We start from the raw sequence: 132,121 nt of genomic DNA on the forward strand, positions 1-132,121 counted from the left end.
CTAGACCTCAGCAAGCTTCATAATGTATTCAGTGTGCACAGTATACACATCAACATTCACATGAATTAAGCGCTATAATGATGTCCGTCTCTCTTAAAGATATATGAACTTTTGACAAACATGATACAACAAAAACCCACACAGAGCATTTCCTTGTTACGATCCAAATAATCAACTTGCACAGCTTGACGTTCAGATGAAGCACCCAATTCTGCTCCCAGCGCCTTTGTCATACTGTGTAAAGAGACGGCATTTTAAAGAACGCTTCTAGTGAGCCAAATTAGCATGTCAAAATGATGCAGAGCTGATGAAATGTCTGGTTTGTGTTGTCCGTATGGACAATAAGGGGTAGCAGGTCACCAGTTAATAGAGTGGCATCAGTTCTTAAATCATGCACAGTTAATAATACTGACATTTGTAATAAACAATAAGTGATGCAAAGAAATATCAATAAAAATAGTGTTTTATTTAAAAATACAAGCAGCAAGTACAAAATTGAGAAACATAGCTACATTTCCAGATGCTCATCTGGCTAACAATTTTGATCCAAACAGACGTACAACTGAAACAGCACACAGTGGAGCAGCTGAGGTTTAAGAGTCTTGTTCAACGACCCAACTTGTGGTGTTGGGATTTGAACAACTTTCCAATCAGTAGTCCAAAGCTTTAACCACAGAGCCACTTGTACAATCACAGCATCTGAAAATAACATAGTAACTCAATACAGCTACTAAAGTCATTAAACTGGAGATGCACTGAATCAAGAATGCATCTGTCTTTACGATAACGGCGCTTTCTATAAGATAGTCCTCTTTTTTATTTTACAGTCGGAACATCTGAGGTCAGAACATCTGATTTGGCCAGCAGACAAAAACAATGGAGCCTCTTTGTAGGAGCCTCTCATCTGAAGTCAGCCTCATTGATGCTGGCTGGTCCATGAGGGAAGTGGCATGTGCCAGGCCCAGGTCTAGTGGGTTCTCAGAGGCTTGGCGTACACCGGCTCCAGGAGGTGGAAGGGTAAGAGGATGAACAGAGACACCAGGAAGACCACGCTCACTACAGCCAGGAGCACGTAGCGGCCGATGAAGAAGTTGTCCACTATCTGAAACACAGCAGATTAGAGCATTATAAACATGACAGCACTGAAACATTCTTTTAGACAAAATTGAAGGGTGGATTTCAATCTCATTTCTCCACTAGAGGTCAGCAGAACTCCTTCCTGAAAGTGTGCGAAAAGACGATTCCGTTCTTACAAGATATACTTTCCATTTGCTTATTTATTTCCATATACACAATCTTTGTTGTAGAATCCTGATGATATCTGATCACATCTTTTAGAAGAGCCTTCTTAAGGAAAGAAAACTTGATCTATTGTCATATTGACCTAACCAACACTGTTTTACACTTTCCTCTTCAGTGTGCTTTAGTAATCATGATAATTACAGTTTAAATCCTTTCAGGTTTGTATTTAGCTCTTTATGTTGAATTAAAGCTTTAGACGATGAAGAAATAAAGAAGCACACTAATGGCATTCAGCTATATAAAGAACAGCGTGTGTGTGTGTGTGAGAGAGAGAGAGAGAGAGAGAGAGAGAGAGAGAAGAAAAAAATGATAGTGAACGTGTGTAAAAGAGTGACAGACATAGACAAGGAGAAAGGCAGAGAAAGAGAAGGATTCTCTCTCACTCTGTGTGTGTGTGTGTGTGTGTGTGTGAGAGTGTGTGTGTGCACGAAAGGGGGAGGGAATCGTCTCCAGTGAATGCAGTGTTCTCTCGTTTAACGCATCTCACTTTCTAATTTGCCAATTAGCCGGCTAGCGAAGCAAGGAGCGGTGGCCATGTTTTATTAATGTGGCATTGAGTGAGCCGTGCCCAGATCCTGTTTGGGGCCAGCCTAATTGGCACTGTGATATGTTTTTGTACAACAGCGAAGGCTCCAGCATTTCTTATACAACAGACCGCCACTTATCAGGAGAAGCAGACGATCTGCTCAAACTTTTACCACAAGCAGCAGAACATGAGCACACAGTGAGGCTCGTTTCGCAGTCCTGGGTGACTCGCTCTCCACATGCACTCAGGACTGAAAAAAAGAGCATTCTTTGTGTTTAAAGCAATGTTGATATTACGTTTTCATATCATTATAGCATGATTTTATCTTGTAAAAAAAACAAATACAGGTTTACTTATCCATATTTTAACATTTTAACACAGAAGGAATCTTACCAGGCATTACCTTTGGGACCGCCTTCAGAGACTAAATCACAGTTATGCTTTTTAAAAATATGGCAAGTTCTTCCATCAAATGAGTAGAATAGCTTATAATAGCCATCCAGCTAACACTAGCTAGAAAGTCACATGACTGTCTACCTAAACAGTTATCCCCCACGTTGTATACAGCGCTACAGATACTTTGAAATAACGATAGTAGTAGATAATATCACGTTTGATACTGTATATTGTATGAATTGCATACATATTGAATATTGTACTTTGGAATGCATATACACACACACATATATATATCTATATCTATATCTATCTATCTATATATATATAGATAGATAGATAGATATAGATATAGATATAGATATATAGATATAGATAGATAGATAGATAGATAGATAGATAGATAGATAGATAGCTTAAATGCTAATCAAGATTAGTGAAATCAATTTATTGAATTAAAATTATTCAGCCAATTTAGAAAAGGTGTTTATTATTTTCATTCATAATTTATAATACTGTACCTAATAACCCTGTATTCCTTCATATGGACAAATCATTCAATCAAAATAGGACTGTGCCGTAGTCATGTTAAGTGAGTGCGCCTTTTAAATGATGAATGTGAATTATCTGATCCAATTAGACAATTATTTAATTAATAGATATGTAAATAAGTATGTATGTATGCTGCTAGAATCTGCAACCAGTTAAACTTCACTCATAAGTAAGCAATACAACATGACAGTGTGTGCTGTTATAGGAAATTAATCAAAGACAGGGTGGTGTGGTGGAGCCTGATGTGAAGCAGTGTTACAGTTACCATGCGAAGTTGATTATATTCCTATAACAGTGCATTCTAAAGTGTTTTATTCCTCTTATACCACATCAATTATGTTTTTTATTCAGTAATGAACAACAATTTTGATCTTTTATAGTTATGTGTAATGCTATGGAGACTGATAGCCAAGTTAGTTCCTGTTATCACTTAATTATAGCAGCTATAATCATTCGCTCCCTCACCAGCCTCTCTTCTTTTCTCTCTCTTGAAGTTAATAATACAAAACGCAGCTTGTCATGTTACCGAAAAACAAAAACCACAAACTACTCTTTCCTGATGACTTTCCCACAGCAAAAAACTTAAAGGAAAGTCTAATTCTAAAGGCTCAGTTATACTTGCTTTTAACTGTGTATGCAGGATGGCTGCTGCACAAATCCTGTGGTCATTAAAAGTAGCACTTTTGCACATCCTTAGAAATGAATGTGACGCATCTACATGGTGCAGTACCAACGGAAATAGTGGGATCAGTAGAGCACCATGTGACACTCTGTCCACAACTGAATAAACAACCTAACTCTTGTCTCAAATTGCATACTTACATACTATTCTAGAGCACTATTGAGTACTAACACTAACTCCTCTTACGGTTAATGTTTGAATTTTAAACACCTTTTATGTAGCCTTGAAACCTACCGAAAAGTTTGTTTGAGTACCGTCTTCTGGATTTTCTAGATTAGTAAATATTTTTGAATGTACAGTAAGGGTTTGATCTGAGACACAGCTCATGACAACAATCACCCCAACGGTAGAAAGTTTGAAAGAGAAACAGAGCTCATCAGTGTGCTTAACCTCACTGTGCATGAAATCGCTAAACATTACAGTCTGGCAGTTTTACAAAACCTGAAGCACAGGGATGTTTTGGCTCTGACGTGCCATCTAGTCGATGTTGATTTCAATCCTCTAGATGTACGTAAGATCCACAGGCGAGTGTTTGAACACCGAAGCTTACATTGCCGCTGCTTCTGCATGCGCACGCAAAGTCATTCATCAAGTATGTTTCAAACTCACACTGGAGATTCCTTCCATAAATGTTAATAAACATCTCTTAGCTTCACCATATCAATGATTACACATTCTTATATGCTAAATAATGTTGTTTTGTATTTGTTTATGATTATGCTTAGATAACATAAACGTGTGATTTGAATTACAGCTGCACTACTGTCAGAGCCATGCTGTTATGGAAAATTAATCAACACCTTCCAACCATTCAGACTGAAGAATTTAACAGCACTGTGGTATAAACACGAGTAACTAACGTTAGCCAATTAGTTAATTTGAGCTCACAAATATATGCTTTTCAGCACAAGCTTAATCACTGCTTTGACATTTCTAACCATTTCATTTTCGTTTCTAGCTGAAATCTGAGCTCATCATGTCCTTCGTTAACACAGATAATTCGTCTCAAACACAGTAATAACAAGGAAAGCCACCGTGGCTGCGTATTTCATGAATATTACAGTATGGTTTAATGCTCAGTGTCTGATTACTTTAGAGACAACACTATTGTGTCCTAAGACACTTAGTGATTACATTAAGAAGAACAGAGTTGTGGTTTTTTTGTGAATTACTGAAAGCTTTTACAACATTTAGTTTTTTTTTTCTATCTGTTCTGTTTTAATCTCAGGCTGAAAGGCAGAATGTAAACTGTGGATGTGGCATTTTGTGTGTGTGTGTGTGTGTGTGTGTGTGTGTGTACTGCAAGGGGTAGTTTGGCAGACAGGACACAGGTTTTGGCAGAAGCACATCGGGGGGATATGCTGCTGGGTGTTTGTGCTACTCTGCTGCTGCACAGAGATAAACCATACTAGGTCTTTGTGTTAAACACACACACACACCCACACACACACACACACCTTACAATGCAAGCAGCATGACAATTAGAGAATGTAAATTGGGAACAAGGTCATTTTGTATTTTTGTGCTATTAGCCTGCATCCTTTCATTGTAATCCTGAAGCTTGGTTTGTAAACCTGATGTGTAATTCTGTTGGGATGTAAAAATAACTCTACTCCAGTCCAAAGTAATCATTGTAAACCCTATACATCAATAGTGCTATACAATGCATGATTACATGCTCTCCATATACACATTTAAAGGTGCATTCCGGCATAAAACGTCAGAGTCTGGAGCGTGTTATTCCACTTAGACCACGGTAATTTGCCAATGATTACAATGTTTAATTTATTAATGAACAACATGCTGCACATTATAACAGTTCAGAGTTCAATTTAATGTTGTGGAACATCCAAAAGACAAGTTAGTTCCTGTTATTATATTATGTTATAGCAACGATAGATAACCAGTTATGCCCTCACTAGCATCTTCTTCGCTCTCTCTCTCTCTCTCTCTCTCTCTCTCTCTAAAGAAGTGCAGCTTTTTCAGAGAAACTGCAAGCTTTAGAGAAACTCCTCTGTCTTGAAGACTTTCCCGTGCTGGGAAACTTTCCAACGCACCGTGAATGTTACAAAGTGTTGACACCCACGACTCCTTCCACAAATGTTAAATAAATGTCTCCTAACAACAACCTTCACCACATCAACAATTATTATATTATTATAATAATTATTATAATAATATATTTTTTGTTGTTAAATAACATTTTTTTTATTAAATCCATTTATTATTAGTCTTAGATTACAGTATGTGAAGTGGCCTTCATACACGTCCCTGTGTATGAGCTGTTACTATAGAAACAATAATCTACTAGAACAAGCACATTAATATAAACCTATTGTTCATGTTATAGCTGGAACTACTGTCCAAGAGTTCAACTGTGCTGTGGTGTAAGCAAACATATCACACTATCTTTTTGTTTCCTTTACTTATAACACTAGGATTACACTCTGGGCAAAAAATGGGCCAAAATTATTCCATATCAAGTAAAGTGAAGAACACTCCTGCGCAATAAAAAAAAAAAAAGTCCAAGACCAAAATGGCAAAATATTAAGTTTTTAACGGTGTTAACAACAAATCATTGGTCAGGAAATTAGCAAGAATTAAACAAATACTGAAGATCTCTCCCTGCTCTATCAATCCCGGTTCCATTCACATGCTTGTTATCAGACTCTTGATGGGCTGCATCGGGTGTAGCAGATAACCAAATAATGATTCATCTTTTAAGGAAAAAAAAACATCCCAGAAGGTTTTTTTGAAAAATTTTGAACACCCAGACATTTTATATCAAATATTTTAATCATTATCATGATTTTTTTTACCTTTGTGTACAAGAAGACTATATAAGTGAATTTCCCTGTTTCTAGCTTTTCCCCAAAAAGTAAATGCAAATGGTGGCACAGGAGCTCTCAGGAGTGCATTTGTTTAATTCTTGCAAATTTTCTGACCAATGATTTGTTGTAAAGACCATTCAAAGCTTAATATTTGCCATTTTGGGTTTGGCCCATTTTTTTGCCCAGGAGTATACAAACAGATTTAAAGTATTGACGGAAAGTTCTTTAATAAATAAATTATTACCATTGCAATTGTTTGCAAATTTGCAGTAGGCTCATAAACGTTCCTACAGTCAGCGTTACCGTCCTTGCATTTTCCTGCCTACTATACCCAAGCCTGACTGAACCACAGCCGCTACACTCTAACTAATCAGAGGCTTATTTAATCTTATATACCACTTGGCATAGACATTTAAACAGACTGATGAAGATTGCACTTTTGCTTCTTAATAAAACATGAGAACTATTCTCCCAGGATGACTACGGAGCTAAAATGTATATTGGAGGTCACTTTAACTTCTGTGGCTGGGGTAAAGCAGGTAGCTAACGTAAGCATATTGTTAATTTCAATTCAGACTTGGCTGAATATCTCATTACCCATTTTCAGTACAGTCCCATACTAACCCAACTTTGTTTTATAAGTTTCTATCTGACAGCCAGTCATCTTCCAGGAAGAATATAAAATGAACACAACATAGGTGGCTATGGCCAATCAATATTCACTCCTGTCCACTCCTGTCTGCCAAAAACAGGAATCTGAACGTTCACTGTTGAATGTTGGAAGACCAGGCAAAGTTTAACTGATTGGCTAATTGCATGAATGAGCAGGTGTACAGGTATTCCTAATAAACTGCCCAGTAAGTGTATGTTCCAATGTACAGTCCCCTCCAAAAGTATTGTAACAGCAAGACCAATTCTTTTGTTTTAGCTAAACACTGACGACATTCGAGTTTGAGATCAAAAGATGAATATGAGACAATAAATCAGAATTTCAGCTTTCATTTTCTGATATTTAACGTTAGAATGATTGTTTAAACAATTAATAGCTCTGAATGTCTACTGTTGGTTTGAGCCCTGGGTTTTGCGTGTAAAGACTGCATCTGTTGTTAAAATGGATAAACCAACATGAAGAAGAGAGAGCTGTCTATGGGAGAAAAGCAAGCCATTGTGAATCTGAGAAAAGAGGCAAAATCAATCAGAGCCATTGCACAAGCATTGGGCATAGCCAATGCAACAATTTAGAATGTCCTGAAAAAGAAAGAAACCACTGGTGCACTAACCACAAGACATGGAACAGGTCGGCCAAAGAAAACAACAGCAGATGATGACAGAAACATTGTGACAGCTGTGAAGAAAAACCAAGAAACAACAGTCAGTGACATCTCCAACAACCACCACCACCAAAGACCAGGGATGAAGGTGTGACAATCCACCATTTGAAGAAGACTTCGAGAGCAGAAATGCAAAAAAAAAAAAAAAAAAAAAAAAGCAAACCACTCATCAGCAATAAGAATCAGAAGGCCATGCTGGAATTCCCAAAGAAATACAGAGATGAGCCACAAAAGTTCTGGAACCAAGATTAACCTCTACCAAAGTGATGGAAAGGCCAAAACATGGAGAAAGAAAGGATCTGCTCATGATCCAAAACATACGAGCTCACTGATCAAGCACGGTGGAGGTAGCGTCATGGCTTGGGCTTGCATGGCTGCTTCTGGAACGGGCTCACTAATCATTATTGATGATGTAACTCATGATGGTAGCAGCAGAATGCATTCAATTTACAGAGAAATGCATCCAGTCTAATTGGGAGGAACTTCATCATGCAGCAAGGCAATGACCCAAAACACACTGCCAACACAACAAAGGGCTTCATCAGGGGAAAAAATGTGGAAGACTAGGCAAGTTAGACTGGGCAAGTCAATCACCAGACGTTAACCCAATTGAGCGTGCATTTCACCTCCTGAAGAGGAGACTGAAGGGAGAAACCCTCCAAAACAAATAACAACTGAAAGTAGCTGTGGTACAAGCCTGGAAAAACATCACAAAAGAATAATGCAACAGTTTGGTGATGTCAGTGGGTTGCCAGCTTGATGAAGTAATCGCAAGCAAGGGATATGTTAACAAATATTAAGCGTTATTTACTTTCCTCTACATTTAGACTATGTGTTCTAATAATTTTGATCACCTTAGAATTGGGTGCTGTGTCACCAAATGTGCCTGTTCTAAGTTGTTCAAAACGTCTAGATTTAAATATCAGGAAATGAAACCTAAAATTCTGATCTATCTTTTGAGCTCAAACCCAAATGTCTTCAATATATAGCTGAAACAAAAGAATTGGCCTTGCTGTTCTAATACTTTCGGAGGGGACAGTATTTTAGTTTTAGAGAATTTTGAGAAAGTAAATCTGAAGTAACCTTAAAATGAAGGCCTTGTTGAACTGCACATATGGATGACAGTCCTTTTCCTAAATTTGATGCCCCATTTCTAAAAACTTATCTAAAAATCTTATAATACTAAGGTCACAAGCTAGCACAAAGAAAATAAAGAAAGAAAAAGAAGGGGGGAAAAAAGGATTCAGAGTGCCTAAATGATCTGCCTGCAAAGTGGTTATAGGCCGCTCAAAATTTACTGCCACCTTCATGATGAAGCATTCAAACAAACAAACAAACAAACAAACGAACAAACAAATAAGAAATCGCTCTAGAGACTACAGCATCACCACTGTAAGAGGTGAGTAGGCATATTTTCAAGAAATGTATCAATAGTTACATTTCTTGCCAGTACGTCCCTTTAAATAAAAAATAAAAACAACAACAAAAAAATGTTAAAAGATCTGTACAAGGTCTGAGAGGTGGGCTGGAAGAGCGGCTTTTAATCCTGTGTGCATTTATTCATTCTTCAGATTATCCTGCTCAGGGTCACGGAGGATCTGGAGTCTATCCTAGGAACAGGCTGTGAGGTGGGGAGGATGTGTGCAGTTCTTTCTTAATGCTGAAAATAACATACTAACCTGTGTTTCTTTAACAGGAGATGGTAATTCAGAGGCTCGAGGGAAGAACACAAGGATCAAGGTGATGGTTAGAGCCAACAGCACCAAGGGAATGATCCCAAGCCTGATCAAAGAATACATTATTATAAATTTAATATGTACATAAATTTAAATACATGCAAGAAGATCTTAAAAATTCACAGTATGGCTGCATAATGTAATATAATATCATTTTGCAATAACAAAGAAATCTTGAGGTGACAGAATTAATGACCGTCCTTCATTTATTATTTTTAAATTATGTACAGTGGATCAAGTGCATGAGGCGTTTCATCGAAACGTCCAGCAAACACTCATATGAAATGGACGAGGCTGACAAGGATGCTCACGACATATGCAATATTAAATACATTTTGTTATCAGCTAGTGACAGCTGCTGCAATTGTAACCTTCTGCTATATCATTTAAAGCAATAAATAAAGAAGAAACGTGACAGAACATGCTGTTAGCGGAAACATTTTAACAATGAGGTGGTGTGATACGACCCAATTTGAAGGGAGTTACTGCCCCAAAGTTGATTATTTTCCAATAACAGCATGTCCTGTAGTATTTTATTCTCCAGTGACTTGCCAACACTAATTATTTATTTATTTATTAAAGAATGACACAGCGTAAATCTGTTTATAGTTAAGTTTAATGTTGTGGAACATCATTTAATTTTGTGAAAAGTTAGTTCCTTTTATCACTTATTTTATAACAGCTATAAACAGTCATTCCCTCACCAGACTCTGTTTTTTTCCTTTCTTTTCACGTTAATAATAAAAAAAATGCAGCTGGTCATGTTACTAAGAAACAGCAAAGCTGAAGACTTTCCTCTGTTCGAAAACTTAAAGTTACAGCTTTACCTCTGACACGGCTCTGACACTGGAGACTCCTTTCAAAAATGTTAAATAAATGTCTCCTCGCAGAAAACTTCCACCATATCATCTATTAGACCCCTTTTTAATCTGCTTATGTGGAGTGTCCGCCATACAGTTCCCTGTGTTGTTCAAATATTAGAACAAGCATATGAAAATAAACCTTGCAGCAGCTTTCCAGACTGCCACCGGGCAGATGTTATCAGAGCATCCAGTCATAAACAAACAAGCTAATGAACAGTTTTTACTTGCAGACTCTCAGGTTCCTAGATAGCCTCTAGCACTGCTCATTCCCACATTCCCTGTGTCACTCAGTCATTTTACACCTTACATTAGCTCAGTCAAATAGTTTACACTACTCATTGTTTTCCCACTTACTTATATTCTACAGGGTGTCCCAAAAGTCTCCATACGTACGGGAATTTAACAATTTTTAGCAAAACGTCTTCCATAATTAGTTTATATTATTTTTTTTTCAGATACCCTTTAAGAATGCCTTTGACAAAAGAAGACCGTATTGAAATCATTCTCTGGATGCTGGATCGGAAAGCTGTCGCAAGGTTGTGATGGACTTTAACAGGAAACATGGCAAGCACATCACACACGACACTGCTGCCAAACTTCTAAACAAATTCAAAAAGACTGGAAGGGTTGCAGACCATGAGAAGAGGCCGTCCATAAACGTCCACTGACGAAGGCACAACTGACGTAGTGCTGGAATACACAGTCCCCTATGTATGGAGACTTCTGGGACATTCTGTACTTTGAGTATTATACTCTTACTGCACTCATTTTAATCACATTTGTTTAAATTGGGTTGTTAGTTGCAAAGCTATCTTATTGTACAAAGAAAAGTATATACATGCATACAAAATACATTCGTTCACACTGAAAAAGGCTGTAGGTGTAAATGTCCTTTAACGTTTTACACATTTTAGGATTGAGGACAAAATTCAACATTAAAACAACTGCTTTCTTTCAGAGATTGTAACTGCTACAAAAACAGTTTAAAATGTCTAAAAATATATTGTGATATCTCAAAAAAGTGTATTGCAACATAACATCACAATACCAGTATTATTTGTAGTATGTAGATTTACATGTTTTTCCCCATGTCTGCTGGGGTTTCCGGTTTCCTCCCACTTCCTAAAACTGGCACACTAAGTTGCCCCTAGGTGTGAATGAGTGTGTGCATGTATGTGTGTGATGCCCTGCAATGAATGTGCGTCCCATCCTGGGTGTACTCTCACCTCAGTGTTAGAATACTGCAGCTCTGACCAGGATAAAGTGCTCACTGAAGATTAATGAATGAATGAATGAATGAATGAATTGTACTTGTTGCTCTTGTGTGTTTCGTACATTCTGTGACTTGTAAGCAATTTACCTTGCCATAATATTTCAGTGTAAATACACTATATGCCCAAATGGTTGTGGACACCTGAGCATCACACCCATATGTGGTTCTTCCCTAAACTGTTGCCACAAAGTTGGAAACACAAAATTGTCTAGAATGTCTTTGTTTACAGTAGCATTACAATTTCCCTTCACTGAAATTAAGAGGCCTGAACGTGTTCCAGCATGACAATACCCCTGTGCACAAAGCGAGGTCCATGAAGACATGGTGGAAGAGCTCGAGTGGCCTGACCTCAACCCTACTGAACATCTTTGGGATGAACTTGAGCACTGACTGTACCTCGGGTCCAACATCAGTGCCTGATCTCACTAATGCTCTTGTGGCTGAATGAACATAAATCCCCCACAGCCACACTCTAAAATCCAGTGGAAAGCCTTCCCAGAAGAGTGGAGGTTATTATAAGAGCAAAAGGGGACTAAATCTGGTATGGGATGTTCAAGAAGCACATATGAGTGTGATGGTAAGGTGTCCACAAACGTTTGGCCATATAGTGTATGAACTGGACTTGACTTCCGTGTCATTTTCTTAGCACATTATTCTGTTGGCTGGATATATTTGGTTTGGCAAGTCTGCAGGATAAAAATGACAAGAAAGAAAGATAGTTAGTTAGTTAGTTAAATGATGGGCTTACTTGGTTGGACCAGCAGCACGGGACATGATGAGACTCAGGACCAGAGTCCCTATCCACATGAGGCCAATGAGGAAGACACCTGTCCCCACCCCCAGCACCAGCGCCCCGCCCATAACTCACCTGTACAGGTGTATATTGCACAACAAACTGTCCAAGAGAAAACACACAACATTTAGAACTAAGCCATTAATAAGTTTGCATTAGTGTAAGAAACAGAGGTAAAACGTGACATGTCTTTTGTGTTAGTCAGCTTTAACCTACAGAATTGGTTTCAGCTTTAACCTACAGAATTGCTAATATAATTTGAATGTTCAGTCACAGCTCAGTTTCCCTCTTTATCTGCTTACCTGTTAGCCAAACAAGCTAATCCTACTTCCGCTAATGAATTATGGATTAGTCTGTGACGCTGGTGAAATTAGACTGAGTCTGATTTATCAGTAAAAAAACAAAAACAAAAAAACAAATAGACTTGTACGACAAACCAAATAAAGTCCGTTATATTAGTTATATTTGTCCCTGGATACAAAGCGGCTTCGTGTTGTTGGTCTTCACTTCCTGGGTTACCGCAAACCAGCCAATCAGAGAAGTCGTTTCGCTGCACAAGAATTCTGGGAGTTGTAGTACTTTTGTCCAGCTCGTAGATAAACGTTATCACTAGCCTGGGCACATGGAGACCATCTGTAATGTAAATATTTACATTTTCATTGATTCATTTCGCATAACAAACTTAGAATTGAGAGAGGATTCAGTTAAAGTTTAAGGGCTCAAAAGTAGGATTTAAACTTGTAATATTCAAATGACTCAAATTGTTAAAGTATATTCTTTATAAGAGTAGTGTTTTTATTTTGTTCAGTGTTGTAAACAAATTAGCCTACATGCTATAACAGGAACTATTATTAATATACAGCATTAAATTTTTTTGCAGCCAGAGACTCCTTTACTGTAAAATAAATTTCGCAGACCTCCTTGGTGCAGTTTTTTTTTTAATCAACAAAATTCAATTATTCAAATATTAGGCTCATTATTTTAATATGTGCAGTGTTTTGGATATTTATTGGAACCATAAAGCTTTTTATTTCTGAACTTTCTCCTGACAGAACATATTACGTCAAAAAAGTTGACATTATTCATAGGCCTAATTGTTTTTGAGTGACTGAGGTTTGGACTACACCCATTCAGATAAAGTGACCAGTCAAACAGAATAAAAAACTGTTAGATAAGGAGGAAGACACAGCGGGGAGTGCTGTTCAAGGAAAATAATCCACAGCTGGCTGCTGTGATGTGGCCCAACACAAAGCGGAGTTACTATTACCATCCTAAAGATGATTATTTTCCAATAACATTGTGTCTTGAAGTGAAAAATTGGAACTCATTTACATGGTGAAGCTTTCTGTATGTAGCTATTTATTTAACATTAATGGAAGGAGTCTCCAGTGTCAGCATTTTGTAATAGTCCATGTGTTGCAGTGGAGTCTTCAGGACAGAGGACTTTCTCATTTCGTGGTAACATACACACAAGCTGTGTGTGTTTGTGTGTGTTTAATTGTTAGTAACGTCAAGAGAGAGGAAAAGTAATAATAGGAACTAACTTGTCATGCAGAAGTTCCATCCATCCGTCCATTTTCTGCACCGATTATCCTACACAGGGTCATGGAGTAACCTCGATCCTATCCAGGGGACTCAGGGGACAAGGCGAGGGACACCCTGGACGGGGTGCCAACCCATCACAGGGCACAATCACACACTCACACACTCACACACTACAGACAATTTGGAAATGCCAATCAGCCTACAACACATGTCTTTGGACTAGGGGAGGAAACCGGAGTACCCTGAGGAAACCCCTGAAGTCCTGGGCGAATATGCAATCTCCACACACACAGGGCGGAGGCAGGATTCACACCCCCAACCCCGCAGATGTGAGGCAACAGTGCTAACCACTAAGGCACGCTGCCCCCCATGCGGAAGTTCCACAACATTAAATGTAATTATAAAAGGTTGAAAAGCATGACGTGTTTGTTCATTACTAAATTAAAAATCTGCAGTCACTGTTGGGGGTGGTGGTTGTGGATTACTTTAATGTAACAGCAAGCCATGGTGTGTTTTATTCCTTGCATAATAAATACAGGCCTAACAACTTTGATAATGATGGAGGTGTGGTTTCCACCAGTGGAACAAAAAAAAAGTGTCCCTGGACGCAGGGGTGGACTTAGCACTAAGCAAAGGTAGGCAACTGCCTTGGCCCCCAGAACCCAAGGGCAAATGCAAATGATATATTTTTAATTATTAATGCTAAATAATGTATGCTGAAAATTTAAATTTCGGTGTTAAAACACTGAATAGGTCCCCCAAATCAGTAAATCCACCCCTGCCTGCACGCTAACCCACTTTGAGAAGCACTGTCAGAGGGAGTTTAGAAGTTCATCCAGCTGTGCCTTGATGAAAAGGTGTTCCTGATGTTGAATCTGCTGAACTCAGGGGCGCGCAGTGAACACTACACTATACTGCATATCTTTTCAGCCAGAGTGAGTGCCAGAATGGACTTGCTGCTAGAGGGTGAGCGCAAATGTTTTACACCTACACCATTCCTGAGAGCTTGATATCAGTCATCAGTGTCAGATATCGGTGTGTACCGACAGGGGGCCCGCAGACTCCGCACTTCTCCCCGCAGAGGCGCTCCGCCCGGCGCTGCGTGTTTTCCTGTGCGCGGCCACTGAGAGACAGAAAGACAGGAGCGGACGGAGGTGTAGAAGACGAGAGAGAGAGAAGAGGGGGGAGATGGGGGGCGGTGGGCGGGGTCTGACATGGCTCACGTCACTAGTTGTGTAGGGGAGTATGGGCTGTGCTGTCAGCCCGGTGTCAGTCTGATGAAGATTGGCATTCAGGTAAGCTGTCATTCATTTTCAGTGTCAGGAGCGCGCAGGAGCTAACACTCCCGACTTCTCTCCCTCTTCTCTCCCTCTTCTCTCCCTTTACCCCCCTCTCTGAGTCCTGCTCACAAAAGGCAGGACATTATTCATCCAGACAGGGCCATGCACAGGAGAGAGAGAGAGAGAGAGAGAGAGAGGAGGGAGGGAGGGAGGAGAGCGTGAATGAGTGAGATAGAGGGAAGAAGGAAGAGAGGAAAAGAGAGACTCGGGTGAAGACGCGATGTCGGAGGCGCGTTGGAATTGTTTAGATTTGTGGGTCTTTTTCTTTTTTTTCCGCACTATGAAGGATGTGGAAGGATTTGGGGATAATGTGGTATTCTGGTGTGTGTGTATGTATGTGTGTGTGTGTGTGTGTGTGTGTGTTTCAGTGCGTGTTTCAGGTGATTGGTTTAGCTATGAAAAATAATGTGTGTGTACATGCCCATGAAAGAGACATGAGGCAGGCGCGTGCGTTTTAACGCATCTACTGCTGTACATTATGCGGGGTATTTGCATCATCTGATTACATTAGTATCATTATTATTTATTTAATTATAGGCTATATTAGTAGTGGAATGGTAGAATGTGCAGGCTGTGTAGCTACTCACAGTGAAATAGAGAGAAACACACAGTATTTCTATGTTTGCATTGTATTTTACGCACCAGAGTGCGCTTTCCTTGGTTTATAGGCTACTGTGTGGGATTTTTGTAGAAAACGACCGAGCAAATCCACTGAACTGTCTTTTCTCTATTTCATACTGAGTACTGAGTGCTTAGTAAGCTCTTAGTGTTTTCTACTTTTCGTGCGTTAAAGCTGAAGTATCTTGCGGCTTGTTATTGCGGATAAAACAAAGTACACTGAATATAGCAATTACAAACAGATGAAAAGTGAAAAATCCCACTGCTAAAGAGGTGCTGATCGAGGATATTGCATTCAATAAAATGTTTACATGAACTTTAGACATTTCAAGCATCTCATTTTTCACTAAGAAAGGTTTACAGTCAACTCTGCAAGTCTTTCTTTATTTTTATTTTATTATATTCTTAAATTTCAGTATGTTGCTTTGCTGTTCTGTGGATTAAATATATTTGGTACCTAGAGCATGGCATTTTAACTTTGTGGTGTGGTGTTTTTTTTCCCCCTGCTTTATATCAGTGTTTCAATCTTTGTGCTTAAACCTGACTTTTAAACCTGAAATATTACTTTATATGCTTTCATTGGGGAAAAAAAAAAAAAAAAGCACTAAACTGCACCTTACCTTGTTGCTGGGGTGGAACCCTCAAGGGTACATTACTTATAGTTGAATATCACCTTTTCACCTGGAAATGTGGCTATATAATGTACCTTAAAATGATTTAATGTACAAAATGGACCATAATTAATTTTTAGAGTAATGATGTAAAGGTACACTATGCACCTTTCTAGGTAAAAAATAATAATAATAATACACACTAAATGTACAAAAGGAGTTTATCTGTGTTATTTGGCAGCCCGAACATAATGTTGATTATTAATTCAATATGCTTTACTGGCATAACCATATACAGTGAGTATTGTCAAAACATATATAGTTACTTATACACACACACACAGACACACACACACACACACACACACACACACACACACATAAAAGACTTTAAGTTTAGCATCTGCATTTTTCCAATCATTACTTTTGCTGCATATATATAGATATAAACAATAAAATCCCTAGTGCATTTAACAATGCTAGTGTTTCTATCAGTCCAGCTGGAGAGAAAAAAAAACACTAACATTTAACTCTACATTGGTTTTACTGTGAAATTGTTATAATATGAATTAGTACACTTAAAATTCAGCATTATTGGTATTCATTACAGTGTTCTTCTGATGTCTAAGAAGTTCTTCTTACTTCTAATTCAATCGGATAATTGGAATTTTTCATAAAGACTTACAGAAGCACACACACACACACACACACACACACACACACACACACACACACACACACACACACAAGCACTGCACACTGTGAGATAATACCATTATGTCTGCAAATTAGAAAGTTATGTCAAGTAAATGGTTTATACATAACTTTATTTGCTGTGAAATGATTTCAGCATTAAGCTTTTGTCTTGCACATGTTAAACAACTGTTCGAGATTTGACATTCTTTGCACAAAAGTGAATTAAACTTCAGCCCATGCGCTTTAATTCATCAGACAATACCTCTGCTTGGTAACTATAACAAATATCCTAAAAGCGGTTATAATAAAGCTCATGGCATAATTCTGTGGTACTGACATGTGGGTTGCATTGCACACATAACCATGAAAGTCTTCCCATGCCACTCTGTGCCTGACATGTGAGCCATAAGAGTCCATGCCTTCTGACACTCACTGTCGCAGAAAAGCTGGATAAGGAATTTCTCACCATCTGAGAGAGAGAGCAAGAGAGAAAGAGAGAGAGTGTGTGTGTGTGTGTGTACGTGTGTGTGTCTATATGTCCCCATGCCCTCTCAGACACGAGTCTCTCATAATTAGGTGTTGTATTTCCGTGGTTAGGGCATCAGAAGGCTGTGATATTTTGTGGGGGAGATACTTGCGGTGTGGTGCCAATCTAAATGCTGAGATCCCCACTGTGATCTTAATTGATGATTTGTGTCATGGGAATAGCTGCCCTTGGGCAAAATGGCAGATACAGAATATTCTGACTTTATTTGCATATTCCTATTCTGTGTGTCTCGAGCAAATTGCAGGCGAAGGTACAATCCTGTAGGTCCTGCAGCTCTTTTTTTGCACTAATCACTTCTTTAGTGAGTTTGTCTACCTCGATAAGAGCCGTAAACAGAGTGGAAACAGCATATGTTATGAAGCCATTCAAGCAGCTATAAAGCTATTTAGAAAATTGAGCTTCGCATTAGCGTTTGTCATTTTCTTGTTTTAAAACCCCATTCAAATGCTTTAGTTTTCACCGATAACCCAGGTATTTTTCACTACAAGCCTGTTTTATTGAACTTTGAGAGAGTAAATGCTTCCTGTGCTAATACATTTTCTCGTATAGAATGTAAATTATCATTTATTGAGATCTCATTCCCTAACTCTAACTCTAAGTCTGTATAAATGGATACGCACTTAATTCGCCAAAGTAGTTCATTCCAGTGTATTTCTCTCAAAATTCCAGCAAAAGGAATCATCAATCCTCAGTCTTTCAGATACCGTGCTCTGTGCAGTCAAGGTCTTTGGCGAGTTTGTGAGTCGATGTGAGGCTTTGCACGCGGATGTACCTGAGAACACACATCCGGATGATTCTGATGCAAGGAGGCAGGGTGCGAGGCGCATTCACTAAGCCCTGCTGATCCCGACTGCTCTCCGAGGAGCACGGGTCTGCTTTTGCTGCATGTCCAAACAACCTCGCCGCACTCTCCTCTTTCCCCACTCAGCCTCTTGGCTGCTTGGCATAACAGTCCAGTTCCTCCCTGGGGAAACTTGAGGTGCAGGCAGATTTGCTTGATTTATGCTGGTGGAACAGCGCTGCAGATATTTAACGATCACCTATAGTGCTCACATCACCGGCCAGAGAGTTTGCACAGGCTCCTGTGTGTGCACAGGGACGAAAGGACATTACGCTATGAGCATGCATCAGAAGGATGAGAAGATATTATTTATAGCAGCTGTGAAAGACAGCAGCAGAGCGGGTTGTCAGGATTTTGGATGTGGTTAATGAATTCTAATAGAAAAAGCCAAATCCGAGTTAACAGCTGAAATAAATAGTATTACTGTTATACCTTTATTTACTTTGTGTAGAGGTATGAGAGAATGAAAAAAAAAAAAGATTCAAATGAGTATGATCTGGTTCACAAATTTATGATGATGATAATGATGATGGCGATGATTATTATTACTACATTTTTTCCCACATGCAAATGGAAGAATACCTCATTTACGAGTAAGAAATAATTACCACATAAGGATCAAAAGCAGATTTAAATTAGCAGTGGCTTATTAATAATTCTGAATTTAAACACCCTTAACAAGACTGTAAACGTTACAGCGCCTTTGTTCTTATCTCTGGTGGTATGCTGCTAATCCTAATAAATGAACAATGCCTAGCTGAGAGAAACAGGCCTCGTCTGAAAATGCTGAATTTATTATACTTTTAAGCAGTTGCTGAGCAGGCGAAATATCTGATCCGAATTCATCTGCAGATCAAAAAGCTGAAAATACCAGCTGAGAGCAGCTTTCTACCTTTTTGTTCATCTGAAAATATATGACTATATGTGGGAATATGTGTTAGAATAATAATATAAAAAAGCTTAGTGAAGAGGGGTATGGTTAAAATTTGCTCAGTTAGACTGAATGTGTGGAAAGCTGTTCTCATATATTCTATACATTTCTTACATTTGTACAATATGGACTCAGACAGAAGCGAGACTTTTGGAGTTGTCTACTGGTTTTCTCACTTTTGTTTTTTTGATAATGCCTTGGGAATCTTTCTCCTGCTTCTCAGGAAGCCAGTTCTCAGGAAGCTGGCTTTTGTTTGAGCTGCCCTGAATTCCCATCTATTACTGTAAAACCCATCTTGAGTAAAAGTGCCATTGCTCTTAGGCCCCGCTGGAATGACATTCTTTGAGAAAGCCTTGTTTTTCTCGGTTTCACACTTCCCGTTTCGCCACCCTGAGTGGTCGGACACAGACTGCCATTGATTTGGAGCACCTGATTTTAGTTGGCCCTTACACATTTTGTTGTATCTGTCTCTTTCCTCCCCTGCAGATCTCCTGTCTGAGAATCTTTTGTTGTTCTCTGTAAGAAGCCCAGACATCTCAACCATCTTTTTTTTTTTTTCAACTGCAAAGCCATTTAAAGGCATTGATTGCTAGCTGTATGCCTTGAAAACCTCTTCATAATAGCATTACTCCGAGGCAGCATCACTTAACAGCATGGATAGAATTCTTTCCTGTGTTAATGTACTGGCATGTTTTTTTTTCTTATATGGAACATAAGTGACTCTTGAATGAGCTCCCATTCACTTACTTTAAGAGCACTGTTACCTTCGGTTCAAATAAATGGATGTGCATTTTATTTGCTAAGTGGTGTGTTTTTCCCTGTTTTACTAGCCTGTTATATGCCAAATACTTTATCCCTCTGATATAAAGCATCAGCATGGCCTCATCCCAGGGAGACTGTAAAGCTCATGGCTTTCCTCTGGCTTCAACATAATACGTGATTTACAGCATGCACAAAGTTCAGCGTCTGAAAAATCCGACTCTGCTTTACTTTAGAACTCATGCCAAGGATTCCTTATGCCAGACTTTGTAGAAATCGTTGACAGATTTAACACGAATAACCTCCAAGCTGGCGGTTTATAAGCAGGTAGTAAATGATGTGAATCCGTTTACCTTACTCCGTGCTGAGGCCTTAACTTTTGTTGCTTATTTCTGTGGTTCTGGAAACTTTGTTCTGGTTTGTTGTTCATTCCTGCCTGCAAAACTTGGCGCAGGATAAAAATTCAAGACCTGCAGCATGAAATATATATTATACAGAGCAGGCTAACTTGGAATCCAAGTCAAATTACTTAAAGCTACATGGAATGAAGTAACATATTGGTAGCAATTACAGCTGAGAAGTAAACAGTCCCACACTCATTCATTTTCCATTCAGCAACACATACAAAGTTTATATTCAGTGTGGATTTGACCAATTCTCAATCACACAAGTTAAATGATTTATATTATTTTTTTTATATCCATGAACTATAGACGGCTTTTTATTCACATTTAACATAGATCATTTTTGAGCATGTAAGAAAGATGAACGATGTGCTAACAAATAGCTCTTCATTATTCTCATATGTGGCTTTATTTATACATGGATCATTCCCAGAGTCGACCACGGTTCATAAAGAAGTGAGATATTTAGTTTAGTGTAAATGCGTTGCTTCGTATGACTCGAGTCACATTTTCAGGGCTTTTAACAACAGAGTTTTTCACACTGACGGGATCATTGCTAACACATTGGGCTTTCTCAGTATGTGAACATAATGCGAATAATCTCATTTTGCCTCTGATTTAAGAAGTTGTTCTATTTGAGGCCTCAAAAACATACTTTTGGATTTCTAAATGATTTCTGCCTCAAGGCATCGAGGTGTTTCTTTCCGTTCAACAATAACACTGCAGATTGGCGCACAGCATGTCCTGAGGCATTTGTTACAGAAGTTTTGAAGCCTTCTTGCATTCATAAAATATTATCTCCATTCTGATGTTGCTTTCATGCTATCATGAAACACGTCTTGACAGTGGTCCAGGTGTTATTTGTTTCCATCAGAACTAATTACAGGCTGCATGGATAGCAGCTCCTCTATGACCGTGGTGACTGGTGTAATCTGATAAGGAGACGGGATATGGAGTTTAAATCTTGGCCTAGTCAGAAAGAAACACTGCACACTGGACACACGCACACACACATCTGCACATGGACAGTGTCTTCATTTAAGCTTTTGTTATTAAAGTGTTAACCTTAAAAAAGAGACCAATCACACATGATTTTTTCCAAATATTTATTTATGATGTTATCTATTGCAGAATAAGTACTGCTATTTATCGACACAAGCGACCCTCTTGTGAATAAGGTGTGTGTGTGTGTGTGTGTGTATGTGTACTTTAAAGCAAGTTGGTACACTGAATATTACTACATTGATTCCCCATACCATAAACAAGATGACCATGCTGTGATAGTTTTGCTACATTTTTCTTGCAATCTGGTGTTTTGCTTCTCATTAGTCTCCATAATCAAGAATTTAGAAATCGATGCATTTATCAATGATAGATCAGCAGTAACTAATGGAATGTTCTTGGCAGGATTCAATGTGAGAACCAACTGATCACCAGGCATTCAAAGCCCATGGCGGCCTGAAAAACATTCCCATGATCTCAAGTATAACTTCATAATGCTGCCCTTCAGAAGGCTCTGATGACAACTCGGGGGCTAAAAGTGAAAAATAAACAGCTGCAGGCGCACAGCTTGGAGTAAATGTGGACATGGCAAACAGCCATGGCCAGGGTAGCATGACACTGAGACTGAAAAAAAAAGGAGGACAAGAGACCTCTCTGCCAGCCTCCGGTGTGCCAGGCGTGCCAGAAAAGTCTTGGTGTTGGCCCAGGTCATCTCGCTTCAGTATGGTTGGAAAAAAAAGAGGACGGATATTGGCTGGAAGGTGGCAGGAATGCTGTAAAAGGCTTGCACCTGCCTTCTGAGGAGTGGAGTTGTGCTGTGGGGTTGCTGAAACAGTGCTAGAGGTATTTATAAACAGCCCTGGACATTTAATACAGTCAATCACACATCACATCTCGCCTTTCAATGTTTGCAGCCAAAAACACAGCTGGGCTGAGCGAACGAGGAAAGAGTTAACCTTTTCCTTTCTGCTTTGAAACAAGGCCGGAAAAACAGGGTGAAAGGTCAAACTGAATTGAGATACTGCAGGGGAATTCCTCACTGTTCCTCTGAACTGGAGTAGAGCTGCCGTACATCGTACTGTTCTTTAGATGGACACAACAACGCCTCCTGGTACATCTTTAATGCTGTTTTCTCATATAGAAATAAAAGCCTGCAAATAAAAAAAAGGAAATATTGTTAAGTGTGTGTGTGTGTGTGTGTGTGTCCCTATGCATATCCATGTCCTTTTCTTTACCTGCATTTGGGCTTCTTGCATGCATATACACTCCCTGTCCACTTTATTAGAAACACCTATACACCTGCACTTTCTTGCAATTATCCTATCAAACAATCATGCAAGCAAGCAGAGCAATGCATAAAATCATGCAGATACAGGTCAAAGAGCTTCACTTAATGTTCACCACAGTTCTAAAGAGTTATTGTAGCTTTCCCGTCAGCTCAAATCTGGCCATTCCCCTCTGTTTCTACATGATTGTATACATTGCACTGCTGCCACATGATTGGCTGATTGGATAATTGCATGAAAGAGCAGGTGTACAGGTGTTCCTATTAAAGTGGACAGTGAGTGTAGCACTGTGCATAGATCTTTGGTTGTTGCTGGATTTGTCCAGCTTAACTTATACAAAAGTATTCGTGTGTATGTGGTTGTGGTTGTGTCCCCAGGTTGTGTGCACCTCTATGTGTGTCTCTTTGCTCCTCTGTGTGTGTTTATATGTTGACACTGTAAATATGCGTTTCTGTGTGCCTCAGTGTGTGGGTTGGTGTCACTGGCTGTGCCTGGGTATGTAAGCGTGTGTCCGTGTTTATGTGAGGATTCACTATGGCTGTCAGAATTTCACTGTTCGAATACCATCCAAATTTTCACTGCTTAACAATTTGCAATAGACACGTACTGGAGTCACTCTTTTTCTGTGGCTGAATCTCAAATGGTGAATTGCTAAGCATATAGTGCATGATATACTAAAGTGTTAAAAGAAAATAGTCAAAAGACTGGCAGCAGAGGTGCCAGTACAAAACCTCTAAATTACAGTAATTTACCATGTGGAAAATTGACAGAGATAAACCGTAAAAAATATTACAGTGATTAACCTTCTGGAAAAACTGACAATTACTATTATTTTACAGTCATTCACCAGGTGGTAAACTGACGTAGATAAACCGTAAAATATTACAGTAAGCAATCTTTTACAAAAACAGACAATTGCATTAATTTCACAGTAATTGACATTTTTTTTAAAAGTTTTTTTTAATTGTCATTGTATTTATTATTGTAATTATACATTATAATTATTGCAAAAATGCTGTAATTATACATTATAATTATTGCAAAAATGCTGTAATTATAAGTAAAATAAGTAATTAAACCTTCAGAAAAAAAACCTAAAATTATTGTTATTTTATTGTAATTTTTATCTTAACTGTCATTTTATCTATATTATTTGGCAGTTTTTACATTTCAGTTAAAACAGTAATGACAATTAAATTAGACAATTTCATGTTAATCATTTATATTGTAAATTATTGAAAATATATACAGTATACATAACATTTTAAATGTGAAATATATGTGAAGTATATATTACACTTTAAAGTTCTTTTAATGGCACTAGCACTTGTGCAGAGAACCCTAAAAAAAAATTCCTAACAAGCACAACAATGTTCGAGCACTACATGCATGCACGTCTGACAATACATTATAAATCATGCCTTAGAAAATAAAAATATAAAACATAGTAAAATAAAACGATGGCATTTTTTGAACATTATAAGCGAAAAAAAAAGACACTTCTATAATACTATTGTGTTAATGTAACAAATAATACAAATGAAATACACTGGGACAACAGATACAGTGCATGCAGGGCTTAACAACTTAAAGCAACAGGACTAATGCAAAAAAAATGCAAGGCAACTAAATTCAAAACTGGAATATACACAAGCATTACGTAGACACAGGCGATAAGAATAACTGGGGAATCTGATGGAGTCAGAATGGAATCAGAAGGAATCAGAGGGAAGCAGAGTGTAGAGGACATATTGCACTGGATGTGCACACTGCATTTTGGATTAAACTAGAGATGTACACTGGACTGTTTTTTTTTTTCCGATACAAAATATTAATCCAAAGCCTGCTTGATCCTGAATGAATTCTGACCAATCCCACCCACTTTATTATTATTATTATTATTATTATTATTATTATTATTATTATTCTCCATGTAGCTGTCCACAATATTTTCTGATGAACTTATCTGGATCTCTTTCATGACCCAGACCAGTGTAAAGCATTTACTGAATATGAATACATGAACACAAGCAATTCACTGCATCCAATACACTCCCATGTTAATAAACGTGACATTCCTTTGTCTTGCAAGCTCCATATCTAACGGACAGTTCCTGTCACATAAGAGTAAAAAACACCCACTCCCACAATGTTTTCTTTAGTCCTTAAGCACAACTGCTAAGGTTACACTCCTCTCCATCCACGTCTGCCAAATTTTCATTGAGCAAGAACTTCACAGATGTTTGCTTCTTGTTTTTCTTGACTTTGTTTCCCTTGTCAAAATTAATCTGTTGAATTATATATATAAATCCAATGTCAAAGTGATGCTGACATTTACTGATGTAACTCAAGATATTTGATAATTTGGAAGAAAAGTACATAAATATCTAATTGTCTGTATTTGTTCCAAATGACACCAAAGGAATACACAAAAACTAATAATAATAATAATAATAATAATAATAATACGTTGACACTGTTATTTGTAGTCCAGTAATGGAATTACTATGAGCCACTAAAATGGAACATCTGGCCAAAAGGGACAAATTATCTAAATCATTTATTGCCTGCATAAATGTGAGAAACTAAGCTCCCACGCAGCAATTAGCTCAGATGGAGAAAATGCAGAGACTTGTACAAAGTAAACATTCATATTATGGCACTGGTGAAAGAGCTGAAACTGACTCCATCAATATATCATGAGAACACAATAGTCCATATATCCTGAGAACACAGTCGTTTCGATAAGTTCCAATATGATGCTCTATTCTCTAAGAAGTAGACAACAAAAACAGTTATTATTTGCTTATGAGTTTCATCAGATGTGTCTCTAGTACAAGCTAGGCAATATTAGCGAGCTATCCAGCAAACTAATGTAACTAGCTAGTGTTTAGTCCCTAACAGTAATATTATTGTAGCTAGTTACTGTAGACAGTGTTCACGAACTAAGTAACTTGGGAAGAAAGAAGAAGAAGAAGACATTATTCCAAGCAAAGTAATATTCGAGAGAAAACCATCCTAGCTTGTGGAATCAACTTTTCAACTTCTCAACTTTTCCACTGTATGATTCTAAAAACCACAAGTTACCACTTAAACTAATTTAAATAAGAGGTTTATTAATAAATTTCACACATATTCATGTGTAAGTCTTATATTTAGCACTGTGTATTTTAAATGACCAATAGAAACTATAACTATATTTATAGCTAAAGAATTTCATTTATTTCATTCAGTTATTGATAATTACCATTAATTTAAAGGCTAGTGGTTAATTGAAAGATTTTCCATCAGATTTTATGTTTTTTAATCCTCTGTGAATTTACAGATTTTTGGAACATATGCTGAATTACAGGATTTATGTTAGACCCTATGTAGCGAGCATATATAGTGAAAGCCAATCCTGTGGTTGGAGGGGGTTTAGAAGAACATTCCTGCTTGAAGACAGGGTTAAGATGGTGGATTTTTACACTGATCCAAGATCTCCTAAAAATGTATACATAGAAGACATTTCAAAAACTTTAGGATAGGTAAATAAATAAAAACTAATCTTAAAAATACACATTAATATGGAAATGCATTCAAATAGAAAATCTTTTTGGTAATTAAAATTTGACTGCAAATTTGAATTTGAAAGCCTTTACACAATATCTATGTGTATTTGTCATGTGTTTCATTATTGTGTGTATGTTTGTGTTCACATACTGCCTGTTTGTGCATACCTATGGATATGTGTTTATGTTATATGTATGCATAGGTGTTTCTGTGTCTTTATGTCAGACTCGGTGTGTGTGGGCTGTAAGAGGCTGCTGGAATGAGGGAGAACCTGATGAAAGCTCAGAGGCACTTTCTCTCCCACATGGCTGCTCTCATTCCTGCAGTCCCAGGACAGGAAGCTGGGAGAGCAGCAGGGATCGGGGAGACTGGGCCAGGGGCCAGCACACTCCTCTGCCTGGGGAAGTAAAAGAGCATATGAGCTCTCTGCTGGGGATTACATACACGAGAGAGATGGGCTTCACTGCATCCTGTTTTAGTCTCACTAGATTTGGCACAAAGGATCCCGACAGCCCTTCTCTTGTTTGTCCTGCCCAAGAGTTTAGTCCATGCTGTGACGTAGGAAACAACGCCTACAGTTATAGATATTAATCGACTTCTGTTAATGCTGATATCTTCAAATAATTTTCACTGGCTATTATTTTTTAGCGTTGTGTAGGGGACACTGCATAAGAAGTTTTCTTCAAATTAATTTACTTTATTAATAAGGAAGACATCAGATATGAAATAAAACATGGCACTATGCAGTGACGTAGTAGAGTTAAGCAAGTCAGGAGTGTCTTATATTTTAGATACTTCAAAGTAGCCTTGATGACAGCTTTGCAGATTTTTGGCTTTCTCTCAAATAGCTTCATGAGGGAGTCTTCAATTGGTGGCTGATTTTCCCAAGTTCTATATAACAACTACTTGTTTGGAGGCATAAGTGTAGCCTTTAAATGTAAATGTATTTAGGTTCATGAAAAATATAAATTCAATTATAGCTGTTCAAATGTTTTGCTGTTACAGTATATAAGGATTTTACAGCTTGATTTCACAGCCTTGCTGCTTTGCTTTGAGATATTTTTAGCTATAAAGTACTTTTCCTGTTTGGATTTGAGTTGAGGTAAAGGACACTGGAACAATCTAGGATTCATGGAGTTATATAGAACAACAGAATAATGCTTTGTCCGTAGAGAGTATACTGAAAGAGCAGTTTGCTTGTACTGCTACAGGCACACTGTGTGTGTGTGTGTTTTGGTTTATGCGCCTTGTGTTGTGTCTAGTGCAGCTGCATGTGTCAGCTGCCCCACTGGTTTAATGTGAAGTTTAAACCCTTCATGACGCCAAGTCAGATCCCGTTACACTAGTGGGAATACCTGCTATTGTGCTCCAAATCCCCCTCTAAATCCCAGGAATTCTGCCTTCCTTTCCTTAAATTGTCTGGCTTGTGCATCACTTAACGTCTATGACCACAAGGTTTATTAAAACTGAGCTTAAAGAGAATGGGCTTGATAGTTATTCTTACCACTAAAATCTAAGCATTAATATAAGTATTTGCTGATTGCTTTCTTTGCACATTTGTTAGAAGCTTTTAAGAGTTTACATCTCGATAGTTTTAATCCCTATCCCACTTCATTTCCCTGCTCGATTGGGATGTTTATGTTTTCCGTAATGCTTTGATTTAAGGTTCGGTAGTTAACTATTAATGAGCAAGTCATGCATAGCTTACTAACTAAAGATCGCTTCAAAATCCCTTAATATATTATTCAACATTAGTCAATAAATTAATTAGAAAGTAATTTTAACTGCTTTTGCTTTTCAGCTCCAGTCCAACTTCAGAAAGATTCAGGTGCTGGGAGCAGAGGAAGCTTCAAACGGCACAGGGCATTAGGTTCCTAGGCCTGCGGTTGAGGTCTAAAAAGTCATTTATTAATGAATGAAATGAATTTAATTTGTAAAGTACTAACACTTTAATGTATTTTAAAATGTATTCAATGACTATTTGTTAATCGATTATTAATTAGTCATTAATCTTTAATCAGTAATTTGTAAAATATGTATAATTTGCTTTTAAACAGTTTATTACCAAACCTTAAATTAAAGCAATAACACAGTTTTTGGCTTAATGAAGGTTACATTTTGTTGAAAACCAAAAGGGTTTGATGAGTTGTAGATTCAACAGTATTCACTACCTCATATAAAAAAAGTCAAATATAATTATGGGTAGTATTGGGGGCATGGTTAGCAGTCTTGGATTTGTTTTACTTTGTTTAATTTGTATTAAATCAAACGAAATCTCTCAGATTTGACTGGGAAAACTTAGTCCCATTGGTGGTTTTGGCCCTCTTTCCGTCTTCCCACGACATTGAATGGGATGTATTTATTGGCCCAGCAAATGATTTCCACCCCTCTTTATGCTATGCATAACAAATTTTCAAGGAATTGTTTTTAGCCATTCTGAACATGCAGTGGACATTTGTTTGGAGTAACATAGCAAAAACTAGCCAACCTGATTTAGCTAAACTACAGTTTGCAGACTGGTTATTCAGTAAGTCATTTGAAATTGAAAAGTATTAGAGACATGTTACTCTCATGAGCTTGAAATCTCTTTTTTTCCCACCATTTGGATTCTCAGTTGTTCAATTGGTGGACTGTTTGTGAGTAGAAACTACTAGTCAATCCTAGCACAGGCGATGGGAATAATTTCAGTGCAGAAAGAGGAATTTTTGGAAGATGGTAGTGAAGTACTTATGCGTATGTATGTTTCAACAATGGAAATCAGTCAAGCAGTCAGTCAATGAGCAAAAATGCCTCTTCCAGACAGCCTGCTCGGCGGTCCAACAAAAATAAATCAGGCATTCCAATCTTTCCCTGGAGAAATACAAGGTGCCTTTATATTATGTATTTCTAATTATGCTATAACAATGCAACTGACTTTATTAGAAGAGAGATGTTAGCGCGTTTTGAATCATTTTTGCCATTGTCATGGTAACAGGAAGCTGAAATCCTTGGCAACAGCTGTTGTTGTCACAGCCTTTGAACAGCTCGGGGGCTATTGTTGGCAAGGCATTGTGGGAAATAACCATGTTCACTAGTCCATGCCTTTTTTATGGCTGAACCGGAGATTTTTTTGGATTTGGTATCTCAGACATTGTGTAACAACCAACAACATGCACTGTATTAGAATGAGTTGGCACTGAAAGGAATCATTATCGTATTATTCCTTATATTCTTTTCTGTGATTGGAAACACCAGTGAAACAACAGTGTTTCATTTCTGTAGAGAGAACATCAGCACAGAAAGACGCGAAAGGAGTGGAAAGAGTTTGCGCACTCCTGAGCTGCAGTGAAAATAGAGGGAAAATCCTGTGTTCCGTGGCTGTACTGGGAATATGGGAGAACTGAATATTAGACTGGGGTTGAAATAATGTTTGAAAAATGTGGAGCTTTGTGCTTTAAAGAAGAAGGGAAGCCCATACATGTGGTCTCTGTGCATTAAAGTGACCAGAGGGGATAACCCACTAATCTTCTCTCTCTGTGTGTCAGACTTCAAAACTGTGTGTTGGTAGTGGGGTAGCTAAAAACTTGGTTTTCAATGAGGAGTGGAGAATAAAACACATTTTTGCCAAGTTTTTGGAAATAAAGGAGGATACCATGTCCATTCTGGGTGTTTGCATATGCATATGTGTCTGCATGCTTGAACATATGTACGTCTGACAACCATTCCATGTGGTATCCTGTGTGTTTGCGTATGTATATCTGCTTAAACGTGTGTGTGTGTGTGTATGTGTGTGTGAGGATGTAAAGGGCCTGGTTGTTTGTAGAGGGGCCCAGCACTATGGCTGCCTGTGTGGGCAGATGTGTGTGTCTGCTTCAGCAGGAATGCTAATGCTTCCTCTGAGGTTAGTGATTACCCCTCCTGCCCCCGGGGGGAGCCGCTGTGCACTCCTTGCCTTAATTCACTTTGACGTCAACGGGAAGTCGAGCAGCATCTCAGGGGGGAAGTAGAGGTGGGCAAGGAGCTGGTAGGCCACGCTGGCCATGTGGAGGCTCAGTGTTTCAAGGAGTCTGCAGGAGGGATTAGCCAGTGCTAAAATGTTTTCTTTGTAGTTTGGAGGAAACCCGAGGAGGTTTCTCTACAAACCTTCTAGCCTCACTGAAACAAGAGGGGGTGGTGGTGTGTGGGAGGTAGATGTGAAATTCCTCCATTCCAACACCATCTCCATCTTTGTGTTCCCCTTTGCCTCACAAACAGTCCCCATTGAACCCTTATACACACACCTTACCTACATAAAAACTTCAGCTTTACCTTTACAGACGTACAGATGAAGGTTGTGTATTTCGCCCACACTGATTTCAAGGTGGTTTAACATTATTAAACATGTCAAGATGATTAGTTCAGTTATTTGATTCGCCTGCTTTCTCTTGTTATGTTGCAGACTATCAAATATTGGACTCGTGTGTATCAGGCCGAGCTCACTGGAACATTTCAATGCTCTAATGCTGAGGACAAAATAACTGTAAGTTTGTTTTGGAACATTTTTCTTCTGTTCTGCTACTTACACACCCTACATTTGTTCTATGAAAGACAGTCAATACATAAAGATATGATCTGCTAAGTGACATTTGGAACCATATTTAGTACATGGTAAAATTGTTTACACTGTAAGACGGACATCACAGTCAGTAAATTGAGAATGCAACATTTGATCTTAATACCAGCCCAAATGCTTACCTTAGACTTGCTGATGATCTAAGGGCATTGGATCACATTTAAAATATAAATTTTTGATCCTGTCATTATAATATCTCTCCTTGAGAATTGCTGTGCTATTCCTTGCTGTTTTAGTGGCAATTGGGCCTTGATAGATGATCAGCAAATTTCAGTTTGAGTGCTTGCTGTTCTTTTCCAATCACTCCAGCTGGGTTGCTTAAGCGTTTATTTCCTCACTTTAATGGCACTTTCGTACGCAGCGTTCTTATAGAATGCAAATTCGTTCAGAAACGCAATTTGGTGTCTTTAATGGTTCGGCAGCTCAGGATGCAATTGCGTGTGTTGTGGATGAAAGAGGGCAAGGATGGAGGCGGTTGGAGGTTGGAGGGATAAGTAAGTGTGTGTGTGTGAGTGTGTGTGTGTGTGTGTGTGTGTGTGTGAGAGAGAGAGAGAGAGATGGCAGAATGCAGCAAGGTTAACTCTCTGCTTTTTAGAGGGGGTAAAAGACAGGCAAGGCTCTTTAATTGAGTGTGAAAGCAGCTGGGTGTTCGGAGCCATTTCCCCCTCAACAGCAGAGAAGCGACTGTCTCAATATCCTCTCGGCTCTAATCGCTCTCTCAGTGCCACCCCTCCCTCCACCTCTCCCCAGTCTCCCCGATTTCTCTCTCTCCCCGAGCCCTGCGCCCTGCTGAGGATTGTTTTACGCTTAATTTTGTTAAACCTAACGAGATTTTGCTAATTAAATCTCCCCTGGCTGGAAATCTCTTGCTCCTGTCGGGAGAAGTGATTGTTTGTAGATCTTTTTAGACAAATAAACATTTTCATCATGAAGGCATGGGGAGAGGGAAACAGAGAGCTGGTTTCTATGTCACTCGCTTTAATAACACACAGAGGCTTTAAACTGTTGTTTTTGTCACCACTGTCTCTATTCTTTAATACTTTTTAGGTTTTTTTATAACTTCCAAGTTTCACTTGTCTTTGTAATATTACAGTATAAGTAGAACTGAAGCATTCTAAATCGTGTTTAGGGATAAGGAAAATATGTATGAATGGATGAGACATACCAAGAATGCAGCCATCTATATGTTTGTATGGTACATGTGGAGATATACTTTGCATTCAAAATCATTTTTCCTTCCAGACCTGTGATAGGTATGCATGATAAGGAGCCCTTTGAAAAATCGAGAACTTTCAAAATATTGCAACCAAAGATTTGGAAAATTGTGAATGCTTTTGCAGATCCAGGGAGAACTGAGATAGCAATTGCTTTCTGAAGAGGCCATATTGTCATTTATATAGGTGTATGAATATGTATGGGTGTAGATGAGCTCCATGTGTGTTGTGTTGTGTGGGGAAGTGATGCTGGGTGGGTCTGCACCATTAAGCTTGCCAAATAAGTATTGTTGATGGCAGGCACTGGGTTGCTATTATGGATGCCCCTTGAGACTCTCTTATTGTGGGAATCCACCTTCTGTTTTCCATTCGGACTTAGGGTAACTAGTGCCAAGACGCCCTTCCTCCCTCTCTCTCTCTCTCTCTCCCTCTCTCTCTCTCTCTCACACACACACACACACACACACACACACACACTCACACACACACACACACACACACACACATAGATAACCCCTACTAATCCTGCTCCCTAATATACACACAAACACACTGACACACACCTGGCAGTGCCCCGTGCCTGACTGTTGGGCATTCTGCCCAGTCTCTTGTGAAAGGTGCCCTCTGATTCTGCCCTCTCTGATCAGGTTTCTGCCACCTGTTGCCCCTCATTGGGAGGGGTGAGGTGTCCACTGAGATGCCCTGGCATCTGGCACCATTAGACTATACACAACACTCCTAATACCACTCGGGACTCACTATTCAGCCCTTTGCTTTTATAAGGCTTCCTTTGCATAGAGTTTTGCCAGTGTTTCTTTCACATAGAAGACGTCTGGTATATTCCCAGGCTGTACTCTGTATCCATTTCAATACTAATCAGCTCTATTAAAGTGAAATCAATGTGTGCTTCATGAACTGTATACTAATATATACCTTTAGAAACGTATATAGGTGTGCTCTCTCTATTGTTTCATTCATTCTTCCATTCCAACCTCCGCCAAACCTATCCTCACCCTCATCATCATCATCATCATCATCACCATCATCACCATCATCATCATCATTATCATCATTATCATCATCCCTACCAGGTCCTCACCTTTATGTCTCTACCTCACCAGGCCCGATTAAAATGATGTTGATTTACCTTCAGTGTCCCCGCCCCCCCTTCCTCCCATCTCGATGGAAGCTTATTAGTTTTAATATTTTTTTTGTATTATTTATTCCCATTTTCCTGGGGTCCCTGTCGGCATTTCCAATTACTCTCGCCGTTCGGCTGTAATTGCCTCGGCGCTAATGGCCGCCAGACAATCGTGCTAAATGAGGTGAAGGCACGAGGCAGCGAGCTCGACTTCATTAAGAGCTAATGGGATTTTATTGGGGGGACTGAGGACCCGGCTCATCAGAAAGGAGAGGTGGAGGAAAAACAGAACAGATGGAGGAGAAGAGGCAGGGAGCGCTTGATAGGCTGCCTCTGCTGCTGCCACGGCCACCGCTGCTTTTTTACAGGCTGAAAAGGAAACAAATGTGCAGCCCCCGTTGTTAACAAACACATGGGCAATAATGCACACATGCACACACACTCGTACGCACACCTAGAGAAGTTATGTTGTTGATATAGGACTATGTTGTTGATGTAATATTAAATTATTCACGAGGACGATTTGTTGCCGAGTTGTTTGATTATACTAAAACTGAAATGTATTAGATTCACTGATATTTAAAAACTGCCATTAATGGGGTGTCTAGATTTTATCTAGGGGGGAGGGTGAATATGTCTTTTAAAATATAAAATGTATAAAATGTCATTACATACATACAAGACATCCAACTTAATATAAACCAAAAATTGATGCATATTTATGGGCTAAATAAGGACCGACCAAAAGTAGACCAACAGCAACATTTTTATGGGTCAGATAAGCCTGGCCCATTAATGGTGAATTGCAGTCAGTGGGTCTGGTTCAATCCAGCACACTTTAATTTTCCAATCATAGTTTATTTGGGGAAAAAAAGAAGCTCACAGCAGATTTTCACAAAGAAATAAATACCCAAACCCCTGAGGAGCAGTTGCAAGGAAACTCAAGGAAATCTTGAGAGGATGTAAGACCCAAAAAGGGGAACCCATCCTTCTCTGGTCAAATGGTTATGGAATTACAGTAGGAAGAGAATAAATATAGAGTACAAGTGAGATTAAACTGAGGAACTCAGATCAAATAGACCAAACGATCTCTGAGGTACAGCAAGGATTTATTTTAGAATTCTATCAGGAAAAAAATCTTCAGCATATAGAGAATAATAAATGAATATGAGCACATGGAAGGTATGAAGTGCCAAATGAATGTTGCAGAAAAGGTTCAGATATCATGCAGGAATTGGCAGCTAAGCTAATGTGTAGATAATCACTAATCATAGCACTGCAGCAGTGAATGTATTTGTGATTTCAGGAGGATGGATGGCACACATATAACACAACTGACTCTGAAGTGCACTAGTAGATGCAGAGAGCAGGAGTGACCAAAGCAGCAGCAAAAAGGGACTTAGACTAACTATTTCTACTTCATTAATATTCTTTTTCATTAAGATTATTTAAGGAGGTTCAGTGGTCTTTTAAAAATGCTGAAGTGTTCAGCACTTTCACCTTGGCAGATATGCATGTAAAGGAGAAAATTTACTAATCAGCTCAGTGTGCTGTCAATACTAGTAGAATATTCTAGCATTTCTAGAGTTTATGAAATTAAAAACAAGTCTATGTTCACATTTATTATAAATATAAATAAATATTATAATTAAAAGCTTTTCTATTTCCCTCTTTTGTAAGTGTAGCACTGATGTTGAGCTGTTTTCTATCTCTGTTCATCCGAGGAGAGACAAAGAGAGAGAATTGCAAGTGAGTTTTACAAAAGCTCTACAGACTCGCGAGACAAATAACCTTACATGGATGAGGGAGTAGCAGAGTGGCTATTTTAACTGCTGTTATTCTCAGTAAGAGCAGACTGTCGAACTTCAGGTTTTTAAAGGGTACCATACTGCATATTTCCACAGAGACAATCTCTGGATCAAGCACGATTATGCTTGGATCTACTTAAAGCTTTTAAGATGAAGTTGCTCCAGGGTTACTACACCATGGAAGGACCTAAAGCTCTCTCCTCCCAGCCAATGTGAAATGATTACTCTAGATCATGGGTCGTCAACTAGCAGACTGTGGTCTGGATGTGGATCCAGCGAAATATTTCCGCATATTTAATCGAGAAATACTGTAGCAGAACTGATCAATGTATGGGAAAAAAAAAAACTGGCCAGAGTTTGGCAAAAAATGAACATCAAGGCTTCTTTAGCAGATGATCTGGTATGACCAGTCATATGCATTTATGTAAATTATTTACTTGAAGGTAGTTTAAAGAGAAAAGAAAGAGTTTTCACAGACTTTCCTACATTTACTTGATTTCATTTACCCTGAAGTATGACTGTAAGGTACAATTTTATTAGGATAAATACAGTAATCATAGTCATAGTGCATACTGTAAGTCAAAGAAATGGTAGACAACAATGATCTGGGATAATCCATAACCAAAGTCGATAAAGAGATACATGTTTTTTAAAAAAAAATCCTTACACAGAAACAGGGAAAGCAAGGCTTGGTATTTGATAAAATACAAAAATTCACCAAAAGCTTTTGCAGCGAAACACAGAAACAGCAGGGAATAAGGAGACAACTAATTAAGAGCTAAGCACAGAACAGGTGCACACATTAGGAGAACAAACCAATAACAGGACAGAGGAGGAGACAGGATTAGAACCAAAACAATGAAACTTGGCAAAACATAAGCAAAATTGACACGACATAACACAAAAAGAAACAAAGAAAACAATATGTTTAAGGACAAATGGATAAAGAACTATGCTTTTATTCTCTGCTTCATGTTCAAAACACACATCACATGCTTAGAGAATATGCAACATGACTACACAGCATGACTCCATGCCTTTACTGCCAACCTGCGATAAGGCATGTGAAATAAAAGTAAGGCCCAGCTTGCAAAATGAGTGTATTGAACAGCATAGAGAACAAGCTGCTAAACTGATTTCAGCCAGAGTTTCAGCATGTAATCATGTTAGACCAGAGATGGGAAGAAGGAAAATCTCCACTGTGATTAAATAAGAGGCTTGGAGCTATCATTTCAAAAGTCCGTATGTGACAATGGACATGAGAGAGATTGTCAAAAAGTGCTCTATCTACCACCAGTGTACTGCTCTTGTTGTTTTTCCCAACTTCAGATGGTAGAGAGAAGGGGATACTTTAGAAAGATATGAAGGGTACTCTTAATAATGATTTGATAAATGGATGGAAGTGAGGAAAATATAATGAGGGGTGTCTTTTTGGAGTACCACAAGGTTTTGTCTCTATCCTTGCTTTGCTTTTCACTGCAGGCTACACACCTGCATATATGAGTATGTTGGCTGTGTAGTAGCTCAACATTTAGTGAGTTAAGAGACCAAGTGAGCTCAGAAGGGAGCTTTGAGAAGCTGTTGGAAGCCCTAGTGGAGTGCCCTTAGCCCTGTACTAGAGTGAATGAGCGAGTAAGTAAATGAGTTAGTGGAGGGGTATATTAGCAAGGGTATGAGAAAGTGAATTATTGTAAAGTAGAGAGTGTTAAAGAGGGATCTGTGGTGAGTTTGAAGGGCCTGACATTTGAGCTCAATCCCAGCAGTCACAGCTGTAATGTAACAAGTGTGCATGTGTGAGAGTACTAGGGGAGTAAGGCAATGGCACTGCCTGCATCTGTATCCCTTTAGTGCTTATATCTGTATCTGTATTCAGATCTGTATTGTGTTGCATTGTGCATTTTTTGTTTTTGTACTATTTGTTGTTGTCTGACTTTGAAACAAATGCAGTTGGTTCTATTACCCAAAATATATATTTATAAAAAACAGTATCCCCATTTAAACCACCATGACGCATAACAGGCAGTTACTAAGAATTGCTGCACATTCATGTTAATAAGTATCGTATTTGGCAACTCACTCGTTCCTGCATCAAAGTAAAAACCCTCGCGCTTGCATTTCTTTTTTTTTTCCTTTTTTATTTTTTTTTTGTCCCCATGCACATGTCTGTCAGGGATTAGTGGAGGAGGCGGATGCAAGTACAGATTTCATTTATTACAAGTGAAAACACATAAAACATAAAGACCATGAAACAAAACAAGAAATAGCAAGGCAAGGTAACAGTATAAAAGACAAAAGCTAGACAATGAGTGCTATACGAGACATGATTAAATACTAGTGCTAATTAACATAAACGTGAATCAGGTGCAAAGCAGTCATGTGATGTGAGTGTTGTGATCAGGTGGTGTGCAGTGGCTGTTGGGTGACGTAGTCCTGCGCTATGTTTGGCACAACCATGAGAGAACTCCCAAAGCGTGCTGTATCCGCAAGAGGGGGTCCTGGGCACCCAAATCTGAAGTCTGTCCATTTCCAGAGGCCCGTGGGTAGATGAGGCGCGGTACGTTTAGTGTAGCAGGCCAGAAACACGACATCATCTCCAGAGTAGAGAGGTGGAGCGATCTCCTTTGCATAGCTAAGGGGTGGCATGACGTCCAAGGCAGAGCCCGAGTACGGAGCAGTGGCTACCGCGAAGCCAGAGGGGGGACCGACGTCCTTTGCAAAGCCAGAGGGGGGAATAATGTCCTCCGTGAGGCTGGGGGGGGGGGAGTGACATTCTCTACGGAGTAAGGGGGGGTGACGTACACAACGTAGCAAGGGGAAGGAGCGACATCCTCAGCAGAGCAAGGAGGCGGAGTGATGTCCTTTGCCAAGCAAGGAAGCGAAGTGAAACCCTCAGTGGAGCAAGGAGGCAGAGCGATGTCCTCAGTGGAGTAGGGAGACGAAGTGATGCCCATGGCGAGGCTGTGAGCCATAACCGTGTCCTCTGTGGGGCAGAGGGTTAGAGGGATGTCGTTAGCTGAGCAATGAGGCAGAGTGACGTCCTTAGTCGACAGTTCCTGCCTGGTAGTGCGCCCCCTCCTCAAAAAATTTCTCAACCCATTCCAGCATGGCACTGATCCAATCCCACATCAGGCAGTTGTTCTCCATGAATTCCTGTTGGCTTGTGAAAAAAACCTTCTGCATCCATTTGTAGGTCTAGCTTTGTGTCAGGGATTGTTGAGGAGGCGGATACAAGTGCAGATCTTGGTTTATTAATCTTGTTTAAGTGAAAACACTCAAAACACAAAGAGCAAGAAACAAAACAAGGATAGTGAAGCAGAGCAAAAACAAGTTACAAAGATATCGTCAAAAAGAAAACTAAAGTAAGACACCGAGTTCTGTACAAGACGTGACTAAATACTAGCGCTAATTAACATAACCGTGAATCAGGTGCAAAACAGTCATGTGACGAGATTGTCATGATCAGGTGGTGTGCATTGGCTAATGGGAGACGTAGTCCCGTGCCGGAGCAACCATGACAACGTCACGTCTCAACTAGATGGGCTGTCAATTTTACTGGCAAAAAAAAAAACAGACAATAGTGCACCTGCTATTATTTATCTTTGTAGCTGTATAGAACACATTATCCATTCAATCCAAATAAGCTATTGCATCCCTAGAATGTATATGCACACCCATGCTCTGTTTAATGGCTCTTAAGACCAAGGCCAAGAGTAGAGACCAAGAACAAGATGAGGATTAAGACAGTGAATATTTAATTAGAGTTATACCACAAACATGAAAAATACCTCGTTCTGATTGGCTGGGTTTGTTTTCATCAGTTAGGGATAGGCCTATATTTATGTCTTGCCATTTTTAGCAAGTTGAAAAATAAATAATGCCAAGAACAGTAGTGAGCAGACACAGGTATATCCTAAAATCTAAAAGTAATGTATTTGATGGAGGAAACAAACTTGCTTTGTTTGACAATGTTATTTTCCTTGTCTTTTTTTTTTTCTTATTTTGGGAGACTTGGTTATGTACTTACTGGTGATAAAGCAATATTTCTAAGGAGTGCAAAGATCTCTCATTATAAGCAGAAGAAAATAGAATTTACCAAGCTCAAAGCTCAGTTTTTATACTGTTAAACAGACTTTAGATCAAGCCCATGAAGCTTTCCGTATGTGTGTGTGACTGTATTTATGTGTCAATTCATAAGTATGAGGATACACCTGACTCATTAGCTTTAGTCACTGCATTAAGCTGTGAACCATCAAGGTTACTCAGCTTGGACTTGACTATTGGACATTGTGTGTGTGTGTGTGTGTGTGTGTGTGTGTGTGTGTGTCTGAGCAGCTGTGCTGCAGCTGCCAGTGTCTCCTGCTGAGGAAGAGAGCCATGGTCCTCCAGGGTCAGACCCATGGTATGGCGGTCTCCGTGGCAACCAGCTTTAGGCCTGTGCGGCACAAACAATCTTGCCCCTAAGAGTCAAACACTACAGTCTGATCTCAATACACCGGAATGTTATACACACACAAACACACACACACACAGAGAGAGAGAGAGAGAGAGAGAGAGAGAGAGAGAGAGAGAGAGCATACAAACAGCAAAGTGTAGAGGCGGTATGGAAAGAGTGATAAATGAGTGAGAGATGGTGGATGAGTGAAAAAGAATGGTGGAAATTTCGAGTGAGGCTGAGAAATGGTTAATACAGGATCATATTAAAATTGAAGTCAAGAAGCAGTGCAGAGAGAAAGAAAGACACCCAGAGAGAGAGAGGGAGAGAAAGCGAGAGAGAGAACTTGGATTTGGCCTCACAGACTAGCCAGGCAGTTCTTTCTGTCTGTCCTTCTTCACTCTCTCTCTCTCTCTCTCTCTCAGCACTGAGAGAGGCCTCTAGAGGCTGTCTTATCTCTCGGCTCCAGCCCAGACCCTCAGTGCTTTTGGCCCAAAGCGCTCAGTATGGGCCTCGGCTCTACTCAACAGACACATCTGCTCAGCGTAAGCCTCTCTTAGTCTGCTTTCAAACTCATTTCTGCTCATGGATTTCGACAATGAAACAAAACTTGCTTTTGTTTCACTTTATATGCCTTGTTAATCTTAAGTAGGAACAACTTTAACAATTATGAACTACTGGCCAAAAGTATTAAAAGAAGCACGTCATTTTAAAGGTTTTAAAAATATTGTACAATTAAGTCAGCTGACTAAGCAGGAACACAATTTTAGTGATGTCTAGTGTTAACCAAAGACGTTTTTTCCAGATATTCCTTTGGTTGGGACTGATCATTTAATTTATTCTTTGTTAAATCAATCCCTTATATTGTACCATTTTAATTACTTACAATCTCCTTATTGTATCCGCATCAGTTAATCAAGCCATTAGGTGAATCTGAGAATCACGTGGATATGATTAGGGTAGCTATAAAAATGTAAATGCAAAGTTAAGGGGAAAAAACAGTTGACAATCATAAAAATGTCACCAGGTCTTTTTTCAATCTTCAACTGTCCAGTTTCGGTGAGTCTATGCCTCAGATTCCTGTTCCTGGCTGACAGGAGTGGAAATTGATGCGGTCTGTGCTGTTGTAGCCCATCCACCTCAAGGATTGACATGTTGTGCATTCTGAGAAACTTCTCTGCTCACCACAGTTAAAAAGAGTGTGTATTTGAGTTACTGTAGCCTTCCCGTCAGCTCAACCCAGTTTGGCCATTCTCCTCTGATCTCTCTCATCAGCTAAGCGTTTCCACCCACAGAACTGCTGCTCCCTGGATGATTTTTGTTTTTCGCACCATTCTGTGTAAACTGTAGAAACTGTTCTGACTCAAAATCCCAGGAGATCAACAGTTCCTGAAATACTCAAAACACGCTGCAGAGTTACTGAGATCACTGAGATTTTCCCCATTCCGATGTTTGATTTGAACCTTAACTGAAGCTCTTGGCGTGTATCAGCATTATTTTATGCATTCCACTGCTGCCACATGATTTTTGTTTCATTTGGTTGATCTTCCGTGGAGCACTAAGTTTACACTGCATTGAGCGACAGAGTTTTGTAAGTATGTAAGTCCTATTTTGTAAGTATAGCTGAGATGGCCATTGTCATCTGCGAAAGTGTTTATTTTTGTAATCACACGTTATAGCTGAATTATGGATCTGCCTCCCACACTCCGTCTGGAGGGGCCTTTGCAGCCAGATGCCTCCTGCTTGCCTTGATACATCTTATATATACACTTGAGTTTTAACTTTTAAAAAATGACATTACATGAGAAAAGACGTTTGTCCAAAACAGAAAAGAAAAAGTAACAACTTGTAAAGAGTTTTGATTTGTTAACTTACACAAAGTGATCTACGTCTTAATTTTCTTACCTACTAGGCACTTTTTTCCATTGCTTGGGACTATGCATTAATTTTACATAAGTACAAAATCCAGACTACCACATAATGTGGTAATTGTGGTAATGATATTCCAATGATATTCCAATGCCAATGATATTCTTTTAAATAAATCAAAACCTACTTCAATCTCAATTCTAAATATTATTTTCAGATAAGGGTCAGTGCCAGTATGAGCATTAAATGTGACATTTCTATGTAAACCTCTTTGTTGGATTCATTGAGAAAAGGTTTGTTAAACTATTTAGTAGACATGATGTACCCACACGATCTCTCAGATAATTTTTGGCATGGCTACACTAGAAGAGTTCCAGCTGTTTTTCTATTTCAAATTCCATCCAGCCCTGGTGTATCACAAAATCTGGCTCAAGCATAACTTCTTTAGACAAGGCAATTAAGTCAGAACATTTGTCTTGAAATATTGCCATGTGTTATAAACCTAGAGACTCACTTTCTTATTTATATACAACTCTTCACATCCCAGTCAAACTCTCCATTCCTTACTCAGTTTCTAGGACAAAACATTTACTATGAGCATGAGAGTTCCCTCCAGGAAAGTGTGAATATTTTTATAAATATGGATTTCCTAAATCAGTCATATTTAATGTCATGGCATTAAATAATGTAGAGAATAGATACACACAGATACGCTGACCTATAATCCACAGGATGATCCAGACACTTCTCTATTTTTAAAAAATTTCTATATTCGTGACAAAAAAATAACATTAAACAAATAAAAAAATGCATGTCAGAAGTCTTGAATCAAAACTACTTTAGTGTTCTTGTAATCAGCCATTCAAGATTTTTTTAAAAACATCTCAACCACGTAAATCACGGACCCTATAGGGCCAGATTAGCATCTATCACTACTCATTCATCACTGCTAAAATTGTATATTGTATCTCCTGCAAGAGAAGCAATCAACTGCACGTTGGGAAAACCTAGAGAAGATCATTTAGTTGAGGACCTTACATCATCAGGAATTGACAATCTCCCCTACATCATCAGGAATTGACAATTTCTCCTTTTCTCGAGTGGCAACGCACTTCAGCAACAATGAGCGTAACATAAATAGTAGAACCGTTAGCACTGGTAGTTGTTGAAATGTCAGAAAAGAATTGAATTCATTTTATGCTTTTAACATCTACTAATTTGAATATGAACTAGTTTCACCTCCTACAAGCTCTGCAGTTATTACTGAAAAGAAGAACAGATGTCCTTCTACAGGTGATAAAGGACAAATGAAGCCTCATTAAAATACTGAGAAAAAAAAAACTGCACAAGAGTAACAGTTACAATACAATGGCAGATCATATGTGATTATATTGATGATGAATTTACTTATTATGATCAATCTTGTGTTCTTTTATGAGTGAAATATACTGGTTATTGTTATGAGTGACTTGAATCCCTGTTTTAAAGACATTGCATGTGTACACTGAAGAATATGAAGAATATTGGGTGTAATAATAATAATAATAATAATAATAATAATAACAAAAAAGGTTTTGTTCCAGTAATATGGCAAGGTGAAGAATGAGATAATGATGTTAGAAGACGACAAAAGTGTTGCTGTTCAAGGCGACAAACATGAACTTTTAATATTATGTGCTTAGATATTACTTTGTGGGGAGTCTTACTACATGTTGTGTTAAGAATGAAATTAATTAGCCAGTTAGTTACACTAATGACTGCTGTGAACTTTACACTCCAACTTAAGAACGAGTACAAGAGAACAAGTTTGCGTATCTCCAGAGTTTTACCATTTTCCTTAATTGCTTTATTATTCGCTTAATTAAAATGAACTTCTTCCAGATAGACTTGCTTCCCCAAGTAACTAAAGCCTGAAAGCAATTACAGTGTTAAGCAAAAGTTGAAGGTCCATACTAAGGTGCACTCATTTATATGAAGTACGTTTGTTGTGTTATACTGAATTTGTGCATGTACTTCAGTAAATACAATTTGGGGTGGGGGGTGTTTCCATGGCAACAGGCTTCCTGCAGAAAAGGTCAACGTTGGAGGCAGACAGGGAAAAGGCACAAGAGGATTATTGGGGATTTAATGTGGAATCAAATCATTTCCATTCTCTATTATAGGTATTTCTGTCCTATCTCAATGATAACAAAGCGAGAGAAACAATGGATATAACTTGAGCAATTATGCTGCTCATGAAAAATGGCCCCGTCTCCACTATTTTATTATAATCATTATTATTTCTCTGACTGCCTTTGAGGTGGAATTGAAAAGACGAGAGTGGTGGACGTTTCAGCTTTGTGTGCAGTCCTGATATGCATGAGTTTGTCCCCTCAATCACTCTTTCTCTCTCTCCTTATGCCTTTCCCCTCCTTCCCTCTTTCGTCTCTCTCTCTCTCTCTCTCTCTCTCTCTTTAATTAAGTCAGCCTCACTGGCATGGCTGCCAAAGATAATTGGAGTGGGTTTTGGATGCCATTTACTCGAAATGTCGCCTTTTCTCTCGTTTTTCTTTTTTTTTCTCTCACTCTCTAAAAGTCTTGTCTTTTCTCTGTCACATTTCCTCATTTCCAACCATCTCTTTTCTGCTCATTTAGCAGGAAGGGATTAACCTGAAGCTACAGGTCTCTCGCTTGCCCATCACAGACGTGCATGCAGCCACATACTGAGGCAGTGTTTACTAGCTGCTTTGCAAGTTCTTCAGTTACCTTTCACAACTTTTACAAACGTTACAGTTGAATTTTTATGGCTTGTGTAGCACGTCTGGATGGCTGAGCACTATCTGAGGAACGACTCGGGAGCTAGGCCCTGATGCATGATGTATCTTCCTGATCTGTTCAGATTGCGATCCTGTGGGGGATTCTGATGGAAATGCATACATGTGCTTAATATTTTAAATTGTTAATATTGATGCCAAATATTTCTGTTGCCAAGAGAAAGAAAATGTGTTGTGGCCATTTTGTGTTGTAATGAACTCTGCTACTCAGAAATCAGTTTATCTGAATGAGCTACTATTAACAAAATCATTGAAATATAATATATATATCCTACGAAAAGTGAAGTCATTATAACCAGGTACTGATTAATTAGACGTAGTGAGCTTAAAATGATTTGTGTATTACTTTAATATAGTGAAGTTGTAACTGAAACTGGTGTGTTATTATGTCATATTTTGGGACATTTAACCATGACTATTGGTTAAGTCTGTTCACAAAATGTTAAAAGAATAAAAACAAAGCTATTTATTCTGTTAGACATAAATATAAGACACTTTGCAAAGTAAAGAATAAAACACGAAGTGCTCCTGGTTTTCCAATGATTGGGATTTTTAATTTAGTCATGAACGATACATTATACTTTTTCTCCATTTCTAGTTACATTTAATGTTGTGGAACTTTGACAAGACAAGTTAGTTCCTGTCACCACTTATGTCATAGCAGCTATAAACAGTCATTCCCTCACCAGCCTCTCAAAGGAAAGTAAAATCATCTGAAGACTCTCCTGTGGTGGAAAACTTACAAACCTGTACAAAGCACTGACACTGGAGACTCCTTCCATAAATATTAAATAAATGTCTCCTTACAGAATGCTTCACCAGCTCAACAATTATGTGTTTTACTGTGTTAAATTACAAAAAATTCATCAATACCTTCTTGCCAGTCTGATTCGAGAATTCAACAGCTCTGAGCTTTAAAAACCTTAATTATCCCTAATTATCCTTAATCAGGAATCTTTTTCTACAAGAGTGTACATGTACGTGCCTCCGGAATACACTACTCTGTTAAATCATACTGCAGCTGAGAGATATACTGTATAATCTACATTAGATTATTGCATTTTTTATTTAACAATGTTGATCACTGATGATTTTAAAATTATAAGCAATTATTACAATAGACCCATGAAACAAAGCAGTGTGCATGCACTTTCACTCCTGTACTTCGTTCTGAGCAGAACACTGAAGTCCAAACACCCCAGTATTAAATTTCCTCAGCAATGCCACAGGGACAGACGGACACATGCACAGTGGAAAGACAGACAGCCATTATACTTGCAAATCCTACAATCAGTTAATCTGGACTCTGTGAATCCAGCATTAAATAGTGAGGCTAATTTAACTGCTTATGCTATAGTCAGATTAAAAAAATGATGGATTAGGAATAATGGTGTTCCTGTTCAAAGTTTTTTAATGATAAAACTAATATATACAGTATATACAGTATTGTGTATATAAACTGACGTACATTATATGTCCAAAAGTCTGTGGACACCTGAACATCACACCTATATATGGGCCATATCCAAATTGTTGTATTTACAATTCCCTTTCACTGGAACTAAAGGGCCCAAACATGTTCCAGGATATTCCAGTGCACAAAGTAAGATCCATAAAGACTTGATTGGAGTAGAAGAATTGGAGTGGCCTGCACAGATCCCTGACTTCAACCCCACTGAATGCCTTTGGGATGAATCGAAATCCCGACTGCACCCTAGGCCTCCTCGCCCAACATCAGTGCCTGACTTCAATAATGCTCTTGTGGCTGAATGGGCACAAATCCCCAAAGCCATGCTCCAAAATCTACTGGAAAACCAACAATTATGAAAAATCAGATTTTTGCCAAAATTAGGTTCTTCTACCTATAACATACTTTGACATCTCAACTTTAAGAAACCATAACTATACATAACCAATGCTATCTTCCTATAAAGATCTTGCTGGTTAAGGAGCCAGTTTGACAACTGTGCTGGTAAAAACAGTCACCCTGCCTAAGGATGACTAAAATTTTGGCTAGCTTATTATATATTCTCTATTTTGGTCTTTCCCTAATATTCACAGGTTGCTAGGGTAATGTTAGTATTCTGGTAGATGATGGATCTTGTTAATGCTGTGTAGATTCCAGAAACCACACTTACTGTATGCCTAAAACTGTGAGGTTCCAATCTATTATACTGCCTCACTGATGTCTGTACATTACTGTTATACTGTATGTCTGTCTCATGCAAAAGCTTAATGCACTTAGAAAGTTCGTAGCTCTGCCTGTTAGATAGCAACCAGACAGCTAGCTAGTAAAAAAAAGTATGATGAATAATAAAGGACTTCGCTGATCATGGGAAAGCTTTTAAGTAAACATCCAGAGTTGACAGTCATACTGTTTGCAACATACTGGACAGACACAGGTCAGTCTCACATTGCTATGTCTCAATTTCCTCCCTGATGAGTCAGTCATGCATTTGGACACTGCTGCTGTTCATGTACTGTTTAAAGTCTACAGAGAATTTCTAACCATTTCTAGTCACAGAGAAAGTCTGGTTGAGTGTCTGAGCTACAATTCACCCAAACTGCAGTGGCAGGGATTTGTAGAGGAGACGGATGCAAGTGCAGATCTTTATTATAAAAAGTGCAAACAATTATATAAAACATCAGAAACAAGAGATACTAGGCAAACCATGCAGACTAGGAGTGAGACTATGGTACACACAGCAATACAGGACCACGAGAACAATGAAAGCTTGACAGTAAGATGTAGAAAAACAGGAACTTATATAGGGATGCTAATTACGGTGAAATGAGACACATGTTACGTGCTGGGGCTGATGGGAAATGTAGTTCTGCACCTCTTTGGCACTGCCATGACATACAGCATTAGTTTACACAATTTTGCCATGCTAAAGTTATGAGGAGGAGTTTTGATACAGCAAATACAAGGTGCTAAACAATGTATTAATTACACATACATTGGAAATCTGACAAAGAAGTAAGAATTTAATGAACAACCCATGAGACAGTCTACTTCTAAATCAGTTCAGCCAGGGGTGGAACATACGTATTTGTTATATGACTGAAGTACTATTTTGGCTTATTATTGAAATCTTATAATCTTACTTAATTACATTTCCAAGCAAAAAAAAAAATATATACTTTTTACTCCTTTGATTCTGCTCCTCCTCTGATTTTTATTTAGACCCTCAAAGTCCTCGTTACAAATCTCAAGGGTCTCTTCTTCTCTCATCCAACCAATAATGGTACGCTATATATGAGCTGAATGGGCTTGGTTTAGCATTCAATCAAGTTTACTATTGTATACAAAAAAATTAGAAAGAATCATGCCAATTTGTCATCTGCGGTCACCTTCTCATGCTATACAGTGTAGTTAATGCTATAGCTATCTGTATGCATCTGAATATAAATAAACCACAAGACTACAGTGTACAGTGTTTCACCATGCTGGAGAAGGCATGGGGGCACGGTGGATTAGTGGTTAGCACTGTTGCCTCACATTCGATTCCTGTCTCCGCCCTGTGTGTGCAGAGTTTGCATGTTCTCCCCAGTTTCCCCACCCAGTCCAAAGACATGCACTATAGGCTGGCAGCTCTAAATTGTCTTTAGTGTGTGAGTGTGTGTGCGATTGTGCCCTGTGATGGGTTGGCACCCTGTCCAGGGTGTCCCCCACCTTGTGCCCTGAGTCCCCTGGGATAGGCTCCAGGCTCCCTGCGACCCTGTGTAGGATAAGTGGTACAGAAACTGTATGGAGATATTTATATATGTGTGTGTGTTTCCTTTGCTTTGCTTCTCTAGAATGCATGATTTAAGTTAATTTAGCCTGATTTCTTTGCGAATGCTAGGTTAGACTAGCATCAATACCAGTAGCTAGCATAAATTGGCTAGGTAGCACATCAAATTCTTGCTAATATCATTTATTTAAATGATATCTTACTTCTGATTATTTTACTAACAAACTATGTAGCATTAGTCATGCATATGACCAGCAAACGCTCAGAAATTGAATGGCGTAGTTGATTTAAAATGAAGACCATCGTCAGTTTTAGATGAATAATTAAAGTTATTTTTCGCATGAAAACACTCCATTAAACACAATTTCATCATTTTTTTCATCACACTTTTTACTTTTTAACACTTGCATTAGTAGCATTAGTAGCAGTAATTCAGTAATATCATTTAAAAGTAGATAATTGTTTACTTCCACTTGAGTACATTTTTGGCTGGATACTTCCACTTTTATTTGAGTAAAATTTTGACACAGGAGACTGGTGTGATCTTCAGACTCTGGATGTTTATTTGCACGATAGAAGAATCTTCATATCAGCTTTTCAAAAAAACTGAAGCATAACTTCTAAAAGCTTTCACCAGCTCACTCTCAGAAATGGAGATGGCCGATGTACAGAGAAGAGGTGAAGGGAGGGGGAGAGATATGAGAGAAGCAGACTGGGCCAGACAGTATGTCACCTCTGACTCTGGTGTGTTGTGAGATCATACAGTATTCTGAGACCTTACTGAAACACAAAGAAATGAGAAATATGACAGTCAGCACATAGAGAGGCACAGATGAACAAAAAACTTTAGCAAATGGTCATGAAGTCAGGAGAAAATAATTAAAGCTAGTAATTTAAGGCAAATATTTCCTTCATTATGTATATTTTCACTGAAGTATAGTTTCTTAGTACTTTTCCTGCCCTTGTCTTCAGCTATAACTGCTTGCAAACCCTGCCGAAAAATCTAGCTTGCTCTGAACAAAACACATATTTCCAAACTTCCTTAATGTATAATTGTGTTATTTTCTTAAGAGAATCATGTAGCATTAGGAGCAGTAATTCAGTAATGCTTAAATGCTGGCAAAGAAGGTCTACCAATTTGACCAGCTTGGTCTGTGTTGTGGCAGATGGTAGCTGGTCTGACTTTTCAGCAGGGAATTACTATGTATTTGCAGTGATGACAGCAAGTTTGGCATATACCATGTGTAGTAGTAGTAGTATTTGACCCCAATAGTCAGGAGTAGTTGAGTGACCATGTGTGTTAAGGTCTGAGAAATACTGATGTGAAGTAACACTAGTGTGTGTGTGTAGGTTCTGCTCTGGGAGTTAGCAAACGAGGCCTCCTATCAATCACGCTAAGCTGCTGAAAGTTAGTGTGTGCAGCCAGGCCACCCAGCCAGGCCGCTGCAGCACAGGGATCTGATATCCCTTAGGCCTAATTGACTCCAGATGGCCCAGACAGAACACTATGCTGGACATGCCCTCTCTATACACACACGCCCGTCTACAGAGAGATGGAGAGAGAGAGCGGAAAGGCCAACAGGAATGTCTGACTATTTTCTAGAAGTGTTTTAAACTCTGCAACCTTCACTTCACTCTTAGTGAATGTTTTTCTCATACCTGAAAACATATTTCACTGAATTGTAGGGAAAGTGACACGTGTTTTAGAGAGGAGACGCGACTCTCAGGTATGTATTACAGCAGTACTCTGAGTTTAAAAGAAGTCAGCTCATCCGTGGAGTTCCACTAGCAAATATTTACAAAGTCAGAAAGTCATTTTACACACACACGCACACACACACGCACACATACACACCCCTTAAATTCCAAACTGTGAAATATGAATCAAATCACAACTGTCTAGATGGAAAGATCCCTCATTTTCAGTAAAATAAATATTCAGCAACGGGTTTAATCATTAAATTTGGCTGTGTGTTATTTAAAACATTAAAGATACCCCAAGGAATGTGTCTTTCTGCCCGAGGTCCACATGGAAGCTCTCAGGGTAATATTAGATGTGAGGGAGCTAGTTGGCCAGCCACAGTTGTTGATGCACCTGCAGGTTAGAGACTTGGCTCAGAGCCGAGGATGGACAGAGGGGCTTTCCATTCAAAACAGCCTCTCCAATTCCCAGTCCATATTCGCTCTTCCTTTCTACGAGTCTCTCTCTTCCTCCCTCCCCCCTCTCTCTTTCTTCTTCATTTTCTCATTCTCTGGAATCTCTCCTCTGTTTCCTCTTTCCCTCTCTATCTCCATCGCTCCGTCTTCCTTTTCCCCAGTGCATGCTTCCTTTTCTCCCTGTGGCATTGCACAGGAAATTTAATATCGGATTGTTTGGAGTTTCCAAGGATTCCTTTCACTGAAGCTCTGGGCTGTGCACAAAGACAAACATCAGCTGCAGGGGCCAAGAGCAGCAAACACAGTCTCATTATCTTGCCACGCTCATTTTGCCTCTACGCTGGACTCTTTCTCTTATTGTTTGTTCCTTCTTTCCAGGTGATATTCATTCACCCTTAACTTTTTTGCCAGCAGTCAGGCGTGATCAACACAGAATTGTAAAACTCAAGTTGTACAATTTCTAGAGTTCGCAGGGCAGCTCTATGAAGCTTTTTTTGATATCTAAATTTCCCCATGATTCGTAGCAGAAACCGGGTTTGTATTTACAGTCATAATGTTGTTTACATTGACAGCCATAGGTGGCAAGGGGAATTGTATTGTGTATTTAGCAGAAAATAAAATGAAATTAGTAGATGATATGAGGCTATGGCTGGAGGCTAAATAAAGTGGGAGCATGGTATTCCATATGCTATATCGGCATTGTCGCATATTAGTGGATAATATGGAAATATCCGGTTTCATACAGGCTGTGTGATCAGTTTCATCTACCTTTGGGCCATAGCCTCATATCATCTACCAAGAATGTAAGCTTAGGAAATAGAAAAGAAATGAAGAAAAAAAAATTCCCTTTTCTCATCAGTGTGTATCAGCAGTATTCAAAACACATGCTTTCAATGAAGCAACCAAACACTGTTGTTTTCTTTGATATCTAATATAATAATAGTACATGGTGTTTTCTATGTGAAATCATTACACTTAATGTAAAAGCTCAATATTTGGTACACTTTAAAAATTTTGTACACTTGAATTTTTGCCACACACAAAAAAAACACATTATAACACATTATATAAATTAATCCATTACTTTCCTGTCATATTGATGATATTGTTATTTATGCAACAGTTAGCTCTGGTCTGATCTGATTGGAGAAGCGGCGTTCCAAGAGTGCTGATGTTAATATAACAGCACTGGTACATTTCACTGTTTGTATCACTCTGCTTGTCTCTGTTTACTACATAAAATAAGAATTCGAGCAATAGTTTGTTACATTGAAACCGTTACTACACTTACTATGTCTGTCAAGTCAACACTCTATCCCACTATGGCTTCTTTGGGAACTATTTTCATTGACGGAGCAAAAATAAACAAAATATTTGCATATTGTGTTGGAAATTACTCAATATTAATTTCTTGTTTATAGAAATGTTGTATAAAAGCAATATCACACTCGAAATCGTGCTGTTATAATAAATATCAGCACTGATGCTGTGCTGATATTCAATACAACAGCACTCTTGCTTGTAGGATACTACTTAATTATTCCTTTTTCCATCAAAGCTTAATATGAGACCACACACACAGTAGATAATGAACTCCTACACGACATGAAAATTGTGGGTGGGAAGCGTTAGTGGAGCAAATACCATGGAGTGGATAAATCTTTCTGCCTTGACTAATTAAGCATTCACATTCAGCATACAATTTCACTTCTCTTATATAATCAAATGTGACAAAATGGATTAACTTAGTGTCCTTGCTGGCTTCTTCAATGTGTCTGGAGTTAGATCATAACAGAGCAACCAGAAATAGAAAAATGGAAAAGGCGTCATGGCAGCGCCCATTGGCCTTTCAAGAAACTTTATGATACATGTGAAGCTGAGAGTTCTAGGACTTGGTGGTTCTCACTGTGTATTTCTCTTCTTAACCTGTTGGTCTCGTAGTAATTGGCAAAATATCTGACAATTCACAAGGATCAATACAAGTTGGTTAAAGTCTATCTGAGAAGGATGGTGTATGTGTAAAATGATCTGTGTGTAATGTCCCACAATAGCTAGGTTTACATGCAGCCTAATAAGCTGTTAATGACTGAAAAACATTCAGGTATATACACACGAGTAACCCAACTAAGGCAAATACGAGTGAAGTGTTGTATCTGATTGAACAAGATGGCCAGTCAGTTTAATTACCAATAAATTGAAGCATAGCAATGGAAAACTTTCACAATCTTTGCATTCATTCTGCATATACTTTTGCATATACAATGCACACTGACTAACAGTGACTAACATTTAAAATTGTTCTTGTTCATGTTACACATTTTAAAAGATTTAAAAATAATTCTGTTTGCATTTCTGCCTCACAGCCCATAGGTCCCCAGGTCGATCGTGATCTCAGATTACTGTCTCTGTGTAGTTTTGCACGTTCTCCCTGTGTGCGTGTGGGTTTCCTCTGGGTTCCCCGGTTTCCACTTCTGAAAAAACATGCCAGTTGGTGAATTTAGCTATGCTAAATTGCCCCTGGGAGTGAATGAGTGGTGAATGCGTGTGTGTGTGCGTGTGTGTGTGTGTGTGTGTGTGTGTGCTTGGTGCCCAGTAATGGCATGGCATCCTATCCAGGGTGTATTCCCACTCTTCTGGATCCACTGTGACAATTCAAGATTGAACTGAGAATTATTGGGACATGAATGCTTCTTCTTACCTTCTTTTCAATAAAAACATTTGACATTTTGCTGATATTGATATTTTTTAAGTCTTGTTAAAGCACGCTGAATAACATTGAGGCTGTAATGCTGACAATACATGGATGTACATTTGACTTTCAAGTTCTGAGTTTATAAACAGTTTGCTTGAACTCTCAAAAATCTTTGTACATATAGCCAATGACTATTTCTTCTGGTAACATCATTGCATAAAGTATTACGGCTTATTTTGACATACACATACAATCAGTCCAAGTTTTTACATAAGCTGTAATGTATTTATTCTGTGCCTGCAGTTCCATTTCCTCTCAGGACTTAATAGCCTGCTGCCTTAAAGCTTCTCTCACTAAGGATAACACTTTAACCTGCCTCATGGCCTGTGGTCATTGAAACAACTGTATTCCTGTCTGTCTCTCTGACTTCTCAACTCTCTCCCTCTCTCCCTCTCTCTCTCTCTGTTATACCCGTAAGTTACTATAGGGCATCTGTGGTGTTAACCTCTTCACCACATGTGCTCCATGGTGATAATTCGATCCTCTTGGCTGGTCCATGTGTACGCGCCTGCTGTGGCATTTTCTATCGGTTCTCTTTTGAAACCGAACACTAAACTCTTCATTATGAGTCTGCTGACAATCAGAGCGCTCAGAGTCTCTGTGTGATAATCTCCCTTCTCATTAGCCCCCTATTGCTTCTCTCTCTTTCACTATCTCTCTCTGTCTCTCTCCATCTCCATGCAAACAAACACATATACACACATAGATGCTCACAAAGTGAGATGCACACTTTTCAAGTGAGGAATGGGACAGCAATGCTTTGCATGAAGAGCACCCGTTCTGTAATCCTACTGTCACTAGCGTGCCCTACTGCCAAGGCCATGCTGTTCTCTCACGTATCTCACAGGTTTTTTTTTTTTCTCTGACTCTCTCCCTACCTACCTGTCCCACTTTCTCCAACCAGCCCTGATTGTCTTACCTCCTCACACCCGCCTCCCCCCTTCCCCCCACTACTCTCTTTCTGTGGTCCAGACCCATGGTTTTCCGAAAGCAGACCTTCGGTTGTGGCCCATTTCCCAGCAAAGGCGCCGTATTCCATTAACATCCAAGCAGTGGAAATTGATTGATGGCAAATTAAGTGGGTAGAAAATCTGTTGGAAAAAGCGTCTGTTTCCATCAGTCAGTGAGTCACTAACCAAAAGCCATCTTCACTGGTGTGATGAGTTGGAGAGGGCTATGTTTTGACGTTTTGACATTGGGCTTGGTTTAACACAAACCACTTCTGTTGTCACCAATCACTGGTTGTCGAGCCAAAATCTGGCTAAGTGACATGGAGCTGGCGTGCTGGTGCTAAGATTAGGAGGTATCCATTTAAAAAAAGACCATGCCGATGGAGACAGAGATAAAGCCTCTACTGTCCCTATACCGTATCTCAGCTCGACATGAGAGCACTGGGGAATGATTTGACAGCAAAACTCTTGAAGATTACCCTCCCTCTACGCGAGAGCTGGAGCTCCAATTTCAGTGGCATTCCAGCCCTCAATATTCCGATTTTTATCAGCTCAGAGAGGAAATGTGAGCGCTGTGTGTCAACCACGGGACGCGCCACACTCTAACTCTGAGACCCACACACGGTACACCAGAGACCTTTAGAAAGGACAAACATAAAAGTCTTTGTGTTTTAGATAAAGAGAACTAATTAATAAAGAATGCAATCTTGGCTTATTTTGCATTCTTGTATTTAGGCAATTAAAATGAGCTTCTGCGAGGAATCAAGCCATATTTGTACTTTATATTATATTGCCTTGTTGTATGTTGCTTACCACTAATTGGTGTCAGACCCCACATATTGCATCCTACATTAGCCTGAATACCAGTGCATTTTAAATTATAAATATTAAATACAAATAAATAAGTTTGCCATGTATCCAAATATGTACAGAAATTTGTTCACACACGAGTGGGCTGCCAGCCAAACCAAATTTATAGACTAGTTCTAATAACATTTTAACTTCTGTGTCAGGCACTTCATCTATTTAATACACTGATGGTCTTTTAATTTGAAGTATTTCGCTCTGATACAGTATGTATCATACAGTATATTTGAGAGTGCTGCAGCTCACAATGTTCCAGCAATTCCACTGGATCCCAAAATGTTCCAGAAGGAACTGGTGAATGAGAATAGAAACTGTGAATGAGCAAGAACCCCAACAATGACAGCCGACGAGTCCTGAATACGCAGTGTGGCTGCATGTCTCTTTTCCTCTAGCAGGGTGCCAGGAAAGCTGTTTAAAATAAACCAGAGGATATCCTTAATGCTCCCGTCTCCTCGTCAGCAGCACTTAAAAAGCCTGGATGAAACGACTTTATTGAATGCACCTCATTAATTTGCTCCATCCATTTATACAATACGCATTGTTTGCTTTAAAGTTTTTACAAGAGAAATCTGATGGTAAACATGCAAATTCGTCTTTTTTTTGTACTTTCATCCTCGCTATGCTTGTGCATTCTATTGAGGAAATGCTAATTATAATAAAAGCTTTTAGCTATGCTAATGAGGTCATTTGCATGCGATCCATCAGGCTGGGGGGAATTACAAAATTTCACTACACGCAAAGTTTTGAAGGCACCCATTTTCGACGAAGACTTTAATCTAATTTTAAAAAGCAGGCCACAGCACAATCATTTCCAGATCTGCTACATCCAAACAATCATTAGCATAAACACAAAGGAAACAGAAATTGGAGATAGATTGGATGACTGGTGCAGTGATCTCCTCTTTGTAGATGCTGTCTGGGTATTTCACACCCGTGCATTGATCTTATTGTAACATCTTTTGAGCTACAGATCACTGAAGCTAGGCAACTGTTTCGAAACAAGAAATATTTTATTTATAACAAATAGTATGTTTGTTTTTAAGTGTTTTTGGCAGGGCCTGAGCAGCTGCATGCATCCATTTTGCACATCTGTTTTGGTGTATTTATGCTTTTTATGCTGTGTTTTTTTTTTCTTTTTATGAGTACAACATATTTAATCCCCTACCTGCAACTCATACAGGTTAATGAGCAGTGCTGGGATTTTGTGTGTATGTGTATGTGTGTGTGTGTGGCCTGGGGCCTTGGGCTGGACCCACAACCTCTATGCAAGGCTTCTCTTTTCCCTCCTTTCACTTTTCCCTCTCCTTCCTCCCCACAACTCCCTTTCGTTTCTGTCTCAGCCCCCCCACGTCGCACCGTGCGCTCCGCAAATGGGCCCACACTCTGGCCTCTAATGGAGCAGATACATTCAGACGGGCTGCTTTATTTATGCACGTTAGAGAAGCCCTGATTCAAGACATTAAGATTCATGATATTTGGGCGTTCGCAACGCGCTCGCTGTTTTAATATTATTCATTGCGTTCCCCCGCAGGATCTGCAGCTGGCAGACTTCCGAGCAGGTTATGCTGAAGGAAAGCCGGAAAAATGGCAATCGGACACTCTTCTGGCTTAGTGTGCGCACGCCTTAAATCTATGATCCTTATATTTATCAGATTGTGTCTCCTGCTCAGCTGAGAAGCAGGTGATGAGTGAAGTATTTTTTTTATTAAGTGTTGCAAACATTCGGTCTCTGTATAAGCCCGTGAGTATGTTCAGAACAAGTTGATCTCTGTTGTTGCTATAATCTGTCCATCTGTGTGTAAGTACACAGATATAAAGCTCTTGACAGATGTGAAATTTGGCGTGGTGACAGAGAGACGGTCTGTGCATGATAAACGGGCTCTATAAACACTAAAACCACTTCCTCCTGCACTCCAGGATTCCTGTGTAGCAAACTTCCCAAACTTACTTAAGATAAGTGTTTGCCTTTCATGCCTCAATAAAAATGATAATATGAACAAGAGGGAGCTGGTCTGAGATTATCATTCTTCCTCGTTTGATACAGATAGATTCGGCATTTCCACTGCTTTTCATTTTGCTAGAGGGAGGCCAAGGCCCAAAGGAATTGAATATCTCAGTGCTAATCTAAGACCTAACTTCCTCACATCCACAGATTTATGTTTATTTGGATACAAATCCTTAATTGGCACCACAGGAGCTTGCGTCTTACTCGGAGGAAGGTCCTGATTTCCCTGTATGCATATGATACTTGTGATACTCGAGATAATCAGTCCTCTTTACACTGTGTTTGTTTTACATTTTGTTGAAATATATACACAATTTGCCTGTGTTCAGCAGTATATAATCTTTTTGTATATTGAACATAGATTGAAGAGACAGGACAAGATGTTCAGCTGTGCCCCAGTAGTCATGGTCGTTTTTTAATTACTGTTTAATTAAGAAGCTCAAAAAGGGTGAGAGGCAGACTTACTGACCCAGTCAGACATTGGTTCATTACTTTTGTCGATAGCTGTTCTCCCCAAGTCGCTTGTCTGAATGATCTTCAGTGATCAGACGGGGTAATGATCGACGCTGAAGGGTCAGATGGCGCTACGTTATCGACCAGCAGCCGTACAGTTTAGCTGGTTACTGTCTTTAGAGCGTCTCTGATTCTGAATTTAGCTCTGCATTCGGATACTTTTAGTGAGTCATCTCTATAAAAACTTCACAATGCCTCTGACCTCACAGTGATTATAAAAAAAAGATGTTATCCTAACGATTATCTCTGTGAGAGATAATTGAGTTAAATTTATTCCGGTTGAATTTATTTGGAGTGAATCCAATCGAATCGAATCAAATCGAAATGATTCTAATTCAGAATCGAACTCAGAATCAAACTGATTTAAACATACTGAATGGAATGGAATTGAATCAATATCAAATCACATTGATTCTAATTCACCAGAATCAATCTGAATTAATTTGAAACAAAATAGTCATATCAAATTGAAATGAAGGAGAGTGTTCTTGCTGAGTGTGACTTACGGTACAGGAACGATGTGTACCATGAACAAATCATCCAAAAATCGCTTCATACACAAGAAACTACAATCAGTGAACTGTTACAGAAAAGGGGAGTCATAAACATCAGGCAAGTGAGTCAGACAGTGTTCCAGAGCTTTTAATGCCATTCACAACACTCTGATTAGACACCAAATTTCCTCCCTTTGCTCCACATTCATGAGCTTTTGATGTTGCTTCATGCATAATTCTGCATTCTGTTTTCTTTATTTCCCTTTTCACACACTGTTCTCCTTGGCAAAATTAACAGCAAGTGGTTTTATGTAGCATACATGTAATCTGGAGGTTCTCCTGTAGCAATTTCCTGTGCTTCCCTGCAGTGGTGTTCTCACACTATATGCAGGTACGTGATATAGAGGTTAACTGTGTCTGTGTGTGTGTGTGTGTGTGTGTGTGTGTGTGTGGTGGTTTAGAGGGAAGGGTGTCATGTGTACGATGTTCTCACTGGTCACATGTCTGTTTAGTCCATTAAGTTAATGGCAGGAGTGAGTGATAGCTGTGGTGTGTCAATGGATAGGGTTGATATGTTGTTATCGGTCAGTAAACTGAGATCAATAATGAGCTTGTCATGTCTGTGAGACGTGACGCATTTTAAAAGGGTAAACTGCATAGCTTAATCAGGGCACGCCCTTTACCCTGATAGACCACATGATGACCCGGGAGATCTCCTAAATCATTATAAAGTGTATGTGTATTTATGCATGCATGTGTGTGTGTGTGTGTGTGTGAAAACACTGGTGGCTGTGTATTATTACAGAGCTGTAGTGTTAGGTAGTGTGTTACTCAAGGGAGTGAGACTTGAGAGGCCTCCTAAAGTACTGCGCAATAATTGGAATAGCTTTATCTTTAGTCTCATCAATTAATGTGCAATTTTCCATTTAATTACCAACTCGCTCCCAAAATTTGCAATTAAAATGAGGAGAGATAACAGTGAAGATGCCTTTTGGCTGATAGCACTTGGAATGAGAACACAGGCTTAGTGTGTAATCAGTATACAAATCACACATACACACAACATCCTCAATTTGTATGATTTGGATGAGGTTCATAAAATATGCAACGCTGAGCCAGAATCTAATTTGGGCTGGAAGATTCTTCACGTTCCTACAAAGTCCTACATAAAACAGTTAGAGTACATACAGAGGTGCTGATAGTGACTGCCCTAAATCCCTGTGTGTGTGTGTGTGTGTGTGTGTGTGAGTGACTGTATGAGAAAGATATCCATAAATAGCTAGTAGTTTGTGTTGGCCTGCTCTGTTCTTTTCCACACATGGTGACCAGGATGAGAAAAAAACTGAAAGGCAGAAGGAGAGGAAGAGTGCCTGAGAGAGAGACAGTCTTAATGCTGTTTCTACAATGTTGTATAAGGAGAGACAGATTTGTCTGGCAGATTTGCCTTGACTCACAGGTCTGCTTTCTTGAACATTCCCACTCCCTTGTGCACGACTTTTTTTTTTTTTAGATATGAATTATCTCTGCCTCAACTGGATCGTGTACTTGCTCTGTTCTTTGACAGTAATTGAAGAGACAGACAGCCAAAGGCAGTTCCTGAGCTACAGAGTGCCAGTAAACCTGTCTCATGGGAGGGCCTCACAGAAGCGAAACTATATAGGTCATAATTTATAGCGAAGTGTATTGTCTTTAAAGTAATTACAGCTACCACGATCAATAGAGAAGGTTGCACTTTTATAATTCATATCATTTGTCACCTTTCCTGTCATCATCATTCTGAAAACAAGATAAATAAACTTGAAATAATAATCCCCACTGCAACCATTCTGATACATGACAACATAGAGGAATATAAAGCTTTCACTTTCTATATATATATATATATATATATATATATATATATATATATATATATATATATATATATATATATATATATATATATATATATGATGCATCCTTCTGTCACATTGTTTATTACCTTGTTTATTTTCACACTCATATCTCTATCCGAGTCTTCCAAGCCGCCTGCTCAGGTGATCCTGTGAGCCTTGGGTCTTATTTTGCATAAATCACAAACCACAATTGCTGCTTTTTTTAGATGTGGAAATTGTGCGCTCTAATTTTTTTGATGCACACAATTAATCTTGCAGCCCCACAAGACAGTGTGTTTAGGCGCTGCATCTCAAACTAGGTGTGGATCCAAGTAGACTGTAAAACCAGGGAATACTTTTCCATGAGCAGTGAGTTATTTATTGTGTAAATGCTCCGAGCACAAGGCCTGCGCATGGACGATGCATGGGTTTAGAGATCTGGATGTGGTTAAGGACCATGTGTTTATTTGTACGACACTAAACTCTATTTGATGAGTGAAGGAAGATAGTTTGTTATATGGAAAAATCAATATGGCATATAGAGGTCTTTGAACGGAGTGGTCCTGTAATGTTTACATGACAATCAGCATGAATATACAGCCAATTACAGATCTATAAAAGAGAAATTTATGGAATTTCCACGGTAAGACTGTGCAGAACTGGGTTAAGAAATAGTGCGTATGTTTTTCTGTAGAATTACAGAATATGTGACAAAATGCAAGAAAACATTCTTTTATTTAAAGAGGTATGATAGTAGCTATAGTTGCAGGTCAAGTAGTCCATTTTTATGAAGAAAAAAATACCACATGAAAGTCAAAAGAAGCTGTTTTTGCAACTACACTCCTTTTTTTTGAAAATTTTATTTTTAATAAGACAACATGCTATATACCCAAAACTAAGATTTTGTATAGTAGTCATCCATACCAGTTAATTTTAGTTCACGATGTCATCTGCACATTTCAGTTCAGCACTGGTTTGATTTGACATCACATCATCTTTATGCTAATAGATAATAATAATTTGACATCAGCTAAGTTGTCCTCCTGTTCATATGAGCATGCATGTGTAGAGAGAGATTTAGGGCATATGAGGCACTGTGTTAATCTCAGAATGGGTGTATCATGTAGGGGGCTGGAGGTTCATATGGGGCACCGTGGGCCCAATTATCTATAACAGGGATGTTGTAGCATGCACCATCCCCTGAGCCTGTCCTGCCACACCCTGCAGCAAATACTCCTACGACAACACAGCTAATGAGCTCCTGATTGGTTTGTTGCTGCTATGTTTACCTGTAGAAAACACACACCCCAGTTAAAGCTTTAAAATAGACCAGCTATTTTTTTCTGGAATAACAAGATCACAGAATTAATATTTTATGCTCATATCAGATGAAGTTTGAAGAGAGGGAAGACTTTGCATAGTGTGTTGTTTAGTAGCTACAATGTAGGTTAAAAAAACACACCTACTGTAAATCTGTTATATTGATCTCAAACCTTTTGCAGCCAGCGGCCCTTTAACTGTAAAATAAATTCCACAGACCCAGTCAGTACACTCATTTCATTAATATTTTGGCTATTTATTGGAGTCGTATAGCTTTTTATTACTGAACTTTCATTGAGGATTGGATTAAAGCCATTCAATTCAAAATCCAGACAATCAGCTAATAACTATAAGAAGTTTATAGTAAATATGACTTACATTTGTGTATGTATTTGTGTGGGTTGTGATTTTCATTGCTTTAACAAACCACAGACCTTCTGGCTATGATTAACAGACTTGTGGTGGTCCCCAGACCCCAATTTGAGAGCCACTGATCTGAAGGGAATAACTTAATACCAGCCAGTTGGCATGTAATTAAGCTCTGAAAAACAAAATATATGTACTGCAGAGCAGGGGTTCTCAAAGTTTTGCAGGCAAAGACCCCTTTAACTAAAAAAAATAAAATAAAAAAAAAAAATCAGTGGACTTATCAATAGAGCTTTATTTTACAAACATAATCCAAGTATTCCAATATTAGGCTCATTATTTCAATGTATAGGCTTAGTTAATTTTGATTAATTGAGGTTATATAAACCTCAATTAATCAAAATTTTCTTACAGTGTGATTTCCACAGAAAGTTTTACGATTTTGAAACATTTAAACCAAAGAAAGTAAATGTTATATCTTAACTTAATCTCTCTCTCTATATGTAAGAGAGATTAAGTTAAGATATAAGATAGATTATATAAGAGAGAGAGCGATTGAACATTTACTTTCTTTGGTTTAAATGTTTCACAATCGTAAAACTTTCTGTAATTTCCACCACTGTAAGAAAATTTTTAACAAAATCTTGGACTCATGGAGGACCCCACTTTGTATATTGTCTGTATAAAAGATAGACACAGCTTTTATCTTTTATCACTTAGAATCTAATTTCTCACACGAGCCAAAGCTACTGTTCAGTTTTAGACCATTTGTGTAAGGGGTGATCAGAGCGAAAGAGCTCTATAAACACAGCTCTTTCATAAGTACAGCAGCACCTGGTGGTGGCTCCTGAATTCTAACTGCATTGGACATGTTTCAGGTAAATATCCTGCTGAACTGACTTTTTGCTCCACCAGTGACTGGCTGCTGAATCCAATTTCAGGTCCAATAGTTTGTTACCAGTTATTTGACCTTTTGTTGGAATGAAAGCACTCATTTATTACTGTTTGTTGATGTGATACTGATCTGGGGTCGATTTATCTCTTGCAGGGTCTCCATGTGAAGCTCTCCCATGATGCAACATGTGCCTCCAGCACCAACACTGACAATGATGGCCACACAGAGCGTCCCACCACCATCCTATCAAGAGAGCCAACAGGTCAGTCATCAAACTACTACTACTACTACTAATAATAATAATAACAATAATAATAATATAGTCAATAAGCAAAATGAAAATATCATACGATCATTCTAACAAATTAAGCTAAGGAATGAAATGTGAAGTCTGTACTTGGTTTAGGGTGAATCAGAGGCTCATTTGATCACAGTTTAAATTCTAATGTATGCTCCAGTAAATAGTAAAAAATAGTAAATACAGTTTTGAATGTAGCAGTTTCAATCTTAATGATAGCTTGGCTAACATTTAAAGTAAATGCTTGGCTAACATTTTACTTAAATGTAGTGATCATAAGGCTGCATGACATCACTGTAATACTCTTATGACAACTAATATAAACCTACATACACTTATAAAAACACTGCTTCTATCAGTTCTTAAATGAAAACTCCACAGTGAAACCAATTAAATATGTTTATATTGAAATATTTGTGATGTGCTTGGTGTCACATTGCACATGGTTAGTGCATTGTTAGTGAATTGTTGTTTTATTGTTAGCATTGTTAGTACAAGAAAAAAAAATCCACTGATTTCAAACAGAAGGGATAACAGTCAGGCTTTATCGTTAGCAAAAAAGTTTCTTTTTTTTACTCTTCATTTTCTAGCAATGTTCAAAATCATATTGAGTGGAAATACAACATAGACATAGTGAAGATACTGGACCCAAAGTACCAGAATGTAATGCAGCTACAGACACAATTATGTTGAGTTATGACAGAGACTCAGCTTAGCTAGTTAGTGAGCTACGAGATGACAAGTACAGTGGTATTGATTGAGGACGGGGGTATTAGCAAGAAATTTTTGGAAGCTGATATGTTTGAGCAGAGTATACAGATGAGGAGGTGAGAGAGCTGGGCAGACTGAAGGACTAAAGCACTGCTGCACTGGTCATTTTAGGTAGAGGTGATTTTCTATGAAACAATTTTAAACCAAAAGTCAACATAAAATAAATCTTTTGCACAACTGAAGGTCACATACTGATTGTAAATATTGACATACAAGTAATTTTGGGTGAATTTTTCCTTTAAGTGACATTGATAACACTTGAGTCTGACACTCAATGTGCTGACACACATTTTTTGTTGACATGTTATGAACTTTTTTGGCTGACTTACTTTAGAACTTCATGAAAACTTTTCTCTGTTGTGAACAATATACACAACATTATTTTCTAAAAAATTTTCTAAGCATAAATATGAAACTAATTTTACTTCGAGGCCATGGACACTTTGAGCTGCAATGTCAGTTCTCATTATGTCACAACATACAATAAGCTAGCGCAGAAAGAGTCATAACACAACCATAACAACAATCTGGAAGTTGACATGGGGGTTATAGCAACTTAACATCAAAATGGACAACAGCAGTCTTTTTAAATAAGTCTCTTTATTATATATTTAGGCTTATGTCATAAATGAATTAAGGAATTTTAAGGGATTTTTTAATTAAAGGAATTAAGTCATGCAGGCCTAAGAGCATCAGTCTTAATTAAAGTGTTACCAAAACTGTTACTAAAAAAATCATGGGCTTGCGTAACAGAAAAAAAAAATCTATGGCATTGGTCAAGCAAAATTGGTCATGCTCTGTGGAGAGCTGGCATACTCTCTGTCCCCTGTCAGTCAGAGTGACACTTGCCAATCATGTGCATCTGTGAGTTGCAGAAATGAGCAGTTATGACTATGCTTCACGTGTGTTCAATGTAGAAGATGAGCGGCAGTTTGAAAAGATGCTGCGGCTGGCTTCAAGTCTCTTGGAGGAAGCAGATGCTAGCCTTCATTCTCCCTGGTTGTGTGCTGTCATGTGATAGGGGAGAGCTAGATAGTGGGTGGGAACTGGCAAATGACCAAATTTGGAGAAAAAAGGAGTAAAAAAAATCTTGAAGTCAAAAAACTCAGCTTGAAGTCAGCATTAAAATACACAGGGGAAATTTCAGTTCAGTTTCCAGAAACCTTGTATCAGCCTTACTTGGCTATTTTCAAACCATAAACATTGCTTTTCTTTGCTTTTGGTGTTAGCATTTTTTTTAAAAAAAATATGCTTATGTGTCCCCAGTCTTTCTGCTCCCAAGTGACTCAGGTCAGGTCTAGAATTCTCACATATTTACCAGGCCAAGCTCATTTCAGAGCTATAATGCTAACTCTGTTAGACGCAAATGAGAAGGAATAAAGGTTCTCCATCCCGCTACATCACCTGTGTCAATCTCAGGTCCTGGAGGGCCACAGCCCTGCACAAATGAGTGCTTCTCTATTCAAACACACTGAATGAGGGCCCTGGGTAATTAGCTGATGAGTTGAATTGAGTGTGTTAAATGAGGTAGAATGCTAGACTCTGTACAGCTGTGGCCCTCCAGGACTGAAAACCGACATCATATCCAGGTAAAGAGCCTGTAGTCAGGGACGACCTACTATATCAGGTCATCACCTACCTTGTTCTTAGCATGTGTGAAGGGAGAGAAGTTCATCACCGTGCCTCCTTCTCCTCTTCCCTGTCTAACTAGTGCATCCCTACACCCTGAGGATTAGTGCTGGGGGAGAGTGGAACGCAGCACTCTGATGGAGACATGCAAATGAGAGCTAGTTAAGTGTGAAGAAGCTAATTTATTTCCCATTTGAGGCTAGGATTAAGACTTCCAGCACCCAGGAAACCCCTCCCGTTCCGCTCCCATCAATCCACCCACCCACCAAAGCCCATATAAAACCCAGGCAGCGGGGATAGGGGGGAGGGGGCGTTGCTTTCAGAACCTCATCAGGAGGGAGAGAAAAAGAAAGAGGGCAGGAAGGAAGTGGAGTGAGTGGAGGACGAGAGAGAGTTGTAAACAAGCAGAGTAACTCCTGATAAACAGATGTCTTTCTGCATTCGACAACAGGTTTGAAACCAGGCAAGAAAGGGCAAAGACTTTCATACTGCAGATTTATGTGATGACTAAGAAGGGAAAAGTAGTTTTTAATGCAAAGTTTGACCTACATTAAAATTTAGGGGTCGAGTGTTGAAAATTACCTTCTACGATTTAATTAGACCATATGCCGCTGTCATTGATGTTATATTGTCCATACGGGACACAGAGGCAGAAACATTAGCTCTCTGAATAAGTACGCACATTGAGAAACGTTTTATTCTAGTTTATGCCTTGAGCCTTTCAGAGAGAAAAAAAATTAAGACGGAACATCTGTTTTCTTCCTTTCTTCTTAGAAATGATAGCAAACCAGATTACTGTGCACATATTCCCTCTTGTACTGGATAAAGAGTCTTAATCCATTTGAAATGATCAAAATTGATGCGCCTCAAAACCTAATCTGATAAAACGACAGCAACTGGCAGTGATCCAGTAAGAGCATGCGCAATATTTCTGTAATAGTTAGAGCAAGGGAGAAAAACTAAACTTAGGTGTTCTGGTGTAAGTGTGGAAGTGTAGGACTTGTGCTGCTGTATTTAGCCTGAGGTGATGTGTTGTGTCTCTCACCACAGATGACAGGCACTGCACAACAGAACTCCAAGGCCCAGCAGGTCCATATCTCAGCGTCGCCAGGCGCAGGGGCCGCCCCGCTCAGCGTGACCCTTGACCCGCAGGCCCAGCTGGAGTCAGACAAAAGGGCTGTTTACAGGTGAGATCAATGCTTCTTGTACTGAGAGTCATGGTGGTTAATGGAAAGCTGAAATATAATGTGCAACGTTATGATAGCAGTTGGGTGAAACTCATATAATACTTTTCTGACAAATTTATCCAGTTTTGTTAATCAACATTGCTCAGTAAAGTTTAAAGTTTAAAGCAGCAGTGGGTAGTTTGCAAACCATTCTGTTGCTTTGGAGGTGAATTTCAATTGCAAGCAGAACACTGACTTCTCCTTCCCACCATGCAGAACTAGTTAAAGGGGAAAGAGCTGAGCGACTATTACTATGTTTGACTTAACTCAGAAGTGAGGAGCCATTTTTGACCTCTGTGTGTTGGAGCTACGAAGTGGGGAAAAAATGGATACCTGGATGTTTTGTATTTTGTTAGAAACAATCTAGCCAGCTAACTGCAAGTTAGCGTTGAGTGTTGTACGTTTACCTTCAAAAAACAGTGAACTGTATAGTCATTGTTATAGATTTAACAAGGTAATACGGTATGTCTGTATGTTGACTGATCTAAAGCAAATACTAGTATATACAGCATAAGTCATTAAAAAGTAAGGTGCTGCTACTTATTTTTTTCATGCTGTGAGCAGCCTTGTTGATTTGACGTCACTTGCTGAACTCGAGGTCAAGCAGACCTCCTCGACTTCCTGAGTAGGAATTCCGGATTGTTTTTTTTTTTTCTTTGGCTTTTCTTAGGTTGAAAATTCTGAGTTAGGAGTTTTAGTCAAACGTAGCATATGTCCTATCTGGAGTCAAAGTTCATTTCCTGGCCAGAAGAACGTAAATAGAATAGAAGCCTGAAATGAAGAAACCAGCCAAAACTTTTGCATGGCAATTTTGCAAATCACAGCTTCTCTAAAATATCTTTGAAACGATCTGATTATTATAAGTTTAGAAACAGTATTAGATATTACATACTGTACCTTTACAATTTTAAATACAGGAGGAACAAAAATACAGCATCAACCAAAAAACACCAAAGGGTCATTCCATCTCAAGTGGTCCAATACAGGATGCGTGACCATTTTTAAAGAGTGATTATCTCTATGTATTGGCACTGCAAAACCACCAGTTTTGATTTTATTTATTTCACTTGGTTTAACTCCGATGGCCATCTTTGTGTTATGGCACACAACCAATTTTGATTATACAGCTATTCATGGAAACCTCAGTATCTCGGCTCAGGATGGATTTAACAAAACAAAAACTGATCTCTATAACACATTACAAGGTACATGCACATATATAAACATTTTGCATATTCTTGTTCCTTAGAATTAGAACTTCAGTCCAAATGTAATGCTCAAGATTGCTAACAGTTCCACTATTAGGGTGAGTTTATAATGGGAAGGGTTCAAGTTTCAGTCTTAATTTTTTTAGGGGGCATCTAGGTAAGTATAGTGTGCATGCAGAACATTTCAGGTTTGAGATTTGTCTCTTTTTATGGGGGCAAGAAAGTGCAATTTTTTAAAATTCCCCTCACTTTCGGGTTGAATATCTCTGGTGGGGGACCAGATACAAAAGTTTCACAGAACCAAGTCCTCTATAGTAGCATTCTGCTGTAAAAAAATCTGAGTTTGAGATTCCACTGGTTCAGAGCTAGGGCTAGTAGAAATCTGGGGAAAAGCCTACTTTATTCATGCATTTTGAGAAATGATCAGATGTAATATAAGTATAACAAATAATAAAAATGAACAGTATTTTACAGTAATTATGTTTTTGATTGACATACAATAGCTTATTCTTGTCAGTGAGGTCTAAAATGTTACTACAATTGATATTAGCATCATCTATCACAGGGTTCTTCAAATCTGCAGAGTTTAGCTTCAACCTCCAAACTCACCTGCCTGTAATTTTCTAGTAATCCTGAAGACCCTGAAATAAAAATACTGTGAAATAAAAAAATGGTGGTTTTGTATTGCCAATTCATAGGGGTAATCACACACAAAAAAAGAAAAATTAAAAACAGTCAAGCGACCAACTTTAAAACCACTTGAGATGGACTGACCCCAAAAAGAGATATTTCAATATAAACATATTTCATTTCATATGTTTGAAGGTTAAGTTTTTCTTCAAGTGAGGACATGGCTTTATTTATTTATTTTATGATAGGTTTTATATGTAATTTATATAACTTTAAGTACATATTCCAAGCAGAAGAACACAGAACTGTTTTGACCATATAATAAATGATGAATGTTATTAATAAAACTGGGAAACCCAAGTAACATTTAGTTCTTAGAAAACCTTCTATTTTTCATACAGATGTTTTTATTTCTTCCATGAAATGAAAGGATTTCTCATTTTGTAGCAGGAGAAACTAAGCAATTAACTGTAAACACCTTTTAATTACAATGTAAATTTACAGTTTTTGAAATTCACATGCAAACAATTAACATAACACAGTTAGCTACAACTTAGAGCAAATTAATAGCTACACAAGTGCCTTACTGCTTACACAGTGTGAAGAGCACCATGCTTGCATTAAACATGCTTTCTTACCTTATTCAAAGACTCAATAATACATATTGCTCTGACTGTTTTAATAGTTAACGCTTCATTCGTAACTTTGCCTGGGTTCATTATAACACAGTGGTTTCTGGAGGCAGACATAACATAGTATCCCACATGCACGATCGTATGAGTGTGTGTGCGGGCTGCAGAGCTGGCTGTGATTAGCAGTGTGTGGTAGCACTGTAGGAGAGCCGCTAGGCCCTCGGGCGAGTGTGTGAAGGCCTGGGCAGGCCTGAGGCAGGATCTCTCAGCTCCTCTAGAGAAAGAGTGCTGCCTTTGATGTGAGCAGCCTGCCTGAGGCAGCCTAGAAGCGCAAACTCGGCCTACACACACACACACATGCACACACACACATGCACACACACACTGCCCTTCCGTTCCTCTCTCTCCCGAATATCTCACAGTCATGGAGACACATACACACATACATACTCAGCCTCATACTCTCTCCTGTCTATCATTGGTTTTTCAGACAAAGATGTGTGTGTGTGTGTGTGTGTGTATGTGTGTAAGTGTGAATGTGTATACATCCTTCATGATATGTCATAAATACTTTGAATGTCTTTGGGCAAAACAACAGCTATCATTTTCTACTTATTTTGATCATCCAGACATGGTGCCAAATATTAACACTGACAAGAAAAGCCCAGCTTGGTTACCCTCCAGCTAACCAGAGCACATATTGTACTTACTGGAGATGAACAGTTTTGTACATCTAGTTTCTGTACATCTAAAGTGAACAATATGCAGGTCACTAGTCAAACAAGTAAATAAATAAGTTCTCTTTCAGACAAAGCTCTCTGTTTACCAGTCATGTCTCTGTGAGACTGCAGGTAGATCTCTACCCTCAGCTATGGCCACAAGCTGTAGGTAGTGACTGAAAGAATAATGCTGAGAATACAGGCAGCAGAAATTAGATTCCTCCACAGGGTTGCTTGGCTTATTCTCTGGAGTTTGACAATCCAGGAGAGCCTCGGAGCAGACCTGCTGTTCTGCTGTATTGAGAGGAACCAGTAGACTGACCTTCTCAGCCTCCACCAGGAAAAGTGGAAGTAAAACTAATGAATGATGAATATGTCTGTTTCAGCGAGAATCAATTAAAAGTACTTTACAAACAGTATTATACAAATGTCTAAGTCCACTACCAAGAACTGTTTGTATTTCTTTTGTCGTCAGTCAGCAAATGGGACAGTGGTGCAGTGGGAAGCGTTGTCACCTTACAGCTCCAGGGTCCCTGGTTTGAGCCCGAGCTCGGGTTATTGTCTGCGTGGAGTTTCAGATGTTCTCCCCATGTCCATTTGGGTTTCCTCCATGTTCTTTAGTTTCCTAACACCTCCCAAAAAAATAGGTGATCCTAAATTGCATGTCATTGGGAGTGTGTGTGCATGGTGCCCTCTGATGGACTGGCATCCCATCCAGAGTGCTCTCATGCCCAATATTATTTTATTACCCTCATGCCCAGTGTAATAAAATAATTACTGAAGATTATTTTCATCTTTAGTAAAGGCTTTGCGCTAGTCAGGGTTGCAGTGGCTCCAGAGCCAATCTTAGGAACTATAGGTGCAATGCATAAATACACCACGTACACACACATTCTGTCAGCCTACCAGTATGTTTGGGGAGATGAGAGAGAACAAGAGTACATGTGAACCACACAGATGGTAACTGGAACTCAAGATTGAACCCTGAAGATATGATACACCAACATTATCTGCTGTGCCAACAAGTTTTTATTTCATCACTTAAATATAAAAAAAACACTAATACAAATTTGACAGATCACAATAATATTTATCAAGTACTGACATAAAGCAGTAGTGACAATAATGCATAACACATAGATGACTATAGTAACAGAATCAAGTTCAAGACCCAGCCACAACAACCATGGAAGCGTATCTGGGTTACCATGAGATTGTTGTGAAAGCATAAGGAAAGGATATTCTCATTTTAGTCTCTTTTGAGAATTTCCCACATTTCTCAAGTAGTATTTGGTAAATGGAGAAATATTGTATCTAAAAATAAAAATATTTTGGACCCAGACGTTTGGATTATTTATTGATGAATAAGATGCATATGAAAACAGGTAAATCAATGTAGAGTACACAACTCTCTTTATATTTACTGAGACTTTGATTGTTGCTCTAATACTTCAGACATCTGGTGACGGTGTAATTTATCTTGACAGGTTGTTTACACTTTAGTGTAAACGCTTAAATTTCTCATCGCTCTAATTGCCAGCTTTGTGGGTGTATAGCGCTGTTTACTGTTTGTGGGTGTGTAGCGTTGTTTCGACTCTTCTCTGACTAGAATTGCTTAATTATTAACAGTGGAATAGAAGTGTGATACAGTAATTATCTTAACGAGTTTGCAAGCTTTTACCATGCTAATTTGGAAAAAAGTAAAATATATAATAAGAGTCCATGCAAGCTTTGCTGGAGTGAGGCCAAAAAAGAAGAATAGCATTGCCATTTATTCAATATAGATATACTATTATATTCTGCTGTGCAGTATTTACAGTCCAACTTAACTTTCTGTGCTATTGCATGGTGTTTTGGCAGCATGTTACGGATGTGTATATATAGCCACCTGCAGATGGCTCAGTGTTATTCTCTGCATGGAGATTATATTCACTAATATTCACCACCTCTGGCACTGTTCTCTCTCTAACTCTCTCTCTCTCTCCCATCCTTCTATCCTGGTACAGAGTGTATTTGCATTGAGAGACGATTCTGGGACTCAGGGTGCACAGTCATGCTGGTTCTCATCAAACTCCAGTGGATGTAGGGATTCATGAGGAAAGAACAAATAGGAGAGAGAGAGAGAGAGAGAGAGACCTCTGTAAAGCAAAGTCTAGAGTCCCAGCACCAGCAGCCATAGCAGCATAGCTTATAGTGCTCCATCAGGAGTGCTTTTAATTTGATAGCACAAGGAGAAGCGGTGAAGCAGAAGCTCCCAGCTGTGGTAATGCACCATAAAGTCTGTTTACATTCACTGCCGGGAAGCTCTCGCTGCCATTCAGTGCCCAGCATCCAACGGCTCACGCTATGCTTTGCAGTTGAGATTTGTGCACCATCAAAATCGTAAAATCGCAGCAGCCAGGTGGTTACACCTATGTTATAGCAGCCTCTCGACTTGGCCAGAGTCTCAATACTTCCTGATATATCAGTGTGACTTATACCACTTAGCATACTGGGATATTAAAATCAAACATTACGCTCAGGTGTTTATATTACTATTAATATTATGATCAGATTGAATAGCAAATGAGAAGACCAAACATACAGAATAACATTTGATATGTCTCATATGTAACATGACTAAAGATTAAAATCAGACTTTTACCAATATAAACATTTGACAGCATGGCGTGAAACTGTTCTATTAATATGTTAAGTTGGTAAATTGCATTTGGTTTAGTGCTCTAGGCGTAGGATTAAATGCTCTGCGATATGTGCAGCCTTTATAATTAACATTTTGCAGAGACCAGTAGAGATGCTCTAAGCAAGGCTGGTTGTCTACTCCATGTGGGTGGCAACACTTTTCTGTGAATATGCAAGTTACATTTTCTTGTTCCAAATTTATTTTTGGATTAGCCATATGTGAAAAAAGCCTTAATTTAACCTTAACATGACTTGGACAGCACAAATCTTACTTATAAAGCCATGTTCAGAAGAGCATTCTTAGAAATTACATAGCTTTTTTTGATTTTTCACAATACATCCTTGATTTTAACATAATGACAAAAGTGTTGCACACTTGCATTCAGTGGCACAGTCAGGAAATAATATCAGCCAGAGATGAGAAAATATACTAAAAAAAAATCATCATATCATAATTATATGGATAAGTGTGACATGCTTATGCATTTTATGTGCCAGGCAGTAGTAGGAGCTGTGATGGCATGAATTTGGCATGGCATGATGGCATGAATTATTTAATCTTTAAGGCACGATCATCAAACAATTAGCATCAACCAATTTCTCCATATTAGTAATGTTTTTATAATAATCAATTCATGCCGGAAAATGATAGTAACAGGGAGTAAATGACATTTTATCGTATAGAACTAGATCTACTCTTCATTTTCCTCCTGCTGCAGTAAGACCTCCACTATTTCATCAGCTGTCATCTTTATATCCCTCTGATATCCATATAGCTAACTATTTATGTATTATGTATACTAATTATATCCATATAGCTAACTGGATAGTAGCTTTCAAACAGAAAAAGGAAAATGCATGATCCTGATTGGTTCATTCAGCTTCTCATCATGTGCAGATGATAACGAATAAAATGTGTTTAAACAAGCTAAGGGACTCATTCATTTGACATTTGGGGAGGTTGAATATGTAGTTGTAATGATTATTTCTTGACCTTTTCTGAACATCATTACAGCACAATTACTGCTCAGGACAATCTTGACATGTATATAATACGCTTCACTGTATGTGTATTATGTTAACAGCCAACTAATAAGCATCTGGTATTGTCATAAAATATTTCAGGGGGTTCAAACCTAAAATCCCCCATAGCTACGCCTCTGCTTTCATTGCAGAATATGATGATGTAGCAACATGACTGTCCATTTGTTGCAAGGAGAATTCTTATTACGCTGCCAGCAAACTTCCTTCATCAGCCCGTATAATAAAAACCCAATAGGACAGTGGGGACACCATCAGGCTCCACCACCACCACTATTCCTTCACCTCAAACCCATTCCTGCATCCTCGCATTAAAACATTTCTGGCTGGACCATCTATATATGTCTCTCTCTCTCTCTCTCTCTCTCTCTCTCTATCTTCTCGTGTTGCGTTGCTATATTTAATTCTTTATGTGTGTGAAGCAGCAATGAGACCTGACCAGGTATCACTATGGACCATTACCCCTAGAAAGCAAGCGAGAGTTGGGGAGGACAGATAGAGAGTAAAGAAAAACAGAAGCAGAAAAGAAAACAGGGCAGAAAGAAAAGTGTACAATTGATTGAAATATAGCAGCAGGGGTTCCTCATAAACCGTGAGGTGAACACTGTATGTGTGTGTGTTTGTGTGCCTCTAGTGCAAGCCTAGCTCCAGACATGTAGCCTGGGGGATGGAGTTTGCCTATGAAAGTGTGTGTGTGTGTGTGTGTGTGTGTGTGTGTGAGGAGCAGTCTCAGCGTGGGGGCATCTCAGACTTGGTGTAATAAAGGCAGCAGCCAGTGGCTCGCCCTGATTAGGATGGCAAACACACCGGGTGTGCGCACCCCCATCGCCCTGCAGCCTGTGGGTGGCCCACTACGCTAGCCAAACAAACGTGGGCAAAAACACCAGCTTCATTTTCAAGTTAAATTGTGTTCATGGTTTTTTCGTTTCAGCTGGAGTCTGTTCTTTTAAAGTTGTTTCTACACTTCACTCAATTCCTAAAATGTAAAAATAAAATTAAAAAAAAGATCATTTTAAAAACATAGCCTGTTAATATTATGTCTAGTATTTAAAGGACATGTTTGTGTCTCTGATGTGAAGACAACCACCCCCAGTTTTTAGGTATGGATTGAGAGACGTTCTGTCTCTTTTCTGCATTTGAGTTTGAGTGATTCTGCTGAGTCCTGCCATTGCAAATGGCACTTTTTATGGGTGTGGTAATGGCTCCCATGGGGCAAGTACATCTCCAGACCTCTGCACTGCAGATATGGCCTGTTTGGGGCTTTTTACCAGGAGCTTGAACAGCTCATACACCGTTGCTCTACTTGAGCTGCATCTGTTTTTTATTCGAACTCATGCTCCGTAATACAATAGAATTGGACTATTAAACACTTTTCTGTAAGATTGGGAGCAACTCAGAGCCCAGAGCAGACCTCGGTGCTTTGGGATGAATGAGCCTGTTTTACTGAGAACTGATTGTTTCAGGAGTCAGTTATATAAGTGATTTAGAATTTGTCTAAATAAAAGTAGTGTGTTGTGTTTCAGTGTGACACTTCAGTCTAAGGTCAGTTTAACACTCTTTATATAAATGTCTAAATAAAATCAAAGAAAACAAGTGTGAGATATGTTGTCTTAATCCTATCCTGAAGTTAATTTAAACTGTAAGGCTGTGTGTGTGTTCAGTGATGTGTGTTTGTGTGTGTGTGTGTGTGTGTGTGCCTAAAGATTGATGTGAGTAAAATATTAAGGTGAGTGAAAATTTGTTAAATAAATAGCATTAAGCGGTTTTATTTTGTTGTTACATCTGTAACACAGGAGATCTGCTTTGCACTGGAGATCTGTGGTTCTATGCAGTTATTAAGATTTTCTCTCATTTAATGAGAATGCTATTTTCGTAGTGCTCTGATTATTACCCACATATTAGCGGTGCTATTTAGGGCTCCCTGACTCCCGTATCATGATCCTTATGGTTTCCTGAAAGTACAGGAAGCAATTTACAGAAAGATGTGTGGTAAGCAGTTGGAAAGATGGTAAGAATAATCAAACAGAGAATAAACCAGTCATTCTAACCCAAGTCATACTAAAGCTATTCAATTCCTTTCTACCTTTTTGTTCTCAAAATATCAGCTCTTAATGAGTAATGATATATTTTTTCCAGGTATGTTCTTTTTTAAAATCCAAAATTCAGTGTCAGAAAAAAAATAAATAAATGAATAAAAAACTCTCCAGGGGTTAAATTGAGTGCGTCCTTTGGCTGTAGGCTGTGCCGGGGTTATGATCCAGAGCTGAGAGGGGATGAATGGGGAGAGATAAATGCAGCCATGGCCTCCAGGGTGCACTGTGGCTGGGAAGAGGAGGGAGGAAGAGTGGCTGGGGCGGTCGAGGAGAGCCATACAAGCCCAGGGGGAGCGCAGAATGTCTGTGTGCTCTGCGCGAGCCTGTTTAGTATTCACCTCACGCCGGCTGGAGGGAGCCGCATTAAATTGGGATCAGGCAGATTAGAGTCTAATATAGCGGGCTATTAAAGGCTGCAAATGAGAGCGGTGGGTTACAGCCGGAGCAGGATCTCCTCACCCAGCTGCAATGCCTCTGTAGCCCAAGACTCATAGCACAAACGCACAGCAGCTATGCACACACATACATACGCTTTCATACATGCACACATTGGCTTTTACAGTGCTATGTCAGCCTGGTTCTGCTAAATCTTCTACAGGAATATTTTAGAATGTGAGAATGATGCCAAATCTACATTTCTTCAGATGGATAAACTCAGGCTCAAGCTGCTAAAATCACAATATAAACTTAAATATCTGTTTTAATGATTTACAGAAATAAAATCCATTGAGCATCATGAGATTAAGGATCACACGTTGTAATCCAGATCTTAAAAAATACAACTAACACTTTGTCCATGTTCTAAATTTTAATTGGGTAAGTGTGTGGTACTACAAGTACTCCATAAATATTTTGAGTAAAAAGATGGGAAGTACCAACACTGTTGAACTAAAGTACACTGAAATGCCAGGCAGGTTCTAGCTATTAAGCAGGCAAGTGTGGTGGAAACAGTAAAGAACTGGTTAAATACATAATTATTTAGAGAAACAAGCTGGTAAGTGGAAATGCACTCACACCAAATTTCATTACAATACCACATTTGAGCAGGAAGGCTGAAAAACCTGAAAGTACCATCAAGGTATTTGGCCTTAAAATGATAATATTTCAAAGCTGATTTAACATGTCAACCTCCTGTCTTGTCATATGATGTCCAGTAATGTAACAATGTTATGTTAGAATTTTTATTAATTGTCATGAGAGTCATAATAGCTGATGTCATGACAGCTTGTACAGTATCATGTACATTTTTGTTAGGTTGTGCCCTAGTTAGCATACACCTTAAAACAGGTGTTACAGCACATGCTTTAGAACATGTTATAACACTGATTATAGAATGTCTTAAGTCACATAAGTCTTAGGATGAGTCTAAGAAAATGTATTGTAAACTTTTTGACACATTGTTATGACAGGTTTGTGCATTAGTGTCATTATATTCAGTGCAGCTTTTGAAATGTTTGGAGGACTAGGATGAGAGTGAGTGAGAGATAAAAATAGGAAACCAGCACGATCAATGCAAAACAGGTTACCATGACAATGCTGCTGTAAACAGACTTACACATAAGGTGGGGTATGTGGGGTATATTTTTCTAAACATACCATATTAATTATTATTAAATATTGACTAGCCCTAACAGATAGAGCAACGTGACCCATTAAATATTTTCTTTCTTTGTAACTAGTGACCATTTTATCCTTTGTATTGTGAAATCCGCACAATATAATGTATAGAACTACTGTCACTGCTCATTGTTTTTGTATGTTCTTCCTGTGTCCATGTGCGTTTCCTCTTCCTTCTTTGGTTTCCTTCCACCAATGAAAACATGTCAGTAGGTGGACAGGCTACTCTAAATTTACCCTAGCTGTGAATGAGCGTGTCAGTGTGTGTGTGTGTGTGTGTACATGGCATGCCATTCAGAGTGCCATACGCTAACTAAAGTAAACTTAGCAAAAAAAAAAAATAGCATATGCCAAAATCTGTCATGAGATCAAACATTATGACACCTGTCATGGCAGTTAGTGATAATGGCAACATAACCCTGTTATATTATAGGACATCAAGTGTTATGACAGCATATGACATGACAGGTAACATCTGTGTCAGTAAAGTATTACAGAAATTATTACCAATCAACGTTGCTTCCTTTCACAGTATTATATTACTATACTTAACCTCTTAATTATTTAATACACTATATGGCCAAACCTATGTGGGTCTTCACACTCCAAACTGTTGCCACAAAGCTGGAAGCACACAATTGTCTAGAATGTCTTTGTATGCTGTAGCATTACAATTTCCCTTCACTGGAACTAAGGGGCCAAAACCTGCTCCAGCATGACAATGCCCCAGTGCACAAAGCGAAGTCCATGAAGAGTGGACTTGAGAATCCTGCACAGAGCCCTGACCTCAACCCCACTGAACACCTTTGCGATGAACTGCAATGCCGACTGCATGCCATCCTTCTTTCCTGACATCAGTGCCTGACCTCACTAATGCTCCTGTGGATTAAGAACTAATGCTCCAAAATCTAGTGGAAAGCCTTCCCAGAAGAGTGGATGTTATTATAACAGCAAAGGGTGGGACCAAATCTGAATGAGATGTCAAATAGCACATGTGGGTGTGATGGTCAGGTGTCCACAAACTTTCGGCCATATAGTATACAACTAGTATACAACCTTGTATACTTAATAGCCAGAACCTGTCTGTAATTTCAGTGTAGAGGTGTGTGTACCCGCTCCTACAGTCACTCTTGACCACTAAAGAAAGTTTGACCAATCCTTCCTGTACCCACAGAAAATTTGATTAATCCCATTCACTTCTGCAGCATTTCTTAATTTACTTAGTTATGTTTTCCCTTAAATATAAAATTAGCTCTTTAAACCACAATGACAATGAAAAATATATAGCAGTTCCTGAAAAATGAGTGATTGAGCGTAAACATGCCATATCCAGTATGCTCCCATGTTAATCAGCATGGCCTTTCTTATCTGATTTCGTCTCCCATGACTTTTTTTCTTGGGTCCTGCAGGATCCTTGTCCCGATTTACACCTCTATTTCAGTGTACTTTAGTAAAACTACTGTATTTTGGTACTTGACAGTTTCACCTAAAGTAATTAGTCAGTTATGGTGCTTGTACCCAGTTAAAACCTAGAACTCAGGGAACGTCAGTTGTTACCAAAATGCACATATATCAGAGGAACGGCCGATTCTAGGTCAGTGATCATGTTCTTGGGCTGGTACTGATTATGCGCATCCTCAGAAATTAACATTATGTCATCATGGTGCAATATGACATTATATCAATGTTTAATGCACTGTTTACATCACATGCATTTGTAACATGGTTTCTTTACAATATGGTGAGTGTTTACAGCTATGACACCCCATGTACGTACAAAGACATTTAAAAGAATGTCACGTACTCTTCAAAGATTTTGTAGATTGGTAGTCACTATTAAGTCATTTTAGGTCATAGTGCTGTATATGTATTTGAGAAATAGCATATGACAGCAACCACAATGGTGGAATGTTTTAAAGAGGAGCTTGTCCCTGTTTGTGTATCATCATCTTCATGCCAAATATGCATAGTTGGCTTGAAATTGCTAACATTTTAGACTGACATGGAAACTTGCTCAACACTTTGGCTCTGACCTGCCCTCTTGTGGATATATATATATATATATATATATATATATATATGGATATATATATATATATATATATATATATATATATATATATATATATATATATATATATATATATATATATATACATATATATATATATATATATATATATATATATATAAGATGCACAAAATCAATTCTGACATGTGGGCACATGGACACAAGTATAACATCCATCCAAACTCATAGAAAATGTTACTTACACCATTTTCAAAAGATCAGTTTTAGATTTTTGTTGTTTTGTGAGGACCAGAAATGTTCTGTCCTCTTTTGAAAGGTCACAGTTATGGAGATTCTGTCATTAGTATTGCGTGATAATGCTATACCCTGCTCTCCCTCTCTGTTCCCCACAGGCACCCGCTGTTCCCACTGCTGGCGTTGCTGTTTGAGAAGTGTGAGCAGGCCACACAGGGCTCAGAGTGCATCACCTCAGCCAGCTTCGATGTCGACATTGAGAACTTCGTGCACCAGCAGGAGCAGGAGCGCAAGCCTTTCTTCAGTGAAGACCCCGAACTCGACAACCTGGTATCATTTCTCAGTCCATACTTATGAAAGGGCTTTATGTTTCCTTGTACATCTGGACACCTCTGTATATCGTCATCACAAGCTGTACAATCTTTTTCCCGTCTGTTTACTACATTTTTATTACAGCTACAGCACCCCCTGCTGGTAGAGGCAATCAGGTTTATGACAGAACTTTAAGCATTTTAATTTAATATTCCTTTAAAGCCCTAATTCTCATTCTCTCCCCCACCACCTCCTCTCTCCCCTGCCTGACAGCTAGCAGTAATTAGAAATTAGGCAAATGAGAAAGTGGGGGAAAGGTCAATGTTCATCATTACCAGGGCTCTCGGCCGACTAGTGAAGCTCAGTCAATTAACTCTGCATCTGTGTGCTTTACGATGGGCCAGTGGCAATGGGCCCCCTTCCTCACCACGCTTACACCGGGCAGAAGATGGCACGGCGCCCTGACAGAACGAGCTGCAGTAATTGACAGATTTATCTCTTCCTGGGCAAAGCGCTTTTTAGCCCATTTGGTTGTCCTTGAGTGCTGACTTTGAAGGCACACGATCTGTGGGAACTGGGAGTTAGGCATGCACGTCTAGTCACATCCAAGTGGAAGAAAAAGAATGAAAAAGAACTGATAGTCTCAACAGAATTTTTGGAGCAAAGACTGCATGTACTAGAGCAAAGCAGCCAATTCCTCCTGCACCAGATTTCATTGTGTAATCAGTTTTTCACCTGCCTTAGGCTCATTTCTTTGAACACCATAGTGAAACTACACCTTTTTTTGCTAGAAAGAGAGCTATTATGTTGGAATAACAGAATAACAGGGCACCGGCTTTCACCGCATCAGACTTTCAGCCATCAAACTGCTGAGTAAATTTGTAGCAAAAAGACAGATAGTTTCTGACTCACAGAAAGTCAGTTAATCAGTTAATCTGACTACAACACACACAAGTTTCAGCACCTTGATATAGCACTCGATATTACTTTTTCTTAAATTGAAATGGTAACCTTAGTATTATACGGTTCTATCTCCCATTCATTCTTAACCCAGATAGACTCTTATAATAATACTATGGTCATGAAATGAACTTACTGTTTATGCTTTACATTTATCTAATAGCTGGAAACTTGTGCACGGTTCTGCAAAGGCGTTTCTGATAAACCATTGTTGTGTGTCTCAGATGGTGAAGGCAATCCAGGTGTTACGGATCCACCTGCTGGAGCTGGAGAAGGTTAACGAGCTCTGTAAAGACTTCTGCAACCGCTACATCACTTGCCTCAAGACTAAGATGCACAGTGACAATCTGCTACGCAATGACCTAGGTGGCCCATATTCACCGTCACACACCAGCCTACAGCAGGTAACACAGCAACATGAGTACGTTTTGAGAAATAGTAGTGTGACCATCAGTGAGCTGTTGCCTCATCTTCTCTCCCTTCACACTGTCGCATCATCTTCTCTCCCTTCCCACTCTTTCTGCTTTCTCTGACTTTGTCTCTTTTGTTCTTTTATAGGATATGATGCAGACTTCCTCTTCCTCGCTCTCATCTGTGTCAAGCTCGGTTAACTCTTCGGGCATTGCAGCCTGCTCTCTGCCTCAGAGTAATGTCAGCATGACCAGCATCAACTCACAGGTGGTGTCAGGTGAGGGAGAGCACTTAGAAAGCCTGTCTATCTATAAATAAGAGAGAAAGAGAGAAAGGCAGACATGGCTAGAATAGAGAAACACACAAGAAACTTTAGCCCATTTAAAATAAAGGAATCTGACTAAATGGGAGTGTTTCTCAGAGAGGAGTTCACAGCAATCCACAAAACATGACCCAACATGAGTAGCAGCATAGTACAAATGTCTATCTAAATCAGTCATGCCTGCTCAATTTCATAATTTTTAAACTCTTATATTAATAGAAGAGATGATAATAATAATCCAACTTTCCCTACATACTGTATCACCTTCTTTCTTCCTCCTGTGTACCACACCTCAGCAGAATAAATATACACAGCATGAATGAAACAAGTGCATTTAACCCAACAGTCTCCCTGTTCTTGGTGGCTTTTTCAATTCAGTTCAATTTAATTTTATTTGTATAGCACTTTAAATAATAGGCAGCTCTTCAGAAATCAGGATGTAGACTTATATCCCTAATGAACAAGCTAGACGTTTCAGTGGCAAGGAAAAAGTCCATGAGGATGAAACCTTGACAGAATCCAGAACAGTCTTTAGAATTACAGCCGTGGGTTTTCGAAGGTCACAAATCAGAAGAATACAGGTGAGATTGTTCTCTTAAACTAGGGTGAGTCTTGGGCATAAATTGTTAAGGAAGTGCAAATTTGTGTGACTATAATGTGAGACTATCAACAGCAGCAGAAGTTGAGTCACAAGTGCAGAGGTCCTAACAGAAATAGAGGATTAAGATGAATCAGGCAGATTCAGCAGGCAAAGGAAGCCACAATCGTATTAAGTGGGCCAGGATCTGGCATTTTAAAAAAAGGTTTATGCAATTTCTTTTCCATTTTTAGTGGTTGTTAATGGTCGTCTCCGCTACAGCATGACAGCTACTAGCCTGAAGCCCTGGATGGCTGTGGCATTGTCAGGATTTAAAATCACCCTGGAGCCCTCAGTGGCCCTTAGGAGTGAATTTTGTTTGACATTAACAAGAATTATATGATTTGTGCTTATTAAACATGCTTAGTGCTGTTTTCCATCCTTCATTCGGTTGCACTGTACACGTGTGTGTGTGTGTGTGTGTGTGTGTAAATGCTTCCTGCAGGTGGGGCGCTGTATCAACCGGTTGCTATGGTGACTTCTCAAGGGCAGGTGTTAACCCAGACTCTACAGCAGGGGACCATCCAGCTCCAGAACACACAGGTGAGATAAACACAAACACACACATACACACACGCATTCTATCAAGTTCTAATATTTGAGATTTCTAGAAATGAGAGATTTTTTTAACACCAAAACCCAAAAATAGTTTCAACTATTTCTACAGCTACAGAATGCCTTGACTCCAGATCTGAGTCTAATTCAGATGCTAGTTTCACACAGTAAACGCACAAGATTATAATGTGTTCACTTTATTTACAAGAAGCGTCCATATAAATGGCAGTCTTGTGGTATTCATGACTGGAATACTTGACTTGACTAGAAATTGACATTTCCTGATGTTGGTATTGTTATTGTTGTTATTAGTACTGGATGTCATACAAAGCCTGTTCTTTGTAATTTAGCAACACAAATGTGAGAAATGTTGATATTCCACATTATTTTGTCTCGTGTCCACTTTCACTAAAACTTTACGTTGTCTGTACTGAAGACAACTAGCTTGCTTAATTGTTACCTCGTCATAACCCTCGACATCCTAATTTCCCAGTTCTCAGGACTGTATCCACTTGATCAGAGGGTGTATTGTGTGTTAAGGGAGCTACTTTGCAGTTGTAACTTATCAACACTCAAGCTAATTTGCCAGGGGTGCATAAACTGGCTATTAACTACAACCACTTCACATTTTAAAAAGTTACTTCATGTTTTCAATAGAGTGTGTGTTTATGATTCATATGCTTTAATTCCTCATAAAAGTCCATGTACTATTGCTTGTTAATTTTATTTATGTTTGAAAGTAACTAAGCTATATCCATACGACCCTTCTGATAAAATAGCTAGCTACACTACAAGCTACTAAGGCAAAGTAGCTAACCACAGCAAACTGAGGAAAGTCAACTGTGACATTTTATTTTATTATGCTGCTAAATTTTGCTTTGTAAAACAATCTTAGCTAGTTACGCTAGTTGCTTCACTATTTGCACTACACTAATTGCACACTAGGGGGGCATGGTGGCTTAGTGGTTGGCACTGTTGCCTCGCATGTTCCGGGGTTGGGGGTTCAATTCCCAACTCCACCCCTTATGTGCAGAGTTTGCATGTTTTCCTCTTGCTTCGGGGGTTTCCTCTGGTTTTCTCCCCCAGTCCAAAGATATGCGTTGTAGGCTGATTGGCATTTCCAAATTGTCTGTAGTGGGTGAGTGTGTGTGATTGTGCCCTGCAATGGGTTGGAACCCCATCTAGGGTGTCTCCTGTCTTGTGCCCTGGGATAGGCTCCAGGTTTCCCCGTGACCCTGTGTAAGATATGTGGCACAGAGAATGAATGGATGGATGGAATTGCACACTAATTGTGTGTTGTCGAAAACATAAGTTCCACTGCATAAGATTTCATAAGATTCTCCATCAGTAATAGATATCATTCTACAACAGTTGGTTCTAGAGCAGATGGCTGTTTGTATGTGTATGTGAGAGAGTGTTTAGAGCAGCAGACAAGTGAGAGAGACTTTCTCCAACAGTCGTAGCTGGGGTGAGTACCCAGGCCACACAGTCTTCTCTACACATATGCTGGGAGAAAAAAACTCAACCCGTAATTACGTCACCAGCAAGCTCTCAGTAATGATAGCCCTGCATGGAGCCTCCAATTAATTCACCCTGCTTCCTGGAGCACACACTCCCAGAGCTGAGGTGTGTGTGTATGCATCTGCATGTATGTGTATGTGGGGGAGGGAATGGAGTCACATGACACCCAGCTGCAAATATAATGTGGAGATTTTTTTTAGCTTGATTATTATTTATTTATTTAAAAATCAGCAGTAGGCTTTAGCTTTTTTTATAACTTTCTGTTATGGCAGTGGCATAAAATTAATCATTCTTCACGTGTATAGTGGAAATGATTTTTTTTTCCTCCCATACATTTTTATTTGCCTATGTATCAAAATGCAATGCTGTGCTGGATTATGCATCTGAAATGTTAATACTTCACACTGGCCGAGGACAATATCTGGGGCAAAAATCGCATAATAATATTTAACTCATTTGAATCCTTTGGCCTGTGTAGTTAACTAGGTGATTGTGAGTCCTTCAAATACACACACACGCACACAAACACTCACACACATGTACACAAACACACACGTGCTATTCCTTCCAGTGTGTTTACTGCCTGTAGCTGGCTGTCCGTCCTGTTGCAGTGATGTAGGTTTGAGGTTTGATTTAAAGGAGATTTGTCGTGCCACTCTTTGTGATGAAAGGCCTCCATAAACGCTCGCTCCTTCCACGCCTTTAATTTTAGGTATCATTACTCCGATTGCGTTGCTATGGTGACTGAGGGCATTTCTGCCCCTGCCAAAGGAACGGCAAGTGGCGACTCTTTGTTTCCGTGGCAACAACTATCCCTCCCTCCTTCTCTCTCCCTCTCCATCTCTTTTTCTCCCCCTTTCAAATTCTCTATCTCTCTTTGTCTTTCTCTCACCATTTGTCTCTTTCTCCCTCTTCCTTGCTCTCTGGTGCCCTCACACTTGCTTTCCTCTCTCTCTTGCTTTCTCTGTCTCTCTCTCTCATTTCACTTTTCTCACACTTCAATGCTGGCTTTTTCTTTAACTCATTCTCTCTCTCTCTCTCTCTCTCTCTCTCTCTCTCTCTCTCTCTCTGCTTTTTTTATATTTATGGCATTTGGCAGATGCCCTTATCCAGAGCGATTTACAGAATTGCTTTAAAGTCTCTATCAATAAATACATCCTGATACTGGTTCACTAGATCATGGACTAAGAATACCATCAGTCAGAAACTCTGTGAGGGATGTAGCAGAGTAAGAAAAGCACACAGACAACACAATTTTTAAAATTAAAGTGCTAATTTAAGTACTTGCGGAAGAGGTAGGTCTTTAGACGTCGTTTGAAGACTGCCAGTGACTCAGCTGTTCAGACATCTAGAGGAAGTTCATTCCACCTATCTGTGTGTGTGTTGTGTGAAATCTCAGGTGAACCTGGACCTCGCCTCACTCTTGGACAGCGATGATAAGAAGTCGAAGAACAAGAGGGGAGTCCTACCCAAACATGCCACAAATATCATGCGCTCCTGGCTCTTCCAGCATCTCATGGTGTGATGGAGAATTGTGTAGCACTGTCTCTTCCTCTCTTGTGCAAATTCTTCCATTAGGGAAAATTTTGTTTCTGGAGTATTTTAACTGTAACTTGCAGCTTTAGTAGTCATAAACTAGAATTAGAAAATCCCCAAATCAGAGAATATATAAAGACTTTAGAGTAACTGTTCTGTTAAATAAATGCATAAGTAAGCTATAAGTAAAATAAATTAATATTTGTTGTTGTTTTTTTTTTAGCACCCTTATCCTACAGAAGATGAGAAAAGACAGATTGCCGCACAAACCAACCTCACCTTATTACAAGTAAACAACTGGTAAGATTAAAAGTAGAAGCAACTCAACTCCTTCAATGTTTTTACAGCTTCCTGTTTTGCTATGTTGTAGGATTGTGGATTCTTCCACAGTAATATGTAGCAACGTGGCACCATCTAGTGTTCACATGTTGTTGTCAATGCAATAACCAAAAATGACTATTTCTATCTTTCTCGTTTCTGTCTTTTTTAAGGTTTATCAATGCACGCAGGCGTATTCTTCAGCCCATGCTCGATGCCAGTAACCCTGATCCTGCCCCTAAAGCCAAGAAGATGAAGTCACAGCACAGACCCACGCAGCGTTTCTGGCCTGACTCCATCGTGGCTGGTGTGCTGCAGACACATGGCCCTCACTCTGCTAACAATTCAGACAGTTAGTGCTTCTAACACTGTACTTCCAACAGTCATAACTAAAGCACAGATCTCATTTCAATGCTTTTTTTGGTATACAACAGATGGTCACGGTGAGGAAATCAGTTGTGTATTTGTTTACTGGATCCAGTTTAGTAGCCACATTGTGCACAATCATAACTCCATGGCTCCTTTTGTTACTTTAACACATTGGAAACAGCATTAGTGTTCAAGTATACATTCAACCCTGTGCATTTATAGAGATAAAATGAATCTCATGAGGAAATGGTACAAACTGGTTGAAATTCATTCCATTTCATATTGCATTTCAGTATTGCACACTCACACATACAGATATACATAGTCTATATTTCTATATACATAATCTATATTTCTACTTCTGCAACATAGCTATACTTTATTATGTTTGTTTGTATGTATGTGTATGTCTGTTTTTATTTTTTACATAGTTTACACTTGTCTTGGCATTCAATGTGGACAGCAAAGAAAGAATTTCATCGTACAGGGAAACTTGTTTTTCCTCACTGTGCACATGACAGTAAACGCTTTGAATTGAATTGAATTGAATTCATACCAATGATATCATAAGAAAAGGTACAGATTCTGTACCATAAGCCTTACCTTAACCCTTGTAACCTTTCAAAAAATTGATTCATAAAAATTGGTATTAATGGTTGGCATGTTGGCGTAGTGGGGGTAGCATTGCTGCTTCACAGCTCCAAGGTCCCCAGTTCATCGATCCTGAGTTTTGGTTACTGCCTGTGAGGAGTTTTGCACGTTGTCACCGTGTCCATATAAGTTTCCTCTGGGTTTCCTTACACCACCCAAAAACATGCCTGTAGGTGGATTGGCTATGCTAAATTGTCCATAGCTGTAAATGTGTGCGTGCGTAGTGCCCTGCAGTTGACTGACATCCCATCCAGGGTGTATTCCTTCCTCACACCCAGTATTCCTGGAATAGACTCCAGATCCACCTCAACTCTGACCAGGAAAAAGCGGTTACTGAAGATGAATGAATGAATGAATGTAAAGTTGTTATGTAACGTGTAACCGTGAGACCATCTTGGAATAAAATACAAAATAATCATTTTAGTTTGAATATGAATCAATAAATATTAACATTATAATTCAAAGTTATAATTAATTTCATAGAGCTCTAGGCATACACTTTTCAAGGAATAATCACTTCTTAGTAATCCACAGAGTTAAATCTATATTCATTACAGATATTCTACTAGATATTCTGTATTCGAAAGTGATCTCCGTGAGGTCGGGGTAGGGCGTGTGAGTAATTTCTATGTCTGTGTGTCTCAGTGGTAGTTTTGTAGGCTTGCACTGATCTGTATCTGTGTGTGTGTGTGTGTGTGTGTGTGTGTGTGTATGTTAGGTTCCCTGGGCATGGACAGCCTGCAGCCTCTCTCCTCTGACTCAGCCACTCTGGCCATGCAGCAGGCCATGTTGGCGGGCGCTGAGGACTCCATGGACGGCACAGACGACGAAGAAGAAGAAGAAGAGGATGAGGAAGGAATGGAGGATGAGGAAGAAGATGAAGAGGAAGAAAGGCATCTGTCTGTCAGGAGAGATCTTCGCCTTGATCACAGCGAGGGACTGGAGTAGAGACAGACGCAGGAAACTGACCTGTCACGTTTTAAACCATGCCCCAGAGGTTTCCATTGGACACTTAAGTGCTTTGGAACTTTGAATTAGACAAGGGAGGTTTGCAAAAATGAGCTGTGAATTACAATAATTACTGAATTTATTTGTACAATTTAGGGAAATTAATGAATGCACACACATTGACCATTTAAATGTTATATACTGGGAGAATAAATAGACGCTTTAGTTATATTAACAAAATCCTCTGCGTAATGTTGGTCCTGATGAGTTCATGCATCCACATCTTATTTTGTCCCACACAAAATTTTCTTTTCAGCTCACAGCATGATATTTTTTACACATCATTAACAGGAAAAGTTATCATCCATTTTACCAGGTGGCTTTCTGGGCATGAGTTTTCCAATTGTGATACTTTGCTAGCATCAGTATTCCATACTGAGTTTGAAAATACTTAAAAAAAGAAAAAAAAAAACGAAAACAAAAAATTGTAAAAGACCTGACAGCACAAAGCACACACCTTAGACTATGATGCATTTGCGCAGTTGCTTGATATTTATGTTTTAGGTTTTCGATCAACAATGTTGCACTTGGGAGGATTCTCATTTGCCTGGATGATGCAATTCTGAATGGCACTGAAGGCCAACTGCCTGGAACTTGCAGCCGACGAACTTTTCTCCTCATGACAAAGAAAACATGGAGTGAGACAACATGGCACATTAAGCATTTCATTTATGGAGGAAAATAAACCAGTGGGTCCTTCCAGCCCTCAGACTTCCTTGTGATGTTTACTGAAGAAGTACTGCAGGAAGGAAGACAATTTTACAGAGCATTTCAGCTGCTGGAACCCCTCTGTGTAGTTTTCTGTGAAGGACAGAAACTGTGAAGATACTCCTGAGCAGTTTGGGTTAAATCAGTCTCCAGAATAAAGCAGCTGTTTCTGATGTGATGTTTAGAGATGAGAGAAGCTGTTATTGAATGTTATTGGAGTTGGTCTTGTGAAGTATGTTTCTCATTATCTTTTTCTTGGTTGTTTTTAAATGGTTCTTCCAGAGCAAGTAATGATAGGGGAAATTTTTATTTTGTTTGTATACATTGTTGTCATGATCTATTGTGTTTCAATAGACCATTTTTGATAATTAAAAGAGATAATTTTAGTGGACGTGGTGTAGCATTGCCTTCTTGCGTAGCTCTTATTCTGCTTACTGTTCATTGCTTTATGGGCTACATACAGAGTGAATATTCAAGCAGAATAACACACATATTATTGCTTCTTTACTGTATGTCCCTGTCTAACCTTCACTTTAAAAAGGCATTTTAAAGCAGTGTCTAGCACGGCTGTGAAAAGGAAACATGATTATAGGAGATTTTCATTCTATACACATCATGAATGGTTTTGCAGAATATTGTAGGTTGTTGTCACAGCTACACTTTGAAAGAAGTTTCATATATCGACTTACATCACTCTCCTGACCTAAAAATTGAACAAAATATTTTTGTTCAATTCCCTATAACATATTTCTATTTTTATTTGTACAACTGTTCAAGGGGCAAAAACAGGACATTTTAGATTGAATTCAGAATAATTTCAAGTGGTATAGATGATTACAAACTGAAAGAAGTTGCATTTAAAATTATTTTACCACAAAAAATAAAATCTACAGTGTCTTGTATTTGGAAATTGCTGATCAGATCACCATATTATAAGGTCCTTTATGACAGTGTTTTTAGGTTTTTTAAGATTTGTTTTAAAATAATGAGTCATGAAGGTTTGACCCTCAATGAGATTAAATCAGATACAACTTTCTAACTTTCTATTTTTAATTCTTCTAAGCAATATTTTGGGGAGTAAAATGTTTATATTCAATGACATGAAAATACTGTAACATTAACTTATTTTTATTTAAAAAAAAAAGTCTGATATGATCTTATAATTCCAAGGTCTTGATTTGCTTGTTAAAACATGATCAGTGCTTATATTTTATGGCACTATGTTTTGATGAACAATTTTGACCAACGTATAAACTCAAACTCAAATTAATTTTCATTTTAAATTTACCCCAAAATTATTTAAAATAAATAAATCACAAATAATGAAAAAGCAACAGCAGGACACATTCATAGCTCTGCTTTAACCTCTGTGAATCATCGCTCTCTCAGGTAAAGTCCATTCTTTCTCTCTCAGTGCAACACACAGAGTATATAAATCAGCTTTGGGTGCACACAGGTGTAGACACTCACTCATTACCTGCTCACTCTTCATGACTCCTCTATTATTTTTTAAAAATAAAAGAACAAGAGCACAATTTAGTAAGTCATTGATTTACTCATACATTTTCACTTATATATTTCTCCTGTACCAAATCCCTAAAGGAGCTTTGCTTGAACAGGTGGTAAGGGGGACTTTTGTCCAAAAGATTCTGTTTCTTGAGAAATTACTATGCTGCGATTGTGTGTAGAATGGTATAGACTATATGGAATGCAGCATTTCTATGTCATATTCTATGCATTTATTTTATTCATATCTTTGTACATAAAATCTGCTGTGAAGCTCTTGAAAAGGTGATTAATTTCTTTTAGAATAAATTCATAGATTACAAAAAGGCTTCATCTGGGTGTGAGGATGCAATACTCCTGGCATGATGCACTAAAAACTTTATCACTTACAGAATTTAGAGAATTTCATCTCTATCAGGTCTACTTTAAAAAGTTGTATTTTGGTGTTACTGGGTGTGTAAATCATCCGAACACTCTCTGAGAAAGTTACCAGCATACTATATCTCTTGAATTTATAAGTACTTTACTCAGATGTTATAGGTGGAGTTGGGTGGTGGCAGTGATCTTTTGCAGAATGATTACAGATGTTAAAAATCAGGGTACAGATCTTCCCTAATTTGCCCTTAAACTTCTGAGATTACAGGCTATACTCTGCAAATCTGGTCTACATCATTCAGGACATATGGTGTCTGTAGATAGTGTGTAGTTAGGAGTGTTTAGTTAAGCTGAGTGTTTCATCACTTCCTGTTTGTGTCTGACATTTGATCTCTGAGTTTGATGTATACTAGGTCAGAGCCTTTTATTAAGAACAATAGTGGACAAAAAGCACCTATACTTCCTTGAAGACAAGATTGGAAACATGTCTGTTATGTTATTCCTGGTGTGACTGAATGAAGGGAAATGGTGTGCATTACCACGAAGATACCAAAATGGCATTACTACAAGAGTTTTAACAAAGAAATAAAGCTACTATGCCGTGTATCTTTCTTAAACAATTACACATATTTATTTCATGGATGCTTTTATTCAAAGTGACTTCAGTATCCATTCCAAGCATTAAGCCATTTGAGGACTTGACAGTGATACTGGAGGTGATGCAGGAGTAAAGAAGGGTTAAGATCCAATAACCTGAACAGAAGTAAATGCAGCATAGAGGTAGGAGGAACTCAAGGAGCAGAAACTGAAACAAAATAAGTGCATATGCCCTACAGATATTAGTCACAAAATACAAAAATCAGTCAAGCTACAAATGTAATCATAATTCACCTAAAACATACAAATCACAATAATTTATACCACAGTGCTGTTGAATTCTCAAATCTGATTAGTCAGATGGTGTTGATTAATTTTGTATAACAGCAGCTCTGACAATAGTGCTGGCTGTAATTCAAATCACAGGTTTATTTTAATGTGCTTGTTCTAATATGTTATTGTTTCTGAGTCTCATTCTCTGGGACTTGTAAGGTGGACACTCGTATAATCTAAGGCTATTAATAAACAAATTTTAAAAAGCATGTCATTATTTAACAAATGTCTGATCAGTGCGTAATAGCTCAGTGTAAAGCCCGTTGTTGCTTAGTGTCCTATAACAGCACAGCCTATAGTGTTATATTAATTACATAATGATATGAGTAACTGTGAGGTTCCTTGTTTTGAATTACAATCTAGGCTAGAAAAGACAAGAAAAAAAGGGACTAGCCATTAGGAGAACATGCCTGGCACGCATTCAGAAGGAGAAACCAGACTGGCTGTGTTTTACACAAATGTTCAGGTGCTCTTGGAAAAACAGTGCTCTTAAACTTTGACTCAAATGAACTATCCAAAGTCTTGACTGCAGCACTGAAATAACTATCCTTGTGGCCGTTCTCCAGATTTCTCATGCTAGTGCAATGAAGCGGTAGGTCTACTTGGGGCGGCAGTGCATAAATAGTGAGGGCAATGACAGAGGCTGGAAAAGCCACAGAACTGGCCAGGTTTGAAGTGGATGGGAGCCACCAGCTTGATGAGCACGTTAGGGATCTGCTGGCCTGCTGCCTCCACCCTTCCTTATTCTCTCTCTCTTTCTCTCTCTCTCTAATTGCTCTCCTGTTCTGTCTCACAGCTACTCCATCAGACTCTAGAGAGTTCTATAACCCCTTTAATTACCCCTTAACCCTGTCCCATTTAACCTCCCATTTTGTTCGGCCCTCCTCCACTATTTAAAGTCTTCGCCAGCATCTTTGTCCTCCCCAGCCTCAGGACCAGGTCACCACTGCGTGGCATACTTAACATTCACTGCAGCAGGAGAACTGAAGGTACTGTATTTTAATCACTTTCATTCCTAATGCAGTATGGGTTAGGGAACTCAGGTAACTAAAGAAATAAATGGAAGTATGGGGTTCCAAGGTGACAAAAAACAAATAATGTGGACTTAACAAATCAATTTTCAAATCAATAGCTTAATTTACATACTGTCAAAACTGTCAAAGAACAAAAGCAGTTAGCATTGTATCTTCTGCTCAACAGTTGTGGACATGTCAATTGCTAAGACAGCTGCACAGGCTGTGCTGTCTGATGCCCTGCTTCAGAACAGTAATGTAGACAACCGCATTCGTCACCTGGAACTGGAGCTGCCCTTAGACAAACTCATCAAAATTGTATCCGTGGGACTTCCTCTAATGCTGGTGTCTTTGGCATTTGCTCGAGAGATCTCAGTTGGTAAGTGAGGTTTTTTTTTTTTTTTTTTTTTGGATTGTATCTTCAATCAGCAGTGTCTGCTCTTTAGGTATAAATGTCAAAAAAGTTTCATTTTAAAAAGAAATGCACTTTTATCCCTTATTCTTTATTCAAACAAACTTGCAAACATGCACTATAATGTCTGATCAAACTTTCCTTGGTACAAAAAAGTTAGATGAAGATATAATTATATTCAATAAAAAACAGTTGGCCTGGGATAGGCTCTGGATCCACCATAACATTGGACAGGATAAATCTTTACTAAATATAATAAAATAAATGAACGAATTGTAAGAACTGGTAGTGTTGTAATACAAGGAATAGGAGCACAATATAATTATCTGAGTGATAATGTTCTCTAAGGTAGTCAGCAATGTGTTTCGTCTAACATCGTCTGGTGACTTCCAACTGACGATGAATCTTGATATCCAAATAGAACAAAGTTGATACATATTTGACTAATGTGGCTTAAGCTGCCTTGAAAGCCCATAGACCCATAAAATGAAGTTGATGCAAAGTTAATGAAATGTCAACTTTGATTTCACACGCTATATTGAAATTGATTTGACAAGATGTGGAATGTAAATTGAGATATTTAATAACTTTTTGCCTGATGGCAAAATTTGTTGGAATCCTAGCCTGACAGGCTTGTGGTGGGTTAGAAATAAACATTGCTATATTGATAGAGCTCCCTAGACAGCCATTTGCTAAAAGAAGCTGTCAGTTTCAGTGGAGGCAGCTGACGTCGCAATCAGTTCCTCTGGAGTTGGTCTGCAATCAGTTCACACAGATGTTAATTGGCACGAGGATGATTAAGAGAGATGTGGAAAGATGACAAGAGTCTGTAATTACAGTCAGCCTGCTCTTTCCCAGTTCTCTATTTCAGTCTAACTAGAGGATATGCTAATTAAAGTGACAGACGTGCAACGCAAGCTAAGTTCTTTACAGTCGGGTAAAATTCTATCCCTGGTCACATGTGATATTTAAGAATGTTTACAAAATACAGCTATTTGAGAGTGATTTTTTTTTTCATGCAAATTGTCGGCATTGTCATCCAATTAATTTAATCTTCATGCACATGGTTTACATCATGTTTAAGAAATATTTTTTGCTGTCTTCTCTTGAAGGCTGTGACATTTATTGTAACAAGAGTGCAAAAAAAAAACAGTACCACCTTTTTTTTCCTCCCAAATCTCCTATAAAATGGACTCTACAGTGTACTTTTCCGTAATAAGGATAGCTGTGGTGAATGTCCTGCACACTGGAGGTTGATTGTAAGGTTCAGAAGGGACAGACTAGTGTTTAAATGATCTATAAAAAGCATGAGCTTGGCTTTTTTCTCAGTGGTAGGGACCCACCCTTGTTGCCTGTTGGCCTACTCCACCTCAGCAGAAATACTACTGTGTGTTTCTCTTGCTGCTGTGGTTTAAACCAGCTGTGCTCTCAGAAAGAAAAAAAAAATAAAATAAATAAAATAAACTGCAGTTATAGACCAGCCAAGCCAGTCTGCTTCTGACACTCAGTCTTTTTCTCATTTCAGCTGATGAAAGGATGATGATATCATGATAATATCCTGATTACAGTTTTGATTGAAAATTACCATAAAAGAAGAAGCGGAAAGGTTTTTTTATTGTTACATATACACATAAAGTACAGTGAAACTATTTTCTTTGCATATCCCAGCTTGTAAGGACATTACGGTCAGAGAATAAGGTCAGCCAGTCAACTGTATCCAGGGCTACACTTAATCTCTGTCTAGGAGGCCAAGCTAAAATCCAGGTCTAGGTTTAAACTAAGTCTTATTGTAATGCTTTTTGTGTTTTTAGGTGCACAGGTTAGTTGTTTTCCTCCCAGCAACTTCACAGCGAAGCAAGCTGCGTATGTAGACACATATTGCTGGGATTCACTGATGCACCATGAGTTTGATGCAGATGGAAACTCTGAAGAACGTTCACTGTGGGTTCATAAGGTGTGGTTGTGTTGTGTACATACTGCTACCAGAAAATAAACAGTCCTATAAATGCATTCATGATAATTTGCTTTCAGATCGTTTCCTGAATACATGCTAATTTTCCTTTTTGGACACAATACAGTGAAAACAAAATTGCCAATCGCATTCAAAAACTAAGCTTCGCCATAATTTACGGTATAAAGCAATACTAATAAAGTGATGGCCTTTCTGTTTGCCTTCGCTGATTGTGTGCCTCTGTGTGTCTCAGATGTTCCCCTACTCCCTGCTGATTATGGCAATGATGATGTACCTTCCAGCTCTGATCTGGAAGTTCCTGGCTATGCCAACCCTGGGCTCCGATCTGCTCTTTATAATTGATGAGCTGGACAAGTCTTACAACCGCTCGGTGCGCTTGGCTCAGAGCATCGTGGAGCTTAAACAGAATACAGACCCATATGAATTTCAGGCAGAGTTGCATAGGTAAGAGAAAAAAAAAATTCGAGAATGCTGGCAGTCTTGATCTTTTTTTGTCTGTCTTCCAATGTGACTAGAGATAATCATATGTAATCATATGTAATTCTAGACAGTTAAGGCTTTTAGTTATAAAATGTTAACTTTTGATGGGAATCTTAAACAGACTTCTTCCATTTCTGTTGTCAGAGCCAAGAGGAAACGTTACTTTGAGTACCCTCTGCTGGAGAGATACATGCAATACAAGCATGGCTCCTACTTCCTGGTCAGCATGCTGTTCCTGCGTGGCTTCCTCTTGCTTACTTTCATGTCGGCTTCCTGTCTCTACCTGGTCTACTTCCACCTCTCAGCCTTCCTTCAAGATGAGTTCAGCTGCTTTATGCGTACTGGGATCCTCCAAGACCAGGTCTGGGTTCCCACGCTGGTGCAGTGCAAGATCAGCGGCCTGATGGTGTTTCAGGTCATTAGCATAGCTAATGGTGCCATCTACGTGCTGCTGGGGCCCATTGTCCTGTTCAGCCTGCTGCGCCTTTTCTGCTGGGACACCAGCTTCCTCTCGCTGTATGAGGTGCTTCCTGCTCTGGGGCTCATCAGTGGTCAGAAACTAGGCTGCCCGTTGAATGACTTGAACGTGCTTCTCCTCTTCCTGCGCACTAACGTGACACAGCTGCACTCGTACGGTCGACTCAAGGCCTTGTGCTCGCTAGCGCCGCCTCATTTGCGCAGGGGTAAGGGCATGCTGACAGAGGAGCAGGTTGAGGAAGCTGCTGAAGCAGCTGAGGAGCTGGAGGAGGAGATACAGGAGGCCCGAGAAGAGGGCAAACACAATCTAGTGGACATCATGACCATGCTTGGGGCAGCCAGAGGGAATGTAGTGAACTGCCCTGAGCAGCGCCCTCTGGTGGAGGAGAACATGACACTCGGTACAGTTAGTCTCATCTGTCTACTCAAGAGCATCCTGATATTGGGCATAATTGTGTATATCGTATGGGATGTTCAGAAAATAATCAAGTGATCTCTCCCTCATGGCATTATTACGGCAAGACTTAAGAGAAAATGGTGCTCTTTATTTAGCCTAGATTTAAAAAAGACAGGTTTGAACAGTGAATACACTTACACATCATGATATTGATCAGTGTGAATATACTGCAGAGCACTTGTAAATGTAAATAAAATTATAAGCCATGAAACAGTGAACCACGTGCAAAATTTCCATCATTTGTATTACCTTTTTTGTGTAATTTCCACTAATAAGTAAACATGAGTTTTAATTTTTTTCAGTGACACATAAGTTTGAACTAATTTTTTTTTTAAATGTAGTACACAATTTGGATTAAAAATTCTAAAGGAGGCTTTAGAAGAAAACAGTTCATGGTAGATTTGATTCCCCTAACAGCCCTCTCTGTCTTTTTTCAGAACCTAACCACCAGGGCTACCATGAACTGGAGGAGTCTACATCATGTTGTTTTGGCTAAGCCCTCCACTAATGGACTGAACCATCGCTGTGAGGGACACATAGTATTGACCATAGACTAATCATATCCCTTCTAGACTAGAAATAGGTCTAACCCAGATTGATTAATGGAGCTTTTTCATTGGCAGTTCTTTTATTGGATCAGGATCAAGTATATTGGTGGTCTGTCACAGCAAATCCTTGTACACCAAAGTGCTTCAAGAATCTCCAGGAACCCTTCAAAAAGCCTCCATTAGAATTCTGTATGTGAAGCTTGTCTTGATTGTTTATACTTTCATTGTTTCTGTATCTGTTATAAATCCTTCTCTTTTTGTGTGAAATATTGTAAGATTTTGTTCATGATTAAACCATTACTTGACTTTTGATGCAAATGTAAAATAAAGTTTATTATGTATTATTATATCGTATGCAATCTCTAAATAAACCTGAATAAACAATACTTAAATATTTAGTCTAGAATGGAAAGCATCAGCCTTCCTCAGCAACTGACAAATAATTTTGTTGAGCTCATTCATTACTCATAATTACGATCAATTCCAGGCATCTGCCAAGATGTCAAATTGACACAATTAGTCATGTTATTGAGACACAGACAGCCAGAAACAGCCTGAGGGTGGGATTTTCACACTGAACACATAATCTGATTTGCACTGGGAAACAAAACATGTTTTGGTATCAGATGGAAAAACATCACCAGATCTGTTTGGTTGCTTCTGTTTTTGGTGGAAAGACTAAAAAGCCTAAAAAAATCCTTTTCAAACATGATTTGTGCATGGCTCAGTTTCTGTAATTAACATTAAAAAACAATTTTTAATCAGATTTCCATTTCAGATATTAACATTTCAGTTATATTCAGATAATTTCACCTGCCAGCTACACAGAGAAACAGAGAAACACAAATATTATTAATGATTAATCTTTGTAAATATGAAATAAGAAATTGTTATAAGATATTATAGTACATGTCACATGACTGCCTCTCCTATTTACTTACTCATGTGCATGGTTATTGTTCCAACTTATTCATTATTGTGTTAAATCATTAATTAAAAACATTACTTAAAATTAATTAATAGCATAAAGAGGCTCTTGCTTTTCTTCACCTCACGTGATAGTTTATGTGAAAAGTAATTAAACAAAAAATAATGTATTTGTAAAGAAACATGTTCTGCTGTTCTTTTCATAAAATCATCATAACATTAGGCCTCAATAGAAATTACTTTGAAAAAGTAAAATCAAATCATACATCATTTTCGGAAACAGACAATCAGTCTCTGCGCAATGTGGTAAATTGTTTTTGTCATTAAAAATTAGGCTTATTCTTTTCTAAGTCGATTCTGCTAATGTTGAATTATAAGAAGATATCTAGAAAAAATAAGTCAAAACATTTTCAGATAAATTAATAAAAGTCCAAGGCATGAAGTTGGAGATGAAAAAAAGCATATAAGACAACTGTTTTGTAAAGAATTGTTGTTAAAATAGTTGTGGTAGAACAGAGTGAAATGAAACATCAGGCTCAGGACAAGTTGAACTGTAAGCAGACGCTAACTGTCCGCTTTATTAGCAACACCTTTACACCTGCACATTCATGCAGTTAACCAATCAGCCAATCATGTGGCAGCAGCACAATGCATAAAATCATGCAGATACAGGTCAAGAGCTTCAGTTAATGTTCACACATCACAATGAAGAAAAAGTATGATCTCTGTGACTTTGGTCATGGAACGGATGCTACTAGATGGACTGGTATGAGTATTTCAGAAACTACTGATCTCCTGGGATTTCACACCCAGCATTCTCCTGTTTACACAGGATGGTGCAAAAAACAAAACACATTGAGTGAGAGACAGTTATGTGGGTGGAAACACCTTGCTTATAAGAGAGGTCAAAGGAAAATGGTCAGAAAGGTTTGAGCTGCCAAGAAGGATATAGTAACTCAAATAATCACTCTTTACAACTGTGGTGAGCGGAAAAGCATCTCAGCATGAACAAAAGAGCGAACCGTGAGGTGGATGGACTACAACAGCAGAAGACCACATCGGTTCCACTTCTGTCAGCCAAGAACAGCATTCTGAGGCTATGTTCACAGGCTCACCCAAACTGGATGTTTGTAATGGTTGTAAAGAGTGCTTATTTTAGTTACTATAGCCTTCCTGCGAGCTTGAACCAGTCTGGTCTTTCTCATCTGATCTCTCTCATCAACAAGGTGTTTCAGCCTACAGACCCTCCACTCACAGGATGTTTTTTGTTTTCCACACCATTCTGTCTAAACTCTAGAGCCTGCTGTGTGTGAAATTCCCAGGAGATCAGCAGTTTCTGAAATACTCAAACCAACCCATCTGGTACCAACAACCATGCCATGGTTAAAGTCACAGAGATCACACTTTTCCCCATTCTGATGTTTGATGTGAACATTAACTAAAGCTATTAACTGAAGACTTGTATCTGCATGATTATTTGCATTGTGCGGCTGATTAGATAACTGTATGAACATGCAGATGTATAGGTGTTCCTAATAAATTGGATGGTGATTGTAGATAGTACTTTAGATTTATTGTTAAATGAACGCAAGCAATATATTTTTATTTTAATACAATGATTTTTCAGTATAAAAGTTTTAAGGTCTGATGTTGTACAGGATTTTTTTAAACCCTTCAAAACCCCTGCAATTAATGTTTCATTCCACCTGGAAAGATTTCTATCATGGAAAAAGCACACAGATAGTTTACAACAGACATCATGCTGAAAAACTACCACTGCAATGTGACATTTTTAGAAAGCATTTGGATCTATTTCTGCTGCAAACAATTATATATAAACAGGCTATACTTTCAAAAAGTGGTGAAGACAAAATTGGGTATTTCAGAAAGTGGACAGGATATTTTCCCAGAATCCTGAGTGTAAGTACACCTACAGTATGCCACCAGCATCCAGGACTCTTCAAAGCAGTCTACTGTATCATCTGCACATGAAGTGTGACTCTAATTGCATTGTCCTCTTTAGACTCTGGAAATAGTTAGACATAGTTAAATAAATAGTCTGATTTATCAGATTTCTGTTTACATATCCGATCATTTAGATGTCAGATGCTATGGGTGGACAGAATATGCCCACATTCCATATACAGTACAGACAAAAGTAAAAACTGCAAGATGTGGAGATATGTGTTATTTTCATAGGACAGCAATGATAAGGAGGATGAACTTATCCAAAAAGTACGTTCTCTGATTGCATGTTCCCTGTTCCATGTCATCAGGTTGGAAGTCATATCGTTCATTTCCCACTGAGTCTGATATGTATATTGACTTCATTGCCATGTTCTAGCTTGTGCCTTTCTTCTAATCCTTGTGCATAGTCTTGAAGTATTTAGGCCTCTTCATCAGTCTAAAAGATATGATTTGCTTTATTATTTGGTTAGTTTGGAAAAGAAATATTTAATTTATGTTAAATAACCTCTTCAGTTGATTTTATTTGAAAGATTAATAAGTTGGGTGGCACTTTGGCTAGCATTGCTGTCTCATAGCACGAGGGTCCCTGGTTCAATGCTAAGCTCGGGTTACTGTCTGTATCTTTTGCATGTTCTCCCCATGCTCATGTGGGTTTCTTCCTGGTTTTCCGGTTTCCTCCTACTGTCCAGAAACATGCAGGTAGGTGGATTGGCAATGTTAAATTGCTCAGAGGTGTGAATGTGTGTGAATAGTGCCCAGGGATGGCCTGGCATCCAGTGTTCCCAGGATCTACAGCAATCCTGACCAGGATAAAGCGATTACTGAAGATGAAAAAATGAATGATGAAGTTATTTCAGGCCAAACTGTCCCTCTTTCTCTCATGTACTCGACTCTTCTGTGTGAGTCTCTTCTCTTGAGGCTTGAAAGAGTCTCTTCTCTCTACAAGCTCTGAGCACCTCTAGCACTTTCTTGGTGTGTGTGACTATGTGCACATAAGGCTATGTTTGGATATCGGCTTTCTGCCTTCTCTCTCACTCCCTCTTCCCTCTCTTTGAACCTGAGGAGGCTTAAATAAGATAGCCAACTACTAACAAGTGTAGGATGAAATACTGATTGAATAAATGTAGTTTAGAGCTACATATGTGCTTTTTCAAGAAAGATTTCCATGTGGTAGTACAGCCATATGCACTGACAATTAATGCCTGTGTAATTATGCTGTTCTGACCTGATAATCTCAAATAGATAATGCAATAATTTAGTATTTCATTATTTACTGAGGAGCAATTATTATCTGATCCAAAGCTGCTTTTTGGCTGTAATCACCCTCACTAAAGATCAGTGTTAACAAGCAAAATATTCATTCTTGTTAGCCATTACTGATAGGCAGGCTGATTATGAATTATGGCACTCATTTTATGATATGGAGACAATACAGCTTTAAATACCACTGTGGGAGGAACATGCACATATTTTCTAATTTGGACTGTAGGACTGTAGGTACTTTTTTATAAATACATTAAAAACTTACTAACTAACTAATTACCTAAATAATATTGGATTATAGGCAGTAGAGCGAGGGAAATTTCTTTTGCTCTTTTAACCATTTAATATTTGCACTGAAAAAAAGAGACATCTCAGCAAGTGAAAATATCTTGAACATGAGCAAATTTATCTTATATTTATTATTATGAAATTAATATAAATGAAGTTATAGTCAGCTTGTTGTAGATGCTTTTATTCTTTTCAAGCTTTAAATTTTCTTATTCTATTGGCAGATTTTGCTTCTTTCTAGAAATAAATGCTTAAAATGATTGAAAATTATTTGCCAAAAAAAAAGACTATTTAGAGCTTGAAAATAGTAAGAGAAAATCTCTATAAATAGTTTTAATAATTGTATATTTGGTTTATTGTAATCTTATATATTGTAAATTTGACTATATTCAAAATACTTTTGCCTGATAAGATGTCACTTTTTGTATAACCACTTGGGGGCAGTATTGAGCTACATTTGGGTGGATGGGTCCTATAAAAAATACACTTTTGGTTCCTGCAAAATAAAAACAAGCAGTTATGTTAAAATTTTTGTAGAGGTGGTCTTGATTTATTATTGTACAATTTAAGACCATAATTGTATGTTACATAATTCCATTAATGTCAGGTTCAGAATCTAGAAGTCCAACCATTTTCATGAAGACCTTGATAAAAAAAAAAAGGATAAATTAATTCCCCCTACTCAAGCTCATTATATAATTATACTTATACATGCTCATCTGAATAAATCATTGATTTTTAATAAGAGTGGTGGTGGGACAGCGGAAGAGCATAAATGCTGTGATGGGCAGGAGGTGAGGAATATGCTCTGTACACCAGCACCTAACACTGATCACATGACTAAGTGAGATTGTAATATGGTTCTGATGAAGTATCATATATACAGACATACCAATCTACTGTACTCTTCAGCAAGGCTCCTCACCCCTATGTGCTCCAGATGTGTTGCAACATGACTGACAGATGTTCAGCTGCTAAATATGTACAAAATTTAAACATTTCAGCATGTCAAAGAAAAAGTATATGAACATTCATCATATCCCAGGTGATGAAATTTGTCTTTGTTTCCCATTTTCATTCAGGCATAAGACTGTCCACTGCAACTCTCAAATCTCTAATTACAAACAACAGCACTTCATGAACTGCTGGCTTCAACCAAGACTTGAAAGCTTCTTTAAGGTATTCAGCCTATTATCTAATTAGTGAACTAACACATAATGCTTGCATTCAGACAGTGTGTGCGTGTGTGTGTGTGTGTGTGTGTGTGTGTGGAGTGGCTTGCTGATTTTAGGCTCCCTCGTTTTCTGTTTTCTCCAGTGCCACAGCAGGATCTCCAGCCTCAGGAGAGTTGAAATGGGAAATGACAGGTAGTTATGTCCTCTCATCTCTAATTTGTTTCCTTTGTATCTGGTCATGACGTGCAGAGCTGAGGTCGAACATAGTGAGGGGTCTCTCAGTACTGTCCAATTAAGATTGATGCACGCTTGGAGTGGAAGAATGCAGGATAATGGGCCAGCATGATGATGGATGCAGTGCTTTGTGCGTGAAGCTTGGACCCTGTTTGCTTTGGCCCAACATGCCTGTGGTAATGGGTTCCTAATCCTAAAGAGAGAGAGAGAGAGAGGGAGAGAGAGCTAGCGAAGGCCCTCGTCATGCTCCACTGCTGGCTGGGAGACTTTGATTACTGCTGCTAAATATTACCGCCCCAAACCAAAATGAAAGGTGAAAACTACCTGCGCTGTAGCGAGACCCAAATTACTGGGCCCTCGCAGGGTTTATGACAAGATCGATACTGCTGGCCTTGTGTTTAAGAGACCTCTATATGAAGACAGATGTCCAAATTAAAAAGCTGTGCCTTCCTCAAATCTATTCACCTGGAGCAGAACTTTAAGATTGAAGTAACACTGCTAGGGTGCCCTCTCTTCTACTCGGAAAAAGCGTTCTCTCAAAGTTAAGTGAAAGTAAAATGCCAGTTTGGGTCACTGCTAACACAAACAGGCCTTTGGAGTCCAAATGCATTAGCTGGGTATAGAAGCTCCACAGCCGTGTCAGAGCAGTGTGTGTGTGTGTGCGTGTGGGTGTGTGTCATCTAAAAGGTGTGATGTCGGCAGACGCTGACCTTGCAGTCCGTCAACAAGAGCTGAAGTGAAAGCGAATGACAGCCTGTTTACAGCCACTCACAAGTTGAAGATGCTCTCTGCTCATCCTCTGCTCTGCTCTGTCATGGGCATGTGTTTGTGTGTGTTTAGATTTGATATCAGCTGAACAGGCAGCATTGGTGTGAGAACAGGTTGACAGGATGGTGTGGATCAAAACTGTGACAACGTTTCTGAAATTGTTTAATTAGTGTTACCTGAAGGTGTAGAATGTGTTACAAAGGATGTTGATTTTAAAATGATATAGGACCTGCTATATTCAATATATATAAGAATTTCAGAAATTGAAAACAGGTTCTAAAAAGATCAAACTGCAACATTTCAGAAATAACATTCCTGCAACATTTTAAAAAATATTTACTGTAATAATCGCTTGCTTCACAATCTTAATAGATCATTCCTCACACAATTTTATAGCCAAGTTAGACAAAAATATAGCAGGATGAAAATGCTATTTAACATCTAAAACTGTTGCAGCAACATTGGAGGACCATTTATGAACATTATGTAAATACATGCAGAAAACTTCATTCATCTTCAGTAAACTTCTTTTCTTGCCCTGGGCAAGAGGTGGGAATACACTCAGGATAGGACACCAATCCATCACAAGGCACCATGCACACACACATTCATACACTCAATCACACCTAGAGGTATTTTAGCATAGTCAATCCTCTTCCTACTACTGGAAGGTGAAAGAACCGGAGAACCCAGAGAACGTGTAAAGAAACGTTAATCCGAGCTCAGGCTCAAACCAGGGACCCTGGAGCTGTGAGGCATCAGTGCTACTTGCTGTGCCGTCCACCCAGAAAACGATGGGTTAAATGTTCTTGGAACCAAAAGTTCCAAACACTGAAATGTTAAAAAAAAGGTTCTGCTAATATAAAATTGTTAGCTGTTACTCCTATTAATAATATAAACAGATACAGAATAAACTGTAAAACTTACATTACATCAATAAGGCATCAAAAGAAGCACAACTTATTTTTTTTCTTAGTTACATGGCCTTATTCTGTCCTCTTTCATATTTACAGTTCAGTCCTCCTTTGCTGCAAAAGCAATGCATTAAGCAGAACAGCTGTTGCTTTTAATGACTATGTTGCCCAGATGCACTTTGCAATATGCATGCTGAGAGACTGGAAGTCAGTTTCATATGTCGCAGTGGTTCCTGAACTCTGTGTGTGTGTGTGTGTGTGTGTGTCTGTGGTTGGGAGAGTGGGTGTGTGCATGTAGGTGCACTGGCGGGGGGGAGGGAGAGATTTGGTTGTTAGGGATAGGATAAGAATATCTGACAGTTTTGATGTTATGAGTACATTTGGCTTAGGCTTTGGGTCTTTTGGGACATCATTAATATTGGGGTTAGGTATGACATATCATTAATTAGCTGCATTAATAATTATGTCACTGGAAGGTGCTCACAAGAAGACAAACATGTATATGTGTGTGTGTGTGTGTATTTTCTATAGAAACATGGCATGGGCAGCTTCTGTCTCTACAGGCTGTATGGCATTTACCAGGGTACGTTTTGCAGATCCCCTGAGGCTTGCAGCTGAGGACAGACTAGGAATAAAAACAATCTGTGCATGGCTGGAGCACTGCAACACTCAGCAGCTTGCTCCACACAGTTTGGCTCCTTATGTCAACACTGCACAAATGGACTTACTATACAGGCTCTCCAGCAAAAGTCACTCATCTCCAACAAAGATCACCATTCTCTATCAATTCCACCTAAAATATAAAACGTTTTCCTTCAAAGAGAACTGCATCATATGCTGTAGTGTTCAGGGCACCCTTCAGAATCACCATGTGTAATATATTAAGAACAGAAGCAGATAGTTGAATAACAGTCTCACTCACAGCTCACCTGATATCTTTTATACACTTTTCTGGTCACAAGCTTCAGGATCATGATGGCTACTATCTGGCTATCATGCGCTGGTTTCTAGCAGGAAAATAAACTTCTGAAGATCACAAAACAATGTGGTTTCAAAGCAACATATATCACTGGATCGGGTATATCATTTTAAAGCATGGTGTATCATTGGATTGGATATATCATTTAATTAATGACTTGTTTGAAGTTAGCAGTTAGTAAATGAGAAAATCTAACATTTGCTGGCGGATTATAAAAAAAAAAAAGTTTGTGGTTGGTCGACTGCCAGATCATTAGTTAAGGCTCTGGTCATTGGTTCCACTCAGAACCACCACTTGGGAAGCTTGAGCAAGACCCTTTAACCCTCAACTTGTCAATTGTATTGTGTCTCAAAAAGTCAAAAAGTGGTTAAAAGTATCAGCCAAATGAATAAAATGCAAATGTGAATATAGAATTTATTTTTTTTCCTGTTTTGTTTTATTCTTTGTCAAACCTTAACAGTTTCTCGGTTACAACAATGGTTGTGGTGCTAACCCAAACAAACATAACAAACGTGTTTAATACTAATCGCTTTCTCAGAGGAATAAAATTTGCAAAAAAAGACAACATAGGTCTTAATATCTAGACAGTATAAGGACAAACTGATAAAAATATTTAGTATTTATTAATACTTAGTATTATTTTAGTAATCTTCCTTAAATATTCAAATTGCATGAAAGTTGGTGTCTGAAATTTGTTTTTATGTCTCAGATTCTGCTTCCTACGATTTCCTTCTAATTTGTGAGACAGCTAGCACAAAAAAAACCAAAAAAAAAAAAAAAACAACCTGATATCCACCTCAGAGCATGTGGTCTTTCAATATTTACTTCTACTTCAAAAGTGCATTATGAGGGCAGGGCACTTAAAATGGGAAATCTTGCTATATTTTGACTTTTGCCTGTTTAGGAGCATAGGCCTCTCTATTTCAGATCACCTGATTATAGTGTACTGTCATGTTCATATACTGTTCTCACTGCTTGTGAGAATCTTTTCTTTTCTTTTGAATCTTTTCTACAGTCAGAAAAGTCTTATCTAAAATAGGTTATGTAGATCTGATGTAAACTATCTTAGCATTTGACTAGATGCTAGGCTAAATGCTAGGCACTTAAATACTTGCTGTAGATTCTTATGTGGTAAAAGCACTCATGTTTCCATGCCCTTTGCTGATATGATGCTCTGCTGTCAATGTACTGATATTGGTTTTTCTAATATGTATGTTGGCTTCAGGTCAAATGTAAAAAAATATTTTTTTTTCAAAATGTCATTTGAAATCCAGAACATCAGACTAAAGTGAATGCATGTTTCAGCTTTCTATTATTGGATTCCTAAACTGTTTACTCACTATCAATCCAGTTTTATGAATATAATTTTGTGAAGTGTGAGGAGCTGTAATCCTTGACTGGCCAAGCATAGCAGAGTGGGTCAAGCGCATGACACTTGTGTTAGATAAGGTCACCTTGTCACCCTCCTGGCGGCGACGCACCCTTATATGTAACTCACGTTCTGTTAAAAAGGGGTGTGTGAGTAAGCGAAACAAATCAGGCTCTATCGATAGCAACATTCTCCATGTGTTAATGAATGTTCAGCATGGCAAATAACACACTGGCATTTGATTAGTTGCATGCAAATGTTCTTGTTGATTTTAATCTGTCTTTTAAAAAAAACAAAAACATAAGCTGTAAATATGCGCAATATACACTCTGGCCACTTTAATAGGAACACTTGTACCCCTGCTGATTAATGGAATTATCCAATTCAGCAGATCAGGAGGCAGCAGTGCAATGCATAAAATCACACAGATACAGGTCAAGGTCCTCAGTTAATGGTCACATCAAACACCATGGAATGGGAAAAAAATGTGGTGCCAGACAGGCTGGTTTGAATATTTCAGAAACTGCTGATCTTCTGAGATTTTCACACACAGCAGTCTCTAGAGTTTGTGCAAAATGGTGTGAAAAACAAGCAAAAAAAAAAAAAAAAACATCCAGTGAGAGGCAGCTCTGCAGGGGGAAATGCCTTTCTGATGAGAGAGGTCAGAGGAGAATGGACAGAATGATTTGAGTCTAGAGTTACTCAAATATCCACTCTTTAAAATGGTGGTGAGCAGAAAAGCATCACAGGATGCACAACCTGTTGAAACTTGAGGTTGATCGGCTACAACAGCAGAAGATCACATCACGTTCCTCTCAACCAAGAACAGGAATCTGAGGCTGCAGTGAGCACAAGCTCACCTAAATGAACAGTTGAATACTGGAAAAAAACCAGGTGATGTTTTTCCAATCTTTGACCAAATTTTAATTTTTCTCAATTCTGAAGTTTAATATGAAACTAAACTGGAGCTCTTGACCTGTAGCTGCATGGTTTTCTGCACTGCACTGCTGCCACCTGATTGGCTGATTGGCTGGCTATATTGTACTTGTTATAGTGATATAATAGCTACATTTTAGGTTCTGTTGCTTATAGTTCAAATCTTGGCCACGAGGTAGAAGTGCTGTAAGGTGCACATTTTTGGGTAAAAATTATTTATATTAAATTAATACCCCCAAAATATATATACAGAAAATATTCATTTTTGTAGGATTATTAAATATATAGTATATATACATATATATATTTTTATCCATGACTACATTTATTATTGTATAGACTTTTCAAATTCTTTAGATAAATGTTTTTAATAACTTGGGCAATGATTCCTACTTTCTTGATTACACAAACATATATCATTTGGAGGGTAGTTGCTTCTAAATAATGTAAGACAAGACATTAAAGAACAAATATAGGCTTTATAAAAAAAAAAACATGTTTTTGCAGGAAGCTAATTGTTTCCAAAAATAAACCAGAGAGTGGGAGTTCAGTCACCTTGGAAACAGCCAAAGGCATCCTGGAGGAGATATCAAGGTCCCGTGCAGAAAACTGGAGTGATTGTACGCAGAATGATAAAGCTAAGGAGCCATATTCGCACAGAATGGAGGTGTAGACGTGCTGTTTCTGGATCAGCTCTCTATTTTACAAGACAGTGATTAAAATCTATGAAAAAATCTACGAACTTTTGATCTTAGATCAGTTTTGTATACTTTAGGACGTGCAGTAAACTTCACCAGGTGCATAAATTTACGTGTTTTCCCACAAATGGTTTCATAAGATTAAGAGAAGCTCTAGGTGCTTGTTACAACAAATGTGCATCCGATTCAAAAAAGCTGAATATTTGAGAATGCAGCTAGGAAGGAACAGCTGATGTGAAATTCGCCATGTGTGAGCCATGCATGAGTGAACAGCATTGATATACACTAAATAGACGCAAAAAGCAATCAGAGCCTATTGTGGTTGTCTTTAGAAATGACATTTACTTACACGGATGAGCGATTTTGTTTGTGCATGCCAAACAAGGCTTGCAGAATGCTCAGAAATTTATATGCAAACATTCATGCATTGATCTACTTCAAATAATCAAAGGACATGTTGCCTTAAAAGATTATTTCCAGCCTGGCTTGGGAGGATTTATTGATGCATCAGGATTACCCGAGGACAAGCTCCCGGATCAATTAATGTACCTTCCCATAGGTCAACATCACACTTATTTCTTTCTGTTCAAGTCCATCCTGTCTGTTCAACCAATTCGATCGATTGTTCAGTGGAGAAAACAGGTACCAAAAAAAAAAAAAAAAACCAGGCAAAAAGAAAACGATTTCTTCAGTGTCAGTAGACAGTGCTGTCTTTTTGGCATGATGCAATATCCACTTCTCATTTGCAGATCAATGACTATTGACAACAAATTTTACTTTTAAATCTTGATTTTGCAGGAATCCAGGATTAATAGTTTTGTTAGCAAGTACATATTTAAATGAACACACATATCACTTTAAGAGACGATCTTACAGAAGCAAGCAAGCAAGCTCAGTTTGTGGCTATAATACAATTTCTTTTCCTTTTCAAAATTGTGTTTGAAATTAAATAAATAAGATCTAAAACATGGGGAAAGTTTATTCTGAATTGATTTTGTGTAGATACATTAATTTTTCTGACACATTAATAAATATCGATAAAAGCATGGCCACATTATAATGCATTAGTAGAATATCCACAATTTGTACACTCCAACCTTCATTTTACCCTGGAAGACTTTGTACTTGCATGTTAGTTAATAAATTCTGCTTCATAGGGTCCTGATAAATATTATAAAGTCATTTGCTCTGGCCAAGGGATAGAAATATAATAGATTTTTCATACGAGCAATTACCTCACGTAATAGGTTATTGTTTTATGGCTCCTTCCCAAAAGCATAGGCATTAATCTCAATCAATAGTTCATCAGCCCGACTAACACATATTATCTCTGCCTTTTGTTAGCGAGTGTGCTAATTTCTCTTCTCCAGCTCAAATCATTTCAGCGAGACAAATGTTGAATTGCGCCACTTGCAAATATTCATTAATATTCCAATCCAGCAATGTTGACCATTCCTCACAGTTCCCTTGATTGAACTGAATTAAATAAATTCTCCAGCAGTGAATTCTCTGTAATGCAAACCGCCCGTGCTGATTATCTACATCCTCCACACTACTGCTCCTCACTGACCACAAATGCCAGGGAAAGTCACAAATACTAGTAAAATAGATTTGAAATGAATGCAAAGCCAATGTTCATTATGTTCATTATTTAAAAGTAAGTACTGTGCACAAGTCTTAGCCACCAAAGTGTATATGTCTTCTGCATTACTATGTGAGTAGAAAAGAGCAAATGTATATCCTATTAGCTAATGGAGCTTACATAAGTGCAAAACACATGAAGAAATCAAAAACAGAACAGGAAATCAGAAAAGACCAATCAATCAGCAGTGTCCTGTTCAAAAGGGACTTAAGCTTTCCATTTTGAGTTAATATTGATTCATTTCTGATTTTGCTGTTGTGTTTTCATATTTGTTTAGTTTTTTTTGTTGTTGTTTTGCTTTTGTGTATTAAAATTTGCTGTTAGATGTTTGGTTTGGCTTGTTTTCTGTTTTGCTGTTGTGTGTTTTTTTTTATTTGCTGTGGTGTTTTTGCTTTGCTGTTATGTCTGTGGTTTTACTGTTATGTTTTCGATTTGAGACTATGTTATTGATTTGCTGTTGTTTTTTTAATTTGCTATTACATTTTGTTTGCTGTTGTGTTTTTCATTTGGTGTTGGGTTGTCTGATTTTCTGTCGCATTTTTGGGTTTATTAACCACCATTCTGTCCGGTATTTTACCTGCAGAAACAGAAGCAAGTGCAACAGCCAAAGTCTCCAGAAGAGCAGTGGCAAGTTCTTCAAGAAAGAATAACTTCCAAGCTGATTTCCTTAAAAAAGTGAATGACTTGAAGTTTTAAATTTACACACACACACACACACACACACATATATACATATATATATATATATATATATATATATATATATATATATATATATATATATATATATATACACATGTGTGTGTGTGTGTGTGTGTGTGTGTGTATTTCGGTATGTTTGTGTGTATACAGTTGATATACACTTAGGCTAAAGATATTCAATCTTTATCACACATTTATGACATTCAATGTGTTACAATGAGGACTTCTACTTCCTTACGTACTTGTTCACATCAGAGGTCATTTTAAAACAAATCAATTAGAGACAGATTTATTTCAGCGTTAATTCACTATATTAAATTTTTAATGGGGCAAAATTTTACATTAAGTTGACAGTCTCATTAAACAGTCTGGAAGATTTCAGACTTTTTAATGAAACTGATGTAATGATCAATTGATTTGATGACTTTAGAAGCTTCCGATTGTCATAACTAGGAGTTGATTCGTGCATCTTTGGCCTATCTTTAGATACAATGCCTTTTTGTCATTGAAATCATGGGGAAATCCAAGCAACTCTGCCAAGACCTCAAAAAAAAGGAGTAGGCCTCCACAAGTCCGGTTCCTCCTTAGCAGAAATTTCCAAACAACTGAAGGTACCACAAGCATCTGTACAAACAGTTGTATCCAATTATAAAAATATCAAGATCACACAGACAATGCATTGTTCAGATAGGGGGTACAAATTAACTCCCAGGGATGAATAAACTTTGGTCCAACAAAGGAACTAGTGAAGAAGTTGGAGGCATCAGGTACCAAAGTATGTACATCCACAGAGAGTCCTACATTGCCATAGCCTGAAAGCTGGTCATCTAAGGAAGAATCCCCTACTCCAAGACTGGCATAAAAAACCCAGACTGAAGTTTGCATGTGACCACCAGCATTTTGGAGCAGTGTTCTCTGGTCAGATGAAACAAAAATTGAAGTGCTTGGCCATAATGATCAGCACTATGTATAGAGGGAAAAGGGTGAGGTTTTTAATCCAAAGAACACCATCCCAACATGGTGGCATGGTGGTGCATGGGGGTGGCAGCTTCATGTTGTGGGTGTGTTTTGTTGGGTCTGGTGCACTTCAGAAAAAAGATTGCATTGTGTGGAAGATGGATTATCTAGAAATACTAACGTATCAAGACATCAGCCAGAAAATTTAAACTTAGTCACAACTGCATCTCTGAACAGGACAATGATGCTAAGCATACCTCCAAAGTTGTAACAAAATGGCAACAAGTGACTGTATTCCTGTGGCCATTACAAAGCCCTGACCTGAATATAAGCACAAAAATAACTTGATAAATCACATTCTATATGTAGAAACCTGCATATGTATGGTTTATGTACAACACTATGCATGCATACAGTTGATAAATGAGACCTCAGGTCTGCATGATTATGTAAAGTCATCTTCTGTGTCTAAAATTATTAAATAAAGATTTATGCATAACAGAACTGGAGCAGACTGGATACACACATAGGATTTTCAAGCCAATAGTGATTTCAGTAACACTTTATTTGAAGGGAATGAACATTTTCATTTTTCATAACGCATTCATAAGCATTGCATACATCTTTCATTAAGCAATGCCAGAAGGTTTATGAAAGTGAGGTGACTAGATATTTAATGTAGTAAGACTTTGTGGAGACTAAAGTGGGAATCAGCCTCAATTATTATTATGATTTTACTGTTCAAGGCTGTTGTATCTGTAAATCTTCTTTATCATGCAAGTTATTAGTTCATCTTACTAACTGCCTATTCATGAAGATCTTTCCTAATGTATATGTCTGTCATCTTACTTTCTGGGAAGTGTATTTTTATACTTAATACAGGAGCTGAACTATTAAACCATTAAATTAAAATTCTTTTGATTTGTACAGCACTTTTAAAAATAGGCATTGTCTCAAAGCAGCTTTACAGAACTCCAGAAGATCAGATCCCTAATGAGTAAGCCAGAGGCGAGAGTGGCGAGGGAAAGAAAAAAAAAAAACTGCCTGAGATGACATGAGGAAGAAACCTTGAGAGGAACCGAACTCAGGCGGGAGCCCATCTTCTTCAGAGTTACAACAGATTTAGATCATTGCTTATTTCAGAAGCCCATATATCAGCTAAATGAAAAGAAATGGAATGAAGACTTTATAAAAGATGTCTCAAAGCTTCGTCAATATGCTGTTAATAAAGACAAACTAACAACATGTAAGATTTACTGTGACAATCTTGAACACTTTACCCGTAAAGAGATATTCTCAATTCTCTCTTCTAGGGAGCATAATACTACCTAAAACCCCTAATGTCACCTCAGTTTTGCTTTAAGGCTTTAATAAATCTTCCAGCACAGCTTTATAAAAGTAAATATGCAATGCTTATGAATGTGTTATAAAGGAGCATGGACAATGACTATGTTTTTTTATATGATACCCCTGAGGGTGGAGGCTGATACGTGCTTCCTCTGAGACATGTGAAACCAGATAAACGCATCGTTTCTCGTTGCTGTTCATGCTGCATCACAAGGCAGCTTAACACACTTGGTGAAAAGTGCTATCTGGCCTCTTCTGCATACATGAGCTCACAGAGGCCCATAATTGGCTAGTGTTACTGTGATTGATAGGTGAGAAATAGTATTCCATCCCTCCCACCCAGAGATCATGGCCAATTTTGCTGTCCTGGATACCTGGCCACGGGTGACTGTAGCATTGTTGAGATTTGATCTCACAGTCTCCGGACGATATAATGAACTTTAACACACAATCACTCAAAACTGCAGCAGAATACAGTCAAAGCACTTAACGATTAAAGCAAGTAACAGTCGCAACACTAAATCTCCTCCAACTGATTATAAAAAAGAAAAGCGCAAGATGATTGTAGGAAGAACAGAAAGAGCTACAATTAAATTTGATTAGAATAATTGCTGCACACAAAGAAATGATGCAAGCTGTAGAAGTTGAGAAGGACTAATATACATTAATGGCAGTAAAACACCATAATAAGGCTGGTCCTTGCTCTTTTTATGATCTGTGTACAGTATATTTCTTGTATTGTGGTTCTTTATTGTGGTGACACATGAACAATAAAACAAGTTGCCTGTAGAGACAGTTTTCTATGGAACATTAGCTATTCACTGTGGGATATCACTGCACAGGTAAAAAAAAAATCATAATAATAATAACAATAATAATAATAATAATAATAATAATAATAAACAACTATTAGCTGTGATTAGCTGTGCTTTTTATGCTGAGAGACTTCAATGTGCCCAAACAACACTTTTTTCCATTCTCTTTCACCATTATACACATAACACATGGTTATTTAGGCCTACTTTATTCAAAGTGACATTCAGTATAATCAGAGAGCACTTTAAGCTTCTTTCATTGTGCGTGTAATTAGTGGCTTAGGCACCATTCTGTTAATAGATCTGCCAGACCTGAAAGGCTAAAACCGCCCAACTTTTTGTATTGGTATATTCAAATTCACAGCAAACTCCGTCTTACTGTGCATGTAAAAGAATTACAGGCAAGTAAGTCCTCCATATTTTCTGTGCAACCACAGACCTATAAACTTTTGAAGAATTGGCTGTCACAGTGCCTCCAGAGCCTCTTCCACAATATTCCAAAATCCTTCATATTCAATTATATTCTGTAAAAGAGCTGACTGATAAGCATGGCTGAAAAATTGATCCAAGCATTTGGTTTGAACAGGCTTTGTTCAACTCGACTTAATTTATTCATGGTAGAATGTGTAAGGGTGACATAGACAGTGGTGCTATTATGATAGTGCCTCAGTGAAAGTGTGCAGCAATTCAGCAAGCTCATCTGGAGAAAATAAGAAGATAATGACGTTGACAATGCTCCAGATTCGAGAGACTTATCGACGCTGTCTGCGAAGAGGCGCAATGCAAAGCTGAATGCTAAACCACCAGCTGTGTGCCGCATCATGGCCAGGGTTGTTTAAGCACCGTAGGCTGCTTCGCCAATTTTCATTTGAAATTTCTATTTTCCATACTGATTGTTCTCTGAGTGCACATTGTAAATACAGGAATACATGTGGAAAACCTGTCTCCATTCTAATACATCTATTCCGGTGTAATCGAACACACTAATTTAATAAAGTCATACACAAATTTTAGAGGGAAAAAATAGCAAAGCAATTGACTGTGCAAGGAGTATTTCAACTTTGATCACATTATTGGAAGTGCATACGGTAACTGTTTCAGACATTACTGTTGTCACTCTGACCAAAAGCATTGGCTTCCTATCTTTCATGTTAGGTGGCAATTTGTATTTATATTACTCCACAATTTACCTACATCCTGTTAGGCCAAGCTGTGCAGAAAGTGTAATAAAAGTGTCTATATGATAATGCTGTCGAAATTCTCAACTCTGATTGGTCAGAAGGTGTTGATTAATTGTCTATAAAATCAGCTCTGACAATAGTCCCGGCTGTAATTCAAATCACAGGTTTATATTAATGAGCTTGTTCAAACACATTATTGTTTCTATAGTAACGACTCATTCACAGAGACTTGTATCATGGATAATATACATAATCTAATACTATTAATAATCAGATTTAAAAAAAAAAAAACATTATCTAACAGGGGAAAATATATAATCTTTGACATGGTGAGGTTTTCTGCAAGGAGATGTTTATTTAATATTTATGGAAAGAGTATCAAGTGTCAGCACTTTGTAACGCTCTCTGAGTTTTCCACTACAGGAATGTCTTGAGGTCAAAGGACCTTTTCAATAAATTATTTACTTCAAGAGAGAAAAAAACAGAGAGGCTGGTGAGTGAATGACTGCTTAAAAATGTAAACTTGTCTCATGGATGTTCCACAACATTATTTGTAACTATAGATGAAATAAAAAACACAATGTGATTTCATTAATAAATTAAAAATAGTAATTGTTGGCAAATTCACGTGATGAGGAATAAAACACTTCAAGGTTTGCTGTTATTGGAAAATAATCAACTCTGGGGTGGTAATGACCCTCCACTTCACACTACCCCATAGTGGATTATTTTCCTATAACAGGATGACCTGCCTTTCATTAATTATACCTGTTGACATGCTTTGATATCTAAGTATTAAATAATTACATAAAGTTTATTTTTAACCCCATTTTTAGTAGCTCCTGCGTGGTTACACTGTAATAGTTTAGAATTAAGAACTCTGCACTGCTACAATGCAAAACTTTAGAACTTTAATCTCCACGCTTTTATAATGTAATACTTTAGAATTAAGAACTGTGCACTCTGACATTGTAATAGTTTAGAATTATGAACGTCACACTATTACATTGTAAGAGTTTGGAATTTAGAACTCCACACTGTTACATTGTAAGAGTTTGGAATTTAGAACTCCACACTGTTCTTAAAAATTGTAAGAGTTTAGAATTTAGAACTCTACAATGTTACATTGTAAGATTTTGGAATTTAGAACTCTACAATGTTACATTGTAAGAGTTTAGAATTTAGAACTCTACAGTGTTACATTGTAAGAGTTTGGAATTTAGAACTCAACACTCTTACTTTGTAAGAGTTTGGTATTTAGAACTCTACAGTGTTACATTGTAAGATTTTGGAATTTAGAACTGTACAGTGTTACATTGTAAGAGTTTGGAATTTAGAACTCTACAGTGTTACATTGTAAGAGTTTAGAATTTAGAACTCAACACTCTTACTTTGTAAGAGTTTGGTATTTAGAACTCTACAGTGTTACATTGTAAGATTTTGGAATTTAGAACTGTACAGTGTTACATTGTAAGAGTTTGGAATTTAGAACTCTACAGTGTTACATTGTAAGAGTTTAGAATTTAGAACTCTACAGTGTTATATTGTAAGAGTTTAGAATTTAGAACTCCACACTCTTACTTTGTAAGAGTTTAGAATTTAGAACTCTACAGTGTTATATTGTAAGAGTTTAGAATTTAGAACTCCACACTCTTACTTTGTAAGAGTTTAGAATTTAGAACTCTACAGTGTTATATTGTAAGAGTTTAGAATTTAGAACTCCACACTCTTACTTTGTAAGAGTTTAGAATTTAGAACTCTACAGTGTTATATTGTAAGAGTTTGGTATTTAGAACTCTACAGTGTTACATTGTAAGAGTTTAGAATTTAGAACTCTACAGTGTTATATTGTAAGAGTTTGGTATTTAGAACTCTACAGTGTTACATTGTAAGATTTTGGAATTTAGAACTCTACAGTGTTACATTGTAATAGTTCACACTTTAGAACTGTGTGCTCTTATAATGTCATAGTTTAGAATTTAGAACTCCATGGTGTTATGTTGTAATAGTTAAGAATTTAGATCTCTGCACTAGTACATTGTAATTATTAAGAATTTAAAACTCTGCACTCTTACATTGCAACAGTTAAAGAATTTAGATCTATGCACTGTTACAGTGTAAAATTTAGAATTAAGAATGCTGCACAGTTACATTGTAATAGTTTACAATTTAGAACATTGCACAGTTACATTGTAATGTTTCAGATCTCTGTGTTGTTGGATTGTAATAGTTTAGAATTAAGAACTCCACAATCCTACATAATAATAGTTTAGAATTTAGAATTCTGCACTGTTACAGTGTAATAGTTTACATCTCTGCACCATTACATAGTAATAGTTTAGCATTTAGAACGCTGCACTGATACAGTGTAATAGATTAGATCTTATATAAGTTGGGTGCCAGTTCCCCTTCTAGCTAGTTGTCCCCTATCACACAACAGACATCAAACCATATTACAGCTTAACACGCTTGGAGGAGATGTTATCTACTCTCTTGCATATGAGCTTGCAGATGCCCATGAATGGCTAGTGTTGGTGCTTGCTGAGGAAGCACAATATGGCAGTTAAAAGATTTAATAATGTCCCCTGGCAAAAAAGATTTGACATGCAATTAAGACAAATGGCTAGTATTACTCTAACTGATGGGAATGTGAAGAGAGTAGTGCCATTCCTCCCACGCGAACAGCAGAGCCGATCAGTGCTCCGTTTGGGCTCATGGTCATTTAGGGCTATGCACTTTCAGGATTCAAAAATGCAATCTCCAAACAATAATGGAAACACTTTTCTGTTACTCCACTTGGAGTCTTGACAGGTACAGCTTTGTCACAAGAAGCAATCAGTAAACATCTTTTACATCCATTTTATGTAGTGGCTTCAAAGCCAGGGATTTGATGTGTCAAGTCTAGTGATCCACATTACATCATCTAGAGTCATGGACCAAAGTTTCTTGTTGGTAGTAGCTTTTGTAGTCACACATTCAGGACACTCTCAAGAAAGGCAGTTTCTCTCACTGACTGATTGTCTGGCTGAACTCCAATGTTCAAACATGTGCATGGAGGCAGAGTTGGAAAATAATGAACTATATGTATCTCTGTTACAGTACTTGAGAACTTGGTTCACTGCAATGGTATTTTTTGAGCATAATTAAATCCTAGTACTTTTACTTGAGTTTTTTCATTGTTCAGCTTTGATACATTTATTTTTGATGACTATTACATAGTAAAAAATAATAATGCAATTAACTCCTTCCTCGTATATGGAGTGACATCAAGTCAACATGGCTGTGCACACTGTGAACACTGTAAATGATCCGTTCTCTACTATTAAATTGCAAGTTTATTGCCATACTGGCATTAATTAATATACAGACATTAATTACACTTGAAAACATAACATTGACCCAATTAATCACTGTGTTGAGAAGGTAATCATCGATGTTAGTGTAATAACATATAACTACAGTAACATTAGCTGGCTAGCTTGTTTCTAATGCTACTTTCTATTGTCTGATGGTGCTGTTGTGCTGCAATTTCAGTCCCAAATTTTCATGAATGTTTCAAATCCACTATAGTAGGACAGAACCAATAGCCAATAGCATATCTTTTGATATTTACAGTATGGAAGCTCTGTATTAAACTAAACAATGTTCAGTAGCGAGAGCTTTTTGCTACAGCCTATACTGTAGGTAATGCATTAGGATAATGTGTAGGACGCATCTTTACTAGATAGCTAGCTATGTAACTAGAAACCTTTATGAATGAACATGGACTATCTAGCTAGCTAATGAACCAGGCAAGCTACTGAAACCCCAAAGCTACTTTATCGAGCCAGCTAATATTACCTTTCTTTATATATTGTTGATAATCAAGGTGGTGTTCACTAGTTAGTTATAGAACATTGACTGAGATAAAGAACACTTTCCAATTGAATTTCTCAACTGTAATCGTCTAAATAATTTGTAAGGTAATTACTCAAGTAATTTTTCAATAGGCATCTTTCTTAGTCTGACTTACTCTAGAACTTTCTGTGCTAGAATCTGGATAATAGTTCTTACTCTGAAGTAGTTCAACAGTTAGACGATTGTGAAGTTAGATTTTGGAAGGTGGAGATGAATGTCCTGCAAAAGACATTTGTCAGAATACAAATAAGTAAAACACCTCAGATCTCAGAAGCATCTCCGATATTTCTCAAGCTCCGCTGTTGTGCTACAGTGACAAAAACAATTTCAGTGAACTGCAAATTCTAGCAAAAAACTAGGCTTGCCTATTCTTCTTCTACCACAAGGTCGTGTTCCTCCTCTGAGAAATCATGACAACCTGATCTCCCATAAAATTCTGAGATGCTTTAATGAATTAAAGTGATTTCCTTGGACTAAGTATTACTGTTGGCTCGTGTGAATTTTGAAAATTGTGAAATCTTGTTGACGCTGCCTTTCTTGTCCTATGAGTACATGAATCAGTTTTATTAGTCACAGTGTCAGTGCACACTTCATAAATCAAGCAATCGCCAACAAATGAACTGGATTGTTTTTTCCTTTACTGTCTGGTTCATGCCATGTTCCAAGAGCCAAATAAGAGAGACGGTAGACAGACCCTGGTGATCAGACAACATTACCAGTGATTTAACATACAGGCCATCTCTGTTTAAAAGGAAATGACATGATCACAAGCAGTACTATTTTTCAATTTGCTGTACTGCATGATTTGCATAAAAACATTATTTAATTGATGTACAGCACTGTGTTTTCCCAGTGGATGTTTTAGGGGGAAAAACAGACACAAAAATCTCTAAGTATGCATAGATGGACAACAGGTTACAATTTAAAATATCAAACATCCGAACAACTTGGTTCTGATTAACTAATGAATAATGAGTACTAATTTCCATGTGCAATAGAAATAAATTGCTGGTGCAGTTAGCAGGCATGTTGTGGGTGATTTACAAAGAATAACTGCATCAATGGGGTCACGCATGAAGTTGGGGATGAAAACAATATGTAAATGAGGGTTTTGGATGTACGATTTGTTCTCAATAGCCATGATGAGTTTGGATCTCACAGAAGACTAAAACTGATACTAACATGCATAATTGTGCAAGGCAAGAATAACTCCAATTAAAGGCGACAAGGCCTCGAATAACTTTTCAAAATACATTATGAATATAAAATAACGTGTGCATTTTGCTATGTGAGTGAAAAAACTTTTCCACCCACTTTCTTTAAAAGTTTTTGCCATAAATGTGTTGCAAATCTCAAAAATAAAAATAAAAAAAATCACACAGAAACAGCAGAAACTTCCTTCATTAAGGTGCACAAATGATCATCTACTCAGATATTCATATTGGGCAATAATTCACGCGACATATATATGTTGGCCAAAAGTTATGTCAATATTAACGAGAAAAAAAATTACACATATTCAGTGAAGGGTTACATAGCTGTTTAATCACCCACTTGTAGCTCACAATTCCAAGGTTGCCAGATTTTTCTTGAATAGAGGTTTCCAAGATGTTTTGTTTTATTATTGTGTCTATACCACAGGATTTCAACACAAGTAGTTACATTAAAAAATCAGGAATAGAAAATACAGTTTGAAGAATCTAATACGATGTAACATAAAAAGCACGAGACAATTGAAAAATAAAAAAATAAAAAAGGCTGATTTGATGATATATGAATGAGAAGTTGGCAAGCATTGAAATAAACATTTAATAAGAGTCTATATTTATTCTCACTCTACTGCAGCATCAAAAGTCCTAGTCGTAATGATCACATTAATCACTGCAAGTCTGGTTTAACAATATGGCTTCCACCCTCAGTATTCACTATAAAATAGCACTTGATCCAGCACATCCTATTATATTGCTTTGTATTTATACAATTTAATGTTGCCATAAGATAGTATATCAAGATCATGAAATTATAATGTGTGTGCGGTATGTAGGCTATTTTTGATCACACTATTAATTCAGTATTTTGAGTTGTTAAATCAATATAAAATAATGTTTAATTAATTCAACAACATTTCTTTTAGAGAATTCAGTGTGCCCTCCTTTAAAGAAAACTTGCACATGGATAAACTAATAGAGCATTCATCTGCTACACTTGCAGCTCACTTTAAGTAAGTGTTGTTCATAATTTTATCCATAAAAATTTGCTCTTTGAGATAAGTAACATCTATTAAGATGTGGTCTCCTCTATTGTCCTCCATGCTTAACTCCACTCTGAATACGTCCCGTAATGCGAATTGATAATCACTCTGAACAGAGCAAAATATCCATTCTCATTCTAGCAGTGACTATATTTTTAACATTATGATTTTATATCAGCAATTTAAATGCTGGAAGAATAATTAAAAAAAAACTGTAAAGGAAGCATAAGAAATCAAGTCAAGCCAAGTCAAATGAGTTTTTATTGTCATTCTTCTATATAGCATGTATACACTGAAATGAAATGTCTCCAGGGCCATAGTGCAACACATAACAGTACACAGGAATAAATGAAGTGCAAATACACTACAGTGTGAGACAAGTGCAGGACAATAAATACACAGGACATTAAATACACAGAACATGGGCTGTAAACTGTAAACTATTTGGCAGTGTAGCAACAAAATATATATATATATATATATATATGTAGCAGCAATAAGTATAGCATTTCATAAAGTGTCTGATGCAGCTTTGTAAAGTGCCTATGTGTGCAGTGGTATTGAGTCCTACTGGGTTAAGTGTTTGACTAGCCCAGGTGAGCGCTGGGAGACAGGAGGTGTTGAGTATTCTGACTGCCTCAGGGAAGAAACTGTTGCAGAGTCTGGTAGTGGCGGCACGGATACTTCTGAACCTTCTGCCAGATGGTAGGAGGGTGAAGAGTCCATGGGATGGGTGAGAGAGGTCTTCTGCAATGCTGGTGGCTTTGCGGATGCAGCAGTTGCTATAGGAGACATCAGTGGTAGGAGGGGAGACCCCAATGATCTTTTCATCTGTTCTCACAATCTGCTGCAGGGTCTTGTGGTCAGAGACTGTGCAGTTCCCGTACCACACGGTGAGACAGCTGCTCAGGATGCTCTCTATTATCCCTCTGTAGAAAGTGGTGAGGATGGCAGGGGAAGTTTGGCTCTCTTCAGCCTCAGCAGGAAGTGGAGGCGCTACTGGGCCTTCCCGGCTAGGCAGGTGGTGTTGAGAGCCCAGGACAGGTCATCTATCATGTGCACACCAAGAAACTTGGAGCTTTTGACTCTCATTTGTTCCATTGATGTGCAGTAGTGAGTGGTCTACTGGGATCCTCCTGAAGTCTCTTTAATCTTATCAACATTAAGAAATAGATTGTTGTCTCTACATCATTCTGAAATAGATTAGTGTACATAAAAGATATATTTATAATATATAAATATACTGTATATTATTTATAAAGGCATACCGTATATACACTTCTGGGCAAAAAAGGGGCCCAAAATGGCAAAATATTAAGCTTTTAATGGTCTTAACAACAAATCATTGGTCAGAAAATGACAAAGAATTAAACAAATGCACTTCTGAGAGCTCCTGTGCCACCATTTGCTCTTTTACTTTTGCTGCAGTGAACTGTTTGAGGAAAAGCTAGAAACAGGGAAATTCACTTATATAGTCTTCTTGTACGCAAAGGTAAAATCATGATAATGATTAAAATGTTTGATGTAAAATTCAATCTAACACGTCTGGGTGTACAAAATTTTCCAAAAATATCTTCTGGGATTCTTTTTTTTTCATAAAAAACTAGTCATTTGTTTATCTGCTATTATGATGTTATTTGGTTATCTGCTCCACCTCATGCAGCACATCAAGGGCTTGACAACAAGCACATGAATGGAACCAGGATTGATAGAGCAGGGAGAGAGCTACAGTACTTGTTTAATTCTTGCTAATTTCCTGAGCAATGATTTGTTGTTAAGACCATTAAAATCTTAATATTTTCCCATTTTGGGCTTGGCCCATTTTTTTGCCCAGGAGTGTAGGAGGATTGGCTAAGCTAACATTGCCCCAGGTGTGAAAGAATGTGAGAATGTGGGAGTGTTTGTGTGCATGGCGCATTACAATGGACCGGCATCCCATCCAAGGTGTATTCCCACCTTGAAATGAGTGTTCCTGGGATAGGCCCCCGATCCACAACGACCCTAACCAGGAAAAAGTGGTTACTGGAAGTGAGTGAGTGAGTTTAATGTATGGGATATGATGATATATTGTGATAAGAAAATTGGAAATTGTTATATTGTTAATGATAGTTCAAGACAATGACTTCAACAATGAATTTCTAGGCTCAATGTGGCCCTTTAAATATCTTAACATATGAGGTGAGACTCAAAGAAATCTGAATTTCTGCATTTTTTGATAATCTATAAAAGTCTTCTTACCAGAATGTGCAGTAATTTTTATGTGCCATTTAATGACCTCACTTTTGAAAACTTTGGAGTTGTAAACAGACACCAATAAAATTTTCCAAGAAGCTGATATTGGGTGGTATAATCAGCATATCTGGGAATTGGTAATCCTTTTTACCTGTTAAACCCAATCTAGAGCTTAATTTGTACTTTTAAAATATGAATACAGATGCATGTTTGTAAGTTGCAGGCTAGGGACAGAGCAGTCCGCTGACACAGAGACAGATGAAGCCATCTAACACAGTAACACAGTCGTAATTACATTTTCTGCTTACTCAGTTTGCCCTCTATTGGCAAGCTCTCATCACATCAACCCAGTGGGACAACGCTCATCTAATTTAGAACAACATCAGTCGTGCTGTAATTGTTTGATTCAAACCTGTGGGAATTGCATGATAGAGTATAATGGGTTAAGACTAACTTTGTTTCAACCAAATATCCACAAACGCAGAATTTGATTTGGAAGTGCAAAGCAAAAAATCAGCAGAGTTCTATGGCAATTTACGTGCAATTGTCAAAACAATTGGCTTAACTCTTATTCTCAGCAGCACAAATGGATCAAACGGACATCTCAGCCTCACAACAGCTCTCATCAAACTGAAAAAAGAACAAGACAGCATGAAAAGCCACATATTATTAGAAAAAAAATGGAGAAGTGTGAGTAATGTACCCTGCACGGAATAGGCTGTAACAAGACTGTTTTGTTATACCTTTCATCTACACTTCTGGGTAAAAAAAATGGTCCAAGCCCAAAAATATTACGCGTTTAATGGTCTTAACAACAAATCATTGGTCAGAAAATTAGCAAGAATTAAACAAATACTGTAGATCTCTTCTTTCTCTATCAATCCTGGTTCCATTCACATGCTTGTTATCAGGCCCTTACTGGGCTGCATGAGGTGTAGCAGATAACCAAATAATGATTCATCTTTAAAAAAAAAACCATCCCAGAAGATATTTTTGGAAAATCTTATATATCCAGACATGTGTTAGTTTGAATTTTACATCAAACATTTTAATCATTATCATGATTTTACCTTTGCATACAAGAAGACTATATAAGTGCATTTCTCTGTTTCTAGCTTTTCCCCAAAGTTCACTGCAGCAAAAGTAAAAGAGCAAATGGTGGCACAGGAGCTCTCAGGAGTGCATTTGTTTAATTCTTGCTAATTTTCTGACCAATTTGCTGACAAATGAAAGCTTAATATTTTGCAATTTTGGGCTTGGCCCAATGTTTTTTGCCCAGAAGTGTACAGGCATGTTTTTGGGAGGTGGGAGAAAACCTAGAGAACTTGAAAGAAACTACATAGAAATGGGGAGAACATGCACAGAGGCTCTACACAGCCAGTAACCCGTGCATTAAAGATTTAATATAATTTACATTATATGCAAAAGATGTCTGTAGGGGTATATTTATTTGGAAGGCACAGTAGATAAGTTTGTACCAATTAAGTTTATGCTGTTAATTTAAGCTGTGGGAACATTATTTAATAGTCCATATTGCTATTTTTTCATCATTTACATAACTAAATTAAGATAAACAACTCAAGCCAACGACTTAAAGCAACTCTGACTAATCATAAATTACAGCTTTCACTGCCAGTGTTTTGAATGTTTTAGAAGAATATTCATTTTGCATCTTGTTACATTATAAATGCACACAACCCATGACAGTTATAAGTGCATAGAAATTAAGGCAATTTGTTTCACAAAAAATAAATGTCAGATTTTTGAATTTTTTGGGGGATGGGGGACTCAGTAACCATGCTCAGCTTTATAACAAATACCAGGTGATCTTGACATGAAAGGCATGTAGAGGATGGCACATTAGATATAATTGGACCAGACATCAGGGAAGTACATCTGAAGTTCAAATCTGTTCCTGGGTCTCTGTACCAAAACACTGAGCTGTCTTCAAAACATCATAAAAATATCAGTTAATGCAATCAAATCCCCAAAGTGACAAGAGAAAGTGTTTATGCACTGCGGTTTGTAGTGTTTCATAAACTCGGTGTTACAGTCTCTATGATTATACCATTTCCCTTGTCTTGATGATAACAATCAGCAATTATTATAATAATTACCACACTCATGGTTTGATCAGCAATTGCATGCTAATGTAAGGAATAAAACATGACAAAGAGTGCTGTTATAAGAGAATAATCAACAATGGATTGGTGTGATGCAGCCCAACACTGGAGATACTAATAACACCCTGATTATTTTTCCTGTAACAGCACATCCCAAAAGTGTTTTATTCCTCTCATACCACATATATTTGGCAACAGTTACATATTTTTATTTACTAATGAAAGATACAGAAAGTCATACTTTAAATACTCACCATTTAAAGTTACACAGGCTGTAATGTTGTATAACATCTGCAAGTCTAGTTAGTTCCAGTTAGTAGCAGCTGCAGTACAGTCGTTCCCTCATAAGCCACTTTTTTCTCTCTTTGTTGAAGTTAATAATATAAAATAAGTGTTGTAGATATCCTCTGTATGAAGATTCCACCATGCTTGCTGTTGTTCTTTCGGCTGCTCCCGTTAGGGATCACCGCTGCAGATCATTGGTCTGCATGTTTTGATTTGGCACAGGTTTAACTCCAGAGGCCCTTCCCGACGCAACCCTCCCATGTTATTCAGGCCTGGGACCGGTACTGAGAGTACACCCCCAGTAGCTGGGTTGGTTCCTTGCCCAGGAATCAAACCTGGGCTGCAGCGGGGAGAGTCTAGGATCCTCAGCAGCTAGACTACCAGAGATCACAAGTCTACCATCTCTGAAACCTCAGGAAACCTCAAAGATAAGATAAGCATGATTCAATATTTTTATTTATGAAAAAAAACAACACGTTTTATTAATTCCTTTATTATGCTTAGATTATGTCATGCATCCACCATACAAGGCCCTGTGAATTAGATGTTACTATAGAAATATTAAATATTAGTTACTAGAGAACATATTAGAACATGTGCATCCATATAATCCTGGGATTTAAAATACAACCAGCACTACTATCAGAGTTGTGCTGTTATAAATAATTACTTAACGCCTTCTGGCCAATCAGATTCAAGAACACAGCAGTGCTGTGGTATAAACAAAATTAAACCATTAGCAAATAGCACTAAAAAAAAAGATTAAAGCTGTGAATATCCTGAGATCATATCTACTTTAGGCACTGTTGACATGTCATAGTGACAGCCTACGTGTGCTTTACTTTCTGCACTGTAGACACTTGCAAAAAATAAAGGTTTAACAATAAAAACATTGCATTTACACATCCTTGTTCTTGTAAACATCTTTACTGACACATATTTCCCTTTGGCATTAGCGGAAAGCAGCTGTGTTGCATGATACTGCACAGGTATTTCTTTTTAAGTCATATAATGAATTTAGCACTTCAGTTACAGTAAATATTGCCAAGGAGTTTATCTCTTAGTGCTTCAGTATGATTATTATGGGTTTTTTTTTTCAACATAACTGGTCTGAGAAGAAAATAAATATTCAGTTTCGTGTCATCATTATTGTAAATGAGCTGTAGGTCTTGTGCAAACATTAAAATATAATGGTCTTCAGTGACAGCAGGTGACTTTTTGCTGGCAGTAAGGCGTGTGTGTGTGTGTGTGTGTGTAAAAACTGGTGCTTGAGTGGTGAGGCAGAGAAATCTCAATGCTAGGGGAGCCACTACACAGCTATAATCAAGCACAATGAGAGAGATTGAGGGAAGGACATAGATGGGGGGTTGATGACAGGGATTTTGTGTGTGCGAGTGTGTGCATGAGGGAGGTCGATGTCTAAGAGAAAGAAGGAGAAAAGATAGAGGTGGAGGAATGATTATGGGTTTTGGTATGTGTGGGGGTTGGAGGCTTCGAAGAGAGACATTGGACATCCACCCAACACCCCCACCCCCCCCCCCCCCCCCCCCCACACACACACACACACACCCCCTCCAACACTGAGAGAGGAGGTATTTACAGTTTAGGAGCTCTTCCCTTCCATACAGCCGACTGTCATACACTAGTTGCTGGTACAAATATTTCAATAAAAGAAAAACTGACATTCTTATACGCGCTACACTGATTATATGTCACATTTTGCCTCTCAGTGTCACTCAACTGGTGTCAGAAAAGCAGCCTTCACAAATGTTCCTTTTATTTAAAACTATTGCTTTATTATTCCTCTTGTTTACAACTGAGACAAATCAATTTTAATTTTATTTTCTTATTTCCTTTTAAATTAAATGCTAATGCAGATCTGTGTCAAAGTCATAACTGACCGCATCTTTTTAATTACTGGCATATGATACTGTGTGTGTTGTTATTGTTTCTACTGCTTTTAGTACTAAAAAATATTTTTGACTTGTATAAATATATTATGTATGTATAATGTATTTAAATGAATCATTTAAATGAATCAATCCAGATCGATTGATGTAATCTTGACATAATTGTATTATTGTATTATCTTGTTTGAGTAAAAGTCCTTGCTTGTGGACTTTTGGACCCTACTCACGTTTTTTTTTTTTTTTTTTTTTTTTTTTCCAGGGATCTGAGATCAGTGATGTGCTTTGTCATTCCTCATGCTGACTAATTATGGTCTTTGTCTGAGGGCATGGTGATGTGCTCTGACAGCGAGTCTTCATGGGGTCCCCAGGCTGACCCAAAACAACCTTCCACAGCTGGGCTTGACACTGTAATTTAATGAATCCTCATCCAACTGTGAACATATCCTCGCTAACAATTCATCTCACACACTTCCCAGTTTTAAAACCTGTATAAAATCTCAGGTGTACGACCTACCTTAGGCATAGTCCTCACTCCAATACTGCTAAGCATGTTATGTTTTTTATTGTTTAGTGCAAATGTCTTTATTATTCTTATACTTATTATATGTATTGTTCCTTTATTCCTTTCCTGATCTTTCTTTCTCTCTCACTCTCACACAGATTGCTAATGGTTAAAATAAATGGGCCCAATCCCCCCTGCTTGCCTTCATTTTTGTTTGCTGGGATAGAATTTTTTTGTGCAGATTATTAGCAAATCATTTTATGGAGTATCTTTCATCTTCACAAGGACCTGAAGGATTAGAGAAATGAGGCTATACTCCACTCTAAGATCATAATCATTTCCCACATCAAAGCATCATGTTGTTCAGCAGCATTTCATTTCTCTTTGTCTGCAGATCTTAAGCAACAATTGAGAATAAACTTTAAAATGTCAAATGTTACAAATGCTTGCAATCTATGCCTTTAAGTAGGTATATGGTATTTGTGAGTACCTGGTTCTCTTTGGGATCAATACTTAGATATTAAATGAAATATGTGGCATTACTGCAGTTTTGAACAAGGACACAAAGTGCAGACCTGCCAACCTTTACGCATTTTGCGTAGATACACGTAATCATCAGACTTATTACAATTATCGCACATTTTATCATCGGAGTACGGTGCTATGAGTCATCACTCAAAAATATGCCAAAAAGAGTAGCCGTCTTTTTCCCCAATAAAACAACACATTGACATATGAATCGGGAATGACTGACAGTTGTGCACAGGTGTTTTGAATGTTCCGATATTAACTAAGCCCCGCCCCTTTTCCCCATCCCATATTAGTAATGTCTCACCTCGTCTTGATTATTTCACTTGAAAGATGTGCCTCCCTCTCTTTCTGTGAAGATAAATGGAGAATGTTTTGAGTTCATTAATGTGAAATAAAATCTGTCAATGCTTAGTTAACAATAGACAAGTAGCTATAGCTAACATCAGTTAACTACGTATATTTATTAGGGATGCCAATTGGTTAAAATTGGTTAAAAACAGAACTTTGCCAGCCAAAAGAGACACTTTTTGGCCAAAAGACAAAGTTCTAATATATAATTTCTACAGTAGCAACGCTTTCACAGGGGCTTGTATGGTGACACTCTATAATCTAAGGCTAATAATAAATGGATTTTTAAAAAATTGTGTTGTGGTTTAAGAGAGAAAACTGTATAATCATTGATGTCGTGAAGCGTCCTGTTAGGAGATGTTTATGTAACAGTTATGAAAGCAGTCTCAGCACTTAGCACTTAGGAACAGCAAGTTTCCCAACTCAAAAAGACATCAGGACTGAGAAGTTTGTGCTTTCTGGTTTCTCAGTCACATGAAAGCTGCTTTTTGTGTCTCATTCTCTTCAAGAGAGAGGGAGACAGAAAAAAAAGGGAGACTAATGAGTGTAAGACTGTTTATTGCTGCTGTAACATAAGTGATGATAGGAACTTACTTGCCTCATGGACATTCAATAACATTAAATGCAACTATAAACAGTTAAAAAACATGATGTGGTGTTCATTAATACATTTTAAAGAAAAATGTTATTGTTGGCAAATTGCTGTTGTATAAGTGGAATAACACACTTCGAACGGTGCTGTTATGCAAAAATAATCCATGCCACGGCACAGAGTCAGTTGTGCTCTAGTGCTTATGTATTTGCTGTAATCAATGACCAGATGTTGCATCACATCACTTCACCACTCACACACACATATATAGTTGAGCCATTGTGAGTGCTCAAGCTTCTGTCCCATTCGTGGTGGTTTTGTTTTGCTTTGTTTTTTGTTTTTGGTTTTTTTTGAAGTTTCAAAAATATGGAAGTTTCAAAAAGTTTCAGTTAATAATAATTTAACTATAAATAAAATGCTCTGGTTGCTGTCTGTCAGTTTACATCCCCTGACCTATGGTTGTGCTACAGTCACAGCCCACTACCTTCCATTTTTTAGCAAAGTGGAGATCATGAGTTTAATCATGTTTAAAACCATTCAAGCCAGCTCTTGATTATATATATATATATATATATGTTGTCACGTTACATTTATAGTGTTACACTTCATGGGAAACTTGTGCAGCAGAGCAGTACACTATGCACCATTAAGCCAGAGTGGGCTAAACATGTGTCTTTGATTGTTCACTAGTTTGAATGCATCCTGCATTTGTGTTTACCAATAAAATATGTTCTATACTATAGCTTTTGCAGTATATTTTATAGTTTTTGGAGCTAAAATTTTGATCCAAAGCAGTTCTGTTTAACATTTTTAAATTTGGCAGGTATTTTATTATATGGATTATATTGTCTTTCATTATTCAAGTTATTAAATTTATCTGTACTTCTGTAGTTAGTACAAAGATGCTTTAAACTCCTGGGCAAAATAGTAATAATAATAATAATAATAATAATAAACAAATAGATAAAGGAACTTAGTATGGGAAAGCTTTTCCATTTGATTCCTTTAAATGTTTAAGCCTTGTGGCCCGTAATGGGCTGCATCAGGTGTAGCAGATAACCAAATAATGACTAAACTTTTAAGAAAAACGAAAAACATCCCAGAAGATATTTTTGGAAAATTTTGTACACCCAGACTTATCATTATCATGATTTTACCTTTCTGTACAAGAAATCTATATAAGTGAATTTCCCTGTTTCTAGCTTTTCCCCAAACAGTTCACTGCAGCAACAGTAAATGAGCAAATGGTGGCACAGGAGCTCTCAGGAGTGCATTTGTTTAATTCTTGCTCATTTTCTGACCAATGATTTGCTGTTAAGACCATTAAAAGCTTAATATTTTGCCATTTTGGGCTTGGCCCTTTTTTTTTTTTTTTTTTGCCCAGAAGTATGTATCATTGTATGTAACCTGCCCCTCTAATGCTCTCTGCATGGCATTTGGATGAGTTTGAGCGACATCACGAACTCATCCAAAGTTTGACGAGTCTATGGAAGAAAAAGAGGAGAAACATTGGAAAGCTAAGCTGTGAGTGAATTTTAAAAATGACCTAAACATTCACTTGTAGTGAAAACGAATACATTTGTTCTAAACAAATGCTTAATATTATGTACTGAATATTAAATTCCCAATTAGTATACAAACAATGACTAAATGTATGAAATGAATGAATGGGGCGAGTGAGTCATGGCTGCATGCTCCATCTCGCTCAATACCTTCCAGTGACGCATTAGGCATAGACCGTGTTTTAATCAAGACCAATTTTCAACCACATGTGGCTCATGAGTTGCTATCTGCAGAAGAACAGAGACATGACTAATTATTTACCCAGCTGGTAATATTGCTGAATTCCTTTAACTTTGAGACTGTGCACTTGGCAGTCTAATATGATTAAAGTTTTACACTAAATAGCAGATAGTTTGTGCAGGATTTAGGCTACTGCAGAAATGTGCCAGTAAATCAGTAAATGAAAATGCAGGTGAGCTGTCTAGGAAATCGTAGATTTTGTAGAAGTCAGAATTTAACAAATGTATATATTGATCCTCACAAAACCTAACCTAATCGATGACAAGTGTTGCTAGCAGTTACTTCATATTACTTTTTTCAAAGTCTTTCCCTTATACTGTCTTTATTGAAAGTATTTGACATATTTCTGATCAATCAGCATAAATTGGTCTATATCAGCTATAATCTCAGAACATATTCTGCCTCAGTTCTGATTCATTTTGGTCATTTGCAGAAAACCAGATGAATGTTTCATGTTGGAAAGAGCATTTCATCATAAGAGTGTGTTCAAAAGTCGTATGATATGTGAACACAGTTCTATTTAAAATGGGGATTCAATTAACTGACAAGGTATCATCTCTTCTTTTGAAACCTATGTACGTATAACTCAAGGGCAGCATTGAGTTTCTGTCTGCATATAGTTTAAAATATATGCAGTTAAAGAATGCATACACACCAGCATCTCTTTGGCGTGTACTTTTATTCATAGCCTGAATTCCTCATTCATTATTCGGAGAATGAGTCATCTGAAGAAACATGGCACTGAAAATAATTACTTCTGCTTCATTCACTCTGCAGCTCTTAGGGAAGAATTTCTGTCATGGCATCTGTCATGAAAATGTTCAGCTATAAATTTAGTTTTACAGGTTATGTGAATTCTAGTTAAATGCTCTGAAATTTCAGGATATCATCCTTAGCTGTATATGTAAGTTTGATTAGTCTTACCGATTCACTGTTGGTGGAAGACAGGTACTATAGGAAGTCTACATGACCCCATATG

General features: G+C 38.1%; 3 protein-coding genes across 9 annotated transcripts; 2 read left to right on the top strand and 1 right to left on the bottom strand.

Moving 5' to 3' along the window:
- Positions 1–445: 445 nt before the first annotated feature.
- Positions 446–12,842, bottom strand: tmem218 (transmembrane protein 218). Its single transcript, XM_026941716.3, has 4 exons — positions 12,588–12,842; positions 12,241–12,387; positions 9,300–9,402; positions 446–1,102 (listed from the first exon to the last, which is right to left on the bottom strand). The coding sequence occupies exons 2-4, from the start codon at positions 12,351–12,353 to the stop codon at positions 968–970; spliced, it is 351 nt and encodes a 116-aa protein (XP_026797517.1). The 5' UTR covers positions 12,354–12,387; positions 12,588–12,842; the 3' UTR covers positions 446–967.
- A 2,150-nt stretch (positions 12,843–14,992) lies between these two features.
- pknox2 (pbx/knotted 1 homeobox 2) lies at positions 14,993–88,726 on the top strand. 5 transcript variants are annotated; one of them, XM_053241293.1, is made up of 13 exons: positions 15,183–22,422; positions 22,561–22,690; positions 30,835–30,915; positions 62,369–62,477; positions 65,964–66,100; positions 79,186–79,357; positions 80,524–80,703; positions 80,858–80,987; positions 82,115–82,212; positions 85,145–85,264; positions 85,505–85,581; positions 85,773–85,951; positions 87,338–88,726. In XM_053241293.1, exons 4-13 carry the CDS (start codon positions 62,391–62,393, stop codon positions 87,565–87,567), a joined length of 1,410 nt encoding a protein of 469 aa, XP_053097268.1. In that variant the 5' UTR covers positions 15,183–22,422; positions 22,561–22,690; positions 30,835–30,915; positions 62,369–62,390; the 3' UTR covers positions 87,568–88,726. The 5 variants fall into 5 exon arrangements, with proteins under 5 accessions (XP_026797850.1, XP_026797847.1, XP_034168806.1 ...); XM_026942049.3 differs by lacking the exons at positions 15,183–22,422; positions 22,561–22,690 and adding an exon at positions 14,993–15,125 and having other exon boundaries at positions 85,773–85,906; XM_026942046.3 differs by lacking the exons at positions 15,183–22,422; positions 22,561–22,690 and adding an exon at positions 14,994–15,125.
- A 518-nt stretch (positions 88,727–89,244) lies between these two features.
- On the top strand, positions 89,245–97,074 carry panx3 (pannexin 3). 3 transcript variants are annotated; one of them, XM_053241295.1, is made up of 6 exons: positions 89,245–89,957; positions 91,943–92,135; positions 92,347–92,538; positions 94,383–94,525; positions 94,776–94,987; positions 95,168–96,386. In XM_053241295.1, the coding sequence occupies exons 3-6, from the start codon at positions 92,355–92,357 to the stop codon at positions 95,991–95,993; spliced, it is 1,365 nt and encodes a 454-aa protein (XP_053097270.1). In that variant the 5' UTR covers positions 89,245–89,957; positions 91,943–92,135; positions 92,347–92,354; the 3' UTR covers positions 95,994–96,386. The 3 variants fall into 3 exon arrangements, with proteins under 3 accessions (XP_053097270.1, XP_053097269.1, XP_026797767.3); XM_026941966.3 differs by lacking the exon at positions 89,245–89,957 and adding an exon at positions 96,395–97,074 and having other exon boundaries at positions 91,604–92,135; positions 95,168–95,901; XM_053241294.1 differs by lacking the exon at positions 89,245–89,957 and having other exon boundaries at positions 91,587–92,135.
- The last annotated feature ends 35,047 nt before the right edge of the window (positions 97,075–132,121 follow it).

The sequence above is a fragment of the Pangasianodon hypophthalmus genome, chromosome 17 (assembly GCF_027358585.1).
Source record: "Pangasianodon hypophthalmus isolate fPanHyp1 chromosome 17, fPanHyp1.pri, whole genome shotgun sequence".
NCBI classification, from domain to species: domain Eukaryota; kingdom Metazoa; phylum Chordata; class Actinopteri; order Siluriformes; family Pangasiidae; genus Pangasianodon; species Pangasianodon hypophthalmus.

Bases quoted from the DNA above. Each gene is read 5' to 3' on its own strand.
- tmem218 (XM_026941716.3), bottom strand. From the start codon at position 12,353: ATGGGCGGGGCGCTGGTGCTGGGGGTGGGGACAGGTGTCTTCCTCATT. The intron at 9,403-12,240 runs GTAAGCCCATCA...TTCTTTGATCAG, and splicing joins CGTGCTGCTGGTCCAACCAA to GCTTGGGATCATTCCCTTGG. The intron at 1,103-9,299 runs GTTAGTATGTTA...GCTGTGTTTCAG, and splicing joins CTCCTGTTAAAGAAACACAG to ATAGTGGACAACTTCTTCAT.
- pknox2 (XM_026942046.3), top strand. From the start codon at position 62,391: ATGATGCAACATGTGCCTCCAGCACCAACACTGACAATGATGGCCACA. The intron at 66,101-79,185 runs GTGAGATCAATG...TGTTCCCCACAG, and splicing joins GACAAAAGGGCTGTTTACAG to GCACCCGCTGTTCCCACTGC. The intron at 80,988-82,114 runs GTGAGGGAGAGC...TGCTTCCTGCAG, and splicing joins CAACTCACAGGTGGTGTCAG to GTGGGGCGCTGTATCAACCG.
- panx3 (XM_053241295.1), top strand. From the start codon at position 92,355: ATGTCAATTGCTAAGACAGCTGCACAGGCTGTGCTGTCTGATGCCCTG. The intron at 92,539-94,382 runs GTAAGTGAGGTT...TTGTGTTTTTAG, and splicing joins TGCTCGAGAGATCTCAGTTG to GTGCACAGGTTAGTTGTTTT. The intron at 94,988-95,167 runs GTAAGAGAAAAA...TTCTGTTGTCAG, and splicing joins TTTCAGGCAGAGTTGCATAG to AGCCAAGAGGAAACGTTACT.